This window comes from Ambystoma mexicanum, chromosome 1p, assembly GCF_040938575.1.
Source record: "Ambystoma mexicanum isolate Mex_15411 chromosome 1p, UKY_AmexF1_1, whole genome shotgun sequence".
NCBI classification, from domain to species: Eukaryota; Metazoa; Chordata; class Amphibia; order Caudata; family Ambystomatidae; genus Ambystoma; species Ambystoma mexicanum.
The window spans coordinates 63,139,612-63,283,790 of NC_090921.1; positions in this window are offsets into that span (position 1 = coordinate 63,139,612).

The window sequence follows — 144,179 nt, forward strand, 5'->3', positions numbered from 1 at the left end:
TACACATCGACTATGTCGACATGATTCAAGTGTGTAACGGGTACAGATACTTAATTGTAGTGATGTGTCCATTCTCTAGATGGATAGAAGCAGGTCCATGTACACACCCATACTATACAAGTGCGGCCAAATTCCTAGTGAGGGTAGTGTTCCCTAGGTGGGGGGTGTGTGAAGTGATGAGATCAGATAATGGGTCTCATTTTGTTAACGCAGTCTTTGAGCAGATCAGCTTGTCGCTTGGTATAAAGCACAAGTTCTCGTCGGTGTATCATCCAGAAGGTAATGGAATATGCGAGAGGCGCAATGGCTTGTTAAAGGAAAGGATAGCCAAGTTGAAGCTTACTCTAAAGAGGGGATGGTTGCACTGCCTTCCACTGGCATTGTATGCTCTTCAGAAGCAACCAGGGTCCGACCATCATTTTACGCCACACGAGATAGTCACAGGAAGAAGAATGAGTACCCTTCTTACCCCCCGAAATAGAGCTAGATGTGATGCCAAGTCAACCCGAAAGGTCCTGGGAACCGAGTTGCACGAATATCTGAACTGCATGACATCCAGCCTTACTGTAATTTCAGACCAACTACAGCGACAACGAAAAGGGTGCAGCACAGCCCAAAATGCAGCAGGAGATGCTGAAACAGACACATTTCAAAGTTTACGTATGCCACTCATTTTCCCTGGAGTCTCCATGTTGGTGAAAAACCACATGAGGAAAAGGTGAGACGAGCCAAGATTCAATGGCCCTTTCATCGTAGAGGACTGCACTCCATCAGCGGTATAGTTGTAGGGCAGGAGAGCATGGATTTTTCTAAATGATATTAAGCCCTATATCGGAGAAAGCCCTCAAGCTGCACCCCACCACGAGGAAATTACAGACAACGGGGTAGAACCTCAGCACATTCAGACAAGATCCATGACGAGGAAGAAGGAGGCATGAGCAGCAAAGCCAAGACAAAAGAACCTTTTTGAAAGTATGGCTTAAACTAGACCTTCCCTCTAAGCAAAAAAAGGGGATAAGGACAATAACAGACACTCTGTGCATTCAAGTTGCAGGGTGAAGAAGAACAAAAAGGGGTTAAGTGCATAAAACGGACACTCTGTGCAGCCTATTTGCAGGGTGAAGAAGAGAATTGTACTTCCAAAGCCACAACAACTTTGGTGATAGGAACTTTTGAACCAAGCCACACTTAAGCATTTTGAGACACAAGACTCTAATAGACTGAGATCGAGGACTTTTGCCCTAAGGAGCTAACACAGTATCCTGAAGTAACCAACACTAAGACCTTGTTTCGCAGAATTTATGGTATCCCCCAGCAGAAATATCACAAGGGATGAGTTGTCCTGTTTTCAATTAGTACTAGAGACATATCCGTCACTTGTAGGGAGAGTCACCAGTGTCACAGACTTTATTGAAGATCCTGCCAACAAGAAAGTAATCGCTGTGTTACCAGGATACACTGTTAAGGATGCAAATGCTTCCACCTCAGGCGATAGTAGATGAACTCACAAATACGCTTTTCTTTCGCATTATAGAGGAGTGCTCAGCAATCATCGGGAGAACCACTGACACTCTTACTTTCATTAGAGATCCAAAAAACACTGAACATTTGCACCAGTGTTGGGCTAAGCTCAGCTACCTAGTCGCAATCCATGCAGCAGGAAAGTGCAGAGACTTTTCATGTCAAAAGAAAGGCCTGTGATCCAGAACCAGCAAAGCAGGACAAATCTCCCTGTCTCCCGAGGACAGCCGACTGGCGCACAACGTCCTGTTTCATCTAGTCACTGACTTTCCAGAAATGGTGGGAACACCTGCCGAGGTTGACGTCATCACCTTCATCAAAGATCCAGTTAATGTCGCACATATGGGAACGCTCCTCCATGGCATCATGCTCCAAGTGGAGCTGTCCAACTTCTAAAGAGAGTATCTGAGGAGATTCCAGTAAAACCTTCCGCTGAAGGACAGATCCAGGAGACAGAGTCAAGGCACTTCATCTTTCCGCCATAGGACAGATCGTGGGACCAGCGACGAGAACGTTACCGTTTTATTTATTTTATTTTTTTACTTTGATTTTGATTGATTGCTATTTTTCCAAATTGAACAGGTTCCAGCATGTCCTCAGGACTGAATCAAATTTGGGGGGAAGACTGGGAACTGACCTATTTTGAATATGCACAATGAATGTGCTTCACCAAAAGTGTTAGTCTAATCTTTTTCCATAGTCTAGCAAGGGAACTGTATCCCATAACCAGAGACAATCGTCACCCGAAAGAAGGGGGACACTTGCGAAGCACCAGACACTTTATGATACAAACTTTCTGAGAAACAATATTGTTTAATAAGTGAAAGGAATAGAACTTTGACATTTGCCATGATTGAAATGGGGGCCCAGAGCAGTAGCCTGGTACTCACACAAACAGAGGGAAGCCCCCTCTTCCCTGGAAGGAAATGCCGCCAATTGTCGTACCGCACGATTATGTGTATATGTATAGTGATTAGCACTGTCTTTCTGTCATTAACGAACCAGGGCAAGTGTCAATGGCTACAGAACCTCGAACGAAGACAACAAATGTACGAGACTGCCTACCGAACAACCAGTCCCAGAAAATAGTAAAGGTGGCTGAAAAGAATCCAGTGAAAGACCAACTAAAGCAGACATAGCAAAAGCCCTCATGAAGACAGAAGCGGCTATGGGAGAATTCACTGCAAGGACACAAATGTTGATAGATCATTTATTCCCATTCATAGCTAGAGTGAAGAAACTACATGAGGAACTGAAAAATAGAACCGCAGAGACAGTAGTTACAAGCACACCAGTTCCAACACAAGGAATGGGAAGACATTGAAGAATTCTACCCTGCATACGATTCAGTACTAGGCACGAGTGGGGCAAATAATGAAGATGACATTGACACCAGAAGCATCGGGGAAACGATTGATAAAATATATGATGAAATGGGGTTGGAACAAATATCCCAAGGGGAAAGGGAAGACGAGCGCTTGGAAAGCACTCAGCTATATGACACTGAGGATGTCACCCGAAGTAGTGGAGCGGGAGACTGTCCCTGGACAGGCTAGAAATGAGTAAGAACAATGATGATGTGAGGAGTATTACAAATTGGGAACAATCAAGTTCCGACTCCGGAGAGGAGACGGAGTGCGAGGCAAATGAAGAAGGGAGACGACGTGAAAAGCGGCTCCCAAGGGACAAAGGGGTACGATGGTCAGATGCTAGCGAGTCCACACTAAGGACATCAGAGTCTAATGCACAGTCTGACCGGCATGAAGGAACACTCCATGGTCAGTGGGGGTTGTCGGCACCCGCCTATGTAGACAGGTTGAGGACATTGCCAGGCAGACGGCGATGTGGGAATATCACTCCAGCGATAGACAGGAGAGCTATGGGGAAAGAGAAGGAAGACAGCACGTTCCAATTTCCGCTGCTAGAAAAGCGGGGAGTAAGACCACAATATATTCCATGGCCACACATGGATTGAGAGAACTTGAAGAACAAGCTTCCAATGTTGACATTGGGAGCCTGGAAGTGGATATACGAGTTCGGAAAAATGACAGGGGGTGTCACATTAGCTCTGGGGGACATTAAATGTCTCCTGATTGCCATACTCGGTGAGAGGGCAGACGATGTATGGGCACGGGCTGGGTACCCTGGTGTTACCATAATTAACACTGCCCACGATGGAGCGACATTTAATAATTGCAGAGCACCAGTATGGAAAGCGCTACGAGTGCTTTACCCAGACGCTTCCGATATGGGAGCTATAATGACTTAAAAAATGAAGGAGTCAGAAGATCCGTTGATTTATATCCAGAATTTCCAAGACGCGTGAGTGCTTGAAATGCATGAATATTGGACACATCTATACCTATATTCTATGACATATTGTGCCAAGGATTGCCAGAACCAGTGCAGAAACAGCTCAAGAAATTGGTAGGGGTAGAGGCCAAACCTTGGGTTGAAATACAGTTGACTATTGCACATTACTGTAGATTGTTGCAAGAAAAGAATCTAAAAAAGGAGGCAACTCGTAAGGGTGAGGAAGCAAAGCTGGTGCAAAACAAATGATCAAAGTATGCTCTCGAAGGAGCCATGCTGACTAGCCCAGCTGAACAGAACATACAACAGGTGGCTAACCCGCAGCAGAACAACCAGGGTAACATAGGATTGTACCCAAGGGGAAGGGGATTTAGAGGGAGAGGATGACAGAGTAATCAGGGAGGTTTTCAGAATGATCAAGGAGGCTTTCAAAACGTGCAGATGGGCAATCCAGATATGTCAAATGGACAAATAGCCCGACCACCGCCAGTGTGTTGGCTGTGTGGAATGAAAGGGCATTTTGCGCGCTCGTGCAGAAGCCAAGGCGCGTGGCAAAATGGCCAAGGAATGGGAGCAAATATGGTGAATCCGCCTGCAATCTCCCAACAGGGCGGTGCACAGAATCACACAGTGCAGCAGCAAACACCAGGCATGCAGCAGGTGCGCAGCAGGGGGTTCAACCCCCGAGCATGGGGAACTTGACACAAGGGCAATTCCAACAGGCACCACCGCAAATGTCTCAGGGCACAAACTCCGGAAGGGGAGGCAACCCTGGCAATGGAGAAAATCCACAAGTATACAGTGGTCCAAACTTATATATGAACTAGGACAGCTCACTGGGAACACTGATGTGCTGTATCCTATCAGTGACATCAGACCCTAACAGGGAACCAAGGGTGAATGGGGGTAAAGAATATACCTTCCTAGTTGATACAGGTGCAACGCGCTCATGTATACTGGAGGGCAAGTTTTCCTTGTCCAGCGAGGCCATAGACAGTCAGAGTTTTACAGGCGCTCACAGTCGAGTTCCCTTTACAGACGCACTCCCCCAGTCTCCGTAGGAGAGTGCGAAATGAATGTGCCCTTATTGTATTCGCGTCAGACCCCAGTAAACATTTTGGGTCGAGACTTGATGACAAAATTGAACATGATAATCTCGTTCATGGAGGAGGGCATAGTATGCTCCACTCCAGGAATGCATTATTCAACGGTATGCAAAATGATAGAGCATACTCAGGACGCATAGCCATGAGAGTTATACCATTAGAACCAGAAGTCTTCGCATATGGCATGCGTGTGCTTATGGCAGGATAGCCAGGCCTTGCAAATAGGACCATGAGAACCCCTGATGAGTTAATATTCCAAGTATACCTATGCATGAAGAAGAGGGACAAGTATTTCCCTGGATGATACATACTGCAGCAGTGCGAGGGAAAGTAGCATTGGTCGAAGGGTACGATGATGAAGGCAGACAATGGTGCGCAATGATCACCATTGAAGAAGGGTATCGAGTGACTGACGTCATTGACGATGATCTGTTGGAAGAACACCCTGACTTAGAAGAGACAAGGGTGGAAGTAAGTCTCATATTTTGGGTAAAAATGATCAAACGAGAAGTGCCACAGAGAATGATGTTGGCACTGATCTGTCCAGCATATTTTGATGGCGACATGGCCCAGGTGCCTGTCTCAGTATGGACCACAGGACCTTATGATGTAGGCCTCCTGAAGGGGCTAAGAGAAGTGAAAATTAAACTGAAACTAGGAGCAATTTTACCAAAAGCGTGACAATATCCCATGTTCCAGAGAAGCGGATGAAAGGATTGCGAAGACAATTTCTGCCATGATCGACCAGGGCATCCTAGTGACGTCAGAGTCTCCATGTAATACGGTGATTTACCCCATCAAGAAATCAAAAGGCAGGTCTTGGCATTTAATACAAGATTTAAGAGCATTAAACGATATTGTTGAAGCCGAGTTCCCTCTAGTCCCGAACCCATCCACGATCCTGTGTAACATACCGATCGAGGTGAAATATTTCACAGTGATTGATTTGAAAAATGTTTTTTCTCAATCCCGTTGCACCTTGACTCACAAGATCTGACATCATTTACATTCAACAAATGCGTCTGAAAAGCACGAGGTTTCCACATGGGTACTGTGAGTCCCCGTCCATCTTTAACAGAGTCCTTCAGATGGAACTGAGCAATATTGCAGTAGGAAGTGTCGTCTTGCAGTATGTGGATGACATTCTAATCTGCAGCACCACTGAAGAACAATGCAGGTGCGATTCTGTTAAGCTACTGACCATACTGGCTGAGAAAGGATATAATGTTGACAAGGAAAAGCTTCAATATTGTCATTAGGAGGTGCTGTACATAGGCCAGCTAATCTCACATGAGGGGAACAAGGTAGCCCCAGAAAGGGCTGAAGCTATCATGAACACAGCTAAGCCACTCACGATAAACCAAATGCAGAGCTTTCTAGGCCTATGCAATTATGTTACAGCATGGGTCTTTGATTAAAGCTCGTATACCAAGCCCTTGCTCTAGAAACTAAAGAAGGCCCAGGCGACAAAGGAAAAGATTGAATGGACTGAGACAATGGAAAAAGGGTTTACAGAACTCAAGAGAGCGATTTGTAGGGCTCCAGTTCTCGGGATTCCTAATTAATGCAAGGCAATCTACCTGTTCTCGCACACGGATGGCAGCGTTATGACGGCAGTGCTCGCTCAAAGAACCTCGTTGGGGTACAAGCCCCTGGCATATTACAGTGGGAATCTGGACCCAGTAATGAGATGCCAGTTCCCATGCGAACAAAGCTTAGCTGCTGCAGCGTTCGCCATAGAGAAAGCGACAACCATTGTAATGGGATATTCCATGACATTATACGTCGAGCACTCATTATTTCCCATATTAGAGAAACCAAAGGGCACGTTGACATCTCAAAGAGCCTCTGCCTATGAGGTGATCATATCTAATCCATCGATCAAAATAGTTCGATGTAAAACAGTAAACTCAGCTACGTTCATAGCTGAGCCAGTCACTGAAGGAGAGCCGATACATGACTGTGCAAACTATGACGAATTCTATGATGAAATCCCCAGGGTGAAAGAAAATGCCCTAGCGGGAGGTGAGATCGTTTTCATTGATGGTTCTTCCAGAATCGACCAAGAAGACGGACAAAGATATACAGGCGTTGCCGTAATGAAACACATAACAAACAGAGAAGTTCAAGTACTCGTCAGGGCACGAATACCATCTCATTATTCAGCGCAGGCTGCAGAATTATTGCCGTTGATACTCGCCATTGAGAATCATGCAGACCAGGAAGTGACGGTGTACAGTGACTCCGCCTATGTGACATCCACAGTGCATGCAGGCCTAGCATGCTGGAAAAGGAGGGGCTACCTCCGAGCAGGTGGCATGCCAGTACAGCAAGCAGCCCTATTGGACAGACTGATTAAGGCACTACAGCTCCCAGTGGGCATAGCATCATGAAATGCACTGCCCATACTCATGGGACAGATTTCGTGTCACGCAGAAACCATGCAGCAGACATGGAAGCCAAGCACATGGCATGCAAAATTGAGACAATTATGGAAGTAGAAGTGGCGCGCACCCATGAACGGATGATGATAGCATGAGCAAACCAGAAACCTATAGCAATATGGGGCAGACACAACTGATGGAGCCTCAAGGGGAGGCACCTCAGGACGAAAAGAACCTGTGGAAACGTCGAGGGTGTTCTTTAAACCCCTCTGACAGATTGTGCCGGAACGCAGCACTGGTAAACCAGTAATGCCTGTAGCCCTACTAAAAATATCATTGGAACAGTTGCATTACCCATTTCTCATGTCAAAAGAGAATCTAGCAGCAACTCTCGCAGAAGACTGGTTTATACTGAATTTAGCTGAGCATGTTGCATTCTTCATGGTGGACTGCATAATCTGCCAGCAATTCACCGCTAGGCACACATTAAAAGTAGTGAGAGGAGTCATCCCCTGGCCAAATGGGCCTTTTCAGCACTTACACATCGACTATGTCGACATGATTCAAGTGTGTAACGGGTACAGATACTTAATTGTAGTGATGTGTCCATTCTCTAGATGGATAGAAGCAGGTCCATGTACACACCCATACTATACAAGTGCGGCCAAATTCCTAGTGAGGGTAGTGTTCCCTAGGTGGGGGGTGTGTGAAGTGATGAGATCAGATAATGGGTCTCATTTTGTTAACGCAGTCTTTGAGCAGATCAGCTTGTCGCTTGGTATAAAGCACAAGTTCTCGTCGGTGTATCATCCAGAAGGTAATGGAATATGCGAGAGGCGCAATGGCTTGTTAAAGGAAAGGATAGCCAAGTTGAAGCTTACTCTAAAGAGGGGATGGTTGCACTGCCTTCCACTGGCATTGTATGCTCTTCAGAAGCAACCAGGCTCCGACCATCATTTTACGCCACACAAGATAGTCACAGGAAGAAGAATGAGTACCCTTCTTACCCCCCGAAATAGAGCTAGATGTGATGCCAAGTCAACCCGAGAGGTCCTGGGAACCGAGTTGCACGAATATCTGAACTGCATGACATCCAGCCTTACTGTAATTTCAGACCAACTACAGCGACAACGAAAAGGGTGCAGCACAGCCCAAAATGCAGCAGGAGATGCTGAAACAGACACATTTCAAAGTTTACGTATGCCACTCATTTTCCCTGGAGTCTCCATGTTGGTGAAAAACCACATGGGGAAAAGGTGAGACGAGCCAAGATTCAATGGCCCTTTCATCGTAGAGGACTGCACTCCATCAGCGGTATAGTTGTAGGGCAGGAGAGCATGGATTTTTCTAAATGATATTAATCCCTATATCGGAGAAAGCCCTCAAGCTGCACCCCACCACGAGGAAATTACAGACAACGGGGTAGAACCTCAGCACATTCAGACAAGATCCATGACGAGGAAGAAGGAGGCATGAGCAGCAAAGCCAAGACAAAAGAACCTTTTTGAAAGTATGGCTTAAACTAGACCTTCCCTCTAAGCAAAAAAAGGGGATAAGGACAATAACAGACACTCTGTGCATTCAAGTTGCAGGGTGAAGAAGAACAAAAAGGGGTTAAGTGCATAAAACGGACACTCTGTGCAGCCTATTTGCAGGGTGAAGAAGAGAATTGTACTTCCAAAGCCACAACAACTTTGGTGATAGGAACTTTTGAACCAAGCCACACTTAAGCATTTTGAGACACAAGACTCTAATAGACTGAGATCGAGGACTTTTGCCCTAAGGAGCTAACACAGTATCCTGAAGTAACCAACACTAAGACCTTGTTTCGCAGAATTTATGGTATCCCCAGCAGAAATATCACAAGGGATGAGTTGTCCTGTTTTCAATTAGTACTAGAGACATATCCGTCACTTGTAGGGAGAGTCACCAGTGTCACAGACTTTATTGAAGATCCTGCCAACAAGAAAGTAATCGCTGTGTTACCAGGATACACTGTTAAGGATGCAAATGCTTCCACCTCAGGCGATAGTAGATGAACTCACAAATACGCTTTTCTTTCGCATTATAGAGGAGTGCTCAGCAATAATCGGGAGAACCACTGACACTCTTACTTTCATTAGAGATCCAAGAAACACTGAACATTTGCACCAGCGTTGGGCTAAGCTCAGCTACCTAGTCGCAATCCATGCAGCAGGAAAGTGCAGAGACTGTTCATGTCAAAAGAAAGGCCTGTGATCCAGAACCCAGTAAAGCAGGACAAATCTCCCTGTCTCCCGAGGACAGCCGACTGGCGCACAACGTCCTGTTTCATCTAGTCACTGACTTTCCAGAAATGGTGGGAACACCTGCCGAGGTTGACGTCATCACCTTCATCAAAGATCCAGTTAATGTCGCACATATGGGAACGCTCCTCCATGGCATCATGCTCCAAGTGGAGCTGTCCAACTTCTAAAGAGAGTATCTGAGGAGATTCCAGTGAAACCTTCCGCTGAGGGACAGATCCAGGAGACAGAGTCAAGGCACTTCATCTTTCCGCCGTGGGACAGATCGTGGGGGCAGAGACGAGAACTTTACCATTTTATTTATTTTATTTTTTTACTTTGATTTTGATTGATTGCTATTTTTCTATTTTTTCAAATTGAACAGGTTCCAGCATGTCCTCAGGACTGAATCAAATTTAGGGGGAAGACTGGGAACTGACCTATTTTGAATATGCACAATGAATGTGCCTCACCAAAAGTGTTAGTCTAATCTTTTTCCATAGTCTAGCAAGGGAACTGTATCCCATAACCAGAGACAATCGTCACCCGAAAGAAGGGGGACACTTGCGAAGCACCAGACACTTTATGATACAAACTTTCTGAGAAACAATATCGTTTAATAAGTGAAAAGAATAGACATTTGCCATGATTGAAATGGGGGCCCAGAGCAGTAACCTGGTACTCACACAAACAGAGGGAAGCCCCCTCTTCCCTGGAAGGAAATGCTGCCAATTGTCGTACCGCACGATTATGTGTATATGTATAGTGATTAGCACTGTCTTTCTGTCATTAACGAACCAGGGCAAGTGTCAATGGCTACAGAACCTCGAACGAAGACAACAAATGTACGAGACTGCCTACCAAACAACCAGTCCCAGAAAATAGTAAAGGTGGCTGAAAAGAATCCAGTGAAAGACCAACTAAAGCCGACATAGCAAAAGCCCTCATGAAGACAGAAGCGGCTACGGGAGAATTCACTGCAAGGACACAAATGTTGATAGATCATTTATTCCCATTCATAGCTAGAGCGAAGAAACTACATGAGGAACTGAAAAATAGAACCGCAGAGACAGTAGTTACGAGCACACCCGTTCCAACACAAGGAACAAGCACCAGGCCACGATGCAGCCTTATGTTGGGCTGATGACAGACAAATGGTGGCTAAAGACACTCATCAAAAGAATACAAGAGGAGAGGAAGAGAATTGCAACACCTCCTCCTATCACATCAATGCAGATAATGAAAACCGCTTCACCAACCAGAAGGCCCGAGAGACCCCCTGCAAGGAAAAGTCACACAGACGCGTTTAGAGATGTAGTTATAGCTAACTAGAGAAAAACACTAAGAATCAAGAGAAGCCCACATGAAGATTGTTAGGCAGAAACCTGTGCAGTTCCCTCTGGGACCACTGCAAAAGATTTAGGACTACAGGTGTTTGGCAGTAAACCCACTTGGTAGCAGTCTGTACCACGCAGATTCACTTGGTAGCTGTGGCTGAGCAGTCAGACTTCCCTCAAGAAGAGTTAGGCAGTATACAGAGTATTCACAATAGGTCAAGAGACCACAATAGAACAAGTAAACACTGAAAGGGGCTTGGTGTAAAAGAGATATAATTATTTATTTAAAAACCACATCTAGAAAAACACACAGGCACTAATAATAAGCAATTCAAAAACACGGTCACTAAAAGATATACACTCCCTTAAAAGAATATTAGACAAGTTTTAAGTAAAGCCTCACTTATTTTCAGACAGCGGTGAGCGCTTAACGTAGATGGCACTCTAATAGTTTGTTTTAAAAAGGAAGAAAAAAGCAGAAAACAAGTTGAAACAGATCCCAACACTTTTATCAGAACATAACAAGAGAGGAAGGCAAAGTAAAACCGTGAAGTTAGAGTTCAAGAGGCCGGATCCACTTTCATAGGATCCAAACGAAATGTGTCCAAGGTCACACGGTTGCAGTGCACAAAAGTCTTGTAAAGGTTCAAAAAGGAGTTGGACCAAAGAAAGGGACCAGTTAGAGGGTCAAGGTGGCCAGCCCAGTCCAGAAGGTTAAGGGGTTATTATTACCTTGTAGCAATCTTTAGAAAGGGAGGCCTTGGCGGACACGGTACCTTAGAGTGGTGAGGACGCTCCAGCGGGGGCAGTTGTTCCTGGCAGTGGATGCAAGTCGGTGCTTCATCCAGGGGAAGAGAGGATCTCGTCGTGGAGGAAGACAGGAGTCTGTTGCACTGCCAGGGAAGAAACCAGCCACAGAGTTTCACAGGTACAAGGAGCGGTCCGGTGATTCGCGGTTCAGTGGTGAGTGGCTATCCGGCTGCTGGGGTGCTTGGCATGGGCAATTCGACCACAAACCGGGCTGGGGTACAAAGAAAGAAAGGTAAACTGGTTGTGCCCACCAGTCAGGAGAAGAAGGCCCTCCAGCCGGGAGATCTTCTCTGCCGTCGGGAATTTTTGAGTCGGTTCTGCAGGGCTCCACCGTTGGTGTCGTCGTGGTAGGTCGGCTCAGCTTCTCCCTCGTCGGATTCTCAGGTCTGTGGCGACTTCTGAAGTTCCAGTCCCCAAAGCCCTGCTTTTATGCAGAAAACCCCCATCACTCAGCCTAGCTGTCACTCAAACATGCTAAGTGGTGAGTCGGCCGGCTCACCACTTGGGCCAATCACACAAGAGTGCGTCCTGAGTTACCAAGGTAACTCGGTCCATGGTGCCTAAATCCCCTCCCACACCCCCTGTGGTACCCAGACAGAGTGGCACCACTTTTGGAGGCTTCTGTGGAGAAGCCCGCCAAAAAGTGGAACAAAGGGCTCGACTTGGGTTGGAGTCACAGAAGAGAACACAAACGCCATTTTAGAATCGAGTCTTGGCAAAAAATACCAACCGGAGAATTAATATTAATTAAATAAACCGGCGGTATGTTCGAGGCTATAAGAATTAAATAATTAAAGTTGGTAGCCTTGAACAATGGGAAAATCCCATAGGAAAATATTTGCGGACGAATATAAAAAGTAGTTTCCACTGCCACCAGCCAAAACTCGATCACGGGGGATGGAGACGTGCCCCCTCGACTAACAGACCCCGGGGCAATTGAATTGCCCCGACCAGTACGTCCACAATATAATGGTTTGTACTGGTTTCTGTTAATAATTTGGGACTAGTAAAGCCAATGGTGACTTTACATGCCCTGGGAGACAGTAGTCAGTCCCGGGGTATGGAGTCTATGGTGGGGTGTCACTATGACACCCTTGTGTTACTGCACGGAGGGTGCTGTGTAACACACATAGGAAAAACACATGAGACCCTATGGAGTAAAGGACCCCATAGACCATAAAACACATTACCAGTCAAAGGAATTCCATAAATCATGTCCAAGAGTGGGAGAAAAAGAGTCTCACTCTTGGCAGGAGGAAAAAACAAACTCCAGAAATCCAGCAAAGTTGCTGGGGGACTCACTAGGTTAGGAAAGTCAGCCTAAAGAGAGAATTCTCCCTAACAAAGATAACAATGAATTAAACGATTACCTGGACAGCACAGCACATCTAGGAAACAACATTTTGTACCAACACGTGAAAGAGGTCAAAAGAAGAAAATCAGAAGGAGACTGCTTCATCTGTGCACTTCTACCATACAGCATGGGAAAATCCAAGATCTTTGTGGCTGTAGAAATTGATGTCCCTACAGCACACTGTATGTCACACGTGGCAATGTGCAGAGGACAATTTATGGGGAGAGATGCCTCATTGATATGGTATCACGATGAAGACGATTAGATTCAGGACATCATTCTGGACATCAAAACAAGAAACAGAGCGCATACTAAGAATCACGTGATAACGTGATCAGGTATGAGAAGCCTGAAGTTAAAGGATCAGGAACAAGATGGGAAATAAACCTGAGGCTGAACGTCCAAGGAAAGACTTCAGAGGAGGCTCAAATTTGGAAGAACAGAGGCCAAATGCAGATTTGGGGGACAGTGGTTTCCCCAAATGGATGGGAAGAAGGAATGGTGATCTGCCAAGCTTGGATGGTCCTTGGAGCCTGCAAAGAAGTGATAGAAAACTCACAAAGACTGTGCAAACCTCTATGGCCGAAGTTTGTAAAGTTACTAACCTGGGTCAAAGACAGAGGAGGACCCTTGCAGATAGTGCCACTGGAAAGCCCAAAATTGTGCTTCAGGAACAACGGCACAAGGAAGATGGGAGAGAATCAGGACTGCGGACAAATCTTCGAAGCCCCAGGAATGACGCACGGAATTGCAGTGATTATGGATCATTATTGGGCGTGTGGATCCAGAACATACATCAGACTGCCAGAGACTGGGGGGGCATATGAACAATAGTGATCGTACACGTTCCTGCGCTGGTGATCTCAAAAAGTGCCTGAAAATTGACAGTTTCCCAAAAGCAGATGCTCACCTGAGGAAAAGGAGATCAGTGGAGCTGGTATCCCAAATGAAGAGAGAAAATTACTTTTCTGCAAAATCAGAAGAAGCATTCAATGCAATCCCATATGAACACAGGCTGTTCAGCCTCACATCATCAGTGTTGACAATGATCTTCATGCCAAGAATCCAAGTTGGAGTAAATACCAAATGGTTACAGATACCCAGATGGGAGATATTGCAGACCATCAATACTACCATAAAGGGATTCAACACTATTAAAGAAGAACTAAGAGCAATCTGATTGATGACCCTCCAGAACAGATATGTACTGGGCATGATCACAGCGATGGATGGAGGTGTTTGCGCAAAAATCGGAGAATCATGTTGCACATTATACCCTTGCATGATGAAGAAAATGGAACCCTAACAGAAGCGATAAGTATGCTGACAAACCTACAGAACCAGATGATTGATGAAACTGATGAAGTAGATGATGACCGCTGGTTTGGAACTATGTTCTCATGGGTCCCACAATGGATGGCAGATATATTTTAGTTTCTGGGAGCCCTACTATTGATGATACTACTAGGGTTTGTGTTATCAAGATAATCATCACACAGTGCCAGAAAACTGCAAAGAAAGCCATTGAGATGAAGATCATGATCAACGTCAAACCAGGATGGAAGCCCAGAGACCTAACTGATGAAGAAATAAGAGACTTTGTGAAGACCAACAAATTTGCGCCAGAAGGAACAAAGTTTGTGTATCCCAGAAAACGAAGAAAGTATGAAGGAAAATTGATCTATTGCAGCCCAAATGGACAATGTCAGCTGATGACCTGGAACAAAGAGGAACATGTAAAAACTCCAAAGAAATACACTCTCACACCATCATGTACAAACCCAGAAGACGATGAACAAGACACAGAAGAACCAAGTAAGACGAATCCGAAGGAGAAAGAAGAAGTGGTTGAAAACTGACCAGAGTGTAGAGGAGGTCCCAGATACGGCCTGCACTCCATCCCCCCATTTTGAGGTGCCAGGAACATACTCGCCAAGATATGTGACGTATGAGGAACAAATAAACCAACAGAGAGTGGCACATGGACTCTGCCCCGTGCCCATCAGAAGAGCAATACCTGTTGAAGTACCCATAACCAGACAACCATGGGAAGCACGGTACCCACTAAGACAACACGAAATGAAGACTACTTGCAAACTGCCCCAGAAGAGACCCAAAGAGCCTTAATCGAAGGCAAATGGTGAACAACACAAGGGCCCGGACAGACGCATAGACGAACAAAACGCGGATCAAAAGAAGTCACACAAAGATGATATGTTACGAATAATGACATCATGAACATTGAAGAAGAGACGACATTGAAATTCAAAGGAGACGTAACCAGGATTGAATTATGCAACTGGCCAAATGCCTGTAAATAGGCTTGGAATGCAAGAAGCTAAGGAAACGATACGGCTTGCTATGCTTAGTAGAAGAATAGAGCAGCAAGTGCCAACTACATATCTACCTCAAAAGCACATTATACAAGTGCGACTCCATTTTACAAAAGCAGAATTAAGCCCAGGCTGCAAGGGGTCAACCAGGCTGAGATTCATATTCCAGCTAAAGCCAGAAGGAAAGAGCGGAATCGAAACTGAGCACAAAGCAGCTCATGCCTGGGAATTCAAGGTCAACTCCAGGAATGGAGGAGAGCGGCAACTTCGAAGAAACAAAATTTAAGAGCATAGCAGCCAGCCAGTGAAGGTCGAGATAAGGAGAGCCCAGGCAGGTGGCAAGGCTAAGGAAGAATCAAATACATGAAAAGAAGGAAAATGAAGCAGATTCACAGTGACCAAACATGTGACGAGCCAAGCGCGAAGAGGTATCAACGTCTGATGTCACCCAGAACCCAAGGATGCCATAACATTTCCTGATAAGAAGCTACAGTTTCAAGGCCATCCTCAGCCAACTAATTGACACATCGCCCTAAAGTACTGATTGATGGAAGGGAGGCAGGGTGAATCTTGGGGCACACCACATGTGGGTGTCCATTCTGCATGCTGCCAATTAAAGTAGAGATTTATGCCTACGGGTGTAACCCACGCAATCACAATAGACCAAATAATCTAGGGTCCTATAGCTAGTAGAGCCAATAAGGTATCGTACTTGTAGTGACGTCTATCATGAGTGATGTAGAGGGATCGGTGTAGACGCCTACCCGATAAGAGTTATCCAATCCTCACACTCTGTTACCATATACAGATATAGCACCTATAGTTAAGTTACCTTTTCCGACCAATAGAATTGCATGTAAATCTTTGAGTTTTACACATCAAATGATGATGAATTTTGCCTATAGGAATTGCTGTTTGTATGAAGAATTGGGAAGTTGAAACGAGATAGGTGATCGCATCACTGTTGATTTCCATTTGTTTCCCCGTGTTTTGTGACTTGTCATTAAACGGACTTCCCTTTGCCAAACCATTGACTTGTCCTTATTGATTGGTGTTGCAGTAAGGGAATCCTGCACCCCATCCGCCCCAAGGTGCAGCTATCACGTCTTAAGGTACTGGTGGGCGAGCTCTGAATATCATGGGCCCGTTCAGAGGTCACTCTGTCCTCCTGTACAGGGGCAAATGTTTTTCATGTTTAGTAGGCACGGATGTGACACGCTCATGTATACAAGAGGGAACGTTTTCAATGTCTGGCAATGCCATGAATACTCGAGGGGTTCACTGGAGCTACAAGCAGAGTTCCTTTCACTCAAGAATTACCAGTTTCCATAGGAGAATGTGACATGAAAGTGCCACTGCTATATTCAAGGCAAACACCTGTCAATATATTGGGACAAAATTTCATGACTGAGTTGAATATGACAATCTCGTTCACTGATGAAGGTATGCATTATGTAAACATATGCAAAATGATTATGGCATATGCAGAACAACTAGCTATGAGAGCAATTCCATTAGAACCAGAGGTTTTTCAGTATGAGTATGCATTCTGTTGTCATGGTTACCAGGCCTACCAGCCAGACCAATGAGAACTCCAGATGAATTTTTGTTCAGACCTATGCTCGAAGAAAAGGGACACGTTTTTCCCTTAGTGATAATAGCAGCCCTAGTGAGAGGGGAAATGGCTTTGCTTGATGGAAATGATGATGAAGGAAAAGAATGGCGCGCCTTAATCGCCATCGGGGAGGGTTACAGACTAAATGACGTCACTGATGAAGATCTGTTTGGGGATCATCCATCTGGTGATGATGTAATATTCGAGATGTGCATTACTTATTGGGTAAGAGTAATTGGAAGAAATGTTCCTCAGAAAATGATGATAGCACAAAAACGTTCTGAGTATTTTGATGAAGAAAAGGCAAAAGTGCCAGTTTCATTACGGACCACCGGCCCCTATGACGGAGGCCTACTAAATGGGGTTGGGGAAGTGAAGATTAAATTAAAACGAGGAGCAATTTTACCTCGAGCACAACAATATCCTATGTCCAGAGAGGCGGGTGAAGTGTACCCTGTGAAAAAAGTAAGGGGGTTTGTGGCATTTAGTGCAGGACCTTCACCCAATAAACCAAATTGTAAAGGCTGAGTTCCCTCTAGTTTCTGACCCGTCTATGATCCTATGTAATATACCTGCTGACTGTGATTGACTGTGTTTTTCTCAATCCAATTACATAAAGACTCACAGGATCTGACGTCATTTACGTTCAGACAAACACGAGTGAAAAGGACTTGTTTGCCTCAGGGGTATTGTGAGTCTCCATCAATTTTCAATAGAGTCCTTCAGATGGACTTAAGCAATATTTATTTGGAATACGTGAATTACATTTTAGTTTTCAGCACCTCAGAGGAAGAGTGCAGATGCGATTCTGTCCATCTGATGATTATACTCACTGACAACGGATATAAGGTTCACAAAGAAAACTTACAATATTGTCAACAAGAAGTGTTGTACATAGGACAATGAATTTTGCATGAAAGGAAAAAGGTTACTCCTGAAAGTGCGGAGGCTATTTTAAAAACAGCCAAGTCACACACGATAAAACACATGCAGAGATTTTTGGGATTATGTAACTTTGTCAGAGCATGGGTCTTTGACTACAGTTCATAGATAAGGCCTCTATTGCAGGCTCTAAAGAAATCACAGGCAATGCAGGAAAGAATTGTGTGGACTGAGGCGATGGAAGAAGGGTTTGATGAATTGGAAAAAACAATTTGCACGGCTCCAGTTTTAGGGATTCCCAATTATGCTGAGGAATTCTTTTTGTTTTCACATACAGATGGCACTATGATGACACAGGGAACCACTTTTGGGGTAGAAGCCCCGTGCATATTACAGTGGAATCTTATACCCAGTGATGCAAAGTCTTTTTCCTTGCAAACAAAGTTTAGCAGCCGCCGCGTTTGCCATAGAAAAGGCTGCAAGCCTAGTAATGGGTTGTTCCATGACGTTATTTGTAGAGCACGCTCTATTTGCCATTCTAAAAAAACCGAAAAGCACGTTGACTTCTCAAAGGGCCTCTTCCTGTGAGGTAGTCATATTAAATACAGCGATCAAAATAGTTTGATGTAAAATAGCGAATCGTGCTATGTTTATAGCAGAGCCAATGACAAGGGGATGAAGAGTTCTGTGATGAGCTCCCCAGAATAAAGGATAATGCATTAGCAGGAGGAGAGATTGTTTTTATTGACAGTTTTTCAAGGCTCGATCAAAGTGACAGACAGAGATATACAGGTGCCGCTGTGGTAAAGCACACAGCTAACAGGGAATTTCGGGTATTTATTAGTACTCGATTGCTGTTTCATTATTCAGCATAGGCTGCAGAATTATTGGCTTTGATACCCGCGATCGAGGATCACGCAGACCAGGAAGTAACAGTGTACAGCGACTCTGCCTATGTGACATCAATGGTGCAGGCTGGGCAAGCACGTTGGAAAAGGAGGGGCTACCTCCCAGTGAACGGCATGCCAGTGCGGCATGCCACCTTATTGGATAGGCTCATTAAGGCACTACTTCTCCCAGTAGGCATCGCAGTCGTTAAATGCACAGCCCATACTAAAGGGGAAGATTTTATCTCACGTGGAAATCAAGCAGCAGATGCTGAGGCCAAGCACGTAGCCATCACAGATAAAGAGATGATGAATGTTGAAACTCCTAATGTGAATAAAAAATGATTGTTATAATGACTGTATCTGAAGGGTACAACCACTTGTCCAAAATGCAGTTAGTGGTGGTCCAGGGGGAAGCACCTCAAGAGGAAAAGAATTTGTGGACGTGAAGAATGTGTTCTTCAAAACCCTCTGAACCATTGTGGTGACAGGGCAGCACTGGTAAACTGGTGATGCCTATAACCTTATTAAGGGTGGCACTGTAACAGCTACACTACCGCGCGCATACAACTAGGGAGAATCCCACTGCAACTATTGCTAAGGAATTATTTGTGCCAAATTTAATGCAGCATGTTGCATTTTTTATAGTGAACTGTATTGTGTGTCAACAATTCACGGCTGGGCATACACTGCACCCAGTTAGGGGAGTCATTTGAGACCTAATTGCGCTTTTCAGCTCTTGCATATCGGCTATTTCCACATGATACAAGCATGTAAAGGATATAGATAACTGATCGTCATGGTGTGTCCTTTCTCGAGATGGATAGAAGCAGGTCCATGTACACACCCAGACTTTACCTGTGCAGCAAAATTCTCAGTACGGGAAGTATTTCCTAGATTCAGAATATGTGAAGTTATGAGGTCAGATAAAGGCCCGCATTTTGTAAATCAGATATTTGAGCAGACCAGCTTGGTGCTTGGTATAAAGCACAAGTTTTCTTCGGCTTATTATTCGTAATGAAATGGGATTTGTGAGAGGTTCAACGGCTTGCTTAAAGAAAGAATAGCCAAGTTGAAGCTGCCTTTGAACGAAAGGGTGGCTGCCTTGCCTACCACTTGCATTATATGCTTTAAGGGACCAATTGCGTTCTGACCACCATCTCACACCCCACGAAATAGTGACAGGGAGATTAATGAGAACCCCCTAATGCCTCCATCCAGAGTTTATGTATGACTTCCAGTATTTCTGTCATTTCAGGACAACTGCAGAGACAAGGGTGTTGAGCAGTACAGAACACAGATGGAGATTCTGTGACAAACCAATCTCAAGAATTTTGTGTTCCCCAACTTTTCCCTGGGCATGCAGTCTTGATCCGCAACCACGTAAGAAAAAACATGGGACAAACCCCGATTTAACGGTCCGTTAATTGTGGAAGACATCACGCCATCTGCTGTTAAAGTGCTGGGCAGGGGTGCTTGGATCTTCTTCGGGGATGTTAAAATCTTTGCTGGAGAAACTCCTCTGCATGCACTCCTACATGACAAGATAAGTACAAGCATCGGGAAAGAACCACAGCATGTGCAGACGGGACAACTATGACAAGGAATAAGGATGCAGAAGCTGATAAGTAGAAAGCCAAAGAATTCATTGGACTGTGGCTTGGTTCGGGACACTCCTTTTAAGCCATTTATAAAAGGGTAAAGAAAAACTGGTTCAAACACTCTGTGCTGTCATTTCAGGGTCAAAGAAGATCTTCTTGTTCATAAGGCCACAGTAGCTTACTGGCTTTGGACTGAGGCATGCTTAAGCCTTGATAAGAAGCAGATTATGCCAGATTTTGATCATGGACACAGCAATTGAAAAAGGGTACAATACCCAGACTCGTTTGACACTGAGTTCTTGTTTGGATTTACCCATGTTGTCACCCAGTGATGATTTTTCTAGGCACATTCTTACTTATTTAGAGTTGGTGTTGCGCTCTTTCCCTTCGCTGGTGGGGAGAACCACTCCCATTCCAACTTTCTATTAAAATCCTAAGAATGAAGAAATCATAAGAAGATTGCTTATAGTCATCACTGGACAGTTCTTGCAGCTGCCTGAGTACAGAAAGGAGAATACAAATGCCCCTATGAAACTAAGCAGCTCATAAACTAGTCAGTGTGGTGTTTTTACATCTGATTGAAGAGTATCCACACCTTGTTGGAAGGCACACTGATGTGCACACCTTTCTAAGGGATCCAAGAAACAATGCAAATCTGAATGTGATCTTGGAAGGTATCATTATCCAAGTGAGCATTTATTCTGAGCGAAATCACAGGTCGGTGTGGAAAATTTCCTTCGGGGGACAGAGCGAAAGGTTGCTGATGAAAAAGAACTTTCGATTCATGCTGAAAGAAATTCGACAACGTATCTGGGCTGAGGCAGTTTCGAGGCATAGATTGGGAGATAATCCATGTCATTGAGCTTGTTTAGACTTACTGAGGTCATTTTTCTTCATACTAAAAAGGCATCTACAGTTCGGTTGGTGAAAGACTTATTCCAGAGACACAGAGAAAGTTGTTTTTATCGTCCAGAAAGCAGACAACTGATCGAGAACGAGTTGCTGAGTCAAGTCAGCAGTTTCCGAAAGGAGTTCACAATGCTGATGTATTAAAATTGAGTTTTTCCTTCCTTAGGTAATCAAGGGGAATCCCAGCAGCAACATCACATTACTGCATGAAGAGAGACGCTCACGTTGTCTTAGAAGTAGATGTTCCAGGCTGACATACCACTGTGTTATCTACACTTGCATTGTATTCATAATAGTACTGCCTTCCTTGACTGTGCGAATGTCATTCTATATTGGTGCAAATGGAGCTAAACTCTGGTGCATGTTTCTGAGCAGAGGGAAAATGTAGGAGAGGCAACTACTAGGCAGCGTAGACCCTATGTAGTCATTCCTGTTCCAAAGAAACAGGGCAAATTGCCTGAGCTTCAGCTGGATGTGATTAGCAATAATGCACAAGCAAAACGTGTTTTGGAGACTGCTTCTGGATGCCAGAGACAGTCTCGGCAAAACAGACAAGGCAAAGGGTTGATAAAAAGGTGAGTCTACACAAGCAATACATGCAGATACACCTGGTCCAGTGACAACTGACCCAAAAGCAGTTTCAAAAGGAAGATCCCAAATGGAGATTATGCAAGACATTTTCAGGCCTAAATGGGCTGCTGAGCAGATGAGACGTTCTGAACTTTCTCCTATATAGGGAACCCGTACGGATGTTCCTGTGACTAATTCAGTCAGAAGAAGCTATGTTGGTACACTTCATGATATGATTATGGAAGCTCACATTAAAAGAATGAGACCTAAAAGAAGCGCACAGGAAGACAATTATGAATTGAATTATTACTTGGACAGCACTGCACATCTGGGAAATGACATATGGTACCAACACATGAAGGAAGTTGGGAGAAGTATTTCAAAGAGGAATGCTTCGTGTGTGCACTCCTGCCATACAGCATGGAGAAGTAGAATGTCTTCATAGCTGTTGAAATAGATATCCAAATAGCATATTGTCTTTCACACATAGCACTTTGCAAGACCAGAGGCCAGTTCATGGGTAGTGATGCTTCTCTTAAATGGGCAACTGAATAGACAGATCCAGATGAAGATGACACTATTCAAGATATAAAGACAAGAAACAATGTAAAGACGAGAAGTCTTGTGATCAGATATGAGAAACCTGGATTAATAGGAGCTGAAATCAGAAAGGAAGTGTACAAGAAACTTGAGGCCGCGGGAAAATCTGCAAAGGATATTTGGAAGAACAGAAGTCAGATGCAGATCTGGGGATCAGTGTTATCACCGGATGGATGGGAAAAAGGAGTGGTGATCTGCAGAGACTGATTGTCACTAATCGTCCTGAATCAGCTATTTTGAATGCACAAGAGGTGTGCAAACCGTTGTTGCCAAGACATTCTAAACTATTGACATGGGTCAAAAACAGAGGAGGACCCCTGCAAATAGTACCTTTGGAGAGCTCAAAGTTGTCCTTCAGAAATAATGGCACGAGAAAAGTTGGAAAAAATCAGAAATGTGATTGTATCTTTGAATCATTAGGAATGGTGCATGGAACAGCAGTGATTATGGATCATTATTGGGCTTGTGGACCCATGGCATACATAAGGCTACCTAAAGACTGGGGAGGAATGTGCACATTGGTGAATGTCCATGTTCCAGCATCAGTGATTCCAAAGAGTGATCTGAATCACGACAGTTTCCCAAAAGCAGATGCTCACCTAAGGAAGAAGAGATCTGTGGAGCTGATGAAGAGGATGAAGAGAGAAAACTACTTTTCAGCCAAGTCAATAGAAGCTTTTGATTCTATCCCATATTAACACAGACTATTCAGCCAGACTTCTTCAGTGTTCACATTGATCTTCATGCCAAGAATCCAGGTTGGAGCGAATACGAAGTGGCTGCAGATAACCAGATGGGAATTGCTGCAGACAATTAACACTACCATAAAAGGATTCAATGCAATCAGTGAAGAGATGAGAGCCATACAACTGATGACTCTCCAGAACAGATACATCTTGGACATGATCACAGCCATGGATGCTGGTGTTTGTGCAAAAATTGGAAAATTATGTTGCACATTCATTCCTTCTCATGATGATGAGAATGGAACCTTGACAGAGGCCATAGACATGCTGACGAAATTCCATGGCCAGATGATAGACGAAGTAGAAGACATTGCTGATGACAGCTGGTTTGGATCACTCTTCTCTTGGGTTCTACAATGGATTGCAGACATGGTAAAGTTTCTTGAAGCCCTGATCGTGTTGACATTGCTTGGATTTTGTGTAACTAAGATATTAATCTCGGCAGTGCAAAAAGGCAGCAAAGAAAACCATAGAGATGAAGATTATGATTGATGTTGAACCAAGATGGAAGCCCAGAGATCTGACAGATGAAGAGATGAGAGACTTTGTGAAGGCCAGTATCGATGCACCTGAAGGAACGAAGTTCTTGTACCCAAAGAACCACAAGAAATATGTGGGAAGAAGGATCTATTGCTGTCCAAGTGGACAGTGCATGCTCATGACATGGAACAAAGATGAGCATGTGAAATCAGCAGGTTGTCCGAAAGGAGTCATAAAGATATGGATCCCAAGGAAACATTTCTTCAGACACGGATGTCTAGATGTGAAGCATGATGAGAAAGTGGTTGATGACTCACCCAGAGGAGCCAAGTACCACCCTCCATCTGCCCCGCCTCTATTACCTATGGAGTGGGAACCAAAGTATGTGAGGACTACGGAACAATTGAAACAGCAAAGAGCAGAGCATTGACTATGTGCAGTACCAATAAGAGTACCTATAGCTAAGAAGATCTGGGATGCAAGGTACCCATTGAGAAAACTGTACCTGCATACAAGACAATATGAGGGCCATTTAAATGAGATTCCTGAAGAAACAGAGCAGCTGAAGGGCAAAGGTGAATGGTGACATCACAACTGAGCTGAACTGATGCACACAGAAGAGATGCAGAGACCAGAGAATGCAGATATTCTATAAGGCATCAGGAAAGTATCATGGATAAGTGACATCTTGGGGTCAAGGTGATGAATTTATGCCACAGAAACAGATGATGATATTAAGCTAGTTTAAATGTCTACAGATGCAACAGAAATGCAAGCAGCCAAGTAATCTTAAAAGCTAGCTTCAAGCTTTATAGTAAATGAATTGCGGCATGTGCCAATATATATATAAATGCATATGGACGAGTAAAAGATGGATGTTTCCACTACCCATTAGAAGCAGTGCTGAACGTTAACAAGAAGGCCTCATTTCAGGGTTTCACAGTTAAAAGAAGTTCATTGAATAACAAGTGAATCTCAGCAGAAGGAGTTGGATGAGCCAAGAATCCAAGGTCTTATCAGAACTGGAATTGGCTGATATTGGATACAAATTGTGTGAAAGAACAGAGACTCCTGTTCAGAAAGCTTGAGCAAAACAAAAGACGTCAGAGGACTATTAGAAAAATAATATTAAATACACGAAAAGGCTCAATTTCATGGTGTCCAGTCACGTAGAAGAAGGAAGTTGGCCGATCGAGGGCATCTGACCTATGCATGAGGCCAAACTTCAAAGTACTAATTGACACTGGACCATTGAGGTGATGATGGGTTGATATATTAATTGGTGGGAAACTAGTGTTAAAACGAGCCCCCCAGCACCTGGACGTTCAGTCTGCTTGCTGCTAGACGTAGGTGGAAAAGTACTGACAGGGGTGAGAAGCGAACCAATTGTATAGGACAGCGTATTTAAGGGTCCTATAGTTTGTGTAGCCAATGGAATCTTGTGTATTTAGTGACGTTCATAGTGGCCATTTTGAGTGGAGGGCTTAGTTGCCCCACCTGATGTTAAGTACCCTATCACCCTCCTTCACGGTTCTATACTGATATGGAACTTATATTTAAATATTCACTTAGAGCTTATCACTTTCCTCAATAGGTTTTGTAGTTTGCCACATAGGTAGTGACGCAGGACAACACGCCACTGGTGACGATTTTATGTTATATAACCTCAGTTCCTGCTAAAAATGAGTTGAGTAAGAGGATTGATCGAATGCTGATGTTCATTGTACTCCCAGTTTTAGGCCGTTGATAATAAAACAGACTCCCTTTTGCCAAAATACTTGAGACGTCTTGATTATTGATTTATGAATGAAATCTGCACCCCCATCCATCTCCAGGGTATTGCTACTCATCTTAAAGGGCTGGGCAATCCAGTTCAGTGGTCTACCTACAAGACAGCCATTGTGAAGCACTCTGTCACGCACAGAAACCCCCAGGAGGCTTGCAAGGTGGCCTACAAACTGCAGTGCAGAGAGGATCAGGCCACAAGAGAATTTGTTCAGGAATTGAAGTGGGTCTGTGCACAAACTACTAGGCAGGTGCGCACAAACAGTAGGGAGTTCATCAATTCCTATTTTCATGCACTTCCTAATTACATAATAACGCAATTGGTTTGGGACTTCACGAAGAATGGAACCGGGACTAAGTAATAGAGCAAGCTACCCAGATCTATGAGATCCAAAAGTCAGCAGAAAATAAGAATTCTCCCAAAAAAACGAAACAAACCAACACCCCTGCTGCTGCCAAGGTGGAAGAGGTGAAGGTTAACCCCATTATGGACCTAGAAATGGGAGGCCTAAAAAATACTCCTCTTACCAACCAACCAAACCAGAGGCAGAGAAGGCCCTCTGACCAGACTCAAGCAGGTGGTAGCCAGGCAGGGTTCCCCAGAAATGTGTCACCTGACCCTGCCACCAACATCAGCCCCAGGTACAAGTGGAACAGACCTATTTTAGGGTACGTATGGACTCCCCCTGCCCAAGGGGGGATCCAATTAGGTGAGTATGGCCCGAGGAAACATCCCTCCAAACTTCCCTCAGGAGGGCAGTTATGTTCCACCCTCTAGTTTAAGTTTCTTCCCCAGGTACCCTCAAAACCCCAATGGTCAGAACAACCCTCATTTCTCTCCCCGCTTTCAGGAGTCTAGACCACCAAATCAGGGAGAAGGAAGGACAAGATAGGAGGGTTACCAGGGAAAGCTTCCTTATCGAGGCTACTCAGGGAGAAGGGACACTTACCCTTCCCGAGAGTAGCAAAAAGTTGACTCAAGATCCCCATACCAGCCTGAGAGTGTGTCACAACTAGAGCGCCAGATCCAGAACTTGACCCAAGACCTGAGTCGCATGTTGAGGGCTCAGCAGAACCCTCAGATGAACATGGCTGCTCAGAACAGCTCGAATCCAGGGTCTGCCACCCAGGAACTATGGCAGGGAGAGAACCCCATCAAGCAACATGTTCCAGAAGAGGAGGTTCGGGATGAAGGAGGATGCAAATCCCTAGAGGAAGCTTCCTTCCTCACCCATGAAAAGCCGCTAGAAACTTCTGAACCTGAACCCAAATCTCCTACCCCCAAAAAGCTGCAACCTAAGGAACAGAGGGTAAGTAGGAGAAACAAAAAGACAAAGAAGACCCATTTTGTGGAGGAGGTTCGCGCCCTCCAGTTTGAAGGGGAAGAATTCTTGGAGGATTCTGGGAAGAAAGTCTTCTCTTTCAAGGATGGAAGGATTCCTCCCAAAGAAATAAGGGTCCCAAAAGACCATAACTCAGACTGGGTAGGTATGGGTTATAACCTAGAACTGCCTATCACTTAACCCCAGAAATGTAATCCTGAGAACTTAGAAATAACTGAGGAATAGCATAGAATTCAAGGAAAAAGGGGATTCCAAAACAACAGCAATTTCAGGATGCCAAATTTTATTTACAGATTCCTGAACTGAAATTAAAGAAATTAACTGTCCAGCTAGCCCAAAATGCCCATTTGCTTTGCCCCCTGGAGGAGAAAGAAGATAGGTTTTATGCCCCCATCCGGGTGCAGGGGCAGTGTGCAATTTTAGCACTGGTGGACAGCGGATCCCAAGCCACTCTACTGTCCAAAAGGGCCTTTGAGCATCTTAATTCAGGAAGGAGTGAGTGTTACCAAATTCCTCTCACACCTCTTCCTGGACAACTCCAGGACATCGATGGGAATTACATTCCTGTCAAGAGGACTGGAGATCAAAATTGGGTGACACAAGATGAAACACCCGGTTATAGTCGTAACTTCAGAGGGGACTGCCTGTCTCTTAGGGAATGACCCCCTTCAGAGGTTGTCTCCACTAATAGACTGTGTGAACAAGGTCCTCTGGATGCAGGCGAACTGGCCAATAAAAATAAAACACAGCACCAACTATGTAAGCCTAAATGGCACCTGCCACATGGTTGAACAGCGATCTGACAAAATTGAGAACCATTTTTAGAACAATCAAGTCCCTGACATTACTGTAATTGCTGTAGGACAATGGACGAGTGATGGGCACTCGTCTCTATTCCTGAAAATCAACCTTTCGTCCAGTTCCAAGTGGCATTCCACACTGGAAGGAAATATTCTGAAATTTTATACCGATCCACAAAGCCAAGTCCCATGATAAAAAGTGATGAAAAACCAGCTATTCAGAAAAAGGGTAAACAGCTGTTCCTCCCCATTCAGGTAAATGAGAGTGGAGGGTCTGCTCTTGCCAGAGTATGCCTGCATAATGGAAAAAACTTCATCAGCGAAGCGTTATTCAGGAAACTCCCAAAAGATCAGACCATTCCCACATTCAAATTGATTGATAAGCAGGAAATGGGCCTGGAAAACTCCCAATGTCTAGCAGATGTATGCTAAAACTGTCCACTGGTGATAAAAGCATAGAGCATAATTGTTGGGTCGTGAGAAATGTCCCATCTGCATTCTACTTAGGTAGTGACATTCTCAAATGGTTCGCAATTAATTTGGACCACATCAATTGCAAAACTTGTTCCTGACTGTGGGGCAACGCTATGGGCTTTGACAATCCTGAAAAGGCATTATGGTCAGCTCAATTGCTACCGTATGTGGTTGAAATTTAAATTGGAGAGGTCACCCCTGGACGGACCCAACAATTGCCAATCTCCCTAAACATTAAGAATTAAACACAATGGTTTCCAGAGACACTGCGCCGCAAAGAGTCCACAATTTTAAAGTGCAATCTTGCATTTAATTCAAATGAAGAAGGTCAGCCTGACACGTGTTTTGAGCTATCCAGCTCTTCTTCGAGGCTGATTAGTCCAAATTTAGAGACAAATGACAAGTCTGAACAAATGGTCATGAAAACAAAACAAAATGAAAAGGAAGGTCCTCAAATCAGTAGGATACATTGGAGTGGTTATGTCACACAAAGGTCATTTGCCACAAAAACGAAATTAAATAAGACATACATAAGACACACATATCAGCCAACATATAATGCAGTCTCTAGGTCAAGATCCAGTGGTATTGCATCTTAATCTATTCGTTCGGACACAGATGGTGAAGCAGATAAACAAAACACAGTGACTCCAGAGTCAGAAGAAATTCTGCATGGGAATGGTGAATCAGTTGAGAACAATGTGGAAGAATTACAACATCAATTAGAACGTTCAACACTACAAAAAGGCAATCGTATAGCAGCTACAACAAAAGAAGTCAGGTTTCAAAGCCCACTGGTTACCAATACTTCAATCCCAGGTCCTCAACCAGGGGCACTAGGGGTGGCAAGCACAAGTGTCGGAAACGCACCCCCGAAACCATGCAGGCTCACAAGAACTGCGCACCTTCAACAACAACAACTCTTCAATCAGAACCGGTGAATTTAATTAGCAAATACCCTCTCTCATTAGTGGAACAATTGGTACTTAAGAAAGGTCTCTCCTTTGTACCATCAGCCTTTAACAATTATGTTGACATTCAAATTGACATATTCAATTTTACTCGTAAATTAAAACTCCAAAAAATGTTTGCAACACAAGTTCGTAATTATACTCCAGAACCAACTATACCACCTCCTTCACAGATTTCTTTACAAACGATGTTAGGTACTCAAATTCTAATGTCGTTGGAAGATTGTGATACCCAATCACAATCTAGTATTATGAATTTTCTTTCTGATTTGAATGTTGTTCAGCAGAATCTTAAGATTAAAGATCTTATTAAAAAATCCAAGTTTACACCAATTTTTCTGAATGACAACATTATTGATACTTTTCATCAGGCAGCTATTAAGGATATTCACCAATTAGCAGATGCAACACACAAACACTGCCCCCCGAAACACAAGTTGAATTTATCAAAAGCAGAATACTTAGCCATGCAGAATTTGACAGACAATTCTCATTTAATATTCAAGGAGGCAGACAAGTGTGGGAATGTGGTGGTGATGGACAAAACAGACTATATTACCATGGGACTCAAGCACATCAACACTGGTGGTTGTTATCTGGCACTTCGTTCTAAAGCCCTACCTCAGATTAAAAACTCGGCCAATCAACTCATTTAAAAATGGCATAAGAAAGGCATACTTACGGATGTGGGAAAAGAGTTTCTTTCAGTTGATGGCCCTACCATGCCTACTGTGTATTTCTTGCCCAAGATACACAAAGCATTTCATGACATACCGGAGGGCCGACCCATTGTTAGTGGTGGAGGTATTATTTTGGAACCCATTTCTGTTTACATTAATGAATGTTTGTTGCCTGTTGTATTGAAAACTCTGACTTATATCAGAGATACTATGCATATTTTGGAAATATTGGACAAACTTGCTTTTCGACCTAATTGCTGGCTAGTATCTTTGGATGTTAAGACACTCTACACATCAATCGATCATTACAAAGCCATAGAGAGTGTCAAATATATTTTACGGCAAACATCTGCATCGCTCTATGAACATATAGAAATGATCAAGGAATTGTTACTTTTTACCTTACAACACAATGGGCCTCATTATGAGTCCGGCGGTAACCGCGGCGGTAAAACTGCCTGGTTACTCCCAGACTCGTATTACCATTCCGCCTCCGTGACTCCCGGAATTACCAGGGCATTACAGCCCTGGTGTCCCGGGAATTCCGGAGGCAGAATTCGGTAAATCCCCATTCCCATTGAGTCCCATAGGACTCAATGGGAATGAGGAAGTGGAAACACCGGCACCATCTTGTGATGGTGCCGGTGTTTCCACGTCTGCCTGCAGGCGGTAGGTGATCCCGCCTGCAGACCTGGTCCCGGTCAGACCTGGCGGGAAGATCACCTTCCACCTGCAGGACTCGGGATCGGGCGGTCCGGAATTAACATTGGTGGCGGGTTTACCGCCACTGTTAATTCCGGACCGCCCGACCTGTAATGAGGCCCAATGTATTTCTCTTTAATAACATTTCGTAAAAGTACCTTGGTTAATTTGGTTCTACACACGCAGAGCTGTCACAAAAGACATGTAATTGAGAATATCCCAAAAGGGGAATTTATACGTGCTAAAAGGAACTGTACGGAGGCTACAGATTTTGAGTCAGAAAGTGCCTGCATCATATCCAGATTTCAAGCAAGAGGGTACAAAAACTCTAATCTTAATAAGGATCAGAAAGCCATATATTTGCTAAAGAGAGAGGATTTGCTAGTGCCGCGGTCGAGCGACACCTCCTTAGCATCCAAAAAAATTGGAGTCATTACCAGATACAATGCGGATTGTGCTAAAGTGTACAACGTTGTCAGAAAACACTGGCATTTACTACATCTGGATAAAGACATTACCAACTGGATTGATCAAAACCCGAGCTTTACATATAGTAAGGGAAGATCGCTTAAAAACAAACTTGCTCCATCATTCATGAGTAAGCCTACACAAAAACCGTGCTGGCTTAATCTGGCCCAAAATAAAGAGTTCCACAAATGTGGGAGCTGTTCCATGTGTATTCATGCTCTTGAAACTTCCTTGGTCCATTTTGATACATTAGGTGACCATCTGATTGAATCCTTCATAATCGCAGTTCCGAATTTGTGGTGTACTGCGTGATCTGTGTCTGTGGACTCAAATATATAGGGAACACTATAAGATCACTTAAAATTAGAATAAGGGAGCATCTGACAACAATTGGAAACCAAGAAGCAAAATATCCTCTTGCCAGTCACTGGCAAGCTTGTCATCAAATGGACTCCAAGGAGGATATTAAATGTGTGGAACTTGCCAAAGTAGAGTTGCCTCAAAGAGAGGGCAACTTAGTTCTTAAACTTAGACAATTGGAGGCTCGATTTATATGCAAATACCATACAGTCTATTGGGGCTTAAATTCGGATCATGAATTTGCAGTTTTTCTGTGATTCTGTGCTCTGATTCGGTCCATTAAGTACATATGTGCGTTCTTCATGTATATGCAAACAGTATGCCAGAACCTTTTCTCTGCTAATGCTGTACATAATCCTTATAAATATAGCTATTCACTTACAATGTCTATGTCTTTAATGCCTTCATTCTAACATGCTGCATTTGCTCTGGTTTATTATGTAGTTTGTCAATTTGCCCACATTGTGAGAAACGGGCTGCTTAATTGATGTCTAGTTAATGTTAATTTGTCATTCAGTTCAGTTCTGGCATGGCAGGATTTTCGAGAACTCTAATTCAAGTCGACTTCGGGTATTTTTCAACCCTTTCTCTCCCTCCCCCCCCCTCTCTTAGGGGTTCCTCTGGTACCTTAACCCAATGGGGTTCAGTTGATTTTTATTTTTTTAATTACCTTCCCCATTAATTTTTCCTTTTCGCTTTTGCAATTGCACTCATAAGTTGCTTTCACACGCGCCTGTGCTTTGGACCGCGTTTATGCTCTTCTTTGGTATTCAGTCTACTCACCTAAGATGGTGGAGCGGGATGTCCGTTTTTGGCTTGCTGACTTGTTAGTCCAAGCCGTTCCTTTCTTTCTATTTAACTTCAGTGAGCCTCGCGCTCCGACGCAGGCTGGCGCTCAAGGACACCGTATCTTGAATTCTTGACTGGCAAATGTAGGCAAATTTAGCCATGAACCCTTAGCTTCCATCTATCAATTGTGGACCCTTTTTGTGCTGTCCTTGAATTCTAATTGCATTATTGTGGCGCACCGTGCGCTGATATGGTTAATAGCACTTTGGAACCAATTTGTAAACATACCTAATTAATTTCTCTGATGCCAACCTTGGCTATTAGCTCAGCCGTAGTGTTATGGCACATATGTAGTTAACCTGCCTTTGAGTAATTTTATGCGTAATTGTTGTAGTTGAAGTACACTTAATAAATAGTGATTGCCTTGATGGCTTTATTTTACTTTGTGAGTTTAATTTAGCGTTTTTCCTCCCTCCTTCTCCTTCTTTTTTTTCCTTTTTTTTTCCTTGGGTTCTGTTGCTGTCAATCCAGGTTTTGCGCATTTGAGAAGCATAAGAGGTATGTCTCTTTGGTATTTGCTTAGCGCTGTGTATTTTAAAGGTGCTTTACCAATTTCGTTTCTTCGGAATAGCATTCTCAGTTGATTTACTTACCTACTGGTTTGCAGTAAGCCTTTTTCCTGAGGTTGTTTTCTTAATGCCTTTCAATTCCTTTCCTTGTATTTTCAGTCACCACCTAATTAATGAGTCAAGTTGAGACTCGTGCTATCTATCAAAGGTACAGTCCTCCTTTTTGCCTAATAATCCTGCCTTGAATTTTGTGTTTTTGATCGCCTGGTCGCGCAGCACTGTATTGGAGCCACACACTAATTAAAAATTGTGGATTTGTCTCTTTCTCCACCCCTGTTTCTATTATTTTTTTCATTTTTATTGTTCTTTCACGCATCATTTGGCTGCGGTTAACCACTGCATTACATGTATGTATACAACAACCTTTTAATTTCTTTGCAAACTGTCGTATTTCATTTCATTTTTGTGGCAAATGACTTTTGTGTGACATAACCACTCCAATGTATCCTACTGATTTGAGGACCTTTCTTTTCATTTTGTTTTTATTTAATGACCATTTGTTCATACTTGTCATTTGACTGTAAATCTGGACTAATCAGCCTCGGAAGAAGAGCTGGATAGCTCGAAACACATGTCAGGCTGACCTTCTTCGTTTGAATTAAATGCAAGATTTCACTTTAAAATTGTGGACTCTTTGTGGCGCAGTGTCTCTGGAAACCCTTGTGTTTAGTTCTTTATTCAATTTGGCGTATATTGGCAGTATACCCAGCCCTTTCAGTTTGCCTGCAGCCTTTCAGTCACTTTCTAATTCTTCATGCGCGAGCGCTTGGCATTGTATAGGCTTTTGTGCCACTAGTTCCTCTTTTCCCTGAAAATTAAGTGAGGACAGATATTATGAAACCCAGATGCTTATGTACATTTAAATCACCATCTCCAACAGCAGGGATTGGGTTTGAACCCGACACCATTGAGAACACACCACCATTCCAATATTGGTGGATAAGAGCGACCCTAGGAGTATCACTCTGGGTGGTTGATGACCTGCATTTCTCCATTGACTTAGGGAATGAAATCCAATGAATGCTCTGACTGTGACAATAACATACCTCCAGAACCTATCTTTACCCGGCAAGGGGGGAATTTCGTGGTGTACTCTTCCTGCCCTTATGGGAGGGAAGAGGTGACCTGTGACATCAGGAAGGATGAGGTGATATTCCAGGTCCACAATGACTGCCTCTCCTGCCTGAAACCTCCTGTCCACACCAACACCATCACCAGAGATCTCTCCACACAGCTGGAGGATAACACTGAGATTGCAAAACCCGAGGTCTTTCCAGGCTTCAGACTGATGGTCAAGGAACAGGTCAACCTCGCTGATGCCTGTGAGACAGAGGAGCTAAAGCAAAAGCTGAAGAAGATGTTTTTAGATTTTCAAGAAATCTTTGCTGTTAACTCATACGACTGTGGTCGCAACGAGATGCATTCTATCTCCATTCCCATGGACCCTCGGATGACTCCTATATTGGTGAAGCAATATCGATTGCCTCTTGCATCTTTCTAGTCCCTTACAGAAATCATAAAAAACCTGGAGTCCAATGGGATAATGCGTGCAGTCTACAATACCTTTAACAATCCGGTACTGAGGATTCTAAAATCTAATGGCTAATGGAGACTATGCGCCGACCTTAATTAGCTGAACAAATGGGTCCACATGTCCCGATGGCCTCTTCCCTACATTGACCAGGGACTGGCCCAGATCCAGGGGTCAAAGGGTACACCGCTATTGACCTGACCAATGGATATTGGAGAGTACCCTTAAGTAGGGAAGACCAGTGCAAGCTGGCCTTCACCTTCGAGTGGTAGCAGTACACATGGACCTGAACTCCCTTCAGATATATAAACTCCAGCAATGAATTTAACATCTTTCTGCATAAGGCCATGCCAGATTTGGGTGAAAGGGGTAACATAGCCTATGTGGATGATGTTCTAATTAAAAGCTCAACTGTGGAGGAACACATAGCGGAAATCTTTTTACTGACCCAGTTGAAGGTTGCTGGAGCAAAACTGTTCTTTCAGAAGGCGCAGTGGTGTAGGACCTGTGTAAACTTCTTAGGACATGAAATCACCCCTGAGGGTCTCTGTCCCCAGGCAAACAAATTGGAAGCATTATTAAAATTGAAAGACCCCACAACTCTGCCTAAACTAAGGAACCTTCTTGCACTGACTAATTACAGTTGAAAGTTCATAGAGGACTACGCAGAGGTCACAAGACCCCTGGTCCATTTATTAAAGGCCAGGGTCAAGTGGGAGTGGGGTTGAGAACAAGCCGAGGCAGTGAAACAACTGAAGAGAAGCCTCTCACAAGCGCCTTGTCTAGCTTACCCAATCAAAAACAAGGTGTTCTTCTTGGAGACAGGGTTCTCGAATACGTGCTTAACAGCAGTAGTATACCAGAAGCATAACAAGGTCAATAAAGAAATCTCCTATGCAAGTGAGATTTATGCTCTATGGAGGAAAAATTCAATGATTGTGAGAAGGCACTCCTGGCAACGGTGTGGGCATTGAAAAATTACCGCACATTCCTCCAGGGGGAACACATCATCTTCAGAATCCTCACCAGCCTTTGCAATACCTCCAAAGTGACAGAATCCGGCCACAGAATGTGAGTAATTCCAGAATGACTTCCTGGATTCTGTCCATGGAAGGCTTTCCTGTCTTGAGGATGAAAGTCTCAAAACACAAGACAACATGGAGGCGTACCTGAATTCCCCACACAAAGGGAATGAAGACGACACGTGCCAGAGCATGCCCACTCTTTATGTGGACGGGTGCTCCTACCATGCTGATAACAACGGGGAAAAGGAACTGGCTGGTGTTGGGAATGCCTGGGTGAATGATGCCAGGAGCCCTCTCCTGGGTACAAGATCAGTCCCCGAAGTAGTCAGGTGGCAGATTTGATGGCATTTCACCAAGCCATCCTCGCTGCCGGGCAACACCAACTCCACAAACAGGACATAATCACTGATTCAGATTATGTCCAGAATGGGTTTGTGGAGCACCTGATTAATTGGAAAACCTGAGGCATGCTATGTACAAACAATAAACTACTCAAGCATGGCAAACTAATACAATCCATTGATGATCTGGCCTCCTCTAATGGGATGACCGTCTACTGGAAAAATATCAAGTGTCATTCCAGAATAGAGGGACCTGACAAAACTGGAAATGACCTGGTTCACCAGTTGGTCAAAACCGGAACTGTCCAGGGGGATGTCATTGAGATTGAGTCCCTGTTGGGGAAAATCCAGGTCACTGCCAGGTCCTAAACACTTGCCCAACCTGAACTCCCAACTGCCCAGTGGAGTAAGGAGAACCCAGATGCTGATCTGATTACGGCACAAAAAGGGGATCCGATTATTGGGAAATGTTATCAACACATTGAAGACCCCGGGAATTTTCCTCTGACCAAAACCGATTATGTCGGGAAAGAAGATCTCCAGGTGTTATTGAAATTTCCCAAAATTTTACAAATCCAAGATGGTTTGTTGGTAAGGAGATCCATCTCTTAATGTGACTTGTGTGTGGTAACTACCTCATTCCAAAGCCTGATGCTAAGTTACACCCATGACGCGGCCACAGCAGTCATCGGGGATTATATAATACTTTGGAAATCTTGCGGGAGGTCGCATACTGGCCACACATGGGTCAGGACCTCAACCAATACTTGAATGGGTGTCTTGAGTGTGCACAAATTCAGCCAAGTTCACTCACACACCTGGCGCCCCTCCAGAAAAGGGCGATGACACTGCTTTGGTCAGATTTACAAGTAGATTTCATCGGGCCCGCGATTCGCTCCTCTAGGGAAAACAAGTATATGTTAACAGTAACATGCTTGTTTACCAAATGGGTGGAATGTCTCCTGGCCCCAAATTGCAAGGCAGAAACAGCAGCTTTTGACCGAGGAAGTCACTTCACCAGCGAGATGATGAGAAAGATGTGGGAGATACTTGGGGTAAAGAGAAAACTCCATATTGCATACTGCCAAGCCTCTAGTGGGCAAGTTGACAGGTACAATAAAACAATTGTGAGCATTCTTAAGAAGTTTGTGGTGGACTCTGGGCCTAGATGGGACATCCAACTACTGCTTATCCTGATGGGCATCAGGTCTACACCATCTTCTGCTAATGACTGGACAAAAAATGGTACTACCCCAGCATCTGCTCTACAGAACACAAGAGCAGACACTGATTTATGTGTCTACAACACATGAATATATTGAGCATCTGAGAAAACACCTTCAGCACGCTTTTGCATACGCTCAGCAGAATCTGGAGAAATCGTCAGAGGGGATGAAAACCCACAACGATTTAAAGACTACTAAAAAAGAATATCAAGTAGGAGACAGGGTCTACTTGTACAATTTTCAGAGGAACCATTTATGAATTTATGGAAATTACAAGCAAAGCCATGTATTTTTGGCACAAAAATGCTTACACAACTATTAACATTGATTTACAGAGTGGAGGACCTGTGCTCTTAACAATGGGTGAGAAGATATTGATATACAATCAGATGATGCAGTGAGTTAGAAACATGAATCAGGGATGAGGACAGTAGAGCATGATATAGAATTGAGATGGTGGAGGAAGTGATAGGTTTATATTGATGGAGTGAGGAACAAGTGATGTGGGGTTGATATTGATATTGATATTGATATTTTATTTCTATCATGCTCGTACACAAGTGTTTCAGAGCGCGACAAGGCAAGTGAGGGGAACAGAGGAGAACAAAACAGCGATCTTACTAGGTCCTGTGACATTGGGAACGTGCAAGTGCATGGTAGAGGGGGAGAGGGAAAAGTGCATGGAAGGGGGAGAAGTGGAAAGTGTGAAGCAGAGGAGAAACAGATAAATAACAACAGACAAATAATGAAGGCAACAAACAGTGGTAGTTCAGCCAGCAATTTGCAAGTGCTAGGTTTAAGGCAGCAGACAGGGGAGGTCTGATAATTGCAGGAAGAAAACGTAGGTGTGGCTGTATGGGTTAAGATACAGACCCCAGTGCAAGGTGTGGCCTGGGGTGAGCAGGCACCTGGGCCCGGAGGACAGAGGATGGCCAGGTGCACGGTGCCAAGAGAGAACAGATCAGCAGGGGAGAGAGGGAGTGAAGGCAGAGGAAAAGAGGAAGGTCTTGTGGTGCTTGCGGAATCGGAGATGGTTCTTCTCAAGTTTTAGAATGGCAGGGAGTCTGTTCCAGAGGGAGGCCCCAGCCGAAGACAGAGATCTACCCCCAGCTCATTTCTTTGAAAAATGACTGACCCCGGGGAAGTTAGAGGTAGGGGAGCGAAGAGCTCGAGAGGGGAGGTATTTGCGAAGGGATAGCTGAAGGTGTTTTGGACCCAGCACCCAGAAAGCCTTGCAGTCCTGTTCTAGATTAGTTGCAGAGGGTGGAGAGTAGAGGCAGGTAGATTTAGAAAGAGGCTGTTACAATAGTCCAACAAAGAGAGAACCAGAGCTTGAGATACCATGAGCTTCTGGGGGAAGGAGAGGAAAGGCAGAATACCTCTGAGGAGGTGCAGTAGGAAATGTGACTTTTTAGAGACCTCAGAGATGTGGGCGGCCAAGGAAAGGGTGGAGTCAAAGATGACCCAGAGGTTCTTAGCCTCACAGATGGGGGTAGGAGGAGGGCCAAGGGAGGCCAGCCAGAGAGTGAAGGTAAAGGATGGTGAAGGTGTGCCGGTGAGGAGGCACTCCGTCTTCCTGGCATTCAGACAAATATCATTGGAGGCACACCAATCTTGAATGGCAGTTAGGCAATCAGAGATGAGAGAGGGAGAGGAGGTGGCAGAGGGCAGCCTGAAAATGAGTTGAGTTTCATCAGTGTAGCACTGGGAATTTGAGCAGAAACTGGCAATTTAGTGGGCGAGAGTTACCAGGTATTGGTTGAAAAGCCCTGGGGAACACCACATGTAGAGAGGAAGATAGATGAAAGGAAGGACCCAAGTTGGACCTGGCAGGGTCAATTTGAGAGGAAAGAGGTTAGCCTTGCCAGCGCCTGATCAGTGATACCCAGGTTTTCACGAAGACGGTTGAGCAGGCTGGTATGGTTGACCGTGTCGAAGGCAGAAGAGAGATTGAGGAGGATGAGGACAGAGGGAATGTTAGAGTCAAGGTTGGAGAGCAGATCTTCATGGATGTTCAGGAGAGCAGTTTCCGTGCTTCTGGCAGCTCTGAAGCCAGACTGGTGTTCAAGGAGACAGCCAGCAGAATTGGAATGAAGGTTAAGCTGAGAGATGGACAACTTTTCCAGGAGTTTGCCCTGAAAGAAATTGAGTGATGGAAATTGGGCGATAGTTAGCTGGACAAGAAGGATCATCTGTGGGTTTCTTGAGAAGAGGATGCACAAGGGAGTGCTTCAGAGGGGAGGGGAAGGATCCAGAGGCAAAGGAGTGGTTGCAACAATCAGCAAGGGCTGGAGCGAGGGTGTCAATGCGGTCCTTGAGGGTTTTAGAGGAACAGGGATAAAACTGTTTTGACGAGGCTCTCATAGATCGGACTTGTCTAGCGACCTCATCAGGGGGGAAAAGAGGAAAGGATGAGAAGAATGGTGGGGCTGTGGCTAAAGGAGGGTCAACAAGCACAGATGGAGAGGGGAGAGAAGGGGTGGGGTGGAGAGTGTGTACAGGATGTCCTGGGTTTTTTAAATGAAGTGAGAGGCAAGGGCACTGCAACGAGCCTGGGAGGCAACAGGAGGGGTAGAGACTGCAGCAGGAATGGCCAGCTCCTTGCAGATTTTGAAGAGTACGGCTGAGTTGTTAGATGCCGCAGAGACACGAGCTTGAATGTGGACTCTCTTCTTGGTGTCGTAGAATGGTGGGGGGGACAAGAACAGGGATAAGTTGTTTGTTTAGTATGCTACAAAGGTTGTTCTTCAGAAAAGAGTAGAGCTTTGAGGTTGGATTTAAATAGTAATAGAGTCTAAATAGTACAGAGAGGGAGAGATTATGCCATTGTATGAGGGCCAGGAGAGGTGAAGAAGGAAACGAGTGGGAGCGCAAGTGGCGTGAGAGTTTACAAAGAAGTGAGCCAAGGATGATCATAGGGATCAAGGGGAAGAGTAGGGAGTGAGATGAGCCAATAGATAGGAAGCAGGCAAGTCTGAGTATAGTTTTGAAGGTGATGAGAACAACTTTATAGTTTGCCCTCTGTCTCAAATATAAACTTGTAACAGGCAACAGATGGGGAGGTGTGGGTGAAGTGGTGAAGGTTGAAAAATGTACATTGATATTTGAGAAAATAAAGTAAAAGTTTGTTTTTGTATATCATATTTGTGAAGTATTTAAACACAACAAACGGGTATGTAAAGATTGAAGTACACAGTTCTCTTTAGAAAGATGTTTAGACATATATGTAAATCTTTGATTCATGTGTAGGAATGTGTGTGTCCTAGAATTAGCGGAGAACTTCACAAGTAGGTACACTTTTGTTTCGGTAAACTGACTACCTATGTTTATATGATATACTGTGGTCACTTCCCCAGCATAAAGTGAGGGCACTAGCATTGACTTGATTTTTATTTTAATAAAAGAAAATATTGATTCCTATTACAGCCTGTTTCTTGCCCAGAACTTTGGGGTGAGATGGTATATCAAGGGGTGCTAAATCAGTGGGTACTAATTAGAGAAAAGAAAAATGACAGCACACCAAGGTATCATTATAATAGTAACATGAAACACAAATATGAATTCTCAACATCAGACAGGGGACAGTCTGATGATCCATACTTCAGAGAATATTGCTGAGGTCTCATGGTGCTCATGCTTATCTACTCTGGCTGAATGGAGACCTGCCTGTGGGGAGGTACAGGCAGGAGGTTATGGTCTCACAGGTGATTAAACATGCTTTATAAATATCTTCTTTTCATCCCATTATGTTTCGTCTGCATGCCGAGCTAATTCCTGTATTTGAAGTGAGTGTGAGTTGACTGTATTATTTCTGAATTAAACCTGATTACTTTGCTTTTAATCAGGAGGCTATTTCTTTATTCTGGCAAGGTGTATATGGTTCCTAGCAAATAGCAAGAGTAGCAGAAAACATTTTGGAATGTTGGTGATGTAATAAAACATGCTAGTTTAATATTCAAGACAGGTTAGTAAATTAGCACTGATCCATGTTTTAGCCTTTACTTTGTTTAGGTGTCTTGTAGAAAGAAATCTTGCTGGGAAACTGCACTGCTGTTTTTTGAAAACAGAGAAATGCTTATTGTTGTTTCCCTGCTGCTTTTAAAGTCAAATACCAGTATGAAGTCCACAGCAGTAGTTAGTAGCTTTGAGGAGCTCAATAATGACTTAAGTTTGCTAATAATATTAACTTCATGATCCAGTTACTGGAAGTTTGAATATATTACGCTGATTGTGTGATGGTCTGTACTGTAGGGATTTGCAGAAAAGTCTCAGATTTTTTAAAGGGTTTGGACAATGCTTGGAATGAATTTGCAAATCTTGGAAGCCTAAGACCACCAAGAAAGATAATTAAGGGTGCTCACTGCCATTTACTTTGGCCACTGATCCAAGAAGTGGATTATGCGTTCCTCCATGAAAGATGGAAGCCAGCTCATTGGGGGTTGCAGAAAAAATCTGAATCTGAACGAAATTGTCACAATTTTATGTTTGAAAAGCAAAACATTTCAAATCAGTTGTCTGAAGTTGTATTTCTTCGGATGTACAGTACAAAATATTGTTCATATTTTATTCAGTCAATCGACACAAAAATGAATGCAACTTTAAACATGTATTAGAGGGGCAGAGGCAAACTCCTTTTCTGGCCTACTGACCCTCATCCAGCTTGTTTGTTTTTTTACTCTAGAGACATGTAAAACCTAACACCAATAAAGCAGCATTGTGAACTTCCAATCCTAAAGCTGTAGGCTAGTTACCCCCGGATGTAATTATGATTAAAGCAGAATTCCAGAACACTCCAGAAATGAAAATGTTAAGACATCTTTCTTATACAGCTAAACTAAGGAATTGTCATGATGTTGACATCTGACCTTAGCAGTTACACAATATTTAGTTGACTTAAAACCACATTCACATTACGGCAAATACGCAACCATAAAAACAGAGGGTCTAGTGGAAGCTGCTCGTCTTCCAGGAATGAGAGGCCCATCTCCTGAAGGACAGCAACATTTGGTGCAGCCATTGGTAAAGCAAGTAACTGGTTGCATAACTTTTTTTCAGAAGCTTGCAGTTGCGACTAATTTCTGTTACCCCAAAACCCCATACCATAGTTTGCTGTGGGAATAACTTCAGAGGAATAGATTGCTAATATCATCGCATTAGGTGAAGAACTGAACATGTTAGCAAAGCCAAATAAACCACTTAGTGCTTGAGCCATACTATTTGCTTATTTGGTTCAATGTCTTGGACCAGTTAGCGATGGAGTAAAAGTCATGCCTAGATAGTCATAGGAGGTCCCTTCATGAGTTTAGTGCTCTTGTTATGGAATGGAGCAGGGCGAACAACCTGCCTCATTTGGGGGTTACTCTGTTCTGGCATCAGGATACACCAGTACAGGTATTGAAAGGTTCCCAAAATGAGATACATCCACTTTGCATGCCACAAGTTTATCCATAAGCCTGTTGATGTATATTGAAAACCAGATCGGGGACATTACACAACCCTGTCTAACACCGGTGTCAACAGGAAACCAGTATGTACAGTGCCCATCACCACCACGTCTCGCACAGGCTCTAAGAGTTGGAGGGATTTTGATGCAACTGTCCTGGAGTCAGAAGTACCGGGTATGCTTCATTCTGTGTTGCTCTTATCAGAGCATAGCACAGGTGTGCATGAGCAATGTACCAAAGCTTTTCCAATCATTCATGAACACATAACATTTTTACACCTCTACTGCATCAAAGAGGTGAGGGGAAAGACTCAATGTGTACCTCTACCATGTCACAGGGGTGAGGGCACGGTCTGAATGTGTATGTTCCTCCTGACTCAGATGGGTGGTGGCGAACATTACATTTTTAGGTCTTCCCTCTCTCGCTGTGATGGGGGCACTTCCTAAATGTGTATGTCTGTCCTATCTCTGTGTGTACTCCTCTCCTGTCTCGTTGGGGTGAGGGCACAGCCTGTCTCACAGCAGAGAGCACACACACTACATTTTTACATCACTCCGGCCTCCAGGGTCTGCTGGCAGTGCCTGAACTTTTGTGCCTCTCCTATAACACAAGGGTAGGGGCACACACTCAATTTTGATTGATCTCCTGCCTCACACTGTTGAGGGTAATTTGTATGACTATCCTGTTTCGGAGGAGTGAGGGCAAAATCTTAATGTGTTCATCTCTCCTGTCTCGTACGGGTGAGGGCAAAGCCTACTTTTTTAGATCTCTCATGTCTTGCAGGAGTGGGGGCACACAATTACTTTTGGCATCTTTCCTGTCTTGCATTGGTGGGGCAACAGCCTACATTTCTAACTCTCCATCAGGAGGACTGAGCCTGCATGGAGAGGAGTAGCTTCATTAATCATTGCCATGTCTGTGCTGAGTACATTCACATGCTTCTACATTTCAGGAAGAAGAGCAAGAGCCACTTCTACAAATAATGGCTCCTCCCTAACAACTAGGTACACCCACCCTCCACACACCACCTAACCTGGGAGTTGTGTGATCCGCCAGACCCTGTTTTCTCTGTGAGTTACTTATAGATTCCTTCCTGCCAAATTAGCCTCACCCTCCTCTGTTGTAAGCTCCCCACTCCTTTTCATCTCTCCTTCCCTTTCTGTGTCCTTCCCCCTAGGGCTTTGAAAATGCTCCATTGCTTCCTGAAGCGAGAGTCATATTCAATAAATACCCCTAATACTAATGGTGGCACTCGTTTCAAAACATCATTACCTGATCTCAGCCTTTCATTCTATACTGTTTATGCAGGGTAGACTCTCAAGCATCCTGAGTTATGAGTGTTTGCTGTGCTATGAAAGATAACTGCCCCTATATACAGCCTCGCTCCCTATACAACCGAAAGCTGCAGCTCCTATCGGAATGATGATATAGAACCTAAAGTCTTGTGTTATTCCAATCCTATGCAAAATAACTTCATCCTGACTACTGAAGCAGTGTGCCTGCTTTACAAATGACTTCTCTCAATTGACTGCTTATTCTTCAAGATCCAAAACATTATAAGAAACTAAATTGAACACAATTATATTCGTCATTTTTAGGGTTATTTATTTTTTGGTTCTTAGAATTTTTTTTCAAATTTTAATATCATGTAATGTATTTGTGTTTTTAACAAAGGCAAGAAGACATGTATTTGGGGTGGTATTTCTCAAAATAATGTTATTCACTGTCCATTATGGCCTCAAGCACCAATTCCCCCAAGCTTAAGATATGCCTGCACACTAGGTGCAATTACACAATCTCCCACACAGTGTTATCCAGAGCACTGCCCTATGGGACAGTGAACCTGCATCACATACTTGCTGGAATGGCACCTGAGAGTGGCCTGGCCTTTCGGTCAGTATGTACTAATCCACCAAGGAGTGAGCAGGACCCTTGCAGGGCTGGGACAAGTTTGCACTTGACAATGATGTGATCAAGGATATGCATCCCCTACCACGTGGACCCAGGGGAGTAACAAAGCAAATAAACAGGGAGAAGGGGGTCACACGGGACAAATCGTTGAAGAAATCGAGCAAAATAAAACTTCACTCGTTTCATCCAGATCCTTCACGCGATCCATCAACCTAGTTCACTTTTTCCATCTCCATACTTCACCCTTTCCGTCCACATATTTCACCCGTTCCACCCAGTTCATCCATTCCACCCAGTTCATCTGTTCCACCTAGTTCATCTGTTCGACCCAGTTCATCCGTTCCACCAGTTCATCCGTTCCACCAGTTCATCCATTTCACCCAGATCATCCGTTCCACCCAGTTCACCCGTTCCACCCAGTTCATCCGTTCCACTCACATACTTCACCCGTTCCAGCCCCATACTTCCTCTGTTCCAACCACATTTTCCACTTCATCGATCTATTCTACCCATTCCATCCACATACTTCAATCGTTTTATTCAATATATTTGACCCATTTTGTCCACATACTTCACCCGTTCCTTCCTCATTCTTCAACCGTCTCATCTATGTACATCACCCGTTCTTCCAGATCAATCATCCGTTCCTACCACCCACTTCATCCGTTTCTTCCACTTACTACACCTGTTCCTTCCAACCACTTCACCCATTGATCCATCCACATATATCACACGTTCCATCCACATACATCACCTGTTTGCTCCACACTCGATACCTGCTCCGCATTCGACCCCGCTCTGCACTCTACACATGCTCTGCACACAACACCCGCTCCCCACTCCGCATTCTGCACCCGCTTTGCACTCTATGCCCACTCCGCACTCTATATCCGCTCCGCACTCTACATCCGCTCAGCACCCGCACCATACTCTATATCCGGTCAACACCCTACATTGCCTCAACACCAACATACCCTACATCCGCTCAACACCCTACTTCTGCTCAACACCATCACGCCCTACATCCGCTCAACACCCGAAATCTGCTCAACACCCTACATCCGCTCCATTCTATTATCCACTCACACAGCCTACATCTGTACCGCAACCTACATCCGCACCATGCTCTTATCTGTTCCACGCTCTCATCCGCTCTATGCCCTCATTCATTTTGAGCTCTCATCCGCTCCACGCACTCATCCGCTCCATGTACTCATCCGCTCCACGTACTCTTCCGCCCCACGCACTCATCTGCTCCACACACTCATCCGCTCCACGCTCTCATCTGCTCCACACACTCGTCCGCTCTACGCCCTCGCCCGCTCTATGCACTCGTCCGCTCTTTGCACTCACCCGCTCTCTGGACTCATCCGCTCTATGCACTCATCCCCTCCACGCACTCATCCGCCCCACGCACTCATTCGCTCCACGCACTCATCTGCCCCACGCACTCATCCGCTCCACACACTTGTCCGCTCTACGCACTTGTCCGCTCTGTGGACTCATCGTCTCTACGCACTCATTCGCTCTATGTATTGATCCACACTATGCATTAATCCGCTCTATGCATTAATCCGCTCTATGCATTCATCCTCTCTACATACTCATCTGCTCTACGCACCCACCCACTCTGCACACTCACCCGCTCTACGCACTCATCAGTTCTTACGCACTCATCCGCTCTTACACACTCATCCGCTCTGCGCACTCATCCGCTCTACGCACTCAGCCGCTCTTACACACTCATCCGCTCTGTATACTCATCCGTTCTACACACTCATCTGCTCTAGACACTTGTCTGCTCTATACACTCATCTGCTCTACACACTAATCTGCTCAACGCACTCATCCACTCAATGCACTCATCGTCTCTACGCGCTTCATCAACTCCACCGACTTCATCCGCTCCACTCACTTCATTCATTCATCCTGCATTACCGGTACAGCCCTTGTCACTTGTCGTACGCCCTCGATCCATTCCGTGCTCTTCATCTGCCCCATGCACTACACCCGTCTCATGTATTTGAATCGTCTATTCTGTACTTTACATTTATACCATGCACTCATACATTCCATGTCGTCTGATTGTTTACTGATCCGTCTCCTGTATTCTTCTTTCCATCCTCTTCACTTTATTCATTTTGTCCATTTTGTTCTTTTCGTCCATTGCAATCATTACATCCATTTCATTAATTCCAACTGCTTTACTGCTTTCGTACAATTTATTCTTTTTATCCACTTCACTACTTTGGTCTACTTTACTCATTCCATTCTGTATGTCTTTTTAGTTTACATTAGAGGTTATTAGTTGTCGATTTCTCGCTTGGATCTTGATGCTGTATTGTTATATGTTTTATTGTTATTTAAGATCTAGTAATTTGGGTTAGTCGAATTGTTGTTATCCACTTTATTCCTCACATACACATTGATCCTCTTGTCCATTACATTTATTTTGTCCATTTCCTTAAATTCAGACACTTTATTGCTCTCATACAACATATTCTTTTTATCTACTTCGCCGATTTGATCTTTTTTACTCATTCTATGTTGTTTGTCCTTTTCAGCTAACCAATAGAGGTTTATTAGTTTCAATTCCTCGCTTGGCTTATGATGCTGCATTGCTATTTCTGATCTAGTATTCTTTAAAGTCATTGAGATGCTGTTATCCAGTTTGAGTTGGTTTGAGTTCGGGGTCGGTTTTATGGGAAGAGCCATGTTTTGAGTAATTTGCGGAAAGACAAGAGGTCTTCAGTGAGTCGGATGTGGGGTGAGAGTGCATTCCACAGCGTGGGGGCCAAGGCTGAAAATGATGATCCGCCTAACCTGACTGAGTTTGTTTTAGGTATGACTAGGAGGCCGGCTGTGCTTGATCTTAGAGTACGTGGAGGGTGATAGGGTTTTAGTTTGTCTTGAAGATATTGAGGTCCGGTTTTATGCAGTGCTCGGTGAGAGATGCATAAGGTTTTGAAGGTCACCCTTCGGGCAACCGAAAGCCAGTGCAGAGTTTTGAGGGCTGGGGAGATGTGGTCTCTCATGCAGAGCGCTAGTAGCAGTTTGGCTGCAGCGTTTTGTGCTCGTTGTAGTTTGGTCAGTTGGGTGCTGTGAAGAGCCAGGTTTTGAGTGCCTTTCTGAATTTCAACTGGTTTTCAAAATTGCAAATGTGTAGGGGTAGGGCATTTCAGATGAGCGGCGCTTTGACAGAGAATGAGGATCCGGTCAGACTGAGGGATTTGTAGCGTGGGACCACTAGGCAATATGCTGAGCTGGATTTTCTCTTTGGGGAATTCCTGCCCAGTGTTGTGGATTGCCCGGTGGGTGATGCACATGACTTTAAAGGCAACACGTTGACCAATCAGGAGCCAGTGGAGTACTCAGTGTCGGGCTGAAGTGTTCTCTTTGGGGCACGCTAATGAGTAGGCGTGCTGTAGCATTTTGGATTCTGCGAAGTTTTCTTAGTTGGAACGCCGGAGCACCTAGGTAGAGGCAGTTTACGTAGTATAAGTGCGATAGAATGATGCAATTGATGGCTGAGAAACGCAGGGGATAGGTGAGGTAAGATAAACCAAGCAGAGGCATCTGCCATTGGCTTGTAGAGTGCTGCTATTTGGCGATTTTCTAATGGTAGATTCCCCAAAGAGTACCAAATAGTTTCTGTAAAGACATTACAATTACCTCAATCAGCTCGTTTCCTACTACCCACATGGTACTGGGACTTTCGTTTCCGGAAGATCCCATTAGGATAGCGCCAATCGTCTAATTTTCAAATCTAGTTGAAAAATAATGTGCTGTACTGACTCAAATGTTACTTCAAAAAAAAATGACCAAGTGGAAAAACTTATCTTATTTGGGACAAAGGCTAATATGAAAATGGATATTCCACATTTGTGAAAAGTACAGTGAGCAAAAAGCAATGGCTGCAGGCTCACAAAGTGGGTAAAACCACAGAGCAGGTTATCATGCCATGTTCTTTCTAGAGAGCGGTGCCTGCTACCTTTTCTATATGCGTAAGGAACTTGGGGCTGGTCACCCTAGGTTACCTGGGGGAATCAGACGTGGAACCCTTGCTCACTGTGCTCAGAGAGGCAAAGCTCCACCTCACTGATGAGGCCCAACAAGGCTGAAACACGTGTCTGAGGTTGCTGTTGGTACTCTTGTTCAAAGGAGGTTTGCCTGGAATTTCGGTGCTGGCCAGCCTTTGTGGGGGGGACAAAGACTGATAGGCAAATGGATATTCCTCCTTTGTGAAAAGTACAGTGAGCTAAAAGTGATGGCTGCGGATTCTCATAGTGGGAAAAAAACACAGAACAGGTTATCATGCCCTGTTCTTTTAGAGACGGGCGCCTACTACCTTTTTTGTGTATGCTATTCTGTGGTTATTGTATGAAAATAAATATGCAAGTCCTGTAAATATGAGTGTTAACAATAGAACAGCACTCTGCAGGTTAGCGGTATCCAGAATAAACAAAATCAAATTTTTATTTTGGAAAAGATGATTTGTATCACAAATGGATCTTGAAGTGTGAAAAACAAGGAAAAGATACATTTTCCATCCAATGACTCATTCTGGTTGCCAAGAATATCGGTACTGGGCCCCGTTGGCAAGGGAATTAACTTTAATTGCCTTCGATAAAATGTTACCACTCAGCGCAGTAACTGCCAAGTGGACCGGAGACCAGGGCACGACTTAGATTTTTGTTTAACAGCTGTCAAATCATTTTTGCTATTTATCTTTTTTTTATCAACAATATAAAATTTAGAGAAAGATTTTTTAATTCCAATTTTAAGGCACCTCCAGCTGCAAACATGTCACCCAGCCATGTTTTATCACTAGCCTGCAAATAACCCTAATCGCATGCAGGCTGTTTTACAATATGTGTGCTTGGCATTAAGAGCTCGTGATGAACTAGTACCCATATACCATATGATTATATATGTCTTCATTTTATTTTTATATAAATACTCTGCTCTTCATATGGTCTCTTCAAATTGATACTTTTGTGGCTGTTTAACTTTCAAAGTAAAGTTTCCATTGAACTGAACTGTATTTTTTAGACATTAGCAGCAGTGACAACACCATCATAGCACTGGATTCTTTATTTAGTTTCAGGTTAACTGTACACCTTTTAATATTTACACATTGGTTTTCTTTTTTTAAATCTTTTAAATTATTTATATTTGCATTTTAGTGTGCATTTAGAATATTAGCTATTCTGTAAAATTATCTCAGAAATGTATCAACACAGGCTCTCTTGTTTGCAGTTATAAAGAGCCCACGTGCAGTGGATCTGCATTTAAGTGGTTCAAGCAGTGAGAGGGTGCCCCAAATTCCAAACTGAACATGTCTGGTTAAACCACAAAAGTACATATGGTGGGTGGTACCAGGGGAACGTTTCCCAACCACCCGACTCTCCCACTGCCAGTGACATTGGTTTCTTTAAATTGAAGCACACCAAAATAATTACTCAAATTGCAATCCTTTAACTTTAACAAATTCCAAACAAACCTGGTACACTGCTCTTCATCGAAAGCAGCAGCCTGTGGTTCTGTGGTTCTTCTGTTCCAGCCTGTTGCTTAGTAACTGCTCATTCATGGTTCACTGAAGCAGCCAAGCAATGAGCCTTGGGAGTCCAGAAATACAAAGCTGCTGTTATCTGTGTTTGGCGCAGGCCCTGTGCTAGCGGCTGGGGCGAGGTGGGTCAGGCCCCACCAAATGAGGACTCTGCCGCACCTATAAAGAAGGCCTCTAGCCAGTGACCCAGCTCTAGTGGGTCGAGCAATAACAGGCCCATGAAAAGGATGACAAGGGCTACTCGCCAGGAGGACCAGCAGTCAGTGTTTTCTGTGCACTGATTTATGTTACGTCATTTGCATAGTGATATAGAGACATTTACATTGAAAAGTAACATTAGCTCTCGAGGTAGCACGCGGTTGCTCCTACAAACCTTAACACAAACCTAAAAACTCATAGAATACATACAATACCTCTTTAAAACACAGGGCCTCATTACACGTTGTGCGTTAAGGGATTAACGTTACCGGTAATGGAATACCGGTATTGTTAAATCCCAACCCCAATACGACCCGGGTTACTGCTATTAGCGGCACCACTAAGTACGGTGCCACTAATAACGGCTAGTTCGCGGGCGCGCGACCCTTCATCCCATAAATAGCGGCATGTCGCTAATAGCACACCATCACAAGCCATGCGGGCATGCAAATAGTGGCATGGTAAAGCCCCAAAAACCCCTTACCGGCATGACGCTAATACCGGCATCGCGAACCACCCGTTAAGAGAACTGAGCAGTGTTCCCACCTGCCACAGGTGGACACAATCAGCACAGGTGGAGGCAATGAAGACTGTGCCAGCACAAAAGGAGCACACCACACCCCTTCACACACCCCTTCTCACACCAAGATGGTTCCAATACTAGCAGCATTACATGGGCTGGGGACATGATTGCAGTGCAACAGCAAGAACAACAGGCAGCCCAGAGGAGACGCAGGAGGAGGAGGAGGGCAAGACAGGTGCAGCAAGCACCACCAGGGCACCTAGCAATACCACAGAGGCAGCCACCAATCCCCAGGATCCGAGCCAGTCCATTTAACCTAACCCCTGAGCAGATACACACCCTGTACCGTCTGGACCGGGATACCATCACCAGCATCGTGGACATGATACATGACGACATTGTGAGCCTCATAGACATCAGAACTGCCATCCCCCCTCTACTGAAGGTGTTGACCGTGCTCCACTTCCTGGCCACAGGCACCTACCAGCATACAGTGGGGTAGATGCATGGCATCTCACAACCAGTATTCTCACGCACGTTGAACCAGGTACTCAATGCCCTCCTGAAGCATGCACGTGAACACATATTCCTGCCACGGACTGCCCAGGAGATCGCAAACACCAAAGTTGGCTTCTACTCAATGGCAGGCATCCCAAGTTGCATCGGGGCCATCGACTGTACACATGTGGAATTGCTGGTCCCACATCACAATGAAGTAGTCTACCGGAACAGAAAGCAATTCCACTCTATCAATGTCCAAATGGTATGTGACGCAAACAAGATAATACACGTTGTTGTGCCCGATTTCCCGGATCAACCCGTGATTCAATGGCCCTGCGGAACTCAACCATACCACGCTACATGGAGCGACAAGCCGGACAATGTTCGTGGCTACTTGATGAGTAGCAGGGCAAGCACATGGCAGTGTGATGGGGGGGAGAGATACATACGCCAACTGGGTGTGATTGGGGGGGAGAGATACATACTCCAACTGGGTGTGATTGGGGGGGGAGAAACATACTCCAGTTAGGTGTGATTGGGGGGGGGAGATACATACTTCAACTGGGTGTGATTGGGGGTGGGGGGAAGATACTTACTCCAACTGGGTGTAGACAGCCGTCCGTAGGACAAATGGACATACAGATGTATGCCAATGTCCATCAGAGAAGGCCACAATGTACTTGAGAAGAAGCCACATGCAATTTGAAGCTACACAACATTGAGAACAATCCAGGTTTCCAAATATCACACAACCATCCACATCGACATTGCACATCATGCCACACCACATAATACACAAATCAGCAACATGGCGTCAAGATAGTTATACAGAATTAGCGCAGCACATCATCGATATAGCAATGTGCCCTTGAATGCATGCAAAGGGATCGCCCCTAGCCATAGCATTGAACCACGCACGTATAGCACCACTGAAGTGATGCTTCACAGCATGGCAACATCGATGTCGGAATGGCAGTACACTAGCAGTGTGGTACCAATGTTGCCTGGGCCCAGGGACACCTAAGACCTGGTCTCACCCAGGACATGTCAATTACTGTCGGAAGCATGAATCGGACATGTCCACTTGCAGGGTCGAGCTCACCTTTGCACATTGCAGTCACACAGATCGTCTGCATGCATGCTGGTAATCGTGGATTTCAATCACAATGCAAAGTCGATTTGTGTGATATGTACAGGCCGCTCTTGAGGTGAACAGTAAAAGGTCCCCATTCTTCCCCCCATACCGGTGATGCCAGCTATCCCCTGAAGAGTTGGCTCCTTACCCCTGTACGGAACCCACAGAACAGGCACGAAGAGGACTACAATCGTGCACATACCCGTACCCGTGTCGTGATTGAGCAGACTTTTGGCCTTTTGAAGACACGGTTCAGGTGCATAAGCAGGTCGGTGGGGCTCTCCTGTATGGCCATGAGAAGGTGGCCAAGATCACCATTGCATGTGTCATGCTGCACAATATGTGTATCAGACGGAATGTGCCACTGCCCCCTGACCTTGAAATGCAATCACCTGATGAGGATGATGATGGTGATGAGGACGGAGGTGACGGGTATGGTGGTCATGCAAGAGGCGATGCCAAGGGGGACGCGATGTGCAACCAAATATTCTGAGACACAATTTAACTCTGTAGGATGGATATGGGTATTAGTGCACTGGTGTCTGTGGTGAGCACTAAATGGACCCTGTCATCAATAAAGTACACATACACAATGACGAAGTCCAAGCCTGTGTTTTGACTAGTCACCAGTGTATTAATGTATAATGAGATGATAAAGTGCATGTCCCCAACTATCCCACCACCCTTTCCCACACCCCTCCCCCCACAACCCTCCCGAAACACCCTTTCCCCCACAACACTCCGAAACACTCTTTCCCTCCTCCCCCCACAACGCTCCTGAAACACCCTTTCCCCCCTCCCCCCACAACACTCCCAAAACACCCTTTCCCCCCTGCCCCCACAACACTCTCAAAACACCCTTTCCCCCTCCTCCCACAACAACCCCATGTGTGCCTTGCACAATGTTGGTGGCCTGCTGCACACATGCCAGCTAGACCCTGCTGTCCCTGATTGCCATTGCCACCACCACCATTTGGAGGTTGGGATGATGTGCGCCGAGTGGTGCGCATGGAGCGGCGGAGGAGGCTTGTCTGCCTGGAACTCGCTGATGATGAGGAGGCTGTCTGTCCCTGTGGTGGTGGAGGGAATTGGCAGTCCATTGCGTCCGCTATTCGCGTGAGGACCTGCCTCATTTGGCCAATCTCAACGCACAGCCTGTTTTTACAGGCTTCCATCGCCTCCCTCGACTGCCTAGCTGTCTCTGTGATGTCCCCCCTGAGACGGGAAGCCTCTTCCACATGCTGTCCAACCAGCACAGTAATGTCCTCCTGGTGCTGCCTGATGGTGGCCAGGTCATGGCCACTGTGGCCAGCTCATGGTGTGGCTGCTGCGCCTACATCTACATCCCGGTCATCAGGTGAGGCCACAGGTGGGCTCCAGCTTCCTCCGGTGTTTTCCTCGCCAAACTGGCCATGGACACAGGATCCTGGTGTTGGCCGCGGATTTGCTTCTGGGCTTCCTGGGGGGGTTGGGGTGTGCATCCGCATGCTGAACTCCATAGGGTCCTCCACATCTGACAGCGGCACTATGGCAGCTGCCTCACCAGTGGAACTTATGGCAGCGGAGTGTGGCACCTCCGTGAGTGTGACCTGTGGTGGGGGATTCACGTCAGTGGCCGTGGCAATTGTTGCTGGTGTGGACTTCGGTATTGGCACAGTGGCGATCTTGAGATGTTTGCCCCTCTGCAGGGGCTCACTCCTGCCTGTGCCACTTGCTGTGGTGGGGGTGTCCTCTGTCTCCTGTGCCCTTGGTTTTTTCTTTGCAGGGGGGGCCTGAGTCGCAGTGGAAGGTTCTTCTGTGTCTGTATGTGAGCCTGTGAGGAACAAGGAGGGGGATGGCATTGGTGATGGTTCAACCTGCTTCATGCAGATTCATTTCATCATGCTGTTCTGTGCATTGGGACTTCATTGGTGGGAATTCAGGTGATGGGGCTGTTGAGTGGGTCTTCCATGCATGGGTCTGTGTGGCACTTGTCTGTGGTGATGCGTGCATGTGTGTGTTGGGGTGTGACACTCACATGGGCAGGGTTGTGTGCATGTATGAATGTGGCTGCATCCATGAGGTGAATGTGGACTTACATTTGCGGGGTGCCTCAACATTCACAGTGCATTGTTTCATGTGCACACTTACCACATGCTCCCGACTCCCTCGATTGATCCGACACCAATCGTGCTTGTGCAGGTCTCCTCCCACTCCTTCAATTTAATTGGTGAATCCGCACCACCTCCTGTGGCCATGGCCAGGTTGTGGTTCGCAGACAGTATGCTGCGGACCCGGAGGCGGAGATTGTCCCACCGCTTCCTGCACTCCCGGATGCTGCGGGTGGTGGTGCCCACTGCACTCACTTTCAGGGTGACCTCTGCCCAGATGGCCTTTTTCCGGATCAGGGTCTCCCGCCGCATGTCGTTGGCAAATACCACTCCAGAGTTTGCTGCTAGTGTCTTAGTCAGCATAATGAGTTCCTCGTTGGTAAACTTCTCTTCACGCTGGCAGTCAGTATTTTTTTTTATGGCCTTTGGCATAGAGAGGGGATCCTCGTGGCTTAAACAGGTCCAGGGGGCGGAGGATGGAAATGGATTGTATTTTTAAAGATGGCCGCCGTGCTCTTTCCCGTTACCGTGCAATGACGCTATTTCCGGTTCCGCTGTTTAACGGTGACCGCTAATAGCGGTGTCCGCTATTTGCGTGCTTCTGGAGGTCGGAAGTGCTAACAGCACTTTCGTCGGTGCCGCTAAGGGCTTTTTTTTGGGGTCTTTAACGGCATGCCGGTAGGGTCATTACGACATGGCACTATGCTTGTGTCCGCGTACTCGTAATGCTACGCAATTAGCGCCCTCTTGACTAGGCGGACACGTTAATAGCGCCATGCCGGTAAATGCCATTTTTTACCGCGTACCGTGTAATGAGGCTCAAACAATTCAAGGAAAATCCCCCATAACAAGCCATGCACTAATTCCTTGTCTAGAAGAAAAAACATTCAAATTCAACATCTCTTCAGAGAATTTGCAACCAATACCACTTACATTTCTCAAACCTTAAAATTCCAATGTCAGATAAAAGAAATTAAACCCTGCTGTGGTAATAACCAATGAGTCCCCAGAGAATACAGCACCTAAAACTGATCCCCTCCAACATTCTCCCGTTTACTCACAAACGCATTATAGCTCACATTATAGCTCACTTCAAATGTTTTTCTTAGTTTGGGGCATTTCGTTAATATATGTCGAATCGTCTCAATACCACCTTTACACACAAACTACATAATCTCTCATGCTGTGGAATTCCATGCCAGGTCGATTTTTTCTAATTGATTGAAACACATTTGCGTAGTAAAAGTTATGAACACAACATTTGAAATGTAGTCACATAAGAGAACAGAGAAGGAAAATGAAAACCTTGCATCACATATTCTTTAAACTTTACTTTTTCAGCCAACATTTGGACTCTCTTTTTAAACCACAAATTTTCAGTTATACTTTGTCTTACTAATAATCCCCACCACACTAAACAATTCAAAGGCCCACTCACAAGGCTGCTTCCTGTCTGGCTCTGTCGGCCATTCCACAATTCAGCACCCACCACAGAAGTACCAGGGGCCCTGTGTGGAGCCTGATGCAAATGCCGCAAAATTGAACAGAACTGCAACTGCCATGACCTCCACTGCAGCCAGCTACCTCCAGCCTGCAAGCACCGCCTGCACAGCAAGTATCCATGACAAAATGCAAAATCCAGATGAAATGCGAGAGTCAAACAGTAAGGAAGGGGGAGGGAAAGTGGTGTAAAGATGGCTGCCACCCTGGCACTCACACCTTTGCCTCCTAAGCTACCTGCCTTCGTTATCCTGTGTGATTGGCCCTTGCATCCTACAAGTGGACCAATGGAGTCAAGCTGGCAGGCGAAGCCGTCCCCCTCCAAAGACCCACTCACAAGGCTGTTTCCTGTCTGGCCCGGTCGGGCCGAGGAAGGCATGGACACCCTGCACATCTTAGTACCAACACAACTAACGCATCCGAATGCATTGGCCAACATCACCCACGAGGTAAGGCCCTACAAACACAATACAACTGGACTGCCCACTACTACAACATTGAACCAGCGTTTTGCGCGCTTGTGCATGAGAACTGCCAGGTGCTCGCCAATTAAATCTTATTCCTACACTCGACATGGAGGATCCACAGGCCGCTGCAGAATGCTGCCCTCTTCCCGCTCCACAGATGTCCCCATTCACCACTCCCGAATCACTTACCCACGATCAGAACACCATCCGCGTCCCATAAATATGCATGTGCCGCAACCAACTCCCCAAGAAGCTGAGGTGCCTCACTCCCACTCTGCGCACAATCCGCCTATTCATTGCCAACCCCGCAGCAAGAAAATCAATTCCAATTTGCAATTAAAGCAGATTCATCCTGCGCTCCCTTCAGCACACGCCATTATCTGCCCACAGTCAAGGTCGCCGGGAAATTACAATGCAAAGACCAAGTCCGGTGCCCTTCCCGGAACCTTCCGACCCATGGCCCACCTTCATTGTAGAATAGCCATGCATTCCATTGGAACCGCTGCGCAGATTCACACAAAGCCGCTCATACAGCCATTAGGCAATGTTCGGCTCCTCGTGAGCGCCCCTGCTGCTCTCAAGCTCTCAAATGAGTCCTCACATGAACGAACAGCAAAGCCGCCAGCACCGACATGGCCCTGCAACCGTCTAGCAAGCAGTGCCTCTCTCCAAGTGCTCCTGCGAGCTCAGCGACGCCTAAGCAACCAATCAACATCAATGGCTTCCCCCACAATTCAGAGTGACACTGCAGCTCGAGTCAATGCCTCTCTGCCCTGACAATTTCTTTAACCCCTTGCTCATCGCTACGAGCGCATGCAACTTTCTAAGGTACCATACCCTCCATACAAAGCCCACTGTTCTTATAGAAACATTGACTTTCCCAAGCTTCTCGATTTGCGACAAAGCACTTAGCACTATGCCTGATTTTAATGCACTACTCAGCCATAATAATATTATAGTGCCCAAACCCATTGATTGGTCTATGCCCTGCCTTATGCATTTCAATATTTATCTCTATAAACTGACTATGCCTTTACTGAATTGTAATGCATCTAGCCCTAAATTGATTGTGCCTAGCCCTGAATTGAATTGCCTAGTCCTGAATTGATTGTGCCTAGCCCTAAAATGATTGTGCCTAGCCCTGAATTGATTGTGCCTAGCCCTAAATTGATTGTGCCAAGACCAGAACTTACTATGCCTAGCCCTGATTTGATTATGCCTAGTCCTAAACTGATTGTGCCTAGCCCTGAATCGATTGTGCCTAGCCCTAAATTGATTGTGCCTAGCCCTGATTTGAATGCACCTAGCCCTAAATTGACTGTGCCTAGCCCTAAACCGATTGTGGCTAGCCCTTACTTGATTGTATCTAGCACTAAATTGATTGTGCCTAGCCCTGATTTGATTGTGCCTAGTCCAAAACTGATTGTGCCTTGTCTTGATTTGAATGCGCCTAGCCCTCAATTGATTGTGCCTAGCCCTGAATTGATTGTGCCTAGCTCAGAACTCACTATGCCTAGTCTGATTTGATTTTCCTAGCCCTAAATTGACTGTGCCTAGCCCAGAACTCAATATGCCTAGACCTGATGTCATTGGAGGTCATTACAACCCAGGCGGTAAGGGTTAACGCCGTTGTTAACCCTTAACGCCTGATTCCAATTTTAACGGCTGCTTTTAGCAGGCGTTAAAATCCATGGCGCTAAACCGCCTTGGTGCTAATTACGGCACCGTAATTTACGGTGCCGTAATTAGCGCCTTCCCCACTCCCATTATGCCCTATGGGGCAAAAATGGGAATGGGGAAGGGTAAATGGGAAATGGGGATTTACCGCCCCACTCACCTTGGAATGGGGCGGTAAATCCGCCATCCACCATGGTGTAAACGTAGTGGAAGTGGGAGTTGTAGTTTACACCATGGTGGTAAAGTTGGTGTACTTACCGCCTGGGTCGTAATGACCTCCATTGTGCCTAGCCCTGAATTGAGTGTGCCTAGCCCTAAATTGATTGTGCCTAGCAATGAACTGATTGTTCCCAGCCCTAAATTGATTGGACCTAGCCCTGAACTCACTATGCCTAGTTCTGATTTGATTGTGCCCAGCCCTAAATTGACTATGCCATGGCCTGATTGTGCCTAGCCCTAAATTGATTTTGCCTAGTCCTAAATTGATTGTGCCTAGCCCTAAATTGATTGTGCTGTAACGCTCACCTTGTATCCACAGGGACGCCACCCAACTTGGCTCGATCGCTTCTGAGTTGGATTCACCTCCCCCGGGGGCGCTGCCGTGGGTCTATTCTGGAAGACAGGAGTTCAGCTTTAGCCAAAGTCACCTTCTCTCGGGTCCCTCCTCCCTAGTGTTCCCCTTGCGACCCCCTTAGAGCCTTCCTCATATTGTATTTCGATAAGGTGTGCTCTCAATCCTGCTGTTCTGTGCAGGGGCGCGTCGTGGCTGGGCACCTTACGGCCAAGTTACTTCACTGGCGTGGGCCCGGGAGTCCAGTCCGGCACTCTTGAGGTAAGTCTTTAGTTCTAAAAGAATATGTGTCCGCAATAGTTGCTGCCCTGTTAACCTTCTCCTTCTCTCGTAGATGCAGAAGGGATGATGAAGACGTCGAGCTGATGGAGTGGGAGGTGATCGAGAAGGTAAGAGAATGTGCGAAGCACAGCGCTATGAGCGTCCTTTGATTAAGGCTAACCTGTGCTATTCTTCCGTGCAGGTCGCTGAGAAGTTTCTGTAAGAAATGTGGCCAGATGGAAGTGGAGCGTAGCGTGGAAGATGCCTGGACCATTGTTGAATTCCAGGAGAGCTTCAGTAGTTAAGCGGAGTCTAAAGGCGTTGGAATGGAAGACGAACACTTACTAATTGTCCTTTTCTTGTTTCTCCTCTCTACGATGTTGCTTGCGGGTGAGGACGAGCTCCAGGGAAGACTCCGGAGCGATTGAGGAGCTGGATGCTGAACAGGTAAGGAGGAATAATGGTGTTCTTCTTCTCCCTGTAGTTGCAGGCCAAGGATGCTGCGACCAGGTCTTGGTGAACGTCACAGTGCGAGTGCAGAACAACGCGAAGCGCATGCCTCAGCTCGGGTGTGGCTTAAATAGCCGGCAGGTATCCCAGGTGCCTCCTGGGCGGACCACGCCCTAGATGCTAGACTGCATGGTGCAGTTCCACGCCGAACCTTGTGGGGGTAGCCATGTTGGTCCATTCCCCAATGGAAACTCCACCAGCCATATGAGCCTGGCTCCAGGACAGCCGAGCGGGGCATGATTAGGCCCTTGGGGCCTTGCAGGAACACTGTGGCGAGGGCCAGAGACCACGAGTTCTAAGGCCAGGGGCTATGGTCGTGACAGCACTCCCCCCTAAGGCCCCTCTCAAGGTGGCTCTTCTGTCTGGTCCCGGATTGTTGGGGTACTCCTGGTAGAAGCGTTGTATCAGACGTGGGGCATGAATGTAGTCACTGGGCTCCCATGTTCTGTCCTGCAGGACACATTCTTCCCAGTCTACTAGATGGTAAAGTTACATTCTAATGTCTTTTGAATCTAGGATATGTTTCACTTCAACTTCTGGCTCTCTGTGAATTATCACAGGCCCTGGTGTGGTAGTTACTCGGGTTCCAGGCTGAACTGGTTTCAGAAGGGATACATGAAACACTGGGTGTATCCGCATATTGGTTGGCAAAGTCAGCTTTACAGTGGCTGGGTTTATGATGGATTCGATGCGGAACGGCCCTAAAAACCATGGGCGGAATGTGGTAAGATTGGAGCGGTAGTGAATTTCGTCTTGAGTTCTTGAAAAGGCTTTTTCGGCCTCTTCTGTCCATTGGAAGGTTTTGTTGCACTTCCTTAACAGCAAAGTGATCGGGTGTACTATTTGCGAGAACCCTGGGATGAATCAGCAGTAAAAGTTTGCAAAACCTAGCATGCTCTGGACTCCCTTGAATGAGCTTGGGGCTGGCCAATTGAGGACGGCATCGACCTTGTGCATATTCATTCGTATTCCTTTTGGAGTAAGGATAAAACCCAGGCATGCTACTTCTGTAATGTGGAATGAGCATTTCTCAAGCTTGGCTTAGAGATGATGTTGATGGAGCTTGGTAATGACGGACCTTACATGCCTAACATGATCTTGCTCTGAAGCCGAATATACCAGGATGTTGTCTATGTAGACTAAGGCGCAGAAAGGAGTTCAGTTTTAGCCAAAGTCACCTTCTCTCGGGTCCCTCCTCCCAAGTGTTCCCCTTGCGACCCCCTTAGAGCCTTCATCATATTGTATTTCGATAAGGTGTGCTCTCAATCCTGCTGTTCTGTGCAGGGGCGCGTTGTGGCTGGGCACCTTACGGCCAAGTTACTTCACTGGCGTGGGCCCGGGAGTCCAGTCCGGCACTCTTGAGGTAAGTCTTTAGTTCTAAAAGAATATGTGTCTGCAATAGTTGCTGCCCTGTTAACCTTCTCCTTCTCTCGTAGATGCAGAAGGGATGATGAAGACGTCGAGCTGATGGAGTGGGAGGTGATCGAGAAGGTAAGAGAATGTGCGAAGCACAGCGCTATGAGCGTCCTTTGATTAAGAACATGGTTCATGAAGTATTGGAATACGGCCGGGGCCTTGCACAGGCCGAACGGCATTGCTTGATATTCATATAAGCCATATTTGGTACGGAACACCGTTTTCCACTCGTCCCCTTCTTTAATGCTCACAAGATGGTAGGCCCCTCTAAGGTCCAATTTTGTGTAGATTTGGCCATCTTTGACTTGGTCTAGCAATTCCAGGATAAGGGGTAGAGGGTAGCGGTTCTTGACAGTGACTTGGTTCAATGCACGGTAGTCGATGCAGGTCCTCAATTCTCCTTCCTTCTTCGGCACGAAGAATAAGGGAGACGTTGCTGATGACTTTGAGGGACGGATGAAATATTGTTTCAGATATGTCTTCAGATGTTGGTTTTCGGGTTCAGCGAGTGCGTAGATACAGCCATAAGGAATTCGGGCACCCGTTATCAGATTGATCTGGCAATCATAGGGCCTGTGGGGCGGCAAAGTATTCGCTTGTTCTTTTTGGAACACATCTTGAAAATCCTGGTATTGAGTTGGTAAAGTAGCAACCACACCTATGAAACTTATCGCACCTTCTTGAACGGATGAACCGGCATGCTTACCCTTCCTTCCTTTGGGATAGCAGGTATGCTTAATCGGAACTGCAGTACTTTGATGAGGGCAAAAGTGATGGATTGTCGATGGCTATCTTGACATAGGAGCGTGAGTTCAGTGGTACATTCGGACACGGGACCGGAGGCAATTTCAGTGCCATCTACAGTGGTCACAGTCTCTGTGGTGGGCTTAGAGCAGAGTGGGAGCCCCATCTTTGCTGCAAGATCCTGGTCCATGTATTTCCCCACGGCTCCGCTATCAATGTAAATGAATGCATCTTTGATGGCTGTTGATGGGTAATTAGGATCACGGGTAAAGCAAAATGGGAGGTCTGTGATTGGATTTCTTTGCTCAACAATTGGGCCCCTACAATTGCCGGGCTTGGTAGTTTTCCAACTCCTCACTTGATTTTTCCTTGTCTGTGGCTCCTACGCTTGTTCTTGGTGGTTTAACTGGACACTACTTGAGGAAGTGGCCTGCATTTCCGCAGTACAGGCATAACTGCTGTTCTCTCCTCTTGTCCCGTTCTGCTTTGGTTAAACGGGGTCTAACTCCTCCTAGTTGCATTGGTTCGACAGAACTTTCTGATACCCGCTGAGCATGACCTTTGGGGCGCACGAACATGAGGCGTGCATCCGGTTTTCTTCGATCTGTTCTCCGATCTTTCAACCGATGGTCTAGTTGTACTACCAGATTAATGAACTCGGCACAGTCCTTGGTTGGGTGAACTACTTGGGCCAGTACATCCTTTAACTCCCCTCGCAAGCCCCGGTGGAACAAGGTGGTTCTTTTGATCTTTGGCCATTCTGCTTCGACCACCAGCCTATTAAAGTTGGCTATGTATGTCAACAGTTCTTGGTTTCCTTGAAGGAGGGACAAAAGTTTGTTGTCTAGGGCCTGTCCATTAGAGCGATGGGCGAAGAGTTTGAAAGCCCCCAAAATCGTGTAACAGCGGATCTTCCCGGCTAATGAAGGCCACCGACCAGTCCGCTGCGCTACCACTCAAGTAGGACAAAACAAAGGCCACTCGCGACTGGTCAATTCTGAAACACCCCAGGTCTGCACAAAAAGTGGAGGCGACACTGATTCATAAAGGTCGCATATCTTCGGGGATCCCCTGAAAATCGCTCCGGTGGAGCTAGTGGAACTGCCCCAGGTAGGTTGATCTGCACTGGATTACTCGGGGGGGGTTGGTATTGAAAGTAAGAGGCCCCCAGGCCTGCTGGTAAATTGCCCAACAGAGTCAATAAAGGTACATCCCAGGAGGGAATAAGACCAAGACCAAATGAGAATGCGATCAAAAGGCTTTTTATCTAAATTTAGGGCAAACAGAATCTACTCTGCTCACGCCGAGAGCGCCCTGCAGAAAACATGTTACATTTCATTTTTATACACATGATGAGTCGTCAGCAAGGGGGAGGCCTAAGGGGCACAGGTTTGATTGGGATTGGTCACTAAAAGGAGGCACCTATGGGTGCTATATGGTCAGTGATGGCTGATTGGTCCACGGGCACGTGATGAGATGATGTGATACGTGGGGTCAAACTGTCAGCTGGGCTCATCTTTCCGACATCCAATGGGTTGATACATCAATATCCTACTTCAGTAACTGTTACGCTCACCTGGTATCCACGGCGATGCCACCCAGCCCTGGTTGGATGATTTGCACTCTCGAACCCTCTCCTGTTTCCTTATAAGGCCTCTGGTTAAAGATGGGTCTTAATATTGTAAAAGGTGGTTTCTCCCTCCTGCTCCTCGTGGCAGGGGCGCGTAGATGCGGGGGGCGAGCAGCGACCAAGTTACTTCACTGGTGCAAGCCCCCCTGTGGGAATCCAGGCCTGCTGCGACTCCGTAGGTTTGCTGCTTTACAGTCTTTATATGCAGTTCTTATGTTCCTCTTAGTTCGGATAATAATGTCTTGCTTCTTTCCTTTTAGGTATGGAAAGGTATTTTGGTGTTGTCATGCAGTTTGAAGATGAGTATGGGCGCGCGGCGCTGTTTCGCCTTTTATATTGCTAACCTGTTTCTTTTCTCTCCTTTCAGGTTGGGATGTTCCTCGCCGAGCGCCGTAATGTTCCAGCAATGATACTGACCAGTAGATGACTACCCAGGTAAGAATTGTGTGGCTTTCTTCATTCGTGAGGAAATGTGAGTAAACGCTTACTAATGCTGTCTTTCTTTCTCCTCTTTCCAGGTTATGGTATTCCAGGATGCATGCAGTGCTAGATGATGGAGTTCGTATCTTTAGGTGAGTGGAACTGGAGTCAGCGATGGATTGAAGACAGGATACTGTTCCAGGTAAGTTTCGTAGGGTTCTTTCTCTCTCTGCAGGTCCTTGGTTTCAGGTAAGCTGGCATCAAAGAACTGGACACGGTGAGTGTTACGCTGCCCACAGCGGAATAACGCAAAGCATGTTCTGCTGTTTGGTTGCGGTTTAAATAGTCTCAGATAAAGTAGTCCAGGTAAAATAGTCCCAGGCCTCTCACACCCAAAAGACTAGACCGCATAGCTCAGTTCCTTGTAACTGAGCTATGTGTGTGCCTCCATGTTGGCTGCACCCCCCCAGTTAAATAGTCCCAAGTAAATAGTCCCATTCTAATGTTGGTCTTTATGATTGTTAGGAGCCTGGCACCAAAGGCGCCAGGACTGACTCCAAGAGAGTCTTGGATGAGGTTTTAAGGCCTTTGACTTGCCAGTGAGGGCCAGTGGCAAGGGTCGTGACAGCAACATTTTGCCCTCTTGGCCACACATTCTCATCCATTCATACATTTGATCATCTCGTTCGGCAGCAAGGCCAGTATGTTCCATGTGTAAAAACAAGTCATGCTTATTCATTACTGTGCATCGCTTATATGTTTCTATCAAGGATATCACTTTCTTGTCCAAACACATTCGAACACTGAGTTGGGGGTTGGGGTTTGTATGGTCAATGTATCGTCGTGGGTATTCGTTCAATATTGACAAGGGGAGGGTTGGGGTATATGGTTGCTGTGACTAAATTACAAAAAATACATTTCATCTTAGACATACACCTCTTTTGATCGGCTTCAGTGACTAGGTGTCCAAACAACATAACTCTTTATGAGGCCAGGGTGATCAGAGATGGGCTGAGGCCCCCCTTCCATGGCTTTGGGTCTCGCACAACATGATGGCTGGAAGCCTTTATATTTGCACATAACGGGCTACCGTCTCATATACATTTTAGCTGGTTTATTATTTAAGGGAAGGACACTTGCGACATCTTCTAACTCCATACATTTTAGGCAGTGTCATAACGCTAGGGCAAAGGATGATGAGAGAGAGACTGTTGTCAGCTAATCACAGAACACGGGCAGTCGTGAGTGGCTAAAGATTATATGAGATTATCGAATGGCATGCATATAATTACATTCTGCATTATCAACAATGAGGTAGCGTTGTGTGAGCTTACACAGGTCTAGAGTTCATTGCTTGTTATGAAATCACAATTATTTATGTACACATTTCAACACTATAAGTCAACAGATATTCTACCTTCAATATAACATGTTGGTGTGGGACTTCTAGCAGCGCACGCAGATGTATTTACATTGTTTACTCATTAGCCTTTTTGAGGTACCAACAGGTTTATCTGACCTTACACACACACTGAAAAGACATCCTTTTGCTTCTTGCAGATCAGGAAGAAAAACCCGTTCACTGATTTAAGGGTCTCTTTTGGTTGTTGATTTTGTTCTGGGGTTCACAGAGATTAGGTTTCTATGGTCCAGGTCTGTGGGGTGCAAGGCAGGTTTACAGAGACAGATATCCCTGGACCTTGCCTTCTCCCCCCGAGTTGCATCTGAAACAATGGAGGGAGTTTGGATGGCAAGTGATACAGTGTGGATTTTGTTGCATTTCTGCTGCCAGCCTTCTCATGGGAACCAGGCAGTTATGTGGATGGCAGAGAGGAGGTGGCGGGGGAGGGTTGTGCTGGCTGTGCGCTTAACAGAGATGGCTGCAGGCTGAGGTGAAATCTGAATGGCCTTTCGCTTATTTGCAAGATGGAGTCTGTATGTTACATAATTGAGTCCTGATTTAACTATACAAAGGTATGCATGGGAATATAGCAGCACCCATGGATGAATTTGTACGAAAGGGGTGATGGTTCCCAGAGGTGTCCGCATGAGTGCCTCATGTCCGGGGCCCTGGACCTGAAGCAGCCATGACTGGGCCTACCTGGGAAGCATGGGAATAAGGGAGGCGGGTGCCAAGCCCTGAATTCACTATGCCTAGGCCTCAATTGATTGTGCTTAGCCCTAAATTGATTGTGCCTAACCTTGATTTGAATGTGCCTAGCCCTGATTGTGCCTAGCCCTGAATTGATTGTGTCTAGCCCTGGACTCATTAGCCCTAAATTGACTGTGCCGAGCCCTGAATTGAATGTGCCTAGCACTAAATTGATTGGCCTAGCCCTGAACTCACAATGCCTAGCTCTGATTTGATTGTACTGAGTCCTGAATTGATTTAGCCTATTCCTAAATTGATTGTGCCTAGTCCTAAATTGATTGTGTCTAGCCCTGAATTGATAGTGCCTAGCCCTGAACTCACTATGTCTATCTCTGAACTGATTGTGCCGAGCCCTTAACTGAGTATGCCTAGCCCTGACCTAATTAAGCCTCACTGTTTGCTCTCTGCTCCCACTCAAGCTAATGTGCAGCCCAAACCCAGCAGATGGGACCAACAATTTATGACGGCATCCCAGCCTAAATTGATAACGGCCCGTACCAACACCACCACAACGCTTAGCAATCCTACTGAACCCAACAATGCACTGAGCCATACTATTCTTTCACTATCATGCAACACCCCCAAAAGACACTCAGACTACCACTATCAGTGAAACCACCATCAAGAGTGGTCTCAGCAACGCTAGATCACTCCTAGCACATGCCCTGGACATATCTGACCTCATAACGACAAACCATCTTGACCTCCTAGCGGTCACAGAAACCTAGCTGCACCCCGCAGCTGGCCCTGCACTTTCATTAGCCATACTGGAAGGATTCACCATTTACAGGCAAGATAGAACCACCGCCAAAGGAGGTTAAGTAGCCCTGATCGCTAAATCTGACATTTCCATCAGATAATCACCTGACCCAGCATTTCCCTCTGGGGAACTTCTCTCAATAAAACTATCCTACCCTAACACTGCGACCACCACCATGCACATCTTATACAGACCACCAGGCCCTCTACAAACCTTTGATGAGGATATAACCCTACTACTCTGAAAAAACACAAAACCATCCACACTAATCATCATTCTAGGCGATTTCAACCTTGGCCTCTACGACAACCTAGATTCCAACACCACAACTATCCAAAACACAATGCTTACTCTTGGGCTTACGCCACACATTGAACAAGCTACCCATGACAAAGGCCTCACATTAGACTGGCTTGCCGACCTAAATGTATCAACCAGCATTACTGCTAATTCCCCTTGCCCCAGGTCAGACCATAACATCATCACATTCACTATCCCTAAAGAAACCCAACCCAAAACTGTCCACATTTAAACCCAGCTATCTGTGCAAGAAACACGCATAACATCAAACACGCAAACCTGCTCCTTCTATTCGGCCCTATCACTGAAGGGACCTACTCCCATGCCAACCCATCAGCCATGGTAGATCTCTACAACACTGCTATCCTCCAAACCATCGACAAAATTGCCTCACTCAAAGACAGCAAACCAAAGAAGACAGCTCACCTGAACTCCTGATTCACACCTGACCTCATGAATCTTAGATCTAATAAACGTGCCACTGAATCAATCTGGAAAGCCTCACCATCTTACAATGAGCACATAGCAAATGCTAAATCTGGCAGCAAGGAACTATTCACCATCCTGAGGGAACTTGAGTCTCCTACCAGCCCAACCGACACCTGCCAGAAAGACAAAACTTGGTGTGCTAACTTACAGCATGCACTCCTGGATAAAATAGCTATGCACCAAAAAAAATCACAAACAAAAAAGACAAGGTAACATTACCAGTCATAAACACCGACCCGCCAGTCACTAGAAAGCCTTTACCCCCCGCCCCCTTTCGAATTTAGGCCAGTTTCCACTTCTAAGGTCCTTAAAATCATCTCCAGTATAAAACCGTCAAGGTGTCAAGGTGACATATGCCCTGCCCCAATCATCAAAGACTGTGTTACAGAACTCGTCCCATTCATCACCTCTCTCATCAATAACTCCTTCTCACAAGGTACAGTCCCTAAGAATCTGAAAGAAACATGGGTCCTCTTGCTTCTAAAAAAAACATCCCTTGACCCCAGCATCCCGACTAATTACTGTCCCATCGCAACGGTCCCCTTCCTCCTGAAAATGCTTCACCGTGCCGCATATCTCCAGATTCAGGAACACCTGGAAAATAACAAACAATCTTCTGGGCCTTCGCCAATTGGGCTTCCGACCAAGACACGGCACGGAAACGGCACTCCTTGACCTAAAAAAACAAATGGACACCATAATTGACAACAGAAATCTAGCCCTACTGCTCCTCCTACACCTCTCTGCGGCATTTGACTTAGTAAATCCCAAAATACTATGCCACCACCTGGACAGCACTGCACACTTTTCACCCAATGCCATTGCCTGGATAAAATCATTCCTCTCTGGGCGTAAAATTAGAGTTTTTTCAAACCTAGCTAATGCTACCCGTGCCCCCGTTCCTTATGGGTACCTCAAGGATCTTGCGTGTCATCAACGCTTTACAACATATTCACCAAGTTGCTATTTGATTGCCTTGATGAACGTGAGTATCCTATACAAACTATGCGGACGATACGCAAATTCTAATCCACCTGACCGGAGACTAAGGGCCTCATTACACGGAAGGCGGTAATGGTTAACGGCCACCGTTAATGGTAACGGTGACCGTTAACCATTACCGCCTTACTACGAGGTCCCTTAGCGGGTTGGTGCTTTAACGCCTGCTTTTTGCAGGCGTTAAAAACCAACCCGCTAAGGGACCTCGGAGCTAATTACGGCACCGCAAAATTGCGGTGCCGTAATTAGCGCCTTCCCCATTCCCATAGAGCCCTATGGGGCAGAAATGGGAATGGGGAAGGGCAATGGCGGAAGGGGGATTTACCGCCCCACCAACCTTGGAATGGGGCGGTAAATCCCCTTTCCGCCAAGGCGGTGCCGGTATTTTACTGGCATGAGCCATGGCGCTAATAGCGCCATGGCTCACCGCCTACCGTGTAATGAGGCCCTAATACACAGACTCTACCATCCTCAACGACATCTACCAGATGATCCGATCTTGGATGGCACAACATGAACTTTGTCTAAACGATAACAAGACAGAGTTTCTCCTGGTCGGCACACAAGCACACCTAAAAAAACTCGCCCCCAAATACAAGCACTTCATAATTGATGGAAACACCATTACGTTCTCTAAAGAAGTTAAAATGCTAGATGTGTATTTGGTTGCCTCCTTAACCATATCCAGACAAGTTAACTCCATAATCTCATCAGCAGCTTACACTGCCAAACTCATTAATGCTTGCAGGCCCTACTTATCAGCAGACAGTTGCCTAACCTTAGCAAGAGCCTTTTCGCGCCTTGAAACACTTGTGTATAGGCGCGTTATAAATGCCATATCATATCATATCATTCTGTCAAAACTTGACTATTGTAATATCCTTCTGGATGGCACTGTGACCAGCAGCATCAAAAAACTACAGGTTACTCAAAACAATGCCTTACTGGCTGCCCTAAACATACCAAGAAGAGAACGTATCTCTGAAATTAGACGCAAAGTGTGCTGGCTACCGATTCAGGACCAAATTAAATTCAAAACAATGGCAATCACCCACAAATGCCTCACCAACAAAGCTCCAAAATATCTTACCAACCTGCTCACTCCAACCCAAACCACCAAGCCCACACGTTCCGCTTCAGCATTCCTTCTCTCTGTTCCGAAATTCAAAAAAACCAAGACTGGGGGACACAGATTCTCAGTTGTGGCAGCCAAAGGCTGGATCACCCTACCTCTAGACATTAGGGACAACCATTCCCACACCTCATTCCGTAGAAAACCTAAGGCCTGGTTGCTCACCTCCAATGTGTAGCCATCTTCGCCTCAATGCCCATAGTATCATCCCTATACAATATGCTTATGTAAATACATCTGCGCTACTTCATTTGTTAGTTACTTATGTGAATAAGTTTGCACATGTAAATATTACTGAATATTTACCTACGGGAACAATGGTATCTGTAAATATTTTATGTCTGTAAATATGTTTAATCTGATCCATGCCAAACCTATGTTATCTATTGTTGCCTGTGGTAACTCCTGTAATGTGTATTACCCGCTCTCCAGCAACCAGATACCCACAGGTTTGGCATGCTCTACAATTGTTAAATAAATAAATAGATAACTAAAGAGACTAGGCCCCGTCATTCTGGGAGAGACTCCCAGGCTCAAAGAATCAGGGAGCGCCTAGAGGATAGGAATTGGACCTCAGATAGCAGCAGCTCTGAGTCTGAGAGCGAGTGGACTCAGGTCCAGCATAAAAAGAAGGCTGCCAAACAAAAGAGAAGCTGGTGAAAGACCCCATTATACAGGTTAAAAGCCATTAGAAATTTCATGACTTTGTTTCATAAAAATGCCAAGTACTCAGTCTGGGAGCAACTGGAGCTGTATGACCAGATGATGACATCATTTGGCATTAGAAATTATCAGAATTCTATGGAGTTTGCCAAATGTACATTCTCCCCAGAATACTCTAGCTTCTTTGCTGGGCTGGAGGATCAAAACCATTTACGGTGGTGTAGAGGAGGAGCCAAGTAGCCACCCTCCATCTGCCCCGCCTCTATTACCTATAGAGTGGGAACCAGAGTATGTGACGAATGCAGAACAATTGAACCAGCAAAGAGGAGAGCGTGGACCCTGTGCAGTGCCAATAAGAGAACCTATACCTAAGAAGATCTGGGAGGCAAGGAGCCCATTGAGAAAACTGTACCTGCATACAAGACAATATGATGGCCATTTAAATGAGAGTCCTGAAGAAAGAGAGAAGATGAAGGGCAACAGTGAATGGTGACGTCACAACTGAGCTGGACTGACGCACACAGAAGAGATGAGGGGACCAGAGAATGCAGATATTCTATAAGGTATCATGAAAGCATCAAGGATAAGTGACATCTTGATATCAAGGTGAAGAACGTATGCCACAGAAACAGATTAAGATATTAAGCTAGTTTAAACGTGTACAGAAATGCAAGCAGCAAATTAATCTTAAAAGCTAGCTTCAAGCTTTATAGAAAAGAATTGTGGCAAGCGACAAGATATATATAAATGCATATGGACGAGTAAAAGATGATGTTTCCTCTACGCATTATAAGCAATGTGTCATGATGCCTACCGCCGGGCATCAGGACCAAGCCCATCAGCTCCGGAAGCAGACATCCAGATACCTTTTAAAACCCCAACAGCCCCAGCTGGGGGCTGTTTGGGTTCAGTCCGGGCACCTTAGGCGCCAGGCTCATCATGGAAATCAGTCCTGGTGCCATACGCGCCAGGCTCATAGACTTTACTTACCTGATGCAGACCATGCTGCTAGTGAGTCCAAGCCAACTAGAGGCCTGGATGGGACTATTTTTCTACAGGGACTATTTTTTACTTGGGCGTGGTTCTAGAGAACTTCTTACCTGGAACTACTTTGGAGGCTATTTAAACCACGCCCGAACAACAGCACACGCTTCGCGTTATCCTGCATTCCGCAGCGTAACGCTCACCATGCCTGCAGTTTGCATCCAGTCTTCTGCCACGCCCGCCTCGAACCTGGAGCTCCTAAAACCAAGAGGAAAGAAAAGGACAAGATTAGAAAACAAACTATTTCGAATTCCTCACCTGATTTTGGATCCATCTCGCCTCCGGACGTGGAAGGAACATCATTTCTGTACGCGTCGCATCTCCAGCTACAGCGCCGCGCCATACTCACCAGTCCTCGCAGCATCTTTCGATTTGGCGCTGCCTCCATCATTTCTTCGCCAAACCCCGGCACCTGAGGGACAAAAGAAAACAACAAGGTGAGCCGAGAAAACCAACAAATATGACTTATCATCATAGACTTACCTGATTACCAATGGAGGCATTATTCTATAACTCTCCACATCTTCATGTGCTGCACCTGCAAAAGTAGAGAAAACAACACGTTAAACACCAGCAACATTTACCGGACGGTGTCGGGTAATACAGACTCTTACCTGAGCGCCACCAACTGCCACGAGGGGTATCTTCTCACGATCTTGGTTGCAAGACAAGGAAGGAAGGGGGGACAAGAGTGAATCATCGGAAATATTGAACTCTATGAACTTGATACTTACCGGACCTTGCCAGGAACCTCAGAGTCAATACTCTCCGGAACTCTCCCACGACTTCAAACCAGTGAAGTAACTGGCATCAATGCGCCCCTGCAATCCACGCAGGGGCGCATTGTTTTTAAATGATGGAGAGCTCATCATTTAAAAACATAAGGTGCGGTTCCTAAAAAGGGGATATCGGAGGTGACAAGAAGGGAGAACGAGAACAGTGGGAGGGGGCTATCACTCATATCCACGGGTGGCTAAATCCCTTTCTCCACTTGCAGGAAAATACTTCTACAGATCAAGCAGACGAGATTAGGCGGGCCAGTCCATACAGTCATCTCGGTACTACGCATCACGTTGGTGGAGACCGCAGCTGTCTGAGTCTGCTCGATGCCCCTGTGGGAACCAGGTGAGCGTAACACAGTGCTGAATGTTAACAAGAAGGGCTCATTTCAGGGTGTCGTAGTTAAAAGAAGTTAATTAAATAACTTGTGAATCTCAGCAGAAGGAGTTGGATGAGCCGAGAAGCCAAGGTCTTATCAGAACTGGAATTGGGTGACATTGGATACAAATTGTGTGTAAGAATAGACACTCCTGTTCAGAAGGCTTGAGCAAAACAAAAGACGTCAGAGGACTATTAGAAAAATAATATTAAATACACGAAAAGGCTTGATTTCATGGTGTTCAGTCACGTGGAAGAAGGAAGTTGGCCGATCGAGGGGATCACACCTACGCACAAGGGCAGACTGTGCCTACACTCCTTAAAAATTCTCAGAGCACAGTACAATCTCAAGGCCAAACTTCAAAGCACTAATTCACAATGGACCATTGAGTTGATGATGGATTGATATAGTAATTGTGGGAAGCTAGTGTTAAAACAAAGGACTTGGACGTTCAGTCTGCATGCTTCTAGACGTAGGTGGAAAAGTACTGACAGGGTGAGAAGCCAGCCAATTGTAGAGCAACGCGTAATTAAGGGACCTAAAGTGTGTGTAGCCATTGGAATGTCGTGTATTTAGTGACTTTCATAGTGGCCATTTTGAGGGGAGGGCTTAGTTGCCCCACCTGATGTTAAGTACCCTATCACTCTCCTTCATGGTTCTATACTGATAGGGAACTTATAATTAGATATTCACTTAGAGCCTATCACTTTCCTCGATAGGTTTTGTAGTTTGCCACATAGGTAACAACACAGGTCAACACGTCACTGGTTATGATTTTTATATTATATATCCTCAGTTTCTACTAAAATTCGTTGAGTAAGAGGATTGAGCGAATGCTGATGTTCGTTGTATCCCTGTTTTAGACCTTTGATATTAAAACAGACTCGCTTTTGCCAAACTACTACAGTCATCTTGATTATTGATCTATGAATAAAATCTGCATCCCCATCCATCTCCAGGGTATTGCTACTCATCTTAAAGGGCTGGGCAACTTGGTAGAAGATAGAGGATGGTTCTTTAAAAAATTCATCGACATCAGTAAACTTTAGAGTCTCAGTAATATCGCACGAACTTTGCCATTCGGCTGACAGGACGTGAAGCTCCACGTAAAAAGTGGTTGGTGTAATTGAAAAAAAAAATTCTTGCAAGGAGGGTTTGACTGGTTGTCATGATGCCTACCTCCAAGGAGCCAGGCCGGGCCCAGCAACCCCAGAGGCAGACATCATTTTCCCCAGGGAAGTCTCAGCGGGCCCAAGTCGGGGCCCTTTGGACTCAGTCCTGGCGCCTTAGGCGCCAGGCTCATAGCGGACCCCAGTCCTGGCGCCCATAGAAGAGGATATGTGTTTAAGTGCTTGGGTGCACACTTACCTGATGCAGACCTTGCTGCTTCATCCAGGCCCTCTTGAGGCCTGAATGGGACTACTTTACCTGTAGGACTACTTCACCACCCGGGTGTGGTCGGGGAAGGATACATACCTGATTGGTGGAAGGATACATACCAGGAACTTCTTCCAAGGCTATTTAAACCCCACCCGAACAGCCACACGTGCTTCGCGTTGTTCTGCACCTAGCAGCTGGACGCGCACCGTGTCAGCTCCTGCATCCTGACTTCAGCCACGCCTGCCAGCACCCTGGAACACCTGCAAGGGGAGAAAGGAAGAGAATAGGAGAAGAAAAGCCCTTACCTACTAAATCTGCATCCCGGAGTCATTTCTCCAACGGCCCTGAAAAGGAAGACATCATTTTAAAGGCATTTTGTTTCGATCGCTGCAGCGCTGCATTTTACTCACCTTTGCAAGGTGCTTCCATCTTCAGCAGCGATCTTCCGGATTCAGCTACGCCCCGGCGCCTAGAGGAAAAAAGACAAGAACAAAGGTGAGAGGGAGAAAAGGAATAAGGAAAGCTCAGTTTCCTTTTAAGTCTTACCTGTTGGATTATTCCCACTGCATTTCGGGTCCTGCCGCTTCCTGGCATCTCCGGACCCCGGCCCCTTTGGGGAAAAAAGACAAAGACATTGAATGAGCGAATGCAAAGACATTACCTGAGCGCTCATCCAGAACTGTTTCACTTCGGGTCGGCGCCATATCTCCGGCACTCCGAACCCCGGCCCCTAAGGGGAAAAAGACATAAGCATTAGCGCTTGCTGCAATTAGACAACGAACATTATTATTAAGCTTGAACTTTTGAACAGAACTTTTACAGCACCTTACCTGAACAGTCAAGCTTACCTGAACTCCCATCAATCCTCAATCCAGTGAAGTAACTGGGTTTCAACGCGCCCCTGCATCAGAAGCAGGATGGAGAGCTCATCCTTCCAAACCCTAAGGTGAGGCTTCACGGGGAATCGTGGAGGAGGTATCGTGGAGGGTTGGAAGGGAGTGGGAGGCTTGAGCATTGTTCCACAGTTGGTAATACTCCCTTTTCACGCACAGGAGGGAATCCAACGAGCCAGGGAAGCCAGAATAGAGGGGCCCTTCCTGTCCATCTTCAGAGTTCTGCGCCTTCGACGCCGCGCCTCCGTGGGAACCAGGTGAGCGTTACAGAACGCGAAGCCTTACCACAATTTCCCACCTGGGCGCTATGGAGACTTCCGAGACAGATCAGCTGGCCCATCTTTTAGGGGAATTACGGGCAGAAGTGCACTCAGCCGGCCAGGAGACTAATGCTCTCAGAAGGGAACTAATCCTATCCAAGGAAAGAACTGATGATCTGGCCAAAAGGTTATTGCAGGGCCAGGCAGAGCACACTCCTTTACCTGTTTCCGGAGATATTTCTACAACAATGGGTTCGAATAACCCGGTACAAATCAATCTACCTGGACGCATGCCTTTGGCCCCGCCGGAACGTTTTGCGGGGGATCCCAAGAAATATGCCGTTTTTATGAACCAATGCCGTTTACACTTTTTATGCAGGCCCGGGGCCTTCCCCAACGACCAGACCAAAGTAGCCTTTGTACTATCTTACCTCAGTGGCTGTGCTGCCGATTGGTCTATTCCATTGGTAAATCAGGATGATCCCATTCTCCGGGATTTCCAGGGCTTCCAGGCCAGCATGGAAAGATTGTTCGCTCGACACTCGCAGGGACAGGCCCTTGACAACGAACTGCTATCCTTACGACAAGGTAATCAGGATCTTTTGTCCTATATCGCCACCTTTAATAGACTAGTTGTGGAAACCGGATGGCCTGAAAATAAAAGGATCACATTGTTTCATCGAGGCCTGCGCGGAGAGCTTAAAGATGTTGTAGCTCAGATAGTAGATCCACCCCAGGCCTGCGCAGACTACATAGACTTAGTAGTTCAACTTGATCACAGACTTCAAAATAGAAAAGCAGATCGGCTCAAGTATGAAACCAGAGTACCTATCAAGACCCACGTTAACTCCAAGAGTACTGACGTTTCCGAACCTATGCAAATTGGCAGTGTTAAAGGACCATTAACGCAGAAGGAACGAGAGAGAAGGCGACAAATGCAACTTTGTCTGTATTGCGGAACTTCCGGTCACTTTCTTCAAAGTTGTCCAGTTAAACCACCCAAGAAGGTGGTTGGAGCCACTGATAACGAGTTATTGACACCTGGTTCGGGAAACGACCTAGCCCGACAAGCGTAGGGGTCCGCTTGCCGAGCTTGAAAACAAACTCTTTGACCTCGCATTTTGTCATGCCAATGGTGCTTGTGAACCCAAAACAGCCTCAGCAGTTGCATGCTATAAAAGCATACATAGACAGTGGAGCTATTGGAAATTACATAGACCGTGAATTGGCTTCCAGGATTAAGCTTCCTCTCCGCCCGAAAGTAACCCAAGATGTAATTACTACAGTTGATGGAAACGAAATAGCCTCAGGGCCTGTAACGCATTCCACAGTTGAAATCACTCTGGTGGGTCAGGACGGACATCGGGAAGCAATCGTGTTTGATGTGATCAAGGCCCCACAATTTCAAGTACTTCTTGGTATCCCTTGGTTAGAAACACATAATCCGAGAATAGACTGGCGAGCAAAGAAGATAACTTTTCCTGATTGTGAACCAACCTGTTACCCAAGGAATGCAGCTATGGGTCTAGCCTCTGTAACTTCCACCCCTGTACAGCTACCATCTGAATACCAAGAATTCCAAGACGTTTTTCAGAAAGAGCAGGCTAACACCTTACCTCCCCATCGATCTTACGATTGCCAAATCGACTTGGTACCCAATGCACAACTACCTTGTAGTAGGATTTATGCTCTTACTGAACCTGAGAACCTGCATTTGCGCCAGTGTTTGGATCAATACCTGGCCAATGGCTTCATTCGCCCATCAAAGTCACCAGTCTCTTCCGCTTTGTTCTTCGTACCTAAAAAGGAAGGAGACCTTAGGGCCTGTATTGACTACCGCGCCCTAAATCAGATAACGATTAAGAATCGTTACCCTTTGCCCCTGATACCTGAGCTTATCGACCAAGTAAAAGATGCTCGTGTGTACACCAAGCTAGATCTCCGAGGAGTTTACCACCTGGCACGTATAAAAGAGGGCGACGAGTGGAAGACTGCATTCCGCACCAAATTTGGGCTCTTCGAATATCAAGTAATGCCCTTCGGTTTGTGCAACGCACCTGCCGCCTTTCAGTACTTCATGAATGATGTTCTTCGGGAACTTATCGATGTTTGTGTCATCGTTTATATTGACGACATCCTGGTGTATTCCTCCTCAGAATCTGATCACAGAAACCATGTTAGGGCAGTTCTTGAGAAATTGCGCCAGCACAAATTATTTGCCAAGCTCGAAAAATGCGTTTTTCATACCACAGAAGTGGAGTTTCTCGGATTCATCCTGACACCTCAAGGAATCCGAATGGACTCGCGGAAAGTGGACGCTATTCTCAAATGGCCATCTCCTAGCTCTGTGAAGGGAGTGCAAAGCATGCTTGGCTTTGCCAATTTCTATCGAAGGTTCATCCCGGAATTTTCTCGAACTGTTCAACCCATCACAGCTCTCCTAAAGAAAAATAAACGCTTTGAATGGACTCTTGAGGCTGAACAAGCCTTTCAGGACCTGAAAACCAAATTCACCTCTGCACCTGTATTGAAGCACCCGCGCCCAGATCTCCCTTACATCGTGGAAACCGATGCATCCAGTTCGGCCATGGGAGCTGTCCTGTCGCAAAGAGACCCAGAAACTAACCAACTACACCCTGTAGCCTTTTGGTCCAGAAAATTCTCTCCACCTGAACTCAATTACGCAATTACCGACAAAGAACTACTGGCTATTAAATCAGCTTTCAAGGCTTGGCGTCACTATCTTCTCGGTGCAAGACACACCATCACCGTAATTACGGACCACAGAAATTTGCAGTATTTAAAGACGGCCAAAGCTCAATCTTCGCGACAACTCCGATGGGCTTTATTCTTTGCGGAATTTGATTTTGTAATTACCTATCACCCTGGCTGCAAGAATGGTAAGGCAGATGCCTTATCCCGGATAGGCATGGGAGAACCCAATTCGAGTTTAGAACCTGTGCCAATCATACCGGAACAAAGAATTCTGGGCTTGACTTCATTGCAAACCATTGAGGACATCCAAGCTCAAGTAAAACAGCTTTTTGACTCTTCTGCCTTACTGGAATGGAGTCAAAAGGGTCCTCACTACACCGTTAAGGATGATTTACCCTACTTCCAAGAGCGGTTATTTCTGCCAAGTAAAGAATTGCAGGAACTTGTCATTACCCGTCATCATGAATCATTAATGGAAGGACACCCCGGTATCGCGAAAACAGAAGAAAAGATCAAACGCCACTTCTGGTGGCCTTCTTGGAGAAAAGACATAAAGTCATTTGTGCTGTCTTGCGGAATCTGTGCCCAAAATAAGAGTCAAAAGAAAAGGCCAGCCGGCCTACTTCAACCTTTGGACATTCCACCAGCACCTTGGCACACCTTGTCAATGGACTTTATAACTGACCTGCCTCCTTGTGGTGGTTACAACACGATTCTCGTAATAGTGGATCTATTCTCCAAAATGGCCCATTTTATCCCTTTAAAAGGATTGCCGTCAGCTTCCACCTTGGCCAAGGAATTTATGGAAAATATAGTGCGGTTACATGGTTTCCCTTCCATATTAGTCTCAGACCGTGGAAGTCAATTTATCTCCCACTTTTGGAAGAAATGTTGCCAACTAGCACAAATAGACGTGCGGTTATCCACCAGTCACCACCCCCAGACCGACGGACAAACCGAGAGAACCAATCAGACTCTCGAGCAATATCTGCGGTGCATGTTACACCAATCCGAGTTAAATTGGAAAGACATCCTTTGGATTGCAGAATATGCATACAACAATTCAGTGCATTCTGGAACCGGACAGACTCCTTTTTATACCCTGTATGGTCACCATCCTCAGACCTCTGACCTAGATCCACCTCTGACCCTGGAGATACCTGCAGTAAATCACCTACATTCCACAATAACCCAAGCCTTCAAAGAAGCTACAACCCACTTACAGCAAGCCAAGAAAAAGTATAAAGAAAACGCTGATTTGCACCGAAGTAAAACTCCTCCTTACCAAGTAGGAGATCAGGTATGGCTAGCAACTAAACATCTACCCCTCAAGGGTCAGCGAACTTTTAATCCCAGATTCATTGGGCCTTACCCCATCAAAGCTATTATCAACCCAGTGGCGTTTAAACTCGATTTACCATCCAACATGCGGATTCATCCCGTTTTTCACGCATCTCTTCTAAAACCAGTACAACCTGGAACCAGACTGTCTGAGCCCCCAGGCCCTGTCCAAATTGATGGAGAATTAGAATTCGAAGTGAAAGACATTTTAGGTTCCAAGATAGTTAAGTCGAAACTCTTCTATCTTGTTGATTGGAAAGGATATGGACCTCAGGAAAGATCTTGGGAACCCAGTAACTATGTTCACGCACCACGATTAATTCAACGATTCCATCGAAGATTCCCGCACAAACCAAAACCCCCGGAGGAAAAGACCTTGGGAGGGGCCTTGAGGGGGGGTACTGTCATGATGCCTACCTCCAAGGAGCCAGGCCGGGCCCAGCAACCCCAGAGGCAGACATCATTTTCCCCAGGGAAGTCTCAGCGGGCCCAAGTCGGGGCCCTTTGGTCTCAGTCCTGGCGCCTTAGGCGCCAGGCTCATAGCGGACCCCAGTCCTGGCGCCTTAGGCGCCAGGCTCATAGAAGAGGATATGTGTTTAAGTGCTTGGGTGCACACTTACCTGATGCAGACCTTGCTGCTTCATCCAGGCCCTCTTGAGGCCTGAATGGGACTACTTTACCTGTAGGACTACTTCATTACACGGTGTGGTCGGGGAAGGATACATACCTGATTGGTGGAAGGATACATACCAGGAACTTCTTCCAAGGCTATTTAAACCCCACCCGAACAGCCACACGTGCTTCGCATTGTTCTGCACCTAGCAGCTGGACGCTCACCGTGTCAGCTCCTGCATCCTGACTTCAGCCATGCCTGCCAGCACCCTGGAACACCTGCAAGGGGGGAAAGGAAGAGAAAATCTGCATCCCGGAGTCATTTCTCCAACGGCCCTGAAAAGGAAGACATCATTTTAAAGGCATTTTGTTTCGATCGCTGCAGCGCTGCATTTTACTCACCTTTGCAAGGCGCTTCCATCTTCAGCAGCGATCTTCCGGATTCAGCTACGCCCCGGCGCCTAGAGGAAAAAAGACAAGAACAAAGTTGAGAGGGAGAAAAGGAATAAGGAAAGCTCAGTTTCCTTTTAAGTCTTACCTGTTGGATTATTCCCACTGCATTTCGGGTCCTGCCGCTTCCTGGCATCTCCGGACCCCGGCCCCTATGGGGAAAAAAGACAAAGACATTGAATGAGCGAATGCAAAGACATTACCTGAGCGCTCATCCAGAACTGTTTCACTTCGGGTCGGCACCATATCTCCGGCACTCCGAACCCCGGCCCCTAAGGGGAAAAAGACATAAGCATTAGCGCTTGCTGCAATTAGACAACGAACATTATTATTAAGCTTGAACTTTTGAACAGAACTTTTACAGCGCCTTACCTGAACAATCAAGCTTACCTGAACTCCCATCAATCCTCAATCCAGTGAAGTAACTGGGTTTCAACGCGCCCCTGCATCAGAAGCAGGATGGAGAGCTCATCCTTCCAAACCCTAAGGTGAGGCTTCACGGGGAATCGTGGAGGAGGTATCGTGGAGGGTTGGAAGGGAGTGGGAGGCTTGAGCATTGTTCCACAGTTGGTAATACTCCCTTTTCACGCACAGGAGGGTGTCCAACGAGCCAGGGAAGCCAGAATAGAGGGGCCCTTCCTGTCCATCTTCAGAGTTCTGCGCCTTCGACGCCGCGCCTCTGTGGGAACCAGGTGAGCGTTACACTGGTCCCCTTAGTTTCTATGAGAATCCCCTCCCACGTCTACGAAGAGCGCAACGGAAAAAAGTCTGAAGAGGCAGTAACAGAGGCATACGATCCCGAGGGTCTGAAGAAGAAAATATGCAAATGGTGAGTTGAAACTGAGGAGTATGGCAAATTGATGCATGCGTAGTAAAACAAAGGAAAGTAACAGAGGGAGGCAGGATAAACGTAACGTAAGAGTAAGAGTGTAAAAATATATATGTATGGGGAATTAAATTGACTTGAGTGTGGCCGAGCAATATAATAAGAAATACCGTTTGCGAGGCCACGATAAAGAGGAGACGCCCTATAGCTAAGTTTTAAAGAACGTTAGAAGAAGCTGGAACCCGGAGTCCAATAGCGGAACATTAGGAGACGGAACTGTGTCAAAGGAGCGCACTGATGATCTTGCTAGACAATTGCTGCAAAACCAAGCTGGGCAAACACCATTACCTGGGCTCAGGGGGAATCCAACTCCTCTTTCATCGAGCCTCAGGACATTTTCTACAGGATTGCCCTGTAAAACCATCCAAAAAAGTAGTCGGATTTGCTGATAAAAATCAAACAGAGCCTGATTCGGGATAACCACGCCCGACAAGGGTAGAGCTCCGCTTGCATAGCTTGAAGAAGAATACTCAGACCTCGCACTTCATCATACCAATGGTCCTTGTGGATCCAAAGCAGCCATCATGCATGCACGCAGTAAGGGCATTCATTGATAGCGGGGCCATAGGAAACTATGTGGACCACGAATTGGCTACTAGGATGAATCTACCTCTCTGCAAAAAGACCACTTCGGATGTCATCACCACAGTCGATGGAACTGAAATTGCCTCTGGGCCTGCAACTCATTCCACCACAGAGATGACATTATTGGGTCAAGATGGGCATCGAGAGACTATTGTGTTTGATTTAATCAAAGCCCCGCAGTTCCAAATAATACTGGGGATACCTTGCTTGGAAACACATAATCCTTTTATTGATTGGCGAGAGAAGAGAATAACCTTCCCGGATTGTGCAAATACTTGTTATCCGAAAAAACCCTTGAACCAAGGCCTGGCCACAGTTGCTACTCCAGTCGTGCAGTTACGTCAGGAATATCAAGAATTCCTGGATGTTTTCCAATAAGAACAGGCCAACACCTTACCACCTCACAGATCATACGATTGTCAAATCGATCTCATACCTGGTGCACAACCTCGATGTAGTAGGATCTACGCCCTTACGTAACCCGAAAACCTTCAGATGCGACAATACTTGGACCAATACCTTGCTAATGGCTTCAGTCGTCCATCCAAGTCCCCTGCATCTTCAGCTTTGTTCTTCGTGCCTAAAAAGGAAGGTGACCTCAGAACGTGTATAGACTACCGCGCATTAAATCAGATCACGGTTAAGAACCGATACCCATTGCCTCTGATCCCTGAATTACTAGACCAAGTAAAGGAAGCTTGCGTCTACACTAAATTAGAGCTCCGAGGGGCATATCATCTGGTACGTGTAAAGAAAGGCGACAATGGAAGACTGCCTTTCGCACTAAGTACGGGTTATTTGAATACCAGGTGATGCCCTTCGGGTTGTGCAATGCACCAGCAGCCTTGCAGTATTTTATGAACGATGTCCTTCGTGAACTCATTGACGTCTGTGTTGTCGTATACATAGACAATATTCTAGTGTACTCCTCCTCAGAATCAGACCATGTGAAGCACGTTTGTGCAGTCCTTGAGAAACTACGCCAGCACAAGTTATATGCAAAATTGGAAAAATGTGGTTTTTTACCTGCTACGGAAGTCGAATTCCTTGGATTTATCCTGACTCCAAAAGGAGTCCGAATGTACTCTCGAAAGGTGGACGCAATTCTCAAGTGGCCATCACCCAGTTCAGTTAAACGGGTACAAAGCATGCTCGGATTTGCTAATTTCTACCGCAGATTCATTCCGGATTTCTCACATGTTGTACACCCGATCACAGCACTTTTGCGAAAAAACAAACGCTTCTTGTGGACCGAAGAAGCTGAAAAGGCCTTCCAAGAGCTGAAAGCGAAATTCACGTCTGCACCTGTCTTAAAGCATCCACGCCCTGAACTTCCATACATAGTTGAAACTGATGCATCCAGTTTAGCCATGGAAGCTGTCCTGTCCCAGAAGGATCCTGAAACCGGTCAACTTCACCCAGTAGCATTTTGGTCCAGAAAGTTCTCGGCACCCGAATTAAACTATGCGGTTACCGATAAAGGGTTATTAGCCATCAAATCCGCCTTGAAGGTTTGGCGGCATTATCTTCTCGGTGCCAGGCATACCATTACTGTAATCACTGATCACCAAAACCTGCAGTATTTAAAAACAGCCAAGGCCCAATCGTCGCGCCAGCATAGATGGGCATTGTTCTTTGCCGAGTTTGATTTCGTGATCACTTATCGACCAGGCTGCAAAAATGGCAAGGCAGATGCCTTATCCCGAATAGGGATGGGAGAAGCATATGCAAACCTGGAACCGGTGCCTATAATTTCAGAACAAATAATTCTTGGCATAACTACCCTACAGACACTAGAAGATATTCAGGTAAAGATCCAACAACTCTTCGATCCAACAGCCCTGCAGGACTGGGTAAAGAAAGGCCCGGACTACTCAGTCATCAACGACCTACCTTATTATCAAGGGCGACTATTTCTACCACACAAGGAACTACAAGAACTAGTCATCTCCAATTATCATTATACCCTGATGGAAGGGCACCCAGGTATCACAAAAACTGAAGCTAAAATTAAAAGACAATTCTGGTGGCCCACCTGGCGAAAAGATGTAAAGTCATTTGTGATGTCTTGTGGCATTTGCGCCCAAAACAAAAGTCAGAAGAAAAAACCAGCTGGCCTTTTACAACCTTTGGATATTCCACCTACACCATGGCACACCTTATCTTTAGACTTTATTAAAGATCTACTCCATGTAATGGATTTAACACCATTCTAGTTATTGTGGATCTTTTTCCAAGATGGCCCACTTTATTCCTTTAAAGGGATTACCTTCTGCTTCAATTCTGGCCAAGGAGTTCCTCGAAAACATTGTTCGAATACACGGATTTCCTTCCGTATTGGTCTCTGACCGAGGTAGTCAATTAATTTCACATTTTTGGAAGAAATGTTGTCAATTGGCGCAAATCGACGTGAGGTTATCAACCAGTCACCACCCCCAGATCGATGGTCAGACAGAGAGGACCAACCAGACCCTTGAACAGTACCTACGTTGCATGTTACACCAGACCAAAAGTAATTGGAAAGATATTTTATGGATTTCCGAGTATGCATACAAAAACTCTGTACATTCAGGAACCGGACAAAGCCCCATTTATACCATATATGGACATCACCGTCGAACCTCAGAACTAGATTCGCCTCAGCATTTAGAAATGCCCGCAGTTAGTCATTTGCACTCTACTATTACACAAGCCTTTAAAGAGGCAACAGAACATTTGAAACAAGCAAAAGAGAAATATAAGAAAAATGCTGACCAACATAGAAGTGAAACTCCACAATACCAGATTGGGGATCAAGTTTGGCTGGTTACAAAACACATACCTCTGAAGGGAACTCAGACTTTTAACCCTAGATATTTGGGACCTTACACCATTAAGGCCATTATCAACTCGGTGGCCTTCAAATTGGATTTACCCTCTAATATGCGAATTCATCCTGTCTTTCATGTTTCACTTTTAAAACCAGTTCAACCAGGAACAAGATTAACCAAACCACCCGACCCCATCTTGATAGATGGAGAACCTGAATTCGAGGTAAAAAATATCCTGGACTCCAAGATGGTTAAATCAAAACTTTTTTATTTAATCGATTGGAAGGGCTACGGACCACAAGAAAGGTCATGGGAGCCTAGTTCATGCACCTCGGTTAGTGAAGAGATTCCATCGGGACTTCCCAGACAAACCAGGGCCAAGGGGAAGAACAACTTTAGGAAGGGCCTTGGGGGGGAGTGCTGTCATGATGCCTACCCCTGGGCATCAGGACCAAGCCCCTCAGCTCCGGAAGCAGGCATCCAGATACCTTTTAAAACCCCAACAGCCCCGTCTGGAGGCTGTTTGGGTTCAGTCCTGGCGCCTTAGGCACCAGGCTCATCATGGAAATCAGTCCTGGTGCCATACGCGCCAGGCTCATAGACTTTACTTACCTGATGCAGACCATGCTGCTAGTGAGTCCAAGCCAACTTGAGGCCTGGATGGGACTATTTTTCTACAGGGACTATTTTTTACTCGGGGGTGGTTCTAGGGAACTTCTTACCTGGAACTACTTTGGAGGCTATTTAAACCACGCCCGAACAACAACACATGCTTCGCATTATTCTGCATCCAGCAGCGTAACACTCACCGTGCCTGCAGTCTGCATCCAGTCTTCTGCCACGCCCGCCTCGAACCTGGATCTCCTAAAACCAAGAGGAAAGAAAAGGACAAGATTAGAAAACAAACTATTTTGAATTCCTCACCTGATTTCGGATCCATCTCGCCTCCGGACCTGGAAGGAACATCATTTCTATACGCGTCGCATCTCCAGCTACAGCGCCGCGCCATACTCACCAGTCCTCGCAGCATCTTTCGATTCGGCACTGCCTCCATCATATCTTCGCCAAACTCCGGCACCTGAGGGACAAAAGAAAACAACAAGGTGAGCCGAGAAAACCAAGAAATATGACTTATCATCATGGACTTAACTGATTACCACCGGAGGCATTATTCTATAACTCTCCACATCTTCATGTGCTGCACCTGCAAAGGGAGAGAAAACAACACATTAAACACCGGCAACATTTACTGGACGGCGTCGGGTAATACAGACTCTTACCTGAGCGCCACCAACTGCCACGAGGGGTATCTTCTCACCATCTTAGTTGCAAGACAAGGAAGGAAGGGGGGACAAGAGTGAATCATCGGAAATATTGAACTCTATGAACTTGATACTTACCAAACCTTGCCAGGAACCTCAGAGTCAATATTCTCCAGAACTCTCCCACGCCTTCAAACCAGTGAAGTAACTGGCATCAATGCGCCCCTGCAATCCACGCAGGATGGAGAGCTCATCATTTAAAAACATAAGATGCGGTTCCTAGAAAGGGGATATCGGAGGTGACAAGAAGGGAGAACGAGAACAGTGGGAGGGGGCTATCACTCATATCCACGGGTGGCTAAATCCCTTTCTCCACTTGCAGGAGAATACTTCTACAGATCAAGCAGACGAGATTAGGCGGGCCAGTCCAGACAGTCATCTCGGCACTACGCATCACGTTGGTGGAGACCGCAGCTGTCCGGGAGCAACGCGTAATTAAGGGACCTAAAGTGTGTGTAGCCATTGGAATGTCGTGTATTTAGTGACTTTCATAGTGGCCATTTTGAGGGGAGGGCTTAGTTGCCCCACCTGATGTTAAGTACCCTATCACTCTCCTTCATGGTTCTATACTGATAGGGAACTTATAATTAGATATTCACTTAGAGCCTATCACTTTCCTCGATAGGTTTTGTAGTTTGCCACATAGGTAACAACACAGGTCAACACGTCACTGGTTATGATTTTTATATTATATATCCTCAGTTTCTACTAACATTCGTTGAGTAAGAGGATTGAGCGAATGCTGATGTTCGTTGTATCCCTGTTTTAGACCTTTGATATTAAAACAGACTCGCTTTTGCCAAACTACTAGAGTCATCTTGATTATTGATCTATGAATAAAATCTGCATCCCCATCCATCTCCAGGGTATTGCTACTCATCTTAAAGGGCTGGGCAACTTGGTAGAAGATAGAGGATGGTTCTTTAAAAAATTCATCGACATCAGTAAACTTTAGAGTCTCAGTAATATCGCACGAACTTTGCCATTCGGCTGACAGGACGTGAAGCTCCCTGTAAAAAGTGGTTGGTGTAATTGAAAAATAAAATCCTTGCGAGGAAGGTTTGACTGGTCCCCTTAGTTTCTATGAGAATCCCCTCCCATGTCTACGAAGAGCGCAACGGAAAACAGTCTGAAGAGGCAGTAACAGAGGCATACGATCCCGAGGGTCTGAAGAAGAAAATATGCAAATGGTGAGTAGAAACTGAGGAGTATGGCAAATTGATGCATGCGTAGTAAAACAAAGGAAAGTAACAGAGGGAGGTGGGATAAACATAACGTAAGAGTAAGAGTGTAAAAATATATATGTATGGGGAATGAAATTGACTTGAGTGTGGCCGAGCAATATAATAAGAAATATCGTTTGCGAGGCCACGATAAAGAGGAGACGCCCTATAGCTAAGTTTTAAAGAACGTTAGAAGAAGCTGGAACCCAGAGTCCAATAGCGGAACATTAGGAGACGGAACCGGATAAAGACGGTTTCAAAGAGGTTAATTTGCACTTCACTTGAAGTATTTTTTAGAGGGCAAGACGAGTCTTAGAAAGAAGATCATAGGAGGTTTATGTGACCGGTCAGGTTTATCTGTTTGTTTTATGTGGTTTTGAAAAAATTATGACATCATAGTTAAAGAAAAATTGATGATAAATAGAGAAGTGTGAAGTTGAAAAAGAAGTTTGATTGTTTTTTAAATGCATTTGATGATTGTTTTTTAGCAAGATTAAAGTAAAATTGTGATTGATGGGAATGTAGCTTGCAACGGTTGGTGCTCGCTCATACTGTGTTGGTTTCCTGAAACATGTTTTTATTCCTGTGATTAAAAAGGCAAGCAAGTGCTAACAAGTTAAGAGTGAAAGGTTAAGGATGGAGGATGTTATCCCACTTGAGCATCTCTGCAAGTAATTGCCAAAACATGCACCTAAACTTAGACAATACAGTGCACAATGGGTTAAAGAAACCGCAGACAAAATGTTTATGACGTGGCTGCAAGGCGGATCATTATCGAAGGCAGTCTTGTAGCATATGATGACATATTTGCATGCAACATATACTGGGAAGAAGCTAGAAAAGCGACTAGCGAGCTTAGAGCTTTGGAAAATGTACCAACAAGAGAAAGATGAAGAGCCTCCTTTAGATTCAATACTTAATGTATGTAAGGAGGGGGGTGAAAAACCCTTTGATCCACCCGCCCTGTCTGAAATAGAAGACGAGAGTAAGAAAGATGATGGGTTATACAGAGAAAAATGCTGAGAAAGATGTCATCTCTAAAGTCCTGAGGGCCAAGGAGAGACGCGATAAGGAAAGTAGGGACCGACCAAGTACATCTCTAGATATAGGAAGAGAAATAAAGAGATGGAAGGGAGAAAGAGATACATCTTATGAGATAGCACTCTTACAGAACAAATGGATGGGATGTCAGATTTTGCTTAAACTTGATGGTATAGCCATTGAGGACATAAGACAAAGGGAAGATTAAGACAAGCAAGATAAAAAAGACAAAGGGAAGAACGATTGAAAGACGAAGGAGCGAAAAGAAAAGATAGAGACGAGAACAGTTCTATCAAGATGAGCAAGCTAAAAAAAAGAGAGAGCAGAAGAACAAAGAAAATGTGACAATAAACAAAGAAAAGCTGATGAGCAAGAGAGGCTAGAAAGAAAAATAATAGAAGAAGAAGAACAAAAGTTAAGGAATAAAAGAATGCAGAGACGAAGCGATGAAGAGATACGAAGGGCAAATGAAAGAAGGGATATGAAAAAGAAAGAGGAATACAGAGTGAGAGCAGAAGCTATCAAGCAAAGAGAATTTGACGATGATATGGAACGTAAAAGATGGCAGAGAGCATGCAATCTTGATTGCTTGGAAACGGAAGTAAGAAATCCTCATCCAAAAGTAGCATGGGAGCATATAGAGGAATTTATTTCAGAATACGAGTCATTACCAGGCCAGTCTAGAGCAAATTTAGAAGACGAGTTTGACTCTAGTAGCATTGGGAAGCTATCAATAAAGTATATCATGAAATGAGAGCTCAGAAAGAGACAAAGGGGAAGGGAAAACGTGACTGTCTCGAGAGCACTCAGTTTTATGACACGGAGGAAGCCTCATGTAGTGTGAGACATAAGGAGCTGTCTTTAGACCGATTGACTCTAAATAGAGATGACAAAGAGAGAAGGTGTACGAGTTGGGCTCAAGAAATGTCAGATGAAGAATGGATGCCTTCCACAGGGAAGAGAAAGATATCGCATGTGGTTCCAAGGGATGCTTTTCTATGGATAAGTAAGTAAGATGGTTGGGTTTAAACATGTCTGTATCTAAGGCGTCAGAGGTGGGAGTTGCCGCCTTATGTAAACAGGTTAAGATCAGTGCCAGGTAGACGTCGATATGGCAATATTGTCCCTGCAGTGGACAGACAAATGATGAGAGATGAGAATGAGTTTGGGGCCTCAAAGTTTCCTTTGTTAGAAAAAGGAGGGGCCAGACCACAGTATATACCGTGACCCCAGCTGGACCAAGATAATTTAAGGTGTAATCTCCCAAATTTAACATCTGGTGCTGGGAAATGGATACATAAATTAGAGAAAATGACGTGAGGAAACACGTTGGCCATAGGGGACATTAAGGGTCTTTTAATCGCCCTACTTGGTGAGAGAGCGGATGACGTATGGACAAGGATAGGATATGCTGGTGTGACTGCAGTCAACACTGCTCACGATGGAGCTCCATTTAATAACTGTAGGTTGGCAGTATGGAAATCACTTCGAATACTGTATCTGGAGATGTCCGATATGGGAGCTATAATGACAAAAAATATGAAGGAAAGAGATGATCCGCTGGTTTACATTCAACATTTTCAGGAATCTTGGGCTTTGGAAACGCACAGATCTTGGAGAAAATCTATACCAGAATTCTATCATATGCTATGCCAAGGGCTGCCAGAGCCAGTACAGAAGCAGCTCAAGAAGTTAGTGGGGATAGAAGCTACAACGTGGTCGGAAATTCAGCTGACCATTGTGCATTACTGCAGACTCTTGCAAGAAACGATTTGCAAAAAGGACGATGCTTGCAAAGGCGAGGAGGCAAATTTAGTCCAGAAGAAACTATCCAAGTATGCCATTGAAGGGGCAATGTTGACCAGAGTAGACAGATCGAATTCACAGCAGACAGTGAAAATGCAGCAGGAAAACAATCAAAGACAGTTTGATGAAAGTAATAGTGGATGTGCTCCACGAGGAAGAGGATTTCGAAGACGAAGTTGGAAAGGTTATCAAGGGAATTGGCAGAATAATCAGGGAAGCTTTCAGAATAAGAAAGGTGAGTTTCAAAATATGCAGAATGGTAATCATGGTATGCAAAATGGGCAGGTTGGGAGACCACGCCTATATTTTGGAAGTGTCTAATGACAGGGCACTTTTTCTGTACGTGTAGAAATCAAGGGATGGTGCAAAATGGTCAGTTTTCATGAGGGGGTATGTCAAATCCACCTGCATATTCACAGCAGACTGGAGATGGATTTGCGCAGAATCAAACAGTGCAGCAGCAAGCGCCGAGAGTACAGTAAGGCTTGCAACCACAGCAGGTAGCAGTTAATCAGCCACAAGGGCAGTCGCACCAATTGCCTATGCAACTTCAGCAAACCACAAACACAGGTCAGTTAATGACTCCTGGAATAAGGGATGTCACTGCCAAAGGAGGGATCCTTTCTCAAGTAATGGGATGAGGGTGTAGCCGCAATTGGACAGACCTGATGTGTTCCATACTATCCGTGATTCCAAACCCTCATGTGGAACCAAGGGTGGACATCAGTATAAGGGGTGTAGAGGAGGTCCCAGATACGGCCTGCACTCCATCCCCCCATTTTGAGGTGCCAGGAACATACTCGCCAAGATATGTGACGTATGAGGAACAAATAAACCAACAGAGAGCGGCACTAGCACTCTGCCCCGTGCCCATCAGAAGAGCAATACCTGTTGAAGTACCCATAACCAGACAACCATGGGCAGCACGATACCCACTGAGACAACCGTACCAGCAGTTAACACGAAATGAAGACTACTTGCAAACTGTCCCAGAAGAGACCCAAAGAGCCTTAATCGAAGGCAAATGGTGAACAACACAAGGGACTGGACAGACGCATAGACGAACATAACGCGGATCAAAAGAAGTCACACAAAGATGATATGTTACGAATAATGACATCATGAACATTGAAGAAGAGACGACATTGAAATTCAAAGGAGACGTAAACAGGATTGAATTATGCAACTGGCCAAATGCCTGTAAGTAGGCTTGGAACGCAAGAAGCTAAGGAAATGATACTGCTTGCTATGCTTAGTAGAAGAATAGAGCGGCAAGCGCCAACTATATATCTACCTCAAAAGCATATTATACAAGTGCAATCCATTTTACTAAAGCAGAATTAAGCCCAGGCTGCAAGGGGCCAACCAGGCTGAGATCCATATTCCAGCTAATGCCAGAACGAAAGAGCAGAATCGAACCTGAGCACAAAGCAGCTCATGTCTGGGAATTCAAGGTCAACTCAAGGAAGGGAGGAGAGCGGCAACATCGAAGAAACGAAACTTAAGAGCATAGCAGCCAGCCAGTGAAGGTCGAGATAAGGAGACCCCAGGCAGGTAGCAAGGCTAAGGAAGAATCAAATACACGAAAAGAAGGAAAATGAAGCAGATTCACAGTGAACAAACATGTGACGAGCCAAGCGCGAAGAGGTACCAACGTCTGATGTCACCCAGAACCCGAGGATGCCATAACCTTTCCTGATAAGAAGCTACAGTTTCGAGGCCATCCTCAGCCAATTAATTGACACATTGCCCTAAAGTACTGATTGATGGAAGGGAGGCAGGGTGAATCTTGGGGCACACCACATCTGGGTGTCCATTCTGCATGCTGCTAATTAAAGTAGAGATTTATGCCTAGGAGTGTAACCCACCCAATCACAATAGACCAAATAATCTAGGGTCCCATAGCTAGTAGAAACAATAAGACGTCGTACTTGTAGTGACGTCTACCACGAGTGATATAGGGGGATGGGCGTTGACACCCACCCGATAAAAGGTATCCAATCCTTACACTCTGTTACCATATACATATATAACACCTATACTTAAGTTACCTTTTCCGACCAATAGAATTGCATGACAAACTTTGAGTTTTACACGTCAAATGGTGCCGAATTTTGTCTATAAGAATTGCTGTTTGTATGAAGAATTGGGAAGTTGAAGCGAGACAGGCGATCACATCACTGTTGATTTCCATTTGTTTCCCCGTTTTTTGTACTTGTCATTAAACAGACTTTCCTTTGCCAAACCATTGACTTGTCCTTACTGATTGGTGTTGGAGTAAGAGAATCCTGCACCCCATCCTCCCCAAGGTGCAGCTATCTTATCTTAAGGTACTGGAGGGCGAGCTCTGAATATCATGGGCCCGTTCAGAGGTCGCTCCGTCTTTCTCTACACTTGGTAGCTGTAACGCTCACCTTATTCCCGCAGAGGTGCCGGTCTTGACTGGTTGAATGCCGTGTCTTCAAAGGTGATGTGTAACACACGGTTGGTTCCTCGGGCTGGACCTCTGTGCACTGTGTGTCTGACTCAGAGAGTAAGATGTCTGCAGATAGAAAATATGGGATTAATGAACTGGGGTTATTGGGTGCCTCTCTCCTCTTCCCTTTCTCTTCTCTTGTAGGACCCCAAAGGTTAACGATCTCACCTTAGGTAGGTGAACGCCGAGCTCTCCATCTGCCTCGGGGGCAGGGTGCCGTAACCAGTTTCTTCGCTGGATAAGGGTGCAGGCCTCTTGACCTCAGAGGACTGCTGTCCGTCGTTTACTGCACGAACGGTAAGTTCTGGGCACTTCAAATGTCTTAAAAGTCTTTAAGTGCGTAAGGCGTGGCTGCTGTGGGGCGGTGCCGAGGAGCACGTGAGTATGGCTTTTGACTTATGTAAAGTTCTTTTGTAATGATACCTCTTGTTTTGCAGGGTTCCGGCGATGGCGGATGGCGGGCTGAAGAGAGTTGAGGATCGAACCCGCGTGAGGAATAGAAGCGCTTGGAAGCACGTAAGTGAGCGCTTGTTGCCTGCTTCACGATGCGCACTAACTGTCTCTTTTACCTTGCAGGTACAAGTTCGGAGCTTTAGAGAAGCTGAAGGGTGCTGGGATACCCGCTGATTTCGGCGTGGGAAGGAGTGATGGCACGTGAGTAGTAAAGTTGCCCAATGTCTCTAAACGCACCTTCTTTTGTCTTTCAGATGCGGGGATGCAGCGTTGAAGGCCTCCGGAGCGTGCGAAGAGTCGGTAAGCTTTTGTCTTTCAGATGCCGGAATGCAGCGCGAGGCGTTGGTGACAGCCGCTGGACCAGGTAAGAGATGCGCTGCCACTGAAGACCGTAGTGCTAACCTGTTCTTTCTTTGTCTTTATAAGTGCTGCTGAAGACTGGATTCCAGGATGGTAAGCCTTTGTTCCCTTAGGCACAGGATCAGAAGACACGGTGAGCGTTCTGCTGCAGAGAATGCAGAATAACGCAAAGCAAGATTCATCCATCGGGTGTGGTTTAAATAGCCTCCTGTAGTGCTTAGGTGTCTCCTTCCACGGCCTCGCCTAGGTAAGAAAAGAGTTCCTGCTTTCCAGAAGAGTTCCAGTGTTCTGAACCTAGGGAGTGGCTCCTGTCCCACCCAACGGGAAAAGTAGTCCCAAACAGAAGAGGATCAGGGGCTCAACTGGCAGGTAAGTAAGCAGCATGGTCTGCTGCAGGTAAGTCCACCCAAGCATTATGAGCCCGGCGCTTCCAGCGCTGGGACTGGGCATATTTATGAGCCTGGTGCCACTGGCGCCAGGACAGGGTCCAAAAGGTCCCAATTGGGACTGGCCGGCACCCGGAACCGGGGTTATGGGTCTGCTTCCAAGGGAGTTGGGTAAGTCCTGACCCTTTGTAAGCAGAGATCATGACAGTAGCAGAGAATCGTTTTGACCATCAACTATTCAACATTGATTATTGATAAGACACCTATTGACCGTCGACACGAAGTAACTCTAGGTCTTCGGCAATATCACGAGACTCTCGCCATTTCGGCTGAGTAGACTGAGAAGATTCCCGTGGACAATGATAGTGTAAGTCCATCAAAAACTGCAGTGGGTCTGAAGGAACCTGCCTTACAAAGCATAACCCTTCTCATTCCTAAGGGCAGCCGATTGAACGAAAAGACCAAAGGAGGTGGTAAAGGAGGCAGTGATCCCAAAGATTAAGAGAGGAACGATGCGAGCGGTGAGTGAAACAAAATGGCAAATGTCCTTAAGCATAGAACAAGTAAGAGAAAGGTAACGGAGGGAGGTGGGGAAAAACAAAATAGTCAGAAGTAGAGAAGACTCTATATATATAAGGGGTAATGACTCTAGAATAACTGAATAAAAGAGAGGATACCAGGGGGAACACCTGAGATAAAGAAAGAGGATACCGAGGTAGATACCCGAGAGAAAAGAGAGAGGATACCGGGGCTGACACCCGAGAAAAGAGAGGATACGCCTTGTTCCTGCACTTTAATATATTGGTCAGAAGAAACGTGAACTCATAGTTCCACATAAAAGGGAAAGATTAGGCTACTATGACGATTAAAGACTTCGTAAAAGGAGTTTGTTTAAACTCCATGTCGGGGTATTGATTAGAAGGCAGAAATATCTGTGTCCAGCTGGTATCTGTCTAGTCTGTTTAATGTTTGTCATGCAGGTCCTGTTGATGTGTCACATGTACGGAAATTTGTCTCCTTGCCGTTTGAAATTGATTAGGGGTTTTACGCAATTCTATAGTTGAGAGGGAATCGCACCTGAATTGATGTTCTTGAGTAAATTGATGATATAAAAATTGTTGGCGGGAAAATATTGGATTGGAGGTTGCAGTATTTGGTGCTCGCTCATATTGTTGGGAGTGGTGAAATTGCATGATAGTATTGTTAGAAACAGAATTCAAGCATGGAAGATATTACTCCATTAGCTCACTTATGTAAACAATTGCCTAAACATGCACCCAAGCTTAAGAAATACAGTACAGAGTGGGTTAAGGGTACCGCCCACAAGATGCTTATGCCATGGCCACAGAACGGGTCCTTATCTAAAGCCTTCTTACAACATATGATGACTTATTTGCATGCCACATATACAGCCAAAAAACTAGAGAAACGCCTCTCTGTTCTAGAACTTTGGAAAATGTTCGAACAGTCGAAAGAGGAAGAGCCTCCTGCAGACTGGATATTAAATGTATGCACCGAGGGGGTGAGACGCCTACCACACCACCTGCCCTGCCTGAAATGGAAACCGTGGGAAGTAATTCAGAGGGTCTCTACCCACTAAGAGAGCTCAAGTCAGCTACAGGGTACAGCAACCCCGCATATGAGTCATTTACGTACAGTAGTGACAAAATTAAGGGGAAGGATCAGGATCAAAATCTTGCCTCTGCAGTCCTGAGGGACAAGGAGAGACATGACAATTTAAGGATCAGGCACAGATTAGTGCACCTCTCGATAAAGAGAAAGAGGCATCAAAATGGAAAGGAAGTGAAGACAGAACTGATGAGATAGCATTCGCGAAAGACAAATGAATGGGAGAACAGGTATTGTTGAAACTCAATGGAAAAGGAAGACCGAGAGAGAAGTCTGATGAGACACAGAGAAGGGAGAAGGACAAGGATAAGGAAATAAGGGACGAGAAAATAAAAAGGAAGGATAGACTGAGGCGAGAACAGCTATATCGCGAAGAGCAAGGAAAGCCGCTCAGTCGCAAACAGAGCTCAGCCTATGATCAGTAGAGGCAGATCCTGCAAAGGTTGGAAGAAGAGCAAAGAGTATATGAAAAAAGAGTTAAGAGATGAGAAAATGAGGAAATTAGAAGGGCAAACGAACGTAGAAATTAAAGGAGAAGAGAAGAAGATATGGTCAGAGAAGAAGCGAGGAACCGCAAAGAATTCGATCATGATATTGAACGTAAGCGTAGACAAAGGGCGCGCAATCTCGATCATCTGGAGCGGGAAGTTAAAAAACCCAATCCTGTTGTAGAATGGGAAGACATTGAAGAATTCTACCCTGCATACGATTCAGTACCAGGCACGAGTGGGGCAAATAATGAAGATGACTTCGACACCAGAAGCATCAGGGAAATGATTGATAAAATATATGATGAAATGGGGTAGGAACAAAAATCCCAAGGGGAAAGGGAAGACGAGCGCTTGGAAAGCACTCAGCTATATGACACTGAGGATGTCACCCGAAGTAGTGAAGCGGGAGACTGTCCCTGGACAGGCTAGAAATTAGTAAGAACGATGATGATGTGAGGATTATTACAAATTGGGAACAATCAAGTTCCGACTCCGGAGAGGAGACGGAGTGCGAGGCAAATGAAGAAGGGAGACGACGTGAAAAGCGGCTCCCAAGGGACAAAGGGGTACGATGGTCAGATGCTAGCGAGTCCACACTAAGGACATCAGAGTCTACTGCACAGTCTGACCGGCATGAAGGAACACCCCATTGTCAGTGGGGGTTGTGGCACCCGCCTATGTAGACAGGTTGAGGACATTGCCAGGCAGACGGCGATGTGGGAATATAACTCCAGCGATAGACAGGAGAGCTATGGGGAAAGAGAAGGAAGACAGCACGTTCCAATTTCCGCTGCTAGAAAAGCGGGGAGTAAGACCACAATATATGCCATGGCCACACATGGATTGAGAGAACTTGAAGAACAAGCTTCCAATGTTGACATTGGGAGCCTGGAAGTGGATATACGAGTTCGGAAAAATGACAGGGGGTGTCACATTAGCTCTGGGGGACATTAAATGTCTCCTGATTGCCATACTCGGTGAGAGGGCAGACGATGTATGGGCACGGGCTGGGCACCCTGGTGTTACCATAATTAACACTGCCCACGATGGAGCACCATTTAATAATTGCAGAGCAGCAGTATGGAAAGCGCTACGAGTGCTTTACCCAGACGCTTCCGATATGGGAGCTATAATGACTTAAAAAATGAAGGAGTCAGAAGATCCGTTGATTTATATGTAGAATTTCCAAGACGTGTGAGTGCTCGAAACGCATGAATATTGGACAAATCTATACCTATATTCTATGACATATTGTGCCAAGGATTGCCAGAACCAGTGCAGAAACAGCTCAAGAAATTGGTAGGGGTAGAGGCCAAACCTTGGGTTGAAATAAAGTTGACTATTGCACATTAAAGAAAATTGTTGCAAGAAAAGAATCGAAAAAAGGAGGCAACTCGTAAGGGTGAGGAAGCGAAGCTGGTGCAAAAGAAATGATCAAAGTATGCTCTCGAAGGAGCCATGCTGACTAGCCCAGCTGAACAGAACATACAACAGGTGGCTAACCCGCAGCAGAACAACCAGGGTAATGTAGGATTGTACCCAAGGGGAAGGGGATTTAGAGGGAGAGGATGACAGAGTAATCAGGGAGGTTTTCAGAATGATCAAGGAGGCTTTCAAAACGTGCAGATGGGCAATCCAGATATGTCAAATGGACAAATAGCCCGACCACCGCCAGTGTGTTGGCTGTGTGGAATGAAAGGGCATTTTGCGCGCTCGTGCAGAAGCCAAGGCGCGTGGCAAAATGGCCAAGGAATGGGAGCAAATATGGGGAATCCGCCTGCAATCTCCAAACAGGGCGGTGCACAGAATCACACAGTGCAGCAGCAAGCACCAGGCATGCAGCAGGGTGCGCAGCAGGGGGTTCAACCCCCGAGCATGGGGAACTTGACAGAAGGGCAATTCCAACAGGCACCACCGCAAATGTCTCAGGGCACAAACTCCGGAAGGGGAGGCAACCCTGGCAATGGAGAAAATCCACAAGTATACAGTGGTCCAAACTTATATATGAACTAGGACAGCTCACTGGGAACACTGATGTGCTGTATCCTATCAGTGACATCAGACCCTAACAGGGAACCAAGGGTGAATGGGGGTAAAGAATATTCCTTCCTAGTTGACACGGGTGCAACGCGCTCATGCATACTGGAGGGCAAGTTTTCCTTGTCCAGCGAGGCCATAGATAGTCAGAGTTTTACAGGCGCTCACAGTCGAGTTCCCTTTACAGACGCACTCCCCCAGTCTCCGTAGGAGAGTGCGAAATGAATGTGCCCTTTTTGTATTCGCGTCAGACCCCAGTAAACTTTTTGGGTCGAGAGTTGATGACAAAATTGAACATGATAATCTCGTTCACGGAGGAGGGCATAGTATGCTCCACTCCAGGAATGCATTATTCAACGGTATGCAAAATGATAGAGCATACTCAGGACGCATAGCCATGAGAGTTATACCATTAGAACCAGAAGTCTTCGCATATGGCATGCGTGTGCTTATGGCGGGATTGCCAGGCCTTGCAAATAGGACCATGAGAACCCCTGATGAGTTCATATTCAGACCAAGTATACCTATGCATGAAGAAGAGGGACAAGTATTTCCCTGGATGATACGTACTGCAGCAGTGCGAGGGAAAGTAGCATTGGTCGAAGGGTATGATGATAAAGGCAGACAATGGTGCACAATGATCACCATTGAAGAAGGTTATCGAGTGACTGACGTCATCGACGATGATCTGTTGGAAGAACACCCTGACTTAGAAGAGACAAGGGTGGAAGTAAGTCTCATATTTTGGGTAAAAATGATCAAACGAGAAGTGCCACAGAGAATGATGTTGGCACTGATTCCTCCAGCATATTTTGATGGCGACATGGCCCAGGTGCCTGTCTCAGTATGGACCACAGGACCTTATGATGTAGGCCTCCTGAAGGGGCTAGGAGAAGTGAAAATTAAACTGAAACTAGGAGCAATTTTACCAAAAGCGTGACAATATCCCATGTTCCAGAGAAGCGGATGAAGGGATTGAGAAGACAATTTCTGCCATGATCGACCAGGGCATCCTAGTGACGTCAGAGTCTCCATGTAATACGGTGATTTACCCCATCAAGAAATCAAAAGGCAGGTCTTGGCATTTAATACAAGATTTAAGAGCATTAAACGATATTGTTGAAGCCGAGTTCCCTCTAGTCCCGAACCCATCCACGATCCTGTGTAACATACCGATCGAGGTGAAATATTTCACGGTGATTGACTTGAAAAATGTTTTTTCTCAATCCTGTTGCACCTTGACTCACAAGATCTGACATCATTTACATTCAACAAATGCGTCTGAAAAGCACAAGGTTTCCACAGGGGTACTGTGAGTCCCCGTCCATCTTTAACAGAGTCCTTCAGATGGAACTGAGCAATATTGCAGTAGGAAGTGTCGTCTTGCAGTATGTGGATGACATTCTAATCTGCAGCACCACTGAAAAACAATGCAGGTGCGATTCTGTTAAGCTACTGACCATACTGGCTGAGAAAGGATATAAGGTTGACAAGGAAAAGCTTCAATATTGTCAATAGGAGGTGCTGTACATAGGCCAGCTAATCTCACATGAGGGGAAAAAGGTAGCCCCAGAAAGGGCTGAAGCTATCATGAACACAGCTAAGCCACTCACAATAAACCAAATGCAGAGCTTTCTAGGCCTATGCAATTATGTTATAGCATGGGTCTTTGATTAAAGCTTGTATACCAAGCCCTTGCTCTAGAAACTAAAGAAGGCCCAGGTGACAAAGGAAAAGATTGAATGGACAGAGACAATGGAAAAAGGGTTTACAGAACTCAAGAGAGCGATTTGTAGGGCTCCAGTTCTTGGGATTCCTAATTAATGCAAGGAATTCTACCTGTTCTCGCACACGAATGGCAGCGTTATGACGGCAGTGCTCGCTCAAAGAACCTCGTTGGGGTACAAGCCCCAGGCATATTACAGTGGGAATCTGGACCCAGAAATGAGATGCCAGTTCCCATGCGAACAAAGCTTAGCTGCTGCAGCGTTCGCCATAGAGAAAGCGCCAACCATTGTAATGGGATGTTCCATGACATTATACGTCGAGCACTCATTATTTCCCATCTTAGAGAAACCAAAGGGCATGTTGACATCTCAAAGAGCCTCTGCCTATGAGGTGATCATATCTAATCCATCGATCAAAATAGTTCGATGTAAAACAGTAAACTCAGCTACGTTCATAGCTGAGCCAGTCACTGAAGGAGAGCCGATACATGACTGTGCAAACTATGAAGAATTCTATGATGAAATACCCAGGGTGAAAGAAAATGCCCTAGCGGGAGGTGAGATCGTTTTCATTGATGGTTCTTCCAGAATCGACCAAGAAGACGGACAAAGATATACAGGCGTTGCCGTAATGAAACACATAACAAACAGAGAAGTTCAAGTACTCGTCAGGGCACGAATACCATCTCATTATTCAGCGCAGGCTGCAGATTTATTGCCGTTGATACTCGCCATTGAGAATCATGCAGACCAGGAAGTGACGGTGTACAGTGACTCCGCCTATGTGACATCCACAGTGCATGCAGGCCTAGCATGCTGGAAAAGGAGGGGCTACCTCCGAGCAGGCGGCATGCCAGTACAACAAGCAGCCCTATTGGACAGACTGATTAAGGCACTACAGCTCCCAGTGGGGATAGCGTCGTGAAATGCACTGCCCATACTCATGGGACAGATTTCGTGTCACACAGAAACCATGCAGCAGACATGTAAGCCAAGCACATGGCATCCAAAATTGAGACAATTATGGAAGTAGAAGTGGCGCGCACCCATGAACGGATGATGATAGCATGAGCAAACCAGAAACCTATAGCAATATGGGGCAGACACAACTGATGGAGCTTCAAGGGGAGGCACCTCAGGACGAAAAGAACCTGTGGAAACGTCAATGGTGTTCTTTAAACCCCTCTGACAGATTGTGCCGGAAAGACAGCACTGGTAAACCAGTAATGCCTGTAGCCCTACTAAAAATATCATTGGAACAGTTGCATTACCCATTTCACATGTCAAAAGAGAATCTAGCAGCAACTCTCGCAGAAGACTGGTTTATACTGAATTTAGCTGAGCATGTTGCATTCTTCATGGTGGACTGCATAATCTGCCAGCAATTCACCGCTAGGCACACATTAAAAGTAGTGAGAGGAGTCATCCCCCGGCCAAATGGGCCTTTTCAGCACTTACACATCGACTATGTCGACATGATTCAAGTGTGTAACGGGTACAGATACTTAATTGTAGTGGTGTGTCCATTCTCTAGATGGATAGAAGCAGGTCCATGTACACACCCAGATTCTACAAGTGCGGCCAAATTCCTAGTGAGGGTAGTGTGCCCTAGGTGGGGGGTGTGTGAAGTGATGAGATCAGATAATGGGTCTCATTTTGTTAACGCAGTCTTTGAGCAGATCAGCTTGTCGCTTGGTATGAAGCACAAGTTCTCGTCGGCGTATCATCCAGAAGGTAATGGAATATGTGAGAGGCGCAATGGCTTGTTAAAGGAAAGGATAGCCAAGTTGAAGCTTACTCTAAAGAGGGGATGGTTGCACTGCCTTCCACTGGCATTGTATGCTCTTCAGAAGCAACCAGGCTCCGACCATCATTTTACGCCACACGAGATAGTCACAGGAAGAAGAATGAGTACCCTTCTTACCTCCCGAAATAGAGCTAGATGTGATGCCAAGTCAACCCGAGCGGTCCTGGGAACCGAGTTGCACGAATATCTGAACTGCATGACATCCAGCCTTACTGTAATTTCAGACCAACTACAGCGACAACGAAAAGGGTGCAGCACAGCCCAAAATGCAGCAGGAGATGCTGAAACAGACACATTTCAAAGTTTACGTATGCCACTCATTTTCCCTGGAGTCTCCATGTTGGTGAAAAACCACATGAGGAAAAGGTGAGACGAGCCAAGATTCAATGGCCCTTTCATCGTAGAGGACTGCACTCCATCAGCGGTATAGTTGTAGGGCAGGAGAGCATGGATTTTTCTAAATGATATTAAGCCCTATATCGGAGAAAGCCCTCAAGCTGCACCTCACCGCGAGGAAATTACAGACAACGGGGTAGAACCTCAGCACATGCAGACAAGATCCATGACGAGGAAGAAGGAGGCATGAGCAGCAAAGCCAAGACAAAAGAACCTTTTTGAAAGTATGGCTTAAACTAGACTTTCCTCTAAGCAAAAAAAGGGGATAAGGACAATAACAGACACTCTGTGCATTCAAGTTGCAGGGTGAAGAAGAACAAAAACGGGTTAAGTGCATAAAACGGACACTCTGTGCAGCCTATTTGCAGGGTGAAGAAGAGAATTGTACATCCAAAGCCACAACAACGTTGGTGATAGGAACTTTTGAACCAAGACACACTTAAGCATTTTGAGACACAAGACTCTAATAGACTGAGATCGAGGACTTTTGCCCTAAGGAGCTAACACAGTATCCTGAAGTAACCAACACTAAGACCTTGTTTCACAGAATTTATGGTATCCCCCAGCAGAAATATCACAAGGGATGAGTTGTCCTGTTTTCAATTAGTACTAGAGACATATCCGTCACTTGTAGGGAGAGTCACCAGTGTCACAGACTTTATTGAAGATCCTGCCAACAAGAAAGTAATCGCTGTGTTACCAGGATACACTGTTAAGGATGCAAATGCTTCCACCTCAGGCGATAGTAGATGAACTCACAAATACGCTTTTCTTTCGCATTATAGAGGAGTGCTCAGCAATCATCGGGAAAACCACTGACACTCTTACTTTCATTAGAGATCCAAAAAACACTGAACATTTGCACCAGCGTTGGGCTAAGCTCAGCTACCTAGTCGCAATCCATGCAGCAGGAAAGTGCAGAGACTGTTCATGTCAAAAGAAAAGGCCTGTGATCCAGAACCCAGCAAAGCAGGACAAATCTCCCTGTCTCCCGAGGACAGCCGACTGGCGCACAACGTCCTGTTTCATCTAGTCACTGACTTTCCAGAAATGGTGGGAACACCTGCCGAGGTTGACGTCATCACCTTCATCAAAGATCCAGTTAATGTCGCACATATGGGAACGCTCCTCCATGGCATCATGCTCCAAGTGGAACTGTCCAACTTCTAAAGAGAGTATCTGAGGAGATTCCAGTGAAACCTTCCGCTGAGGGACAGATCCAGGAGACAGAGTCAAGGCCCTTCATCTTTCCGCCGTGGGACAGATCGTGGGGGCAGAGACGAGAACTTTACCATTTTATTTATTTTTTTACTTTGATTTTGATTGATTGCTATTTTTCTATTTTTTCAAATTGAACAGGTTCCAGCATGTCCTCAGGACTGAATCAAATTTGGGGGGGAAGACTGGGAACTGACCTATTTTGAATATGCACAATGAATGTGCCTCACCAAAAGTGTTAGTCTAATCTTTTTCCATAGTCTAGCAAGGGAACTGTATCCCATTACCAGAGACAATCGTCACCCGAAAGAGGGGGGGCACTTGCGAAGCACCAGACACTTTATAATACAAACTTTCTGAGAAACAATATCGTTTAATAAGTGAAAAGAATAGACATTTGCATTGATTGAAATGGGGGCCCAGAACAGTAACCTGGTACTCACACAAACAGAGGGAAGCCCCCTCTTCCCTGGAAGGAAATGCTGCCAATTGTCGTACCGCACGATTATGTGTATATGTATAGTGATTAGCACTGTCTTTCTGTCATTAACGAACCAGGGCAAGTGTCAATGGCTACAGAACCTCGAACGAAGACTACAAATGTACGAGACTGGCTACCGAACAACCAGTCCCAGAAAATAGTAAAGGTGGCTGAAAAGAATCCAGTGAAAGACCAACTAAAGCAGACATAGCAAAAGCCCTCATGAAGACAGAAGCGGCTACGGGAGAATTCACTGCAAGGACACAAATGTTGATAGATCATTTATTCCCATTCATAGCTAGAGCGAAGAAACTACATGAGGAACTGAAAAATAGAACCGCAGAGACAGTAGTTACAAGCACACCAGTTCCAACACATGGAACAAGCACCAGGCCACGATGCAGCCTTACGTTGGGCTGATGACAGACGAATGGTGGCTAAAGACACTCATCAAAAGAATACAACAGGAGAGGAAGAGAATTGCAACACCTCCTCCTATCACATCGATGCAGATAATGAAAACCGCTTCACCAACCAGAATGCCCGAGAGACCCCCTGCAAGAAAAAGTCACACAGACGCGTTTAGAGATGTAGTTATAGCTAACTACAGAAAAACACTAAGAATCAAGAGAAGCCCACATGAAGATTGTTAGGCAGAAACCTGTGCAGTTCCCTCTGGGACCACTGCAAAAGATTTAGGACTACAGGTGTTTGGCAGTAAACCCACTTGGTAGCAGTCTGTACCACGCAGATTCACTTGGTAGCTGTGGCTGAGCAGTCGGACTTCCCTCAAGAAGAGTTAGGCAGTATACAGAGTATTCACAATAGGTCAAGAGACCACAATAGAACAAGTAAACACTGACCAGGGCTTGGTGTAAAAGAGATTTAATTAATTATTTAAAAACCACATCTAGAAAAACACACAGGCACTAATAATAAGCAATTCGAAAACACGGTCACTAAAAGATATACACTCCCTTAAAAGAATATTAGACAAGTCTTAAGTAAAGCCTCACTTATTTTCAGACAGCGGTGAGCGCTTAACGTAGATGGCATTCTAATAGTTCGTTTTAAAAAGGAAGAGAAAAACAGAGAACAAGTTGAAACAGATCCCAACACTTTTATCAGAACATAACAAGAGAGGAAGGCAAAGTAAAACCGTGAAGTTAGAGTTCAAGAGGCCGGATCCACTTTCATAGGATCCAAACGAAATGTGTCCAAGGTCACACGGTTGCAGTGCACAAAAGTCTTGTAAAGGTTCAAAAAGGGGTTGGACCAAAGAAAGGGACCAGTTAGAGGGTCAAGGCGGCCAGCCCAGTCCAGAAGGTTAAGGGGTTATTATTACCTTGTAGCAATCTTTAGAAAGGGAGGCCTTGGCGGACACGGTACCTTAGAGTGGTGAGGACGCTCCAGCAGGGGCAGTTGTTCCTGGCAGTGGATGCAAGTCAGTGCTTCATCCGGGGGAAGAGAGGATCTTGTCGTGGAGGAAGACAGGAGTCTGTTGCACTGCCAGGGAAGAAACCAGCCACAGTTACAAGGAGCGGTCCGGTGATTCGCGGTTCAGTGGTGAGTGGCTATCCGGCTGCTGGGGTGCTTGGCACGGGCAATTCGACCACAAACCGGGCTGGGGTGCGAAGAAAGAAAGGTAAACTGGTTGTGCCCACCAGTCAGGGGAAGAAGCCTCTCCAGCCGGGAGATCTTCTCTGCCGTCGGGAATTTTTGAGTCGGTTCTGCAGGGCTCCACCGGTGGTGTCGTCGTGGTAGGTCGGCTCAGCTTCTCCCTCATCGGATTCTCAGGTCTGTGGCGACTTCTGAAGTTCCAGTCCCCAAAGCCCTGCTTTTATGCAGAAAACCCCCATTCACTCAGCCTAGCTGTCCCTCAAACATGCTAAGTGGTGAGTTGGCCGGCTCACCACTTGGGCCAATCACACAAGAGTGCATCCTGAGTTACCAAGGTAACTCGGTCCATGGTGCCTAAACCCCCTCCCACACCCCCTGTGGTACCCAGACAGAGTGGCACCACTTTTGGAGGCTTCTGTGGAGAAGCCCGCCAAAAAGTGGAACAAAGGGCTCGACTTGGGTTGGAGTCACAGAAGAGAACACAAACGCCATTTTAGAATCGAGTCTTGGCAAAAAATACCAACCGGAGAATGAATATTAATTAAATAACCGGCGGTATGTTCAAGGCTATAAGAATTAAATAATTAAAGTTGGTAGCCTCGAACAATGGTAAAATCCCATAGGAAAATATTCGCAGTCGAATATAAAAAGTAGTTTCCACTGCCACCAGCCAAAACTCGATCAGGGGGGATGGAGACGTGCCCCCTCGACTAACAGACCCTGGGGCAATCGAATTGCCCGACCAGGACGTCCACAATATGATGGTTTGTACTGGTTTCTGTTAATAATTTGGGACTAGTAAAGCCAATGGTGACTTTACATGCCCTGGGAGACAGTAGTCAGTCCCGGGGTATGGAGTCTATGGTGGGGTGTCATTATGACACCCTTGTGTTACTGCACGGATGGTGCTGTGTAACACACATAGGAAAAACACATGAGACCCTATGGAGTAAAGGACCCCATAGCCCATAAAACACATTACCAGTCAAAGGAATTCCATAAATCATGTCCAAGAGTGGGAGAAAAAGAGTCTCACTCTTGGCAGGAGGAAAAAACAAACTCCAGAAATCCAGCAAAGTTGCTGGGGGACTCACTAAGTTAGGAAAGTCAGCCTAAACAGAGAATTCTCCCTAACAAAGATAACAATGAATTAAACGATTACCTGGACAGCACAGCACATCTAGGAAACAACATTTTGTACCAACACATGAAAGAGGTCAAAAGAAGGAAATCAGAAGGAGACTGCTTCATCTCTGCACTTCTACCATACAGCATGGGAAAATCCAAGATCTTTGTGGCTGTAGAAATTGATGTCCCTACAGCACACTGTATGTCACACGTGGCAATGTGCAGAGGACAATTTATGGGGAGAGATGCCTCATTGATATGGTATCACGATGAAGACGATTACATTCAGGACATCATTCTGGACATCAAAACAAGAAACAGAGCGCATACTAAGAATCACGTGATCACGTGATCAGGTATGAGAAGCCTGAAGTTAAAGGATCAGGAACAAGATGGGAAATAAACCTGAGGCTGAACCTCCAAGGAAAGACTTCAGAGGAGGCTCAAATTTGGAAGAACAGAGGCCAAATGCAGATTTGGGGGACAGTGGTTTCCCCAAATGGATGGGAAGAAGGAATGGTGATCTGCCAAGCTTGGATGGTCCTTGGAGCCTGCAAAGAAGTGATATTAAACTCACAAAGACTGTGCAAACCTCTACGGCCGAAGTTTGTAAAGTTACTAACCTGGGTCAAAGACAGAGGAGGACCCTTGCAGATAGTGCCACTGGAAAGCCCAAAATTGTGCTTCAGGAACAACGGCACAAGGAAGATGGGAGAGAATCAGGACTGCGGACAAATCTTCGAAGCCCCAGGAATGACGCACGGAATTGCAGTGATTATGGATCATTATTGGGCGTGTGGATCCAGAACATACATCAGACTGCCAAGAGACTGGGGGGGCATATGAAAAATAGTGAACGTACACGTTCCTGCGCTGGTGATCTCAAAAAGTGCCTGAAAATTGACAGTTTCCCAAAAGCAGATGCTCACCTGAGGAAAAGGAGATCAGTGGAGCTTGTATCCCAAATGAAGAGAGAAAATTACTTTTCTGCAAAATCAGAAGAAGCATTCCATGCAATCCCATATGAACACAGGCTGTTCAGCCTCACATCATCAGTGTTGACAATGATCTTCATGCCAAGAATCCAAGTTGGAGTAAATACCAAATGGTTACAGATACCCAGATGGGAGTTATTGCAGACCATCAATACTACCATAAAGGGATTCAACACTATTAAAGAAGAACTAAGAGCAATCTGATTGATGACCCTCCGGAACAGATATGTACTGGGCATGATCACAGCGATGGATGGAGGTGTTTGCGCAAAAATCGGAGAATCATGTTGCACATTATACCCTTGCATGATGAAGAAAATGGAACCCTAACAGAAGCGATAAGTATGCTGACAAACCTACAAAACCAGATGATTGATGAAACTGATGAAGTAGATGATGACAGCTGGTTTGGAACTATATTCTCATGGGTCCCACAATGGATGGCAGATATATTTAAGTTTCTGGGAGCCCTACTATTGATGATACTACTAGGGTTTGTGTTATCAAGATAATCATCACACAGTGCCAGAAAACTGCAAAGAAAGCCATTGAGATGAAGATCATGATCAACATCAAACCAGGATGGAAGCTCAGAGACCTAACTGATGAAGAAATAAGAGACTTTGTGAAGACCAGCGAATTTGCGCCAGAAGGAACAAAGTTTGTGTATCCCAGAAAACGAAGAAAGTATGAAGGAAAATTGATCTATTGCAGCCCAAATGGACAATGTCAGCTGATGACCTGGAACAAAGACGAACATGTAAAAACTCCAAAGAAACACACACTCACACCATCATGTACAAACCCAGAGGACGATGAACAAGACACAGAAGAACCAAGTAAGACGAATCCGAAGGAGAAAGCAGAAGTGGTTGAAAACTGACCAGAGGGGGAAGTGTAGAGGAGGTCCCAGATACGGCCTGCACTCCATCCCCCCATTTTGAGGTGCCAGGAACATACTCGCCAAGATATGTGACGTATAAGGAACAAATAAACCAACAGAGAGTGGCACTAGCACTCTGCCCCGTGCCCATCAGAAGAGCAATACCTGTTGAAGTACCCATAACCAGACAACCATGGGCAGCACGATACCCACTGAGACAACCGTACCAGCAGTTAACACGAAATGAAGACTACTTGCAAACTGTCCCAGAAGAGACCCAAAGAGCCTTAATCGAAGGCAAATGGTGAACAACACAAGGGCCCGGACAGACGCATAGACGAACAAAACGCGGATCAAAAGAAGTCCCACAAAGATGATATGTTACGAATAATGACATCATGAACATTGAAGAAGAGACGACATTGAAATTCAAAGGAGACGTAACCAGGATTGAATTATGCAACTGGCCAAATGCCTGTAAATAGGCTTGGAACGCAAGAAGCTAAGGAAACGATACTGCTTGCTATGCTTAGTAGAAGAATAGAGCGGCAAGTGCCAACTATATATCTACCTCAAAAGCACATTATACAAGTGCGACTCCATTTTACAAAAGCAGAATTAAGCCCAGGCTGCAAGGGGTCAACCAGGCTGAGATTCATATTCCAGCTAAAGCAAGAAGGAAAGAGCGGAATCGAAACTGAGCACAAAGCAGCTCATGCCTGGGAATTCAAGGTCAACTCCAGGAAGGGAGGAGAGCGGCAACTTCGAAGAAACAAAATTTAAGAGCATAGCAGCCAGCCAGTGAAGGTCGAGATAAGGAGAGCCCAGGCAGGTGGCAAGGCTAAGGAAGAATCAAATACATGAAAAGAAGGAAAATGAAGCAGATTCACAGTGACCAAACATGTGACGAGCCAAGCGCGAAGAGGTATCAACGTCTGATGTCACCCAGAACCCAAGGATGCCATAACATTTCCTGATAAGAAGCTACAGTTTCAAGGCCATCCTCAGCCAACTAATTGACACATCGCCCTAAAGTACTGATTGATGGAAGGGAGGCAGGGTGAATCTTGGGGCACACCACATGTGGGTGTCCATTCTGCATGCTGCCAATTAAAGTAGAGATTTATGCCTACGGGTGTAACCCACCCAATCACAATAGACCAAATAATCTAGGGTCCTATAGCTAGTAGAGCCAATAAGATATCATACTTGTAGTGACGTCTATCACGAGTGATGTAGAGGGATCGGTGTAGACGCCTACCCGATAAGAGTTATCCAATCCTCACACTCTGTTACCATATACAGATATAGCACCTATACTTAAGTTACCTTTTCCGACCAATAGAATTGCATGAAAATCTTTGAGTTTTACACATCAAATGATGATGAATTTTGCCTATAGGAATTGCTGTTTGTATGAAGAATTGGGAAGTTGAAACGAGATAGGTGATCGCATCACTGTTGATTTCCATTTGTTTCCCCGTTTTTTGTGACTTGTCATTAAACGGACTTCCCTTTGCCAAACCATTGACTTGTCCTTATTGATTGGTGTGTGAGTAAGAGAATCCTGCACCCCATCCGCCCCAAGGTGCAGCTATCACGTCTTAAGGTACTGGAGGGCGAGCTCTGAATATCATGGGCCCGTTCAGAGGTCGCTCTGTCTTCCTGTACAGGGGCAAAAGTTTTTCATGTTTAGTAGGCACGGAAGTGACACGCTCATGTATACAAGAGGGAACGTTTTCAATGTCTGGCAATGCCATGAATACTCGAGGGGTTCACTGGAGCTACAAGCAGGGTTCCTTTCACTCAAGAATTACCAGTTTCCATAGGAGAATGTGACATGAAAGTGCCACTGCTATATTCAAGGCAAACACCTGTCAATATATTGGGACACCATTTCATGACTGAGTTGAATATGACAATCTCGTTCACTGATGAAGGTATGCATTATGTAAACATATGCAAAATGATTATGGCATATGCAGAACAACTAGCTATGAGAGCAATTCCATTAGAACCAGAGGTTTTTCAGTATGAGTACGCATTCTGTTGTCATGGTTACCAGGCCTACCAGCCAGACCAATGAGAACTCCAGATGAATTTTTGTTCAGACCTATGCTCGAAGAAAAGGGACACGTTTTTCCCTTAGTGATAATAGCAGCCCTAGTGAGAGGGGAAATGGCTTTGCTTGATGGAAATGATGATGAAGGAAAAGAATGGCGCGCAGTAATCGCCATCGGGGAGGGTTACAGACTAACTGACGTCACTGATGAAGATCTGTTTGGGGATCATCCATCTGGTGATGATGTAATATTCGAGATGTGCATTACTTATTGGGAAAGAGTAATTGGAAGAAATGTTCCTCAGAAAATGATGATAGCACAAAAACGTTCTGAGTATTTTGATGAAGACAAGGCAAAAGTGCCAGTTTCATTATGGACCACCGGCCCCTATCACGGAGGCCTACTAAATGGGGTTGGGGAAGTGAAGATTAAATTAAAACGAGGAGCAATTTTACCTCGAGCACAACAATATCCTATGTCCAGAGAGGCGGGTGAAGTGTACCCTGTGAAAAAAATAAGGGGGGTTGTGGCATTTAGTGCAGGACCTTCACCCAATAAACCAAATTGTAAAGGCTGAGTTTCCTCTAGTTTCTGACCCGTCTATGATCCTATGTAATATACCTGCTGACTGTGATTGACTGTGTTTTTCTCAATCCAATTACATAAAGACTCACAGGATCTGACGTCATTTACGTTCAGACAAACACGAGTGAAAAGGACTTGTTTGCCTCAGGGGTATTGTGAGTCTCCATCAATTTTCAATAGAGTACTTCAGATGGATTTAAGCAATATTTATTTGGAATACGTGAATTACATTTTAGTTTTCAGCACCTCAGAGGAAGAGTGCAGATGCGATTCTGTCCATCTGATGATTATACTCACTGACAACGGATATAAGGTTCACAAAGAAAACTTACAATATTGTCAACAAGAAGTGTTGTACATAGGACAATGAATTTTGCATGAAAGGAAAAAGGTTACTCCTGAAAGTGCGGAGGCTATTTTAAAAACAGCCAAGTCACACACGATAAAACACATGCAGAGATTTTTGGGATTATGTAACTTTGTCAGAGCATGGGTCTTTGACTACAGTTCATATATGAGGCCTCTATTGCAGGCTCTAAAGAAATCACAGGCAATGCAGGAAAGAATTGTGTGGACTGAGGCGATGGAAGAAGGGTTTGATGAATTGGAAAAAACAATTTGCACGGCTCCAGTTTTAGGGATTCCCAATTATGCTGAGGAATTCTTTTTGTTTTCACATACAGATGGCACTATGATGACACAGGGAACCACTTTTGGGGTAGAAGCCCCGTGCATATTAGAGTGGAATCTTATATCCAGTGATGCAAGGTCTTTTTCCTTGCAAACAAAGTTTAGCAGCCGCCACATTTGCCATAGAAAAGGCTGCAAGCCTAGTAATGGGTTGTTCCATGACATTATTTGTAGAGCACGCTCTATTTGCCATTCTAAAAAAACCGAAAGGCACGTTGACTTCTCAAAGGGCCTCTTCCTGTGAGGTAGTCATATTAAATACAGCGATCAAAATAGTTTGATGTAAAATAGCAAATCGTGCTATGTTTATAGCAGAGCCAATGACAAGAGGATGAAGAGTTCTGTGATGAGCTCCCCAGAATAAAGGATAATGCATTAGCAGGAGGAGAGATTGTTTTTATTGACGGTTTTTCAAGGCTCGATCAAAGTGACAGACAGAGATATACAGGTGCCGCTGTGGTAAAGCACACAGCTAACAGGGAATTTCGGGTATTTATTAGTACTCGATTGCTGTTTCATTATTCAGCATAGGCTGCAGAATTATTGGCTTTGATACCCACGATCGAGGATCACGCAGACCAGGAAGTAACAGTGTACAGCGACTCTGCCTATGTGACATCAATGGTGCAGGCTGGGCAAGCATGTTGGAAAAGGAGGGGCTACCTCCCAGCGAACGGCATGCCAGTGCGGCATGCCACCTTATTGGATAGGCTCGTTAAGGCACTACTTCTCCCAGTAGGCATCGCAGTCGTTAAATGCACAGCCCATACTAAAGGGGAAGATTTTATCTCACATGGAAATCAAGCAGCAGATGCTGAGGCCAAGCACGTAGCGATCACAGATAAAGAGATGATGAATGTTGAAACTCCTAATGTGAATAAAAAATGATTGTTATAATGACTGTATCTGAAGGGTACAACCACTTGTCCAAAATGCAGTTAGTGGAGGTCCAGGGGGAAGCACCTCAAGAGGAAAAGAATTTGTGGACGTGAAGAATGTGTTCTTCAAAACCCTCTGAACCATTGTGGTGACAGGGCAGCACTGGTAAACTGGTGATGCCTATAACCTTATTAAGGGTGGCACTGTAACAGCTACACTACCGCGCGTATACAACTAGGGGGAATCCCACTGCAACTATTGCTAAGGAATGGTTTGTGCCAAATTTAATGCAGCATGTTGCATTTTTTATAGTGAACTGTATTGTGTGTCAACAATTCACGGCTGGGCATACACTGCACCCAGTTAGGGGAGTCATTTGAGACCTAATTGCGCTTTTCAGCACTTGCATATCGGCTATTTCCACATGATACAAGCATGTAAAGGATATAGATAACTGATCGTCATGGTGTGTCCTTTCTCGAGATGGATAGAAGCAGGTCCATGTACACACCCAGACTTTACCTGTGCAGCAAAATTCTCAGTACGGGAAGTATTTCCTAGATTGAGAATATGTGAAGTTATGAGGTCAGATAAAGGCCCGCATTTTGTAAATCAGATATTTGAGCAGACCAGCTTGGTGCTTGGTATAAAGCACAAGTTTTCTTCGGCTTATTATTCGCAATTAAATGGGATTTGTGAGAGGTTCAACGGCTTGCTTAAATAAAGAATAGCCAAGTTGAAGCTGCCTTTGAACGAAAGGGTGGCTGCCTTGCCTACCACTTGCATTATATGCTTTAAGGGACCAATTGCGTTCTGACCACCATCTCACACCCCACGAAATAGTGACAGGGAGATTAATGTGAACCCCCTAATGCCTCCATGCAGAGTTTGTGTATGACTTCCAGTATTTCTGTCATTTCAGGACAACTGCAGAGACAAGGGTGTAGAGCAGTACAGAACACAGATGGAGAGTCTGTGACAAACCAATCTCAAGAATTTTGTGTTCCCCAACTTTTCCCTGGGCATGCAGTCTTGATCCGCAACCACGTAAGAAAAAACATGGGACAAACCCTGATTTAACGGTCCGTTCATTGTGGAAGACATCACGCCATCTGCTGTTAAAGTGCTGGGCAGGCGTGCTTGGATCTTCTTCGGGGACGTTAAAATCTTTGCTGGAGAAACTCCTCTGCATGCACTCCTACATGACAAGATAAGTACAAGCATCGGGAAAGAACCACAGCATGTGCAGACGGGAAAACTATGACAAGGAATAAGGATGCAGAAGCTGATAAGTAGAAAGCCAAAGAATTCATTGGACTGTGGCTTGGTTCGGGACACTCCTTTTAAGCCATTTATAAAAGGGTAAAGAAAAACTGGTTCAAACACTCTGTGCTGTCATTTCAGGGTCAAAGAAGATCTTCTTGTTCATAAGGCCACAGTAGCTTACTGGCTTTGGACTGAGGCATGCTTAAGCCTTGATAAGAAGCAGATTATGCCAGATTTTGATCATGGACACAGCAAGTGAAAAAGGGTACAATACCCAGACTCGTTTGACACTGAGTTCTTGTTTGGATTTGCCCATGTTGTCACCCAGTGATGACCTTTCTAGGCACATTCTTACTTATTTAGAGTTGGTGTTGCGCTCTTTCCCTTCGCTGGTGGGGAGAACCACTCCCATTCCAACTTTCTATTAAAATCCTAAGAATGAAGAAATCATAAGAAGATTGCTTATAGTCATCACGGACAGTTCTTGCAGCTTCCTGAGTACAGAAAGGAGAATACAAATGCCCCTATGAAACTAAGCAGCTCATAAACTAGTCAGTGTGGTGTTTTTTATCTGATTGAAGAGTATCCACACCTTGTTGGAAGGCACACTGATGTGCACACCTTTCTCAGGGATCCAAGAAACATTGCAAATCTGAATGTGATCTTGGAAGGTATCATTATCCAAGTGAGCATTTATTCTGAGCGAAATCACTGGTCGGTGTGGAAAATTTCCTTCGGGGGACAGAGCAAAAGGTTGCTGATGAAAAAGAACTTTCTATTCATGCTGAAAGAAATTCGACAACGTATCTGGGCTGAGGCAGTTTCGAGGCATAGATGTGGAGATAATCCATGTTATTGAGCTTGTTTAGACTTACTGAGGTCATTTTTCTTCATACTAAAAAGGCATCTACAGTTCGGCTGGTGAAAGACTTATTCCAGAGACACAGAGAAAGATGTTTTTATCGTCCAGAAAGCAGACAACTGATCGAGAACGAGTTGCTGAGTCAAGTCAGCAGTTTCCGAAAGGAGTTCACAATGCTGATGTATTAATAATTGAGTTTTTCCTTCCTTAGGTAATCAAGGGGAATCCCAGCAGCAACATCACATTAAAGCATGAAGAGAGACTCTCACGTTGTCTTAGAAGTAGATGTTCCAGGCTGACATACCACTGTGTTATCTACACTTGCATTGTATTCATAATAGTACTGCTTTCCTTGACTGTGCGAATGTCATTCTATATTGGTGCAAATGGATCTAAACTCTGGTGCATGTTTCTGAGCAGAGGGAAAATGTAGGAGAGGCAACTACTAGGAAGCGTAGACCCTATGTAGTCATTCCTGTTCGAAAGAAACAGGGCAAATTGCCTGAGCTTCAGATGGATGTCATTAGCAATAATGCACAAGCAAAACGTGTTTTGGAGACTGCTTCTGGATGCCAGAGACAGTCTCGGCAAAACAAACAAGGCAAAGGGTTGATAAAAAGGTGAGTCTACACAAGCAATACATGCAGATACACCTGGTCCAGTGACAATTGACCCAAAAGCAGTTTCAAAAGGAAGATCCCAAATGGAGATTATGCAAGACATTTTCAGGCCTAAATGGGCTGCTGAGCAGATGAGACGTTCTGAACTTTCTCCTACATAGGGAACCCGTACGGATCTTCCTGTGACTAATTCAGTCAGAAGAAGCTATGTTGGTACACTTCATGATATGATTATGGAAGCTCACATTAAAGGAATGAGACCTAAAAGAAGTGCACAGGAAGACAATTATGAATTGAATTATTACTTGGACAGCACGGCACATCTGGGAAATGACATATGGTACCAACACATGAAGGAAGTTGGGAGAAGAATTTCAAAGAGGAATGCTTCGTGTGTGCACTCCTGCCATACAGCATGGTAGTGATGCTTCTCTTAAATGGGCTACTGAATAGACAGATCCAGATGAAGATGACACGGGAAAATATGCAAAGGATATTTGGAAGAACAGAAGTCAGATGCAGATCTGGGGATCAGTGTTATCACCGGATGGATGGGAAAAGGGAGTGGTGATCTGCAGAGACTGATTGTCACTAATCGTCCTGAATCAGCTATTTTGAATGCACAAGAGGTGTGCAAAACATTGTTGCCAAGACTTTCTAAACTATTGACATGGGTCAAAAAGAGAGGAGGACCCCTGCAAATAGTACCTTTGGAGAGCTCAAAGTTGTCCTTCAGAAATAATGGCACGAGAAAAGTTGGAAAAAATCAGAAATGTGATTGTATCTTTGAATCATTAGGAATGGTGCATGGAACAGCAGCGATTATGGATCATTATTGGGCTTGTGGACCCATGGCATACATAAGGCTACCTAAAGACTGGGGAGGAATCTGCACATTGGTGAATGTCCATGTTCCAGCATCAGTGATTCCAAAGAGTGATCTGAATCACGACAGTTTCCCAAAAGCAGATGCTCACCTAAGGAAGAAGAGATCTGTGGAGCTGATGAAGAGGATGAAGAGAGAAAACTACTTTTCAGCCAAGTCAATAGAAGCTTTTGATTCTATCCCATATTAACACAGACTATTCAGCCAGACTTCTTCAGTGTTCACATTGATCTTCATGGCAAGAATCCAGGTTGGAGTGAATACGAAGTGGATGCAGATAACCAGATGGGAATTGCTGCAGACAATTAACACTACCATTAAAGGATTCAATGCAATCAGTGAAGAGATGAGAGCCATACAACTGATGACTCTCCAGAACAGATACGTCTTGGACATGATCACAGCCATGGATGCTGGTGTTTGTGTAAAAAATGGAGAATTATGTTGCACATTCATTCCTTCTCATGATAATGAGAATGGAACCTTGACAGAGGCCATAGACATGCTGACGAAATTCCATGGCCAGATGATAGACGAAGTAGAACACATTGCTGATGACAGCTGGTTTAGATCACTCTTCTCTTGGGTTCTACAATGGATTGCAGACATGGTAAAGTTTCTTGAAGCCCTGATCGTGTTGACATTGCTTGGATTTTGTGTAACTAAGATATTGATCTCGGCAGTGCAAAAAGACAGCAAAGAAAGCCATAGAGATGAAGATTATGATTGATGTTGAACCAAGATGGAAGCCCAGAGATCTGACAGATGAAGAGATGAGAGACTTTGTGAAGGCCAGTATCGATGCACCTGAAGGAACAAAGTTCTTGTACCCAAAGAACCACAAGAAATATGTGGGAAGAAGGATCTATTGCTGTCCAAGTGGACAGTGCATGCTCATGACATGGAACAAAGATGAGCATGTGAAATCAGCAGGTTGTCCGAAAGGAGTCATAAAGATATGGATCCCAAGGAAACATTTCTTTAGACACGGATGTCTAGATGTGAAGCATGATGAGAAAGTGGTTGATGACTCACCCAGAGGAGCCAAGTACCAACCTCCATCTGCCCCGCCTCTATTACCTATGGAGTGGGAACCAAAGTATGTGAGGACTACGGAACAATTGAAACAGCAAAGAGCAGAGCATGGACTATGTGCAGTACCTAAGAAGATCTGGGATGCAAGGTACCCATTGAGAAAACTGTACCTGCATACAAGACAATATGAGGGCCATTTAAATGAGATTCCTGAAGAAACAGAGCAGCTGAAGGGCAAAGGTGAATGGTGACATCACAACTGAGCTGAACTGATGCACACAGAAGAGATGCAGAGACCAGAGGATGCAGATATTCTATAAGGCATCAGGAAAGTATCATGGATAAGTGACATCGTGGGATCAAGTTGATGAACCCATGTCACAGAAACAGATGAAGATATTAAGCTAGTTTAAATGTCTACAGAATCAACAGAAATGCAAACAGCCAAGTAATCTTAAAAGCTAGCTTCAAGCTTTATAGTAAATGAATTGCGGCAAGCGCCAAGATATATATAAATGCATATGGACGAGTAAAAGATGGATGTTTCCACTACCCATTATAAGCAGTGCTGAACGTTAACAAGAAGGCCTCATTTCAGGGTTTCACAGTTAAAAGAAGTGAATTGAATAACAAGTGAATCTCAGCAGAAGGAGTTGGATGAGCCAAGAATCCAAGGTCTTATCAGACCTGGAATTGGCTGATATTGGATACAAATTGTGTGAAAGACTCCTGTTCAGAAAGCTTGAGCAAAACGAAAGACGTCAGAGGACTATTAGAAAAATAATATTAAATACACAAAAAGGCTCAATTTCATGGTGTCCAGTCACGTAGAAGAAGGAAGTTGGCCGATCGAGGGCATCTGACCTACGCATGAGGGCAGGCTGTGCCTACACTCCTTAAAAATGCTCAGAGCACAGTAAAAACTCAAGGCCAAACTTCAAAGTACTAATTGACGCTGGACCATTGAGGTGATGTTGGATTGATATATTAATTGGTGGGAAACTAGTGTTAAAACGAGCCCCCCAGCACCTGGACGTTCAGTCTGCTTGCTGCTAGACGTAGGTGGAAAAGTACTGACGGGGGTGAGAAGCCAACCAATTGTATAGGACAGCATATTTAAGGGTCCTATAGTTTGTGTAGCCAATGGAATGTTGTGTATTTAGTGACGTTCATAGTGGCCATTTTGAGTGGAGGGCTTAGTTGCCCCACCTGATGTTAAGTACCCTATTACCCTCCTTCACGGTTCTATACTGATATGGAACTTATATTTAAATATTCACTTACAGTTTATCACTTTCCTCAATAGGTTTTGTAGTTTGCCACATAGGTAGTGACGCAGGACAACACGCCACTGGTGACGATTTTATGTTATATAACCTCAGTTCCTACTAAAATGAGTTGAGTAAGAGGATTGATCGAATTCTGATGTTCATTGTACTCCCAGTTTTAGGACTTTGATAATAAAACAGACTCCCTTTTGCCAAAATACTTAAGACGTCTTGATTATTGATGTATGAATAAAATCTGCATCCCCATCCATCTCCAGGGTATTGCTACTCATCTTAAAGGGCTGGGCAATCCAGTTCAGTGGTCTACCTACAAGGCATCCATCGTGAAGCACTTTGTCACGCACAGAAACCCCCAGGAGGCTTGCAAGGTGGCCTACAACCTGCAGTGCAGAGAGGATCAGGCCCCAAGAGAATTTGTTCAGGAATTGAAGTGGGTCTTTGCACAAACTACTAGGCGGGTGCGCACAAACAGTAGGGAGTTCATCAATTCCTATTTTCATGCACTTCCTAATTACATAATAACGCAATTTGTTTGGGACTTCACGAAGAATGGAACCTGGACTAAGTAATAGTGCAAGCTACGCAGATCTATGAGATCCAAAAGACAGCAGAAAATAAGAATTCTCCCAAAAAAACAAAACAAACCAACACCCCTGCTGCTGCCAAGGTGGCAGAGGTGAAGGTTAACCCCATTTTGGACCTAGAAATGGGAGGCCTAAAAAATACTCCTCTTACCAACCAACCAAACCAGAGGCAGAGAAGGCCCTCTGATAAGTCTCAAGCAGGTGGTACCCAGGCAGGGTTCCCCAGAAATGTGTCACCTGACCCTGCCACCTACATAAGCCCCAGGTACAAGTGGAACAGACCTATTTTAGGGTACGTATGGACTCCCCCTGCCCAAGGGGGGATCCAATTAGGTGAGTATGGCCCGAGGAAACATCCCTCCAAACTTCCCTCAGGAGGGCAGTTATGTTCCACCCTCTAGTTTAAGTTTCTTCCCCAGGTACCCTCAAAACCCCAATGGTCAGAACAACCCTCCTTTCTCTCCCCACTTTCAGGAGTCTAGACCACCAAATCAGGGAGAAGGAAGGACAAGATAGGAGGGTTACCAGGGAAAGCTTCCTTATCAAGGCTACTCAGGGAGAAGGGACACTTACCCTTCCCGAGAGTAGCAAAAAGTTGACTCAAGATCCCCATACCAGCTCGAGAGTGTGTCACAACTAGAGCGCCAGATCCAGAACTTGACCCAAGACCTGAGTCGCATGTTGAGGGCTCAGCAGAACCCTTAGATGAACATGGCTGCTGAGAACAGCTCAAATCCAGGGTCTGGCACCCAGGAACTATGGCAGGGAGAGAACCCCATCAAGCAACATGTTCCAGAGGAGGAGGTTCCGGATGAAGGAGGATGCAAATCCCTAGAGGAAGCTTCCTTCCTCACCCATGAAAAGCCGCTAGAAACCTCTGAACCTGAACCCAAATCTCCTACCCCCAAAAAGCTGCAACCTAGGGAACAGAGGGTAAGTAGGAGAAACAAAAAGACAAAGAAGACCCATTTTGTGGAGGAGGTTCACGCCCTCCAGTGTGAAGGGGAAGAATCCTTGGAGGATTCTGGGAGGAAAGTCTTCGCTTTCAAGGATGGGGGATGCCTCCCAAAAGACCATAACTCAGACTAGGTAGGTATGGGTTATAACCTAGAACTGCCTATCACTTAACCCCAGAAATGTAATCCTGAGAACTTAGAAATAACTGAGGAATAGCATAGAATTAAAGGAAAAAGGGGATTCCAAAACAACAGCAATTTCAGGATGAAAAGTTTTATTTACAGATTCCTGAACTGAAATTAAAGAAATTAACTGTCCAGCTAGCCCAAAATGCCAATTTCCTTTGCCCCCTGGAAGAGAAAGAAGATATGTTTTATGCCCCCATCTGGGTGCAGGCACAGTGTGCAATTTTAGCACTGGTGGACAGCGGATCCCAAGCCACTCTACTGTTCAAAAGGGCCTCGAGCATCTTAATTCAGGAAGGAGTGAGTGTTACCAAATTCCTCTCAGACCTCTTCCTGGACAACTCCAGGACTTCGATGGGAATTACATTCCTGTCAAGAGGACTGGAGATCAAAATAGGGTGACACAAGGTGAAACACCCGGTTATAGTCGTAACTTCAGAGGGGACTGCCTGTCTCTTAGGGAATGACCTCCTTCAGAGGTTGTCTCCACTAATAGACTGTGTGAACAAGGTCCTCTGGATGCAGGCTAACCGGCCAATAAAAATAATACACAGCACCAACTATGTAAGCCTAAATGGAACCTGCCACATGGTTGAACAGCGATCTGACAAAATTGAGAACCCTTTTTAGAACAATCAAGTCCCTGACATTACTGTAATTGCTGTAGGACAATGGACGAGTGATGGGCACTCTTCTCTATTCCTGAAAATCAACCTTTCGTCCAGTTCCAAGTGGCATTCACACAGGAAGGAAATATTCTGAAATTTTATACCGATCCACAAAGCTAAGCCCCATGATAAAAAGTGATGAAAAACCAGCTCAAATCTTGGCTGATATTCAGAAAAAGGGTAAACAGCTGTTCCTCCCCATTCAGGTAAATGAGGGGCGGGAGTCTGCTCTCGCCAGATTATGCCTGCATAATGGAAAAAGCTTCATCAGTGAAGCGTTATTCAGGAAAATCCCAAAAGATCAGACCATTCCCACATTTAAATTGATTGATAAGCAGGAAATGGGCCTGGAAAACTCCCAATGCCTAGCAGATGTATGCTAAAACTGTCCACTGGTGATAAAAGCATAGAGCATAATTGTTGGGTCGTGAGAAATGTCCCATCTGCATTCTACTTAGGTAGTGACATTCTCAAATGGTTCGCAATTAATTTGGAAGAGGGAAGATGAGTGGGCACCACTTTAATTGTTGAATCTGCATTCGTCCAATTTTCAAAAAGTTGTAAGCAATAGATCTGCTGTTCAAAAGGAGCTGGCTGTGACAAATTTGGAGACATCCAAATCTAAAATACATGTACAGCAGAAGACCAAGTGGAAAGCAAGGTCACACATCCGCTCACAAAAGCACCCCAGCAGGGTGTGTAGGTAGCTGAATCTATTTGAAGTTGCTTTCAAAAGTAAAAAGTAAAAATTATTTTTAATAGAAAATAATGATAGTGTTGAGATTCAATTGTTTTCCAAAGTTGGTTTATCCACCGAGAATTTGAATAAGAAAATTCACTAATAAATCCTTAGTGAGGAGGAAACCGCCATATATGTTTTTTCAATCAGACCATAAAAATTGCCAATGCATTTCAGAATAATATTTCCTTCATCAGGGCAGGTAACACAATGGTCTTGTGGTTTCACTTTGCAGTCAAATGTGGCTGGCTTCCCATAAACACAGGAGTGGTTGGTTTCACATATAATACAATCTGGAGATAATCTGCTACAAAGTCCAACACTTGGACACTTAGCCAGATACAAGGGCGATTCAGTGCTTTTTGAGCAGATCAGACGCAATTGTATAGCAGCTACAACAAAAGAAGTCAGGTTTCAAAGCCCACTGTTTACCAATACTTCAATCCCAGGTCCTCAACCAAGGGCACTAGGGGTGGCAAGCACAAGTGTCGGAAACGCACCCCCGAAACCATGCAGGCTCACAAGAGCTGTGCACCTTCAACAACAACTCTTCAATCAGAACCGGTGAATTTAATTAGCAAATAGACTCTCTCATTAGTGGAACAATTGGTACTTAAGAAAGGTCTCTCCTTTGTACCATCAGCCATTAACAATTATGTTGACATTCAAATTGACATATTCAAATTTACTCGTAAATTAAAACTCCAAAAAATGTTTGCAACACAAGTTTGTAATTATACTCCAGAACCAACTATACCACCTCCTTCACAGATTTCTTTACAAATGATGTTAGGTACTCAAATTCTAATGTCGTTGGAAGATTGTGATACTCAATCACAATCTAGTATTATGAATCTAGTATTATTATTATGAATTTTCTTTCTGATTTGAATGTTGTTCAGCAGAAACTTAAGATTAAAGATCTTATTAAAAAATCCAAGTTTACACCAATTTTTCTGAATGACAACATTATTGATACTTTTCATCAGGCAGCTATTAAGGATATTCACCAATTAGCAGATGCCACACACAAACACTGCCCCCCGAAACACAAGTTGAATTTATCAAAAGCAGAATACTTAGCCATGCAGAATTTGACAGACAATTCTCATTTAATATTCAAGGAGGCAGACAAGTGTGGGAATGTGGTGGTGATGGACAAAACAGACTATATTGCCATGGGACTCAAGCACATCAACACTGGTGGTTGTTATCTGGCATTTCGTTCTAATGCCCTAACTCAGATTAAAACCTCGGCCAATCAACTCATTCGAAAATGGCATAAGAAAGGCATACTTACGGATGTGGGAAAAGAGTTTCTTTCAGTTGATGGCCCTACCATGCCTACTGTGTATTTCTTGCCCAAGATACACAAAGCATTTCATGACATACCGGAGGGCCGACCCATTGTTAGTGGTGGAGGTATTATTTTGGAACCCATTTCTGTTTACATTAATGAATGTTTGTTGCCTGTTGTATTGAAAACTCTGATTTATATCAGAGATACTATGCATATTTTGGAAATATTGGACAAACTTGCTTTTCGACCTAATTTCTGGCTAGTATCTTTGGATGTTAAGGCACACTACACATCAATCGATCATTACAAAGCCATAGAGAGTGTCAAATATATTTTACGGCAAACATCTGCATCGCTCTATGAACATATAAAAATGATCAAGGAATTGTTACTTTTTACCTTACAACACAATGGGCCTCATTATGAACCCGGCTTTAACCGCGGCGGTAAAACTGCCTGGTTACTCCCAGACTCGTATTACCATTCCGCCTCCGTGACTCCCTGAATTACCAGGGCATTACAGCCTGGTGTCCCGGGAATTCCGGAGGCGGAATTCGGTAAATCCCCATTCCCATTGAGTCCCATAGTACTCAATGGGAATGAGGAAGTGGAAACACCGGCACCATCTCGTGATGGTGCCGGTGTTTCCACGTCTGCCTGCAGGTGGGAGGAGATCCCGCCTGCAGACCTGGTCCCGGTCAGACCTGGCGGGAAGATCACCTTCCGCCTGCAGGACTCGGCATCGGGCGGTCCGGAATTAACAGTGGCGGCGGGTTTACCGCCACTGTAAATTCCGGACCGCCCGACCTGTAATGAGGCCCAATGTATTTCTCTTTAATAACATATATCACAAACAACTGATTGGCATCGCAATGGGTGCAAGTTTTGCCCCAGTGTTAGCCAACTCGTTTATGCACCAATTTGAGCAGGAATTTGTTTTTACTAATGTGGCATTTAGGGACTCTATTCATCTATGGAAAAGATACATAGATGATGTTCTGATGATCTGTACTGGTACAGACGCTGATCTGACTCGATTTGTATGATTCCTTAACAGCAATAAGGTTGGAATTCAATTTACACACTCATTTAGGCAAACGTATATTGACTTTCTTGATCTGACCATCTCAGCATCTCCAAGCAGGTTCACTACTAAAACATTTTGTAAATGTACCTTGGTTAATTTGGTTCTACACCCGCAGAGCTGTCACAAAAGACATGTAATTGAGAATATCGCAAAAGGGGAATTTATACGTGCTAAAAGGAACTTTACGGAGACTACAAATTTTGAGTCAGACAGTGCCTGCATCATATCCAGATTTCAAGCAAGAGGGTACAAAAACTCTAATCTTAATAAGGATCAGAAAGCCATACATTTGCTAAAGAGAGAGGATTTGCTAGTGCCGCGGTCGCGCGACACCTCCTTAGCATCCAAAAAAATTGGAGTCATTACCAGATACAATGCGGATAGTGCTAAAGTGTACAACGTTGTCAGAAAACACTAGCATTTACTACATCTGGATAAAGACATTACCAACTGGATTGATCAAAACCCGAGCTTTACATATAGTAAGGGAAGATTGCTTAAAAACAAACTTGCTCCATCATTCATGAGTAAGCCTACACAAAAAATGTGCTGGCTTAATCTGGCCCAAAATAAAGGGTTCCACAAATGTGGGAGCTGTTCCATGTGTATTCATGCTCTTGAAACTTCCTTGGTCCATTTTGATACATTAGGTGACCATCTGATTGAATCCTTCATAATCGCAGTTCCGAATTTGTGGTGTACTGCGTGATCTGTGTCTGTGGACTCAAATATATAGGGAACACTATAAGATCACTTAAAATTAGAATAAGGAAGCATCTGAAAACAATTGGAAACCAAGAAGCAAAATATCTTCTTGCCAGTCACTGGCAAGCTTGTCATCAAATGGTCTCCAAGGAGGATATTAAATTTGTGGGACTTGCCAAAGTAGAGTTGCCTCAAAGAGAGGGCAACTTAGTTCTTAAACTTAGACACATGGAGGCTCGACTTATATGCAAATGCCATACAGTCTATTGGGGCTTAAATTCGGATCATGAATTTGCAGTTTTTTCTGTGATTTTGTGCTCTGATTTGGTCCATTAAGTACATATGTGTGTTTTTCATGTATATGCAAACAGTATGCCAGAACCTTTTCTCTGCTAATGCTGTACATAATCCTTATAAATATAGCTATTCACTTACAATGTCTATGTCTTTAATGCCTTCATTCTAACATGCTGCATTTGCTCTGGTTTATTATGTAGTTTGTCAATTTGCCCACCTTGTGAGAAACGGGCTGTTTAATTGATGTCTAGTTAATGTTAATTTGTCATTCAGTTCAGTTCTGGCATGGCAGGATTTTCGAGAACTCTAATTCAAGGCGACTTCGGGTATTTTTCAACCCTTTCTCTCCCTCTCCCCCCCTTTCTTAGGGGTTCCTTTGGTACCTTAACCAAATGGGGTTCAGTTGATTTTTATTTTTTTAATTACCTTCCCCATTAATTTTTCCTTTTCGCTTTTGCAATTGCACTCATAAGTTGCTTTCACACGCGCCTGTGCTTTGGACCGCGTTTATGCTCTTCTTTAGTATTCAGTCTACTCACCTAAGATGGTGGAGCGGGATGTTTGTTTTTGGCTTGCTGACTTGTTAGTCCAACCCGTTCCTTTCTTTCTATTTAACTTCAGTGAGCCTCGCGCGCCGACGCAGGCTGGCGCTCAAGGACACTGTATCTTGAATTCTTGACCGGCAAATATAGGCAAATCTAGCCATGAACCCTTAGCTTCCATCTATCAATTGTGGACCCTTTTTGTGCTGTCCTTGAATTCTAATTGCATTATTGTGGCGCACGGTGCGCTGATATGGTTAATAGCACTTTGAAACCAATTTGTAAACATACCTAATTAATTTCTCTGATGCCAACCTTGGCTATTAGCTCAGCCGTAGTGTTATGGCATATATGTAGTTAACCTGCCTTTGAGTAATTTTATGCGTAATTGTTGTAGTTGAAGTACACTTAATAAATAGTGATTGCCTTGATGGCTTTATTTTACTTTGTGAGTTTAATTTAGCGTTTTTCCTCCCTCCTTCCCCTTCTTTTTTTTTCTTTTTTTTTCCTTGAGTTCTGTTACTGTCAATCCAGGTTTTGCGCATTTGAGAAGCATAAGAGGTATGTCTCTTTGGTATTTGCTTAGCGCTGTGTATTTTAAAGGTGCTTTACCAATTTGGTTTCTTTGGAATAGCATTCTCAGTTGATTTACTTACCTACTGGTTTGCAGTAAGCCTTTTTCCTGAGGTTGTTTTCTTAATGCCTTTCAATTCCTTTCCTTGTATTTTCAGTCACCACCTAATTAATGAGTCAAGTTGAGACTTGTGCTATCTATCAAAGGTACAGTCCTCCTTTTTGCCTAATAATCCTGCCTTGAATTTTGTGTTTTTGATCGCCTGGTCGCGCAGCACTGTATTGGAGCCACACACTAATTAAAAATTGTGGATTTGTCTCTTTCTCCACCCCTGTTTTTATTATTTTTTTCATTTTTATTGTTCTTTCACGCATCATTTGGCTGCGGTTAACCACTGCATTACATGTATGTATACAACAACCTTTTAATTTCTTTGCAAACTGTCTTATTTAATTTCATTTTTGTGGCAAATGACTTTTGTGTGACATAACCACTCCAATGTATACTACTGATTTGAGGACCTTCCTTTTCATTTTGTTTTTATTTAATGACCATTTGTTCATCCTTGTCATTTGACTGTAAATTTGGACTAATCAGCCTCGGAAGAAGAGCTGGATAGCTCGAAACACATGTCAGGCTGACCTTCTTCGTTTGAATTAAATGCAAGATTGCACTTTAAAATTGTGGACACTTTGTGGCGCAGTGTCTCTGGAAACCCTTGTGTTTAGTTTTTTATTCAATTTGGCATATATTGGCAGTATACCCAGCCCTTTCAGTTTGCTGCAGCCTTTCAGTCACTTTTTAATTCTTCACGTGCGAGCGCTTGGCATCGTATAGGCTTTTGTGCCACTAGTTCCTCTTTTCCCTAAAAATTAAGTGAGGACAGATACTATGAAACCCAGATGCTTATGTACATTTAAATCACCATCTCCAACAGCAGGGATTGGGTTTGAACCCGACACCATTGAGAACACACCACCATTCCAATATTGGTGCATAAGAGTGACCCTAAGAGTATCACTCTGGGTGGTTGATGACCTGCATTTCTCCATTGACTTAGGGAATGAAATCCAATGAATGCTCTGACTGTGACAATAACATACCTCCAGAACCTATCTTTACCCGGCAAGGGGGAAATTTCGTGATGTACTCTTCCTGCCCTTATGGGAGGGAAGAGGTGACCTGTGACATCAGGAAGGATGAGGTGATATTCCAGGTCCACAATGACTGCCTCTCCTGCCTGAAACCTCCTGTCCACACCAACACCATCACCAGAGATCTCTCCAAACAGCTGGAGGATAACACTGAGATTGCAAAACCTGAGGTCTTTCCAGGCTTCAGACTGATGGTCAAGGATTGGGTCAACCTCGCTGATGCCTGTGAGACCGAGGAGCTAAAGCAAAAGCTGAAGCAGATGTTTTTAGATTTTCAAGAAATCTTTGCTGTTAACTCATACGACTGTGGTCGCAACGAGATGCATTCTATCTCCATTCCCATGGACCCTGGGATGACTCCTATATTGGTGAAGCAATATTGATTGCCTCTTGCATCTATCTAGTCCCTTACAGAAATCATAAAGAACCTGGAGTCCAATGGGACAATGCATGTAGTCTACAATACCTTCAACAATCCGGTACTGAGGATTCTAAAACCTAATGGCTAATGGAGACTATGCGCCGACCTTAATTAGCTGAACAAATGGGTCCACATGTCCTGATGGCCTCTTCCCAACATTGACCAGGGACTGGCCCAGATCCAGGGGTCAAAGGGTACACCGCTATTGACCTGACCAATGGATATTGGACAGTACCTGTAAGTAGGGAAGACCAGTGCAAGCAGGCCTTCACCTTCGAGTGGTAGCAGTACACATGGACCTGAACTCCCTTCGGATATATAAACTCCAGCAATGAATTTAACATCTTTCTGCATAAGGCCATGCCAGATTTGGGTGAAAGGGGTAACATAGCCTATGTGGATGATGTTCTAATTAAAAGCTCAACTGTGGAGGAACACATAGTGGAAATCTTTTTACTGACCCAGTTGAAGGTTGCTGGAGCAAAACTGTTCTTTCAGAAGGCGCAGTGGTGTAGGACCTGTGTAAACTTCTTAGGACATGAAATCACCCCTGAGGGTCTCTGTCCCCAGGCGAACAAATTGGAAGCATTATTAAAATTGAAAGATCCCACAGCTCTGCCTAAACTAAGGAACCTTCTTGCACTGACTAATTACAGTTGAAAGTTCATAGAGGACTACGCAGAGGTCACAAGACCCCAGGTCCATTTATTAAAGGCCAGGGTCAAGTGGGTGTGGGGTTGAGAACAAGCCGAGACAGTGAAACAACTGAAGAGAAGCCTCTCACAAGCGCCTTGTCTAGCTTACCCAATCAAAAACAAGGTGTTCTTCTTGGAGACAGGGTTATCGAATACGTGCTTAACAGCAGCAGTATACCAGAAGCATAACAAGGTCAATAAAGAAATCTCCTATGCAACTGAGATTTATGCTCTATGGAGGAAAAATTCAACGATTGTGAGAAGGCACTCCTGGCAACGGTGTGGGCATTGAAAAATTACCGCACATTCCTCCAGGGGGAACACATCATCTTCAGAATCCTCACCAGCCTTTGCAATACCTTCAAAGTGACAGAATCCGGGCAGAGAATGTGAGTACTTCCAGAATGACTTCCTGGATTCTGTCCATGCAAGGCTTTCCTGTCTTGAGGATGAAAGTCTCAAAACACAAGACAACATGGAGGCGTACCTGAATTCCCCACACAAAGGGAATGAAGAAGACACGTGCCAGAGCATGCCCACTCTTTATGTGGATGGGTGCTCCTACCATGCTGATAACAACGGGGAAAAGGAACTGGCTGGTGTTGGGAATGCCTGGATGAATGATGCCAGGAGCCCTCTCCTGGGTACAAGATCAGTCCCTGAAGTAGTCAGGTGGCATATTTGATGGCATTTCACCAAGCCATCCTTGCTGCCGGGCAACACCAACTCCACAAACAGGACATAATCACTGATTCAGATTATGTCCAGAGTGGGTTTGTGGAGCACCTGATTAATTGGAAAACCAGAGGCATGCGATGTACAAACAATAAACTACTCAAGCATGGCAAACTAATAAAATCCATTGATGATCTGGCCTCCTCTAATGGGATGACAGTCTACTGGAAAAATATCAAGGGTCATTCCAGAATAGAGGGACCTGACAAAACTGGAAATGACCTGGTTCACCAGTTGGTCAAAACCGGAACTGTCCAGGGGGATCTCATTGAGATCGAGTCCCTGTTGGGGAAAATCCAGGTCACTGCCAGGTCCTAAACACTTGCCCAACATGAACTCCCAACTGCCCAGTGGAGTAAGGAGAACCCAGATGCTGATCTGATTACTGCACAAAAAGGGGATCCGATTATTGGGAAATGTTATCAACACATTGAAGACCCCGGGAATTTTCCTCTGACCAAAACCGATTATGTCGGGAAAGAAGATCTCCGGGTGCTATTGAAATTTCCCAAAATTTTACAAATCCAAGATGGTTTGTTGGTAAGGAGATCCATCTCTTAATGTGACGTGTTTGTGATAACTACCTCATTCCAAAGCCTGATGCTAAGTTACACCCATGACGCGGCCACAGCAGTCATCAGGGATTATATAATACTTTGGAAATCTTGCGGGAGGTCGCATACTGGCCACACATGGGTCAGGACCTCAACCAATACTTGAATGGGTGTCTTGAGTGTGCACAAATTCAGCCAAGTTCACTCACACACCGGGCACCCCTCCAGAAAAGGGCGATGACACTGCTTTGGTCAGATTTACAAGTAGATTTCATCGGGCCCGCGATTCGCTCCTCTAGGGAAAACAAGTATATGTTAACAGTAACATGCTTGTTTACCAAATGGGTGGAATGTCTCCCGGCCCCAAATTGCAAGGCAGAAACAGCAGCTTTTGACCGAGGAATTAACTTCACCAGCGAGATGATGAGAAAGATGTGGGAGATACTTGGGGTAAAGAGAAAACTCCATATTGCATACTGCCGAGCCTCTAGTGGGCGAGTTGAGAGGTACAATAAAACAATTGTGAGCATTCTTAAGAAGTTTGCGGTGGACTCTGGGCCTAGATGGGACATCCAACTACTGATTATCCTGATGGGCATCAGGTCTACACCATCTTCTGCTAATGACTGGACAAAAAATGGTACTACCCCAGCATCTGCTCTACAGAACACAAGAGCAGACACTGATTTATCGGTCTACAACGCATGAATATATTGAGAATCTGAGAAAACACCTTCAGCACGCTTTTGCATACTCTCAGCAGAATCTGGAGAAATCATCAGAGGGGATGAAAACCCACAACGATTTAAAGACTACTAAAAAAGAATATCAAGTAGGAGACAGGGTCTACTTGTACAATTTTCAGAGGAACCATTTATGAATTTATGGAAATTACAAGCAAAGCCATGTATTTTTGGCACAAAAATGCTTACACAATTATTAACATTGATTTACAGAGTGGAGGACCTGTGCCCTTAACAATGGGTGAGAGGATATTGATATACAATCAGATGATGCAGTGAGTTAGAAACATGAATCAGGGATGAGGACAGTAGAGCATGATATAGAATTGAGATGGTGGAGGAAGTGATAGGTTTATGTTGATGGAGTGAGGAACAAGTGATGTGGGGTTGATGTTGATATTGATATTTTATTTCTATCATACTCGTACACAAGTGTTTCAGAGCGCGACAAGGCAAGTGAGGGGAACAGAGGAGAACAAAACAGCGATCTTACTAGGTCATGTGACATTGGGAACGTGCAAGTGCATGGTAGAGGGGGAGAGGGAAAAGTGCATGGAAGGGGGAGAAGTGGAAAGTGCGAAGCAGAGGAGAAACAGATAAATAACAACAGACAAATAATGAAGGCAACAAACAGTGGTAGTTCAGCCAGCAATTTGCAAGTGCTAGGTTTAAGGCAGCAGACAGGGGAGGTCTGATAATTGCAGGAAGAAAAAGGAGGTGTGGCTGTATGGGTTCAGATACAGACCCGAGTGCAAGGTGTGGCCTGGAGGCAGTGCGGAAGGGTGGCGGGGTGAGCAGGCACCTGGGCCCGGAGGACAGAGGGTGGCCAGGTGCACGGTGCCAAGAGAGAACAGATCAGCAGGGGAGAGAGGGAGTGAAGGCAGAGGAAAAGAGGAAGGTCTTGTGGTGCTTGCGGAATCGGAGATGGTTCTTCTCAAGTTTTAGAATGGCAGGGAGTCTGTTCCAGAGGGAGGCCCCAGCCAAAGACAGAGATCTACCCCCAGCTCATTTCTTTGAAAAATGACTGACCCCGGGGGAGTTAGAGGTAGAGGAGCGAAGAGCTCGAGAGGGGAGGTATTTGCGAAGGGATAGCTGAAGGTGTTTTGGACCCAGCCCCCAGAAAGCCTTGCAGTCCTGTTCTAGATTAGTTGCAGAGGGTGGAGAGTAGAGGCAGGTAGATTTAGAAAGAGGCTGTTACAATAGTCCAACAAAGAGAGAACCAGAGCTTGAGATACCATGAGCTTCTGGGGGAAGGAGAGGAAAGGCAGAATACCTCTGAGGAGGTGCAGTAGGAAATGTGACTTTTTAGAGACCTCAGAGATGTGGGCGGCCAAGGAAAGGGTGGAGTCAAAGATGACCCAGAGGTTCTTAGCCTCACAGATGGGGGTAGGAGGAGGGCCAAGGGAGGCCAGCCAGAGAGTGAAGGTAAAGGATGGTGAAGGTGTGCCGGTGAGGAGGCACTCCGTCTTCCTGGCATTCAGACAAATATCATTGGAGGCACACCAATCTTGAATGGCAGTTAGGCAATCAGAGATGAGAGAGGGAGAGGAGGTGGCAGAGGGCAGCCTGAAAATGAGTTGAGTTTCATCAGCGTAGCACTGGGAATTTGAGCAGAAACTGGCAATGTAGTGGGCGAGAGTTACCAGGTATTGGTTGAAAAGCCCTGGGGAACACCACATGTAGAGAGGAAGATAGATGAAAGGAAGGACCCAAGTTGGACCTGGCAGGGTCAATCTGAGAGGAAAGAGGTCAGCCAGGCCAGCGCCTGATCAGTGATACCCAGGTTTTCACGAAGACGGTTGAGCAGGCTGGTATGGTTGACCGTGTCGAAGGCAGAAGAGAGATCGAGGAGGATGAGGACAGAGGGAATGTTAGAGTCAAGGTTGGAGAGCAGATCTTCATGGATGTTCAGGAGAGCAGTTTCCGTGCTTCTGGCAGCTCTGAAGCCAGACTGGTGTTCAAGGAGACAGCCAGCAGAATTGGAATGAAGGTTAAGCTGAGAGATGGACAACTTTTCCAGGAGTGTTCCCTGAAAGAAATTGAGTGATGGAAATTGGGCGATAGTTAGCTGGACAAGAAGGATCATCTGTGGGTTTCTTGAGAAGAGGATGCACAAGGGAGTGCTTCAGAGGGGAGGGGAAGGTTCCTGAGGCAAAGGAGTGGTTGCAACAATCAGCCAGGGCTGGAGCGAGGGTGTCAATGCGGTCCTTGAGGGTTTTAGAGGCTCTCATAGATCGGACTTGTCTAGCGACCTCATCAGGGGAGAAAAGAGGAAAGGACGAGAAGGATGGTGGGGCTGTGGCTAAAGGAGGGTCAGCAAGCACAGATGGAGAGGGGAGAGAAGGGGTGGGGTGGAGAGGGTGTACAGGATGTCCTGGGTTTTTTAAATGAAGTGAAAGGCAAGGGCACTGCAAAGAGCCTGGGAGGCAACAGGAGGGGTAGAGACTGCAGCAGGAATGGCCAGCTCCTTGCAGATTTTGAAGAGTTCGGCTGAGTTGTTAGATGCCGCAGAGACACGAGCTTGAATGTGGACTCTCTTCTTGGTGCCGTAGAATGGTGGGGGGGACAAGAACAGGGATAAGTTGTTTGTTTAGTATGCTACAAAGGTTGTTCTTCAGAAAAGAGTAGAGCTTTGAGGTTGGATTTAAATAGTAATAGAGTCTAAATAGTACAGAGAGGGAGAGATTATGCCATTGTATGAGGGCCAGGAGAGGTGAAGAAGGAAACGAGTGGGAGCGCAAGTGGTGTGAGAGTTTACAAAGAAGTGAGCCAAGGATGATCATAGGGATCAAGGGGAAGAGTAGGGAGTGAGATGAGCCAATAGATAGGAAGCAGGCAAGTCTGAGTATAGTTTTGAAGGTGATGAGAACAACTTTATAGTTTGCCCTCTGTCTCAAATATAAACTCGTAACTGGCAACAGGATGGGGAGGTGTGGGTGAAGTGGTGAAGGTTGAAAAATGTGCAATGATATTTGAGAAAATAAAGTAAAAGTTTGTTTTTGTATATCATATTTGTGAAGTATTTAAACACAACCAACGGGTATGTAAAGATTGAAGTACACAGTTCTCTATAGAAAGATGTTTAGACATATATGTATATCTTTGATTCATGTGTAGGAATGTGTGTGTCCTAGAATTAGCGGAGAACTTCACAAGTAGGTACACTTTTGTTTCGGTAAACTGACTACCTATGTTTATATGATATACTGTGGTCACTTCCCCAGCATAAAGTGAGGGCACTAGCATTGACTTGATTTTTATTTTAATAAAAGAAAATATTGATTCCTATTATAGCCTGTTTCTTGTCCCAGAACTTTGGGGTGAGATGGTATATCAAGGGGTGCTAAATCAGTGGGTACTAATTAGACAAAAGAAAAATGACAGCACACCAAGGTATCATTATAATAGTAACATGAAACACAAATATGAATTCTCAACATCAGACAGGGGAAAGTCTGATGATCCATACTTCAGAGAATATTGCTGAGGTCTCATGGTGCTCATGCTTATCTCCTCTGGCTGAATGGAGACCTGCCTGTGGGGAGGTACAAGCAGGAGGCTATGGTCTCACAGGTGATTAAACATGCTTTATAAATATCTTCTTTTCATCCCATTATGTTTCGTCTGGATGCCGAGCTAATTCCAATATCTGAAGTGAGTGTGAGTTGACTGTATTATTTCTGAATTAAACCTGATCAATTTGCTTTTAATCAGGAGGCTATTTCCTTATTCTGGCAAGGTGTATATGGTTCCTAGCAGATAGCAAGAGTAGCAGAAAACATTTTGCAATAAAACATGCAAGTTTAATATTCAAGACAGGTTAGTAAATTAGCACTGATCCATGTTTTAGCCTTTACTTTGTTTAGGTGTCTTGTAGAAAGAAATCTTGCTGGGAAACTGCATTGCTGTTTTTTGAAAACAGAGAAATGCTTATTATTGTTTCCCTGCTGCTTTTAAAGTCAAATACCAGTATGAAGTCCACAGCAGTAGTTAGTAGCTTTGAGGAGCTCAATAATGACTTAAGTTTGCTAATAATATTAACTTCATGATCCAGTTACTGGAAGTTTGAATAGATTACGCTGATTGTGTGATGGTCTGTACTGTAGGGATTTGCAGAAAAGTCTCAGATTTTTTAAAGGGTTTGGACAATGCTTGGAATGAATTTGCAAATCTTGGAAGCCTAAGACCGCCAAGAAAGATAATTAAGGGTGCTCACTGCCATTTACTTTGGCCACTGATCCAAGCAGTGGATTATGCGTTCCTCCATGAAAGATGGAAGCCAACTCATTGGGGGTTGCAGAAAAAATCTGAATCTAAACGAAATTGTCACAATTTTATTTTTGAAAAGCAAAACATTTGAAATCAGTTGTCTGAAGTTGTATTTCTTCGGATGTACAGTACAAAATATTGTTCATATTTTATTCAGTCAATCGACACATGAAGCGGTTTTCAAAAATGAATGCAACTTTAAACATGTAGTAGAGGGGCAGAGGCAAACTCCTTTTCTGGCCTACTGACCCTCATCCAGCTTGTTTGTTTTTTTACTCTAGAGACATGTAAAACCTAACACCAATAAAGCAGCATTGTGAACTTCCAATCCTAAAGCTGTAGGCTAGTTACCCCCGGACGTAATTATGATTAAAGCAGAATTCCAGAACACTCCAGAAATGAAAATGTTAAGACATCTTTCTTATACAGCTAAACTAAGGAATTGTCATGATGTTGACATCTGACCTTAGCAGTTACACAATATTTAGTTGACTTAAAACCACATTCACATTACGGCAAATACGCAACCATAAAAACAGAGGGTCTAGTGGGAGCTGCTCGTCTTCCAGGAATGAGAGGCCCATCTCCTGAAGGACAGCAATATTTGGTGCAGCCATTGGTAAAGCAAGTAACTGGTTGCATAACTTTTTTTCAGAAGCTTGGAGTTGCGACTAATTTCTGTTACCCCAAAACCCCATACCATAGTTTGCTGTGGGAATAACTTCAGAGGAATAGATTGCCAATATCATCGCATTAGGTGAAGAACTGAACATGTTAGCAAAGCCAAATACACCACTTAGTGTTTAAGCCATACTATTTGCTTATTTGGTTCAATGTCTTGGACCAGTTAGCGGTGGAGTAAAAGTCATGCCTAGATAGTCACAGGAGGTCCCTTCATGAGTTTAGTGCTCTTGTTATGGAATGGAGCAGGGCGACCAACCTGCCTCATTTGGGGGTTACTCTGTTCTGGCATCAGGATACACCAGTACAGGTATTGAAAGGTTCCCAAAATGAGATACAACCCCTTTGCATGCCACAAGTTTATCCATAAGCCTGTTGATGTATATTGAAAACCAGATGGGGGTCATTACACAGCCCTGTCTAACACCGGTGTCAACAGGAAACCAGTATGTACAGTGCCCATCACCACCACGTCTCGCACAGGCTCTAAGAGTTGGAGGGATTTTGATGCAACTGTCCCGGAGTCAGAAGTACCGGGTATGCTTCCTTCTGTGTTGCTCTTATCAGAGCATAACGCAGGTGTGCATGATCAATGTCCCATAGAATATCCAATCATTCATGAACACATTACATTTTTACACCTCTACTGCATCAAAGAGGTGAGGGGAAAGACTCAATGTGTACCTCTACCATGTCACAGGGGTGAGGGCACGGTCTGAATGTGTATGTTCCTCCTGACTCAGATGGGTGGTGGCGCACATTACATTTTTAGGTCTTCCCTCTCTCGCTGTGATGGGGGCACTTCCTAAATGTGTATGTCTGTCCTATCTCTGTGTGTACTACTCTCCTGTCTCGTTGGGGTGAGGGCACAGCCTGTCTCACAGCAGAGAGCACACACACTACATTTTTACATCACTCCGGCCTCCAGGGTCTGCTGGCAGTGCCTGAACTTTTGTGCCTCTCCTATAACACAAGGGTAGGGGCACACACTCAATTTTGATTGATCTCCTGCCTCACACTGTTGAGGGTAATTTGTATGACTATCCTGTTTCGGAGGAGTGAGGGCAAAATCTTAATGTGTTCATCTCTCCTGTCTCGTACGGGTGAGGGCAAAGCCTACTTTTTTAGATCTCTCATGTCTTGCAGGAGTGGGGGCACACAATTACTTTTGGCATCTTTCCTGTCTTGCATTGGTGGGGCAACAGCCTACATTTCTAACTCTCCATCAGGAGGACTGAGCCTGCATGGAGAGGAGTAGCTTCATTAATCATTGACATGTCTGTGCTGAGTACATTCACATGCTTCTACATTTCAGGAAGAAGAGCAAGAGCCACTTCTACAAATAATGGCTCCTCCCTAACAACTAGGTACACCCACCCTCCACACACCACCTAACCTGGGAGTTGTGTGATCCGCCAGACCCTGTTTTCTCTGTGAGTTACTTATAGATTCCTTCCTGCCAAATTAGCCTCACCCTCCTCTGTTGTAAGCTCCCCACTCCTTTTCATCTCTCCTTCCCTTTCTGTGTCCTTCCCCCTAGGGCTTTTAAAATGCTCCATTGCTTCCTGAAGCGAGAGTCATATTCAATAAATACCCCTAATACTAATGGTGGCACTCGTTTCAAAACATCATTACCTGATCTCAGCCTTTCATTCTATACTGTTTATGCAGGGTAGACTCTCAAGCATCCTGAGTTATGAGTGTTTGCTGTGCTATGAAAGATAACTGCCCCTATATACAGCCTCGCTCCCTATACAACCGAAAGCTGCAGCTCCTATCGGAATGATGATATAGAACCTAAAGTCTTGTGTTATTCCAATCCTATGCAAAATAACTTCATCCTGACTACTGAAGCAGTGTGCCTGCTTTACAAATGACTTCTCTCAATTGACTGCTTATTCTTCAAGATCCAAAACATTATAACAAACTAAATTGAACACAATTATATTCGTCATTTTTAGGGTTATTTATTTTTTGGTTCTTAGAATTTTTTTTCAAATTTTAACATCATGTAATGTATTTGTGTTTTAACAAAGGCAAGAAGACATGTATTTGGGGCGGTATTTCTCAAAATAATTTTATTCACTGTCCATTATGGCTTCATGCACCAATTCCCCCAAGCTGAAAATATGCCTGCACACTAGGTGCAATTACACAATCTCCCACACAGTGTTATCCAGGGCACTGCCCTATGGGACAGTGAACCTGCATCACATACTTGCTGGAATGGCACCTGGGAGTGGCCTGGCCTTTCGGTCAGTATGTACTAATCCACCAAGGAGTGAGCAGGACCCTTGCAGGGCTGGGACAAGTTTGCACTTGACAATGATGTGATCAACGATATGCATCCCCTACCACGTGGACCCAGGGGAGTAACAAAGCAAATAATCCGAGAGAAGGGGGTCACACGGGACAAATCGTGAAGAAATCAAGCGAAATAAGTAACCATCGAATTGAGAGTCCAATGAGGGGATAGGCCAGGTCAAGGATAATATAAAATCAGATAATCTTTATTTTACACATATTGAATTACATAACACATAATGCTGAATCCGTAATAAAACAGCATAAAAACAGACAATAAATATTGAGTATGTACAGGTCAAGTGCATGATAACCAATTGTGCACCCTGGGTGCCGGGTGAGCATCAAATGCTGTCGTACCCCAAAAGAAAAAATGCTGGAAAGAATCAGTTTTGAAGTGTGAGTAAGCCGGCAGAAATGGAAATGCAATTAACAGTGTATTTTCTTAACAGATTTGAAACTGTAGTACAAGCACAATTACTTAGAGGAAACCTGTCACTTCAAAATTGCAATAAAGTGCACTGATAATGTTGCTTCAGATGACCACTGTTAGGAGAAATTAATTGTATACATGGCGACCAGATGTGAAGAGTATCTCTGTTGACCTTGTGTATCTGTAATGCCAGGCTTACAGACCCTGGGAGTTTGTAAATAGGGAAAGACCAAAACCTTCCTTGTTGAGATCATGATAAAATTCCATTCACGACCATGAAACCATTGGAAGGTTAAGAGTATAAAAGAAGATTAATTTAGGGGGTGAGGGAACACAGTCTGGGGTTGCTTGGGGACCTGTATGCTCTTCTTGTCTGTATTCACCAGAATTGATGCTATTCAAGATTTCAGAAACTAACATTTTCCGAGATTGAGACAGACATTTGTCATCTGCAACACTAGTATGATGACCAAAAATTATTTTCCAATTTGGAAGTGAACACATCTGTGGGATCACTTTCAAAAGTATAGCCACATTGCAACCAAAAATTAATTTGGTTTGACCAGACTGATCTTAGACCCATAGCATAGCTTCTCTCATCTTAAACAAAATGGATCAATAGTTGAGGGGCATCAACAAGCTTTATGGGATGAAAGTGTTTCCTATGTATACTAAGGCACTGACAATTTATTGAAACAACAAACAACCCTACCATTGTTTAGCACATATATTGGGAGGCTCGTTAATCTACTTGCAATGATTACTTTTTGAAAGTACAGAAAATGTACTTTTTGAAAGTACAAAAAAATTCCTAACTGTCTACAGAGCCCCTGAGGTATAAAGGACTTGAGCTCAAAACATAGAAAAGCCTTTTGTGGGCCTATACTGCATTCAAATCACTATCCTACTCTTTTTCAGTGGCTCAACAGTGTTAAGCTGGTCTCCTTGGTGCTTTTTCCATGGCACGAGTTGAAGTTCCAAAAAAGGCAAGCGACTGAACTGGATTTGAGCACCATTGTGTGCATTGCCGTCCATGGACAGCTCTACGATCTTGACAGTGTCCATATGCAGTCGATGGTGAATCCAGCTATAGCGGCTTGATCACCTGAGGGGTGGTTTGAAGCTGCAAAGGTGAAAATGCAGATGGTTCAGTCATGACAGCTCAATTCTGCAAGTTTGTCTTGAATGTATGGGTTTCACTACAAGTGGCTTCTACTTCACAGCATAACAAGATTCTCCAGGTGACTCAACATGGCACAGTGTAGCTTAAATTACATGTGATATTGTAGTATGATAGCCTCAGCAGCTCCAGGGTACCTCGACTAGAGGTATGCTGGACTCAACACTTTTCCTTCCTGATTGCTTCCTCCACTCATCATCCTCGTCATCTCTTTCAGCTCCTCACTCAAATTCTCTTTCCCGAACACCCTGACCCCTCGCTTTCCTCTCACCTTTTGGCAACCCAGTATTCTGACTTTTTTCATTTCTCAAATTGCCAACACTGGTTCCTCATTCTCTGATCCAGGCCCATGTCCACTGTCTTCTCTCTACTCATTCTCTGATCCAGCCCCATGTCCACTGTCTTCTTCTACTCATTCTCTGATCCAGCCCCATGTCCACTGTCTTCTTCTACTCATTATCTGATCCAGCCCCTTGTCCACTGTCTTCTCTCTACTCATTCTCTGATCCAGCCCCATGTCCACTGACTTCTCTCCACTCATCTCTGATCCAGCCCCATGTCCACTGTCTTCTCTCTACTGATTCTCTGATCCAGGCCCATGTCCACTTTCTTCTTCTACTCATTCTCTGATCCAGCCCCATGTCCACTGTCTTCTTCTACTCATTCTCTGATCCAGCCCCATGTCCACTGTGTTCTCTCTACTCATTCTCTGATCCAGTCCCATGTCCACTGTCTTCTCTCTACTAATTCTCTGATCCAGCCCCATGTCCACTGTCTTCTCTGTAGTCATTCTCTGATCCAGCCCCATGTCCACTGTCTTCTCTCTGCTCATTCTCTGATCCAGCCCCATTTACACTGTCTTCTCTCTACTCATTCTCTGATCCAGCCCCATGTCCACTGTCTTCTCTCTACTCATTCTCTGATTCAGCCCCATGTCCACTGTCTTCTTCTACTCATTCTCTGATCCAGCCCCATGTCCACTGTCTTCTGTCTACTCATTCTCTGATCCAGCCCCATGTCCACTGTCTTCCCTCTACTCATTCTCTGATCCAGCCCCATGTCCACTGTCTTCTCTCTACTGATTCTCTGATCCAGCCCCATTTCCAATGTCTTCTTCTACTCATTCTCTGATCCAGCCCCATGTCCACTGTCTTCTTCTACTCATTCTCTGATCCAGCCCCATGTCCACTGTCTTCTCTCTACTCATTCTCTGAACCAGCCCCATGTGCACTGTCTTCTCTCTACTAATTCTCTGATCCAGCCCCATGTTCACTGTCTTCTCTGTATTCATTCTCTGATCCAGCCCCATGTCCACTGTCTTCTCTCTGCTCATTCTCTGATCCAGCCCCATTTCCACTGTCTTCTCTCTACTCATTCTCTGATCCAGCCCCATGTCCACTGTCTTCTCTCTACTCATTCTCTGATCCAGCCCATGTCCACTGTCTTCCCTCTACTCGTTCTCTGATCCAGCCCCATGTCCACTGTGTTCTCTCTACTCATTCTCTGATCCAGCCCCATGTCCACTGTCTTCCCTCTACTCATTCTCTGATCCAGCCCCATGCCCACTGTCTTCTCTCTGCTCATTCTCTGATCCAGCCCCATTTCCACTGTCTTTTCTCTACTCATTCTCTGATCCAGCCCCATGTCCACTGTCTTCTCTCTACTCATTCTCTGATTCAGCCCCATGTCCACTGTCTTCTTCTACTCATTCTCTGATCCAGCCCCATGTCCACTGTCTTCTTCTACTCATTCTCTGATCCAGCCCCATGGCCACTGTCTTCTCTGTAGTCATTCTCTGATCCAGCCCCATGTCCACTGTCTTCTCTCTGCTCATTTTCTGATCCAGCCCCATGGCCACTGTCTTCTCTGTAGTCATTCTCTGATCCATCCCCATGTCCACTGTCTTCTCTCTGCTCATTCTCTGATCCAGCCCCATTTCCACTGTCTTCTCTCTACTCATTCTCTGATCCAGCCCCATGTCCACTGTCTTCTCTCTACTCATTCTCTGATTCAGCCCCATGTCCACTGTCTTCTTCTACTCATTCTCTGATCCAGCCCCAGGCCCACTGTCTTCTGTCTACTCATTCTCTGATCCAGCCCCATGTCCACTGTCTTCCCTCTACTCATTCTCTGATCCAGCCCCATGTCCACTGTCTTCTCTCTACTGATTCTCTGATCCAGCCCCATTTCCACTGTCTTCTTCTACTCATTCTCTGATCCAGCCCCATGTCCACTGTCTTCTTTTACTCATTCTCTGATCCAGCCCCATGTCCACTGTCTTCTCTCTACTCATTCTCTGAACCAGCCCCATGTCCACTGTCTTCTCTCTACTAATTCTCTGATCCAGCCCCATGTCCACTGTCTTCTCTGTATTCATTCTCTGATCCAGCCCCATGTCCACTGTCTTATCTCTGCTCATTCTCTGATCCAGCCCCATTTCCACTGTCTTCTCTCTACTCATTCTCTGATCCAGCCCCATGTCCACTGTCTTCTCTCTACTCATTCTCTGATCCAGCCCCATGTCCACTGTCTTCCCTCTACTCATTCTGTGATCCAGCCCCATGTCCACTGTGTTCTCTCTACTCATTCTCTGATCCAGCCCCATGTCCACTGTCTTCCCTCTACTCATTCTCTGATCCAGCCCCATGTCCACTGTCTTCTCTCTGCTCATTCTCTGATCCAGCCCCATTTCCACTGTCTTCTCTCTACTCATTCTCTGATCCAGCCCCATGTCCACTGTCTTCTCTCTACTCATTCTCTGATTCAACCCCATGTCCACTGTCTTCTTCTACTCATTCTCTGATCCAGCCCCATGTCCACTGTCTTCTTCTACTCATTCTCTGATCCAGCCCCATGGCCACTGTCTTCTCTGTAGTCATTCTCTGATCCAGCCCCATGTCCACTGTCTTCTCTCTGCTCATTTTCTGATCCAGCCCCATGGCCACTGTCTTCTCTGTAGTCATTCTCTGATCCATCCCCATGTCCACTGTCTTCTCTCTGCTCATTCTCTGATCCAGCCCCATGTTCACTGTCTTCTCTCTACTCATTCTCTGATTCAGCCCCATGTCCACTGTCTTCTTCATTCTCTGATCCAGCCCCATGTCCACTGTCTTCTGTCTACTCATTCTCTGATCCAGCCCCATGTCCACTGTCTTCCCTCTACTCATTCTCTGATCCAGCCCCATGTCCACTGTCTTCTCTCTACTCATTCTCTGATCCAGCCCCATGTCCACTGTCTTCTCTCTACTCATTCTCTGATCCAGCCCCATGTCCACTGTCTTCTTCTACTCATTCTCTGATCCAGCCCCATGTCCACTGTCTTCTCTCTACTCATTCTCTGATCCAGCTCCATGTCCACTGTCTTCTCTCTACTCATTCTCTGATCCAGCCCCATGTCCACTGTCTTCTTCTACTCATTCTCTGATCCAGCCCCATGTCCACTGTCTTCTCTCTACTCATTCTTGATCCAGCCTTATCCCTCCAGTTTCCCCTTCAACCTTTGCACACACTCTCTCCTCTTTCCATGCATGTCAGATACTGTTAAAAAAAACAAAGCAAAGCCAGAATGTTGGTTTTTTAAGGGGCTATTGTTGACAGGGGCTGGCGAGATTAAGATGACTTTAAGCAAAATGAAAACAGCTTTAATGGCCATTGAAGAATTTGAGTTAAGAGTTGAGAATGACGTAACCTATGTTCATGAACAGGCTGTTGAATTTGCAGAAGAACCCAAGTAATATTATCATAACCTCAGGATATGGAATGCCATGGCATAGGCTGGTCCCAAGAGCTAAATATTTGGTAAGTGACGGACTTGCAAGTATGAGTGAATCATCCATCATTGCTATAATAGCAGGGATATGGATTAAGATTGGCCAAAAAATGGGAGTCCCGCTATGGTGAATGCACAGTTCTCTGCAATGGTGCACATTCAGTAGGGTTTACAATTATGTTTTAGCTCACTGTACCTTGCCAGATACGACATATTTACATGCATATCAACCTGGACCTGCCGACAAGTACAAGAGCCAGAAACACTAGGGAATTCTTCTTTGGATAAGAGTAGCAACAACGTTTCGGCCTTGTTGCATTCTTCAATTAGGTGTCGCTGAGGTGTGCTGTCTCCCTAGGCACAGAGAGCAAGAGTGCCACATCAGGATTACTCTTGTAACTTAGAGTGAAACTCAAAGAGTTAAACATGTGTCAACAACATGAATGCCCCTGTTCTTTTCAGTGAGAAGGCGCCTACACAGGAGGATCTACTTTTAGCTTTTAGTCGCCATACCATAGCATAGGATCATTAACAAGTTGCTTATCAGTCTCATCCTCATGCGCAAAGTGCTATAGTTCAAGGGGGATGTGGCTGGCATTTTGGTGCTCGTCTGTTGTTGTGACCATAGGACTAGACTTCTTTGCAAATTAGTATTTGTATCTGTGTGATGGAACTGAGAGTTAATTGCTAATAAGTATGAATGCATCTGATAGAAAACATCAAGCTTAATCAAGCCCTGTATTATTTTTTAATACAGACCGTGGACATCTGGATTGGTGACAATGCAGGTTGATGTTGCTTATGAATAATTGCAAACTTATATTGTGAATATATTTCAATGGGCCTCATCACGACCCAGGCGGTAATCATCCGTCATTACCGCCATGGCGTAATGAGCGTTTACGCCGTGGGCCGATGGCGTAAAGAGCGCCACATTACGACCCATCGCGCACGAGCATTACGCCATGGCGGTAATGCAATTAACGCCATGGCGGAAAAGGCCCCTACCGGCATCGTAAAGCGAGCAAGGTGCACTTCCGCCACCGTAAGTAGCGGCCACCGTAAGTAGCGGCCACCGTAATTTGCAGCGGCCGTAAAAAGCAGAACCGGAAATAGCGTCATCGCGCCGGAACGGGAAACAGCCCATCGGCCATCTTTAAAAACACAATCCATTGCCATCCTACCGAACAACACCAGACCCAACCCTGACACCTGTCCCAACCTATCACCCACCCATCCAAGTACCCGAAAATGCCTAAATCTGTGAAAAAGGCATGTGACCGCCAGCGCCAGGAGAGATTCAGCCGGGAGGAACTCTGCATGCTTGCGGAGACCCAGCAAGACAACGCAGGTGTCGTTTTCTCCCCGGAAATGACCAGGACAGCGATAGGGAAGAAGAAGGCCATCTGGGCCCTGGTGGCTGAGCGCGTCAGCGCGGTGGGGACCGTACCCCGCACCCCACAGCAGTGCAGGAAGTGCTGGGATGACCTACGCATACGGGTCAGAGCCGTCATCTCAGCAAACCGCAACCTTGCCCTGGGTACCGGTGGAGGGTCGGAATCCCCCCTAAAACTCCAACCGTGGGAGGAGATCTGTGCAACCACGATTGGCATGGAATCCATTGAAGGCGTCGGAGGGATGGAAAGGGGAGCTCCGACATCAGGCGAAGAAGGTAGGTGCCTCAAACAAGACATGCCATAGTCACTGCAGTCCAATCATGTGTAGCACAAGGTTGCCCTAGAGTGTAAATGCAACACATATCAACACTGCCCATAGCCACATGCAAGCACCACCCTGTATACACTGCTGGCACCCGCATACCTGCATCCACATTCCACACTGAAAGGAGACAACCTGCATGGCACTGCCTGAAATCTGCCTCATCTACTGACCAGAATAATGTCAATATTGTCATT